The 144179-nt window shown below is 42.3% G+C and overlaps 2 protein-coding genes across 2 annotated transcripts in view; both read right to left on the bottom strand.

Moving 5' to 3' along the window:
- cacna2d1a (calcium channel, voltage-dependent, alpha 2/delta subunit 1a) overlaps positions 1-18099 on the bottom strand; it is a gene marked incomplete at its 3' end in the record, with an annotated part of 144815 nt that extends 126716 nt beyond the window's left edge. The window contains exon 1 of the mRNA XM_080421118.1: positions 17597-18099. Coding sequence (XP_080277244.1) covers positions 17597-17682 — 86 coding nt within the window. The 5' untranslated portion in view covers positions 17683-18099. The remainder of the gene's footprint in view (positions 1-17596) is intronic.
- A 24668-nt stretch (positions 18100-42767) lies between these two features.
- Positions 42768-125629, bottom strand: pcloa (piccolo presynaptic cytomatrix protein a; the record flags this gene model as incomplete). The annotated part of the gene is made up of 27 exons (XM_080420802.1): positions 42768-42911; positions 43450-43595; positions 43921-44055; positions 45483-45544; positions 45767-45908; positions 49015-49290; positions 50344-50599; positions 51589-51660; positions 54638-54731; positions 55912-55938; positions 57952-58082; positions 58398-58448; positions 60192-60394; positions 61407-61471; positions 62519-62627; positions 66037-66162; positions 67677-67752; positions 69466-69548; positions 70976-71023; positions 73804-75829; positions 78839-80298; positions 80681-84785; positions 87657-87718; positions 87917-88061; positions 116377-117369; positions 120600-121362; positions 125427-125629. 27 exons carry the CDS (start codon positions 125627-125629, stop codon positions 42768-42770), a joined length of 12003 nt encoding a protein of 4000 aa, XP_080276928.1.
- Positions 125630-144179: the final 18550 nt, after the last annotated feature.

Genomic DNA, 144179 nt, shown 5'->3' with positions numbered 1-144179 from the left:
AAAGTTGTCCTTTAATGCCTAAAGGACTTTGAATTGCCTTGCTGTTGAAATGTACTATACAAATAAACCTGCCTTAATTGTCTTGTCTTGCCTTACTTTCTGACTCACTCGCTTCTCTGTACTTTGTGCTGTCAAGGAATCTGAACAGTAGAACAGACGGCTAACTCATAATAATAATTCATCTTCCTGCCCACGGCTTAACGCTTAACCACCCAATTGATTCACCTGCATCTCACACACTGGAGATTAGCGGTGATGATATAGATGAATGCCCTGTCAAATGTAATATTGTTATTCTGTAGAGACAGTAGACTTCCCTTAACTTCCGTGCTCATACGGCTCAGTCGCGCATCTTGCCAAAGTACACCCGCAACGTTGCCAGCTTAATAATAACCACTCAGTTTCTTTTCATTTCCCCCTCCATTTCCATGAAGGGCTCAAATCTGACACCATCTCAACAACACCCACCCACCCAGCCAGTCGATCGATCCCAACGTGGTGGTGGGTGCTAAATCATCCCGGCAGTCTCGACAAAACCGTCTGGCTGGCCCCAACGCCAGCGTGAGGGCTCGCCTGGGCGAGGAGCGAACCTGAGGGCTCGAGAACCAATCTCGGCGGGTTCCACTTCAGTGCACTCGTGCTTTGTAAACATCTCCGTGTTTTTTTGACACCCGGAAGTGGGTCTTGCCGTCTCTGCAGCACAGCCACATTTGATCTCTTAATCCATTAAAGACCGGGAACGCATCTGTGTAACAACGTAAACCATTCTTTTATACTTTGGCTATTCAAAAATAGCAGATATACAAGCTCAAAGCGTGCCGCGCTTTGAGCTTGTAGATCTGCTATTTTTGAAAAAACTTTGTGCAAATCTTTGAATATGTATATATTTTTTAAGCAAATATTTACTCAAATCTTTGCTTCTGGGGGTCCCTGGAACAACATATTTTGAGATGCGGGTCCGCAGCCAAATACATATAATTTGGGGGCTCCTTGACATGAAAATGTTTGAGAACCACTGATATTATAGCAACATAAGTGTTTCAGAAAACTGTTAGGATTAGCAGGTATTTTTGAATAGCCAAAGAAATCTAAAAATGACACAGATGCGTTCCCGGTCTTAATGGGTTAATAACGTCAAAACCATCTGGGAGGAAGCCTCTGACAGCCCGCACGTCGTCGTCCTCCTCCTCCTCCTCCTCCTCCTCCTCACCGGAATACTTTTTATAAGCCAATACTTTTTATCGTGCCTCCGCTTGTCTTTTTGCAGCACCGCGAGAGACCGCTTCGAGCCTTCCGATGCTCCCGCTAATGGTAGTAATTTGTGTTTGTAATCTGTTCGTATAGCGAGACAGCTGAGGCTGACAACAACACTGTTACTGGAAGCAGAGGAGAAAGATGGGGGAGATACGAGGATGATGGTTTGCCAGTAATTGAAGCGCCGGGAGGCCGGCCGCTAATAAGACCACTAACGGTGGAATGAGGCTTCTCGTTTTCTGCCTCTCCCATCCTCCCCTTCCTGTTTTTGTTTCTTAAGTAAACATCATCTCTTCAGCCTGTTTATGCTTCTTCTCTCCTAGCTCCTTCCTTCCTCTCTGCCCCCTCCCTCCCTCCCTCCCTCCCTCCATCCCTCCCTCCTTCAACTCCTCTATTCCCTCCTTCCTTCCGCTCCTCTATTCCTTACTTTCCACTGTATGCCTCTTTCCTTAAAGGGACATTTCGCCGATTTTCCATCAAACCCCTATTTTTATCTAGGTCTAGGACCCATAAACATGATCCTGGTGTGTTTTTTGTGTTTTATCTGTATTTTTAGATTTGTATCCATATCCTCAGAGACTATGAGTCATTTGACTCATAGTCTCTTTATCTCACCCTATTTCCTGACTACAATGTAGACCACACCCCCACGCAGCGTCCCCTCCCCACAAGGAAGGGCAGTGCCCCAAAGCATTATGGTCATTGTAAATATTGTATGTAATGCATCAGTCCAGTCAAACCCTAGTCAAACACACAGACTTCTATATTTTTCTGGCCATAGGGTGCAAATTTCAAATTTTGCTACTGTTATCTACTACAAATATCATTAACATTGAGTGACTGTAAGTTCTTCCAGGGGTGAAACGCTCCTTTAAACTTCTATGTTCCCTCCCTCCTTCCCTACTCTCCTCTCCTCCAGTGTTCCAATGTTTCCCAGCCTGGGATCCGGGCCAGGGGTCCTTAGGGGTCCTTAGGGGCACAAACGATCGCAGGCGGTCAAACATTTTAAATGTTGCACAACACCAGACTGCCTTATGATCCACTTCCAACCTGGCATCCCTGTTTTGGACATGTCATTATTATTGTCAAAAATAGTCCAAAATCGAAACAAAATAGCAAAAAGCTCACAATGTGACGCATCACGTCCCTCTAACCTCTGTTCTGTTCCTCCCTCCTTCATCTCCTCCCTCTTTCCTTCCTCTCCTCGGCTCCCTCCCTCCTCTCCTCTGCTCCCTCCCTCTTCTCCTCTCCTCTGTTCCCTCCTTCCTTCCTCTCCTCTCTCCTTACTTCCTCTCCTCTGCTCTCTCCTTCCTTCCTCTCCTCTGTTCCCTACTTCCTTCATCCCCTCTGCTTCATCCCTCCTTCCTCTCCTCTCTGCTCCCTCCTTACTTCCTCTCCTCTACTCTCTCCTTCCTTCTCCTCTGCTTCATCCCTCCTTCCTCTCCTCTCTGCTCCCTCCTTACTTCCTCTCCTCTGCTCTCTCCTTCCTCTTCTTCAGTTCTCCTTTGTGGACGACCATTGACTGTTCATTGATACGATGTAACCAGTGATTTGCACATTGTACGCAGTGGTGGAAAAAGTACTAAAAATGTTTACTTAAGTAAAAGTATCAATATCACTATATAGAAGTACTCTGTTACAAGTAAAAAACCTGTGTTCAAAATGTTACTTGAGTAAAAGTACAAAAGTATTGGCATCAAAATATACTTAAAGTACCAAAAGTAAAAGTACAAAAATGTTTGAAAATTGTCGATCTACGAGCTCACAATGCGTCGCATTGCGACGCGTTGTGTGCTTGTAGATCTGCTATTTTCAAATAGCCTATGTATAAAATAGGGCTGAAGTGGTTGATGTATGTTTCATAATGTAATAATTTATATCTGCAAAGTAACTAGTAACTAAAGTTTTCAAATAATTGTAGTGGAGTAAAAGTACAATATTTTCCTCTGAGATGTAGTGGAGTAGAAGTAAAAGTATTGAAAATGGGAAATACTCTAGTAAAGTAAAAAATCCTCAAAAGTGTACTTAAGTACAGTATTTGAGTAAATGTACTTAGCTACTTTACACCTTGTACGTGGTGAAATCCTCTGTGTTCATTTAACTCAAGAGAGTTCATAAACGTAACCAAATGGACCGGCGAACGAGAGCGCAGAGACAAATAACGTCTCGATGCTATATCCTCTCCATTATTGAGGTCAATAAACACTGTAATTGCAGGCTTTGTGAACGTCCCGCGTCCTCGTTATGGTTCCTCTGCAGGACATCATTGAGGTTTCTCCCTCTGCTCCATCATTTAGAGCATTTTAGCACGCTCTGCCGACTGGATGTGAAGGGTTGTTTAAAGTGAACACCCTTGGCAACAGCTGCACACTCCAGCGAGCACTCACGTTATATCGTATTAGGAATGTGCAGCAGCTGACTGGACGGACGCTGGACGGGGTTTATTACGACGTGATGACGAGGCTGTTCTGATGGAACTCGCTATTAGAGGGGGGGAACAGCCATATATGATGACTGCGAGGCGTCGTGAACTTGTAGATCGGCTATTTTCCACAATATTTATGTTTGCCTGTTTCTTACGTCATATTTGACAATTTGGTATTAAAAGGGTCTTAAAGCGGGTGGCGCAGTGGTAAAGTCACTGCCCACCGCCACGGAGGTTGTGGGTTCGAATCCACTGTAGTGCAACCGGCTTTGTCGGGCGTCTACGCGAACACAATTGGCCCGTGTACGGGGGAGGAAAGCCAGGCGGGGAGGGTGATATTGGTCATTTGCATGTACTCCTACGGGCTGGAGGGCGGCACCTGTCAGCGGGGAGTGTTGGGCGGGAGGAGTAGGACGAAGGCTCTACGTCCTCCCGGTGGGGGCTCCTCACTGGCAGTTGAGTCAGTAGGATACAGCAGCAGTGACAACACAGAAATGTGTGTGGGGAGGAATTAATTGGCATAACGACTAAATTGGGGAGAAAAAGGGGTGAAAAAAGAATTGGCTACTCTAAATAAAAACATGAAATAAAAAGGCTTAAAAAGTCATTAAATTGTAACTTTGAAATGTGAGGTCGGTAATTACTTGAAACATGTCTTATTGGTATCGGACAGATGTCAAAATTACTCCCGATATATTGTGCCGATATGATCATAACACATAATTATGTGCCAGCCATGTTGATGCACTGGTGTAACTACATAGGCTACCTATAACTATGCCTGTATATATGTAAATATTGACCCATGTTACTGTTGATACTCGGTACATAATATCTACTATAAACTACCATTCACTGGTGATATTTATGCCTTTTATTTTATACTTTATTTGCAAATGGTTCATACAACAATGCTAACCCAGTCAGTCCAAGTGCAAACAGCCAGGTCAGTCTTTGGGTCTTTAGTCTATTTATATGCCATTTACATTGGTGATAATTTACTGATACCTATATGCCGCTAATTCCATCTACTGATGGCCTGTATACTAATTATGGACACCTGTCTGGCCCAAGCACAGAAGGCCAGGTCTGATGTTAAGTCATCTTTTAATACTGCCTTTTATATTGTTTGTTATACTATTGTAATTAGTGTTAATTAGCGTTGAATTGTTGTTGCTTTTTCTGTAAAGCACTTGCTTTATTTTATTTTGTATTTTTTAGCACCGGAAAGCACTTTGAGCTGCATTCATGTCATGAAAGGTGCTATATACATAAAGTTTATTATTATTATTACCCTACTAAACTTGTTCTTTTGGTAAATGGTGCACTTATATAGCACTTTTATTCAAAGCGCTTTACATAGATTGTGCATTACATTCACCCATTCACACACACATTCATACACCGATGGCGGAGGAAACCATGCAAGACACCAACCTGCTCATCGGGAGCAATTAGGGATTCAGTGTCTTGCTCAAGGGCACTTCAACACTAACTCTGGAGCCCGGGATCTAACTGGAAACCTCACGGCTTCCATCCGGCCGCTCTACCGGCCACTCTACCCCTGAGCCACTGCCGCCCCTCTTTTACCTTACTTATCTTTGTTTCATCCTTACTGCTCTCAACTGAATTTCCCTTGGGCTCAATAAAGGTCTATCTACTGTATGTATCAATCAATCAATCGATCAATCAATCAGTATATCTATCTATAGCTTTGAGAAACTGCCACACAAGCTCCTGTCATTGCACAAATGTGACCTCACACTGTGACTATAGATAGCAAGCCATCCCTCACCAACGCCTCTTTATGTCCAAGACGATATACGTTCTCCTGACAGAGCACTCACATCACCTCTCCACACAGGTGTCAGCACACATTGAACCAATTAAAGTGGAATGATTGTCACACGACCACCGGTGTGTCTGTGAGCGGTCACTGTGGAGCAATGTCATTTTCACCTGGCGGAGAGATTCCGGAACACTAAACCAACAGCAGCAGATGAAACACGCTAGAATCAAAAAGAACATGTATAGCCTAATATGATTAACCCATTAAGACCTGAGGCCGATTATATTTTTTTTTGTTGAAAATAAAAAATAAAATATACATATAAAAATAAAAAATACGTTAAAATATTTTGTTCCAGGGACCCCCAGAAGTAAAGATTTGAGTTACAAATGTTCGCTTCAAAATATATATATTCAAAGATTTGCACACATTTTCAAGATTTTTCAAAAATAGCAGATCTACAATCTCATAGATTGTAGATCTATGAGAAATCTAAAATGACACAGATGCGTTCCCTGTCTTAATGGGTTAAAAGGGCAACTTCGCTGATTTTAACCACAGAAGCCCTGTGTCATCAAAAGTAGCAAGCTGATCTACAAGTACAAACACAATGGATCGCATCATGTCGATCTGCTAAGTGGATCCGTTATTTTTGGAAAAAAATATATAAAAGAGGAGAAAAAAAACACCTAGAGAACAAGCACTCAAGAACCCACTGGGGACATAATTGGCCCGTGTTTGGGGGAGGGAAGCCGGGCGGAAAGGGTGATATTTGTCACTGCGCGTATTCCTACGGTGGTCAAATCTGGTATTGCAAGACTTCCGCATTTAAAGCGCCTGCTCTGTGACCAAAACCGCGTTGGTCAAATGCGGGGCCTTCCGTTCTCCAGTTTTTAGCGATACTCTATGGGCGGAGTGTTCGGTGGGAGGAGTAGGACGCCCTCTCGGTGGGGGCTCCTCGCCTGCAGGTGAGTCAGTAGGATACAACAGCAGCAACTAGGCCTGTCACAATTGTTACATAATCGTATAATCGCAATTATTTTTGCATAATCGCCATAATTGTTTCCATGTTTAAAAAAGTTTTTCAAATACATAAAAAAAGCAGAAATAGCTGATCTACAAGCTTACAAGCTTCTTGTAGATGAGCTATTTCTGCTTTTTTTTAAATTAAATATGTCAATAACTTTGTATATTTCAGTTATTTGTCATATCTGCTCGGTGCAATTTCTGATTTAGAAGCCTAAAAGGCTTCATATGTTCCAATGTTCAACGGCCAAGCACACAATGAAATCGTTATAATCGCAATTATTTGAGTGACAATTAATCAACTTAAATGTGTAATGGTGACAGCTCTAGTGACAACACACAAATTTGTGTGTGGGGAGGAATGAGTTGGCATAACGACTAAAATTGGGGAGAAAAAGAAAAGAAAAAAGTGCTAGGATTGAAAGCACCACAGGGTTTAATAACGGCTTGGCTTCCCTGTGGATCTCTGACGTAATGCTGATGAAGTCATGTTGATGAAGTCAGACTTGTGGAGACCAGGGTTGCCAGATCTGCTTATTATAATTTCCCCCGCAAGATTTTATTTGAAAATAGCCGATCTACAAGCTCACAACGCGTCGCATCGCGACGCGTTGTGAGCTTGTAGATCTGCTATTTTCAAATAGCTGATGTATGTGTTAAAGTGCTCATGTGGCCCATAGTCGCTTCTTTTGGGCTGGTTTTCCTAGACCTGGTTGCTTGTTTCTCTCACAGAATCTGGCAACACTGGTGGAGACTGGTGGATTCTGAAGTCTGATTCTGCATCCACAGAATAAGAGAAAGATATACACATAACCCATTTAGACCTGTTGAAACCTATACGTTGTTATACCTTTCAATCCGGGAGCCACCTCTGTGTCTCATTAGTTCTTGCTATACAGCAACATTAAGACCCGAGGCCGATTCTACAAATGCCTTCTAAATCAGTAGTTCTAAAATGTTCAGAAATAACAGCCTGGGACCAGACGAATCTGCCAGTGCAAAAAAAAACTGGCTACGCGAGGCTACAAGCTCGCAGAACAGCACAAAGTAACGTATGTCTGCTATTTTTGAATAGCCAACGCAAAAATGTAATATGACAGATGCTTTCCCGTCGGTTTTAATGGGTTTTAAAACCTCTCATACATTATATATTTCCAAAAAGATAATAGAATACTTCTCATTTCATGTTATTGAGGGTTTTGTTCATACATTATGTTGCCATGTGTGTGTTATTTCATTAATAACCCCTCTCCACTGCAGACCTACGTCTGAACCCTGAGTCACGACACTTTCACTGTCTTTATGTACTGTATGTGCACACATCACCCAACCACCCATCCATACGTCCCCATCTCTTCTGCCTCACCCCACACACACACACACACACACACACACACACACACACACACACACACACACACACACACACACACACACACACACACACACACACACACACACACACACACACACACACACACACACACACACACACACACACACACACACACACACACACACACACACACACACACACACACACAGTAAATGGGGGAACTAGCCCCCAGGGCCTAAATGAAATGTCCAATTAACCACATGAACCCTAGCATTCCATGTCATAATATAAGAACATTCGGTGGAAATAGGCGAAAATTCTGCAAAAATAGCACGCTGGGGCCTAGAATAGAGCCCTCTGGGGGGACCCGTCAACAAAGTAGTTAAAGTATTGTTTAAGACGGTGATTACGTCAGTCTGGACTCCTAAGCAGTAAAATCCTCAGCGTTCATTTGAGAGTGTACAGTGAGTGAGTGAGTGAGTGAGTGAGTGAGTTTTTTTGGTTTTAATTTCACATTCATTTGCATTTTATACGGTGGTGGAAAAAGCATATACTCTGTTAGAAGTAAAAGCCCGGAATTCAAAATGTACTTGAGTAAAAGTACAAAAGTATTGGTATCAAAATGTAGAAAGTATACTCATTATGCAGAATGTCCCATTTCGCAAGTTTTCAAATGTATAAAATGCATAATCTTTTGAAAATAGCGGATCTACAAGCTCACAATGCGTCGCATTGTGAGCTTGTAGAGCTGCCAGCTTGCTTGTAGATGTGCCAGCTCAAAACGCTTGTAGATCTACCAGAATGTAGATCTGCCAGCTCAATACGCATTTGCACAACAATGTGCACATTGGCCGACTGCTTCTGCTGAAATAAATGCCAACTTTTGCCAACAGACTACCAGTCTGTTGTAGTCTGAAGTAGGCCTAGTCTGTTTGGTGGAGAGTCACACTTTACAGCACACTCGTTAACTACAAATCCCATCCCTTTTTTACACGAGGAAGCCTGTCCGACATGCAGATGTGCTTCCTGTGTTGGCCGGTGGCACTCGTCCAACCAACCAGATGTTAGCTATTCTCTAAGGTTACCCAGGCAACGGTGCAATGGAAAATTCCTGGGAAGTTCCATGTGGCACAAAAATCGTGGGGAAGTTAGTTGATACTGAGCTGGGATGCTCCTTCTGGCTGTGACACACACACACACACACACACACACACACACACACACACACACACACACACACACACACACACACACACACACACACACACACACACACACACACACACACACACACACACACACACACACACACACACACACACACACACACACACACACACACACACACACACACACACACACACACACGGAAATATCTCTTTTGCAAAAGGAAATAGATGAGGGGGACACTCCAACCAGACACTAAAGCAACACTCAGAGGCTGTACACTAAACTGTACACTGTAAGCCATTGGTTCTCAAAGTGGGGTCTACAAGATCTACAAGCTCATAGCACTGAGTGCCGCACTATGAGCTTGTAGATATGCCATTTTTGAAATCTTTGCTTCTTAACATTTTCAGATGGGGGTCTGCGGCCAAAAACATAATTTTGGGGGTCCTTGACATGAAAAAGTTTGAGAACTACTGCACTAAACTGTAGTACACTGTATCCTAAAGGTCTGCAGACGTTCAGCATGGGGGAGATTTATGAGTGACGGTGTCACAGCTTTCATGCGGTGCTGCTGTGACATGCTAGTCAACCACCACCACCACCAACACCTAACCCACTGTCCTGTAGCCCAACCACAGTCTGACTCAGTCAGAAGAACGTATGCACGCCCCTCCACCCCTGAGAAGAGGCCAGCCTAAATATAGCCAGGGTTAAAAGAGGGGAGGAGGGGGACAGACAGACAGGGGGAGAGAGAGAGAGAGAGAGAGAGAGAGAGAGAGAGAGAGAGAGAGAGAGAGAGAGAGAGAGAGGGGGGGGCAAGAGAGAGTAAGATAGAGAGAGAAGGGGGCAAGAGAGAGTAAGAGAGAGGGAGAGAGAGAGAGAGAAGGGGGGGCAAGAGAGAGTAAGATAGAGAGATAAGGGGGCGAGAGAGAGAGAGAGTGAGAGAGAGAGAGAGAGAAAGAGAGAGAGAGAGGGGGGGGCAAGAAAGAGTAAGATAGAGAGAGAAGGGGGGCAAGAGAGAGTAGAGAGAGAGAAATAAAGAAAGAGAGAGGCAGTGAGAAGAAGAGGAAGAGGGAGACAGAGAGCAAATGTTGGAAAGACAGACTGGATACATTAGAGAGTGGGGAGGGTCGGGAGAGAGACGTACATATAGGAAGAGACAGCTCGGAGGGAGAGACAGCGAGCGAACAGAAATAGAGAGAGATTAAGAGAGTGGGGGGCGAGCGACAAGTAACGGTAGGATCTTGGGACGACGACAGCCCAAGTGCGAGGTGAGGCCACGAGCGTTAGCCCCGGGTACGGACCCTATGCCCTTGCATACGTGCACTCGTAACAGATATAGCCCCCCCAGCTGTTCCGCCGCGCAGACCGCCCTCCTCAAATATACCCTGCTATAAAGGCAGCTCCCTCGTGGCTGGGACAAGTGTCAATCACAGCCCAGGAAACCCTAGACCACTTTAAACCCTCCACACCAATACCCATAGGCCCCGATGCCCATGGCACGCTTCTCCTGTTCAACCCTCCACATGGCATCAATGTCATTACAGTAGATCCGGAGTTTAAATTTGGAATGACATTATATAACAAAATGCACCGTCTAAAGAAATATAATACAATTCCCAAAGATAATTTGACTTGACCTTGACTTGGCCTCACCGTAAACAAAGACGAGTCACACTACGTCAACTCCAAGGTGATTTTCTACAGATAATGGGCATACATATAAATGTCGTGGGTCGAAGATTAGAGCATGACCATTGAATAAGGTACATTACTTTCTGACATGCATTTCTTCTATGCTAAAGACTCAGCACTTCAAGCAGACACTAGTTAAAACGTTTTGAGAGGAGCGCCGCTCATATGTCTAACAACCCTGTCATTTATGACCTGACTTTGATTCGTTACAATCATGAGAAGTTCATATTTCAGCGCTTAACTCATTTCCTATTGGCTTTTATTTGAACACATTTGTTTTAATTACAGCTTTGATGACAATGAACGTAAAACTGATAACCAGCTTGTGTCCACAGTAAAAAAAAGACCCCAAATGGACCAAATTAACGGTTTATCCCACTTACAAACAAACAACTGGATGCACTGGAAAGGGAACCCAATGACGAAACCATTTGTATTTGTGGAATAACCTTTCATACCTAATCTTATGTCATCATTGTCACTGACATACAATGATAGACATTAATAATGAAACTGTGGTTAGACCAGGGGTCTTCAACAGGGGGTCCTCAGAGTTACTACAGGGGGGCTGCCAAATCAGTGATAGGAATGTTTTTTTCCCACTCAACCACTTGAACGCTAGCATCTCTATTCTGAGGGGAACGTTAGTTCACAACGCCTTGTAGATCGTCTATTTTCGGCAAAGAGGTTTGGTGTAGAGGGGGGAAAAGAGCGGACCAAGTACAGGGTAAACGGTCAACTTTACTAAGTATGAAGAGGTTAAATGTCTGAAAATACACATTAACATGATCAATCCAACATACTATAAGATAATGACAATGTGTAAACAAACAAACAAATAACATGAATTCACAGTGATGACAGTGCTGTCAAACTAGTCTATGAAGCTATCTAAGATTTTTTTTGTGGGGGTCCCTTCTTCATCTGCTAAGAGGTCCTTGGGCTGGAAAACATTGAAGACCCCAGGTATAGACAATAATACTACACTAGTGCTATATATACTGTAAATACTGTGATATTGCCTGGTGTGAAGATCAACGGCACTCTGCCTCATGCCTTGGTACATGCTCCACACAGCATACCCACATTGCCAGCGCCAATCTCACGGTATAGCACTCCCTCTCGTGTATTATTGCTTAATTAATGTCCTCTTCCCTTTAGCTAAGACCCAGAAGAACTTCTCTCCAGTCCTCCTCCATGTGAAGACGGAGTGCATCCTCCTCCTCACACTATGAACACAGATTGCCACAGACATGTCTGAGAGCAGAGCGCTTTAGCTGGTTGAGCATGAAATCTGGTTAGCCTTAAAAAAGTAAAGTAAGTGAGGCAAACAGAAAGGAGGGTGACAGGAACTCGAAAACTGTGCACATCAGAGAGAGAGAGAGAGAGAGAGAGAGAGAGAGAGAGAGAGAGAGAGAGAGAGAGAGAGAGAGAGAGAGAGAGAGAGAGAGAGCTTGGAGCGTGTCTCTGTGACTAAGGCGAAAGCCAAAAACAAGCATATCAAGTGAGTAAATTTGGATCACAGGGTTTTAGCAAGAGGAGTTGGCAAATGGTGACAGAGATTTCAACATCTCTCTTGGTTCCAGCTGTGTAGTCATCAATTAGATCAAGGAGTGAAATTGCTCACAAGGCTGATTAAAAAACACATCATTGACACATACTGTACATTAAGGTCAGGACAGTATATCTGTATATTGTAGTGCTCAACAAACTAATTAAATACGGAGAGTTTTACATGTCTCTGCTGTCCGGCAGGAACCAGCTAACTCACAAAAAAGTGGAGTTAGGAGGTTTTATTCATCATTGATAAGAACAGCTGAATGGACCTCCATGCTCACAATGAGGTTGGAGGTCAAAAGGGGGTGGAGCCTGGAGTCAGTAAAACCAGCTAACTCCGGTGGAGTTAGCTGGTTTAGCAGAAAATTTGAGGATCCAATGGAGTTAGCTGGTTTTGTCAGAAGCGTTTTTTAATGCTTTTCATTGGTTCAATATTTTTTTTTACGAACACACAGACGTAAAGGGTGTTCAATGGCCCTGATTTATGGAGAAAAAAAAATCAAAAGCGTCAAAATGGAGTTAGCTGGTTCCTGCCGGACAGCAACGATATGCACCATGATGAACTGCTATGTAATATTAAACATAATATGTCATATATCTTTAGTAGCTACACACTGGAGACACATTTCTGGAGACACAAGACCTACCAGGTTCACTTTTGTATATTTGTATTATTTAGTTATTTAGTTTATTTACTGGAAAAGTACTTCACTTAAGCCCTATTTTATACTTCGGCAGTACAGTATACTACAGTGTCGTGGAAAAATAGCCCAAAATTGCCAATCTACAACGCGTCACAATGAGATCGGCTAGTTTGTGATATAGCACTTTACAAAGTCATTACACTCCATAGCCGTGCGCTGGCTGGCATTGGGATCCCTGGGGAGCAATCGGTGACATCAGATTTTGAATGTCAGATTCAAGGATGTTTATCTGCCTTAAGAGAAACGGCGTGTGAGAGAGAGAGAGAGAGAGAGAGAGAGAGAGAGAGAGAGAGAGACCAAGTTAGACATGGACAAGATGGGACAGGTGATGAACGAGAGAGAGAGGCTGAGTGAGGAGGGTGTGAGAGGAGGAAGATAGAGAGAAGGAGGCAGAGACGTATGACTGGAAGACGGAGGAAGACGGCAGAGTGAGCAGAAACAATCTGAAACTAAGAGACACTGGCATGTGAAGGTTACAGGTGGAACTGGAACCTAGTTCAGAGTTAACCCATTCAATCCGGGAACACGTCTGTGTACATTTTAGATTTCTTTGGCTATTAAAAAATAGCAGCTATACAAGCTCATAGCGCAGCAAAATCGTGAAAATGTGTGCAATTTGGCCGATTTTACGAATGTAAAAAACCCATGTTGCTGTATCAGTAGTTCTCAAACGGTTTCATGTCAAGGACCCCCAAAATGATATGTATATGGACACGGACCCCCCCCCCCCCTCCCCCATCTCAAAAGATTTTAGTTTAAAAAAAAAATAGTAAAAAAATATATATTCAAAGATTTGCACAAATATTCATTATTTTTTAAAAATATAAATATTTTATAAAAAAAAGGTATAAAGTAATGTTTATAGCTAAACATCTAAAATGACACGGTATATGCGTTCCCAGATTGAATGGGTTAATGGAGGAGGGGGGGGGGGGGTGGAGAAAAAGAGAGAGCATGATGGGGGAGATAGAAAGGAAGAGAGGGAGAGAGAGAGAGCATAGATTAAAAAGAGGCAAGGAGCTAGGTAAGGTGTAGGGCGGCTATAAGAGGTAAATAATGATAATAATGCCAGATGAGCAGTTTCATGGAGAACATGGCGTGACAAATCAAAACAGGTCCTGGAAAATCCCCTCGTCAAAGTCTGGCTTTCCTCATAATAAAGTCCAAGCTTCCTAAATACAGTATCAAGCCAAGACCGTGTTTATTCACACTGTGGAATTACGGTATCTTGAGGAAAACTCTCTCTGCCCCCAGTCAGCCGTCACAAGTCCCCCTGTGACTTTCACCTCACAGTGAAGCCTGTCACACATAATCACCATCACCAGTGACACCCTTAACCATTTAAGACCTGAGGCCGATTCTAACAAATGTCTTCTGAAAAACATTTAGATTATTTATTTTTTTACATAAAAAAACCAAAATATTTTGAATAGCCAAAGAAATAAAAAAATACACAGATGTGTTACTGGTCTTAATGGGTTAACCACTTTCAATCTACCATTCCTATTTTAGGCAAAATAATGTTTTTATTTTTATTTATTTTCGTTTTTTAAAGGAGAATTCCGGACAAATTACTGGTAAGTGTTATCTTTGATGTCTCGTTACTCACCTAGCGACGTGAAAAGTGGCGTTCTTTTTTTCCATATATTCCCCTGTCGTCATTTTTTAAACCCCCTCCGTTGTCATAATGGGAGCGCGTGGGTAAGGGAAATTCGTCTATTATAACCGACGCAAAGTTGTTTTTTTCTCTACTAGTATTCATAGTAGAGTCTCATGATAGTCAAACATGCGTTGAAACTATCTGCGAGGCTGCCGTCAATGGCGAACGATTTAACACTGGTTGCTTGTTTCCAGATTCTGGCAACACGAGTTGTACATTTTTTACGAAACAACCAATTGTCACCCCCACAATATTGTCATCAATATTGAGCTATTTGGTCAGAAATATTGTGATATTCTATTTTGTTTTTATCCATATTGCCCAACCCCACATTCAATTTTTTTTTTTCAATCAACAGCTTGTTGTTATTCTTATTCTTGCAACATTCCAAGAGTCACCTAGCACCCATCGAAATGACAATCTTCAAATCAACTATGTGGGTCTTCAGGCCAACTTTTCAGTATGAATCACATGTAGCCCATCCTTGGATCAATCCACTTAGTGTCTATGAAATATATGGGCAGGGCACTCACGCAGTCTGACATCATAGCACAGTGCCATTAGCCTGAGTGCCATGCCTCCCCGGCTCTCCGGGGGACCGGCGTACTCGGGCTGCATTCAAAACTAGACGGACGCACCAGTCCCCTCCTCCTCCTTTTACAACCCGCCAGGGCCTTTTGGAGGATCATTCAGAACCTGTTGGGTAGATGTGTGTGTGAGGTGTATAGAAGTAAATTAAAAGTTCCACATAAACACAAAGCTAGAGGCATCCGTTTACTTTAGGGGAAACCCATCTGAGGCCTGTGTCACATCCGTTAGCTTGACATCTACTGTGTACTTTAGGATCGTAACCCATTCAATCCGGGGACGCATCTGTGTCACTTTAGATTTCTTTGGCTATTAAAAAATTGCAGATCTACAAGCTCTCGGTGCCGTGCTATGAGCTTGTAGATCTGCTATTTCAATATATTTAATTCTTTTTTTTAAGCGAACATTTGTAACTCAAATCTTTGCTTCTGGAGGTCCCTGGAACAAAATATTTTACAAATGTTCGCTTAAAAAAACATATTTTCAAAGATTTGCAAAAGAAATCCACAATTTTTTCAAAAATAGCCAAAGAAATCTTAAATGACACCGGATTGAATGGGTTAAACACATGGACCCTCGCAACTCTATTCTGGTGGAACATTGAGCCTGACGATTGGCTATTTTCGACTATGATTATGTTGTGTAGAGGGAAAAAAGGAGTGGGCCTCGCGGACGGACCCCGTTCAAAGAAGTACATACTGTATTATATAATGTATATAGGGGTTTAGTGGTTTCAAGGGATGGAAATAACATTCAGAGCACAGCCAAAGATGAAATGAAACCTTTCATCATGCAAGTTCACAAGATGACACATAATCCAAGTTACCGGCCCAGGGCTGACTGATGAGCCAGCAACGGTGTTTTCAGGTCAAAGCTAGTGGCAAGGTTGGGAACACCCTGGAACGGTATATATTACCCATACAGCAGCTGACCTTATATCATGGTGGTATCTCTGTGTACAGTGGTATATATTCTGACATACATACATGTATTATAATAATACAAACTATAGACGTAGGCCTGTAGCATTATTAACAACCAAAATCATCACAATTTATACCATGATTAACATGAGCCAACTGTATTCAGACAGCAGTTAAATCAAAACCCTCTTTCGAACCATGATAGGCCTACTACTTCTATAATTAGGCATTGGTTCTCACAGATCAACCTCTGACCCCCAGGGGTCCTTGGGGAGAGTTCCAGGGGGTCCCCAGTGAAACCATTGCACATTTACAAGTAAATACAATCAGTGAATGTATACGAATGGCTATTTTGGTCTTTGTCTTGAGGGAGGAAGGGGGAAGCAAAATGAGGAACAGTTTAAACCCTTATTGTTTGGCTATTCGAAAATAGCCGATCTACAAGCTCACAATGAGTTTTTGGAAAGTTTTCACAAAAACGTTCTCTTATGGGGGGTCCCTGGCACAACACCTTTTCAAATGGAGGTTAGCTGCAGCCAAAAACATATCATATTTGGGGATCCACTGCTCTACTGTATCATCAGTATAGCTACACAATGTGATTCTGGATTACAATCTATCAGTAATCATCTCGGATTGGTGTGTGTCCCAGACACTGACATGAAATGCTTGAGAACCACCTAAAGCCTGATGTATCCTTATAGTTGCACGCTGGTGTCAGTTGCATGCAGTAAATAGCAGATCTACAAGCTCAAAACGTGAGGCGTTGTGAGCTTGTAGATCTGCTATCTACTGAGCCATACATGATGAGGCTTAAATGGGACAGTTCTGGGAATAGCATGCTCATGCTTACATGACAGAGTTTATGTGAGACCACAGCCTTCCTTCCTGGAACCATGCAGTAGTCTCACACACAGCTGTTGGTTGTCAACACATGTTCACACACACACACACACACACACACACACACACACACACACACACTTGTTGTACAAGTCACGTTCTTTAAACTAAAAGTCTAAAACCCAAAGAAGTCACAAGTTAATCGTCATGAAAGCACTCCTGTTTTAGGAAGAAAAAACCCGATCGTTCTGTTCTGCAGGAAAATAGTAGAAATCAGTGAGTTTGTTGTATAGCCTACATTTCAGCCATGTTACGTAATTTATGGAAACATGAGACCACTGATCGATCGCCAGCTGTCACTTCATTAGAGACCATGGCTGGCAGTGAAATATTGTCACAATAAAATATTAATTCATTGTTTTTTTTTATTTTATTTTGTACACAACAAAGAAACAAAACAAAGGCTCATTTCGACCATATTGGTGCAAATGTGTTGGGGATATGCAACTTTGACTTAAGTAGCCCATAGAAATAGCCGACTGATAGATTACAACAAGCTGTCATTTTACTTTTATAGTCAATCAAGCATAATTTTATAAAAGAGCCAACAGGCTGTTTTTACTCACATGAGCGCTGAGGGGAAATGACCAGTTGAGCCGGACGAAATGGACAGGAGTAAAAGTAGACTGGTGGAGAAAGTGTACGTATCCATGGTTTTGCGTTATTGTATTCCAATTTCACCCTTTAAAAAAAATAATATCTCAAAACAAACCAGGATCCAGCATGAGAAGAAAGATGCGTCCCGAAATGATCCAACCCTGAGCGGTGTCCGTTAGTAGAGGCTCTATAACAACCACTTTACTGCTCACACACACACAGCGCCATCGGTGCGACTTTCCCAAACAAATCTGGGGGGCTGGTTCTTACGGATCCCACCCAGCGAGTTGACGAGAGTGTGTCTTTGTCTGGGGAGGAGGTTTGTTGAGATCTCAAGCTGCGATACGAACCATAAAAAAAAGAAAGAGAAAAGACAAACAGACAGATGCACGGTGTCGGTGGTGGGGGGGGGGGCGGGGGGGAGAGAAGGGGAGGAGGAGGAGGGCGCGTCTGGTCTCAGATCTCCCCACCTCGCCGTGAGAGAGCCGGAGTGTCCTCCTCTCCTCTCCTCGCCAAGCAGATCAGTTTCCGAGCTCCTCTCCTCTCCTCTCCTCTCCTCTCCTCACCTCTCCTCGCCTCAAATGCCAAAACGCTCGCCCCAAAACACAGTCGCCCCCGCGGGGGCAAATCCGGCGGCCTCGGAACGGTCGCCGCTCTTCCTAAACGTAACCTCAGTAAAACTACGCCTAAACCTAACCTTATTCCCAATCATAACCTAAGTAAAACTATGCCTACATCTAAACTTATTCCTAAACTTAACCTCAGTACAACTACGCCTAAACCTAACCTTATTCCCAATCATAACCTCAGTAAAACTATGCCTAAACCTAACCTTATTCCTAAACTTAACCCCAGTACAACTATGCCTAAACCTAATCTTATTTCTAAACGTAATCTCAGTAAAACTATGCCTAACCCTAAACTTATGTCTAACTTTATCCTCAGTAAAACCAATACAAGAATACAAGAACCGCTGGGGGCGAGCGGTCCGCGAAAAGGATGGGGGCGAGCGTGTTTTGGGGCGAGGCATCCGGTTACCCCTCTCCTCCACCCCCACGATAATTACGCACGGCTTTCTCCATGTATGGGATGGCTCTCCTCTCCTCTCCTCTTCTCGATGTCTCACGCACCGCGGGCCAAGGCAAAGCACGTTTCAGCCACCGCCTGGCGAACACGCAACACTCCCCCCCCCCTCCCCCGGTTGTCCCGGTGGGCTCCTAGCTCTGGTCCATAGCGAGAGGGTCCCAGGGGTCCCCATCCCAAATGAGTAGTAGTTTAATTTAACTATAGCCTAAATTCAGTTGACTTGCAATTCATTGTTAAATGACTCTGTTTCAATATTGCCAAAATGAATGGCAACGCATTAAATAATGTATACTCCCTATACAGATTCATTTGAAATGAAGGCCCATAGCCCAATGAAAGTAGAGATAGGGGGTCCATGACATGAAAAAGTTGAGTGAGATCTCAAAAGTGTCCAGTTTGGAAGGTGCAAACACTCCCAAGTGCAGTAGGTCAACATGGGCAAATACAAACTGGACCCTCTTAATCACAAACAGTTTTCTTTTTGTTATGTAGGGCAGGCCTAGTACCACTGTAAACCTTAATTTAAAGTGACATCTATCTATGCAATGCCAAGAGATAATTATCTTGCTACAAGGCGGGGTATAGTATAAAACTACGGTAATAGACCGCCGAAGTCTGACGTCATTTACACATCCTTTGTTTGTCTACCTGGTTCGCAGTTATCCACCCCCGTTCTGAATCCCATAGACGTATTTAATATCGCGTCAAATAAGAACTGTGTTCCAAAAATAAACAAATGACCACGGCGGGTTGACTCTTATGGATATGAAGCATCAACTGACGGTGAGAAAACGCTAATGTTACTTCCGCCAAATTAGTTACATTTTCGCCAGAAACAGACTGTATCAAATATAAGTGACTGACTATCATAAACTATACAGAACCTCCTCCCTGACAATAACGCCGACACGCAGTGTTTATTTTTGGACCACAATTCTTATATGAGACGATTCTAAGATGACCCAATGTTATTCTCCATAGAGAAATTACTTCCGCAAACCTGGGGATGAACGAGTGACGTCAGGACTTCGGTGCTCAATACAGAGTGTCATTTCAAATCGCTTGATAGAAACTGCAAAATAAATGCCAGAAGATTATGCTTTCAAATTAGTGTATTTTCAAAGGCAACTGTCACACCAAACTGAAATGGTGCTAAATACGATTGCAGAATCATATATGATAGGGGAACCTTTTTGGCATGATGAATACCTAGAGGGTGGCAAAAAAGTGACCACTTAAGCCTGATTTTTTTTTATTGCCTGCAATGACATGCCCAATATATGGAGGCCAGTTTTAAAGTCATAATGAATGTATGGTTATCAGTGTCAATAAGTGTCAATCTACAATCAGATCAATCTGATGAATAAAAGAGCTGGATTTTGAGGTTAAATGTGAAAGTTAGGGGTTGGCAATTACATCCCCTGAAACCCCAAATGACACCCCTACTTTTTTTTATATAACACCTATCAAGGTGCTATATATCACCTTTGTCAAATGGTGCTATACTACTAGTTGAACCATATGGTGCCTAGTAAACAAAACTGAAGATCCAGCAGAGCAGCTCTAAAAAAAATATATAAATTTAACTTTACAGGTTATTTAACTTAAAGGGATAGTTCACCCCCCAAAAATATGTTTTTCTATCAATTAGTCACCCCATGGAGACTTGAATTTATGGATATTTGTTTGTTTTTGTCGCATTCCTAAGCCAATAATTTGATGATGGCAGGTCACTAATCCCCATATGTCTGAATAAAATCCTCATACCTACTGACTCATTATTGAACCCTATTCATGGCATAGCTGTTTCAGTAGGCTAAGCAGGTTTTTCTGTTCTTGATTGATGGATTGAATACTTTATTAGACAGAAATGTAAACAGCACGAGGTACAGTCAGACATTTGAGCTAAAAGGATAACACAAAAAAAAAGAAGAAGAAAAAAAGCCTGCTAAAGTAAAAGGAAAAGTGAAACGTTTGAACAGAATGAAAGTTGGTCTAAAGTTGAAAATCTATATGCATTTCAAAACACATTTTGGGGACACATGTTTTAGTTACACCAACCCAATTTGTCCAATTAAGGGGTAGACCATCACCAGGACATGAACACAAGCAACCAGCCTGTATCGTGCAGCTTCAACACTGAACACTAATTTGTGATTTCTACGGCTTCCTTCATGGTCTGTATATCTATAGCGCCTTTATCCTAAGCACTTTACAGAGTGTGTTACATTCACATATTATTCACAAAAAACACAATGTCACACCGACAGTGGAGGCAAACATGCAAGGCACCAACCTGCTCCTCAGGAGCATTTATAGGGGTTAAGTGTCTCGCTCAAAAACACTTCCCACCTAAAACAAGGAAGAGTTGGGGGTTGACCAGGAACCTTCCGGTTCCCAAAAGGCAACTCTACCTCCTGAACCACAGCTGTCAATTAATAAACTGTACATAGTAACTTACTACCACTAGATAACAATTGGACAGGGAGGCCATGGCGTTATTAGACTATGTCTTGCTTTCTGAGGTGCGTGTGTGCGCACGCACAGACGTGGGTATATGTGTGTGAGTGTGTGCGTGCGTGTGGATAGGGGGTCTAAAGTGGCCCATTCATGCACAATAAGTTGTAGTTATTTCCATAAGTCACAATGTGAGGAGGTCCACCAACATTAAGCCACATCCCGACTCCCGAACCCTTAAATTACATACAGTGCAGCAACCCTGTGTGTCCGTGTCTGTGTGTCCGTGTGTGTCCGTGTGTCCGTGTGTGCGCGAGCGCGCTTGCTCGCACACACACACACACACACACACACACACACACTTACAGTAAGTGTGCACTCAGTGTGTTTACCATAGAGGGCTGTGAGAGGCAGGCAGGGCAGCGGCCGTCCTGCTATTATACGTATCGCACACAAATAGATTTACTGTGCAAATAGGCGCCATGTTCCCCCACTCAGCAAATATCAGGTTTCACTGGAACTCATATCAAGAGACGTATCTAAGAGACAGGCAGAGCTTGGAGCTGAGGGGAGAAGAGTGTATTTACAGAGCAACGCTTGAGGAGGATGGGGCGGGGGGGGGGGGGGGGGGACTTTGTCACACAGACAGACGAGACAAGGTTAGGAGGTTCTGGGTATAGGTTCAAGAGATTTTAGAATACTATTGCACACACATGGAATGATAAATAGAGCTGTCTGCTGTAATGACAAACTGGTCACCTAGTGTTGACAGAGGAGTATAGGGTGGGCGCACAATGAGCACTGTGGCGTAAACAATTCTAACTATATTACCATATAATTCCACATAATACAGGAGAGAGAGAGAGAGAAAGAGAGAGAGAGAGAGAGAGAGAGAGAGAGAGCGATAAAGACAGACAGACCCTCACCTCAGGCTGAAATCTGCTGAGAAACTATGACTTTGTTATGATTGACATTTACAAAGACATTGTCTCGACAAAAAGTGTGCCGTGTGATGCCAACCAGTAATCCTGTGCCAATTCCCCTGTGCCGTTTGTGCCTTTTATATCAGAACAGCAAACGTAATGCTCACTTTAACAGGATTACGTGGGATTTGAGAGGGATTATGTGGTGTTGCTAAATCCTAAATCAATGAACGCAAATTGAGTTGAGCTGAACACGGCTCAATGGCATAAAATGATTAGATTAGTGGCAGTTTTGTTTTGCTCAATTGGCTGAAAACACAGGAAAGATAAGGCTGTCTGTCTTAAGAATGTTTTACTAAACTATGCCCAATAAGGACTAATGACCACATAATGCATACTATTGGCACATAATTATGGCGTTGTTACTGTAATAACACTTTATTAACGGTTTTGGTCAGTTCACTTAATCATGTTCAGTTTGGCATGACTTGGTGTTATAATACAACATTAACGCATGCGCCCTATTAAAAGGAATTTAATAGCAGATCTATGAGCTCACCACACATTAGAATACGGATGCCAGGTTGAAAGTGGATAAATATCTGCCTGCCAAACAGGTCACACTCCACCATTGACAATACACAAGGCTCAGGATGCCTTGATTTTACTCGCTCTGTGTGTGTGTGTGTGTGTGTGAGAGAGAGAGAGAGAGAAAGAGAGAGAGAGAGAGGGTGGGGAGAGAGGGAAAGAGGGATGAGAGAGAGAAGAAAGAGAAAGTGTGTGTGAGGGAGAGAGAAAGAGGGAGAGAAGGGAAAGAGAGAGGAATGAGAGCGACAGAGAGGGAAAGAGGGATGAGACACAGAGAGAGCGAGAGAGCGAGAGAGAGAGAGACAGACAGTGGTTGTGTATCTAAGTGCTTGTGGAGTGTCTCCCTCCAGCAGCAGCAGCAGCAGCAGGTGTGGCCCGTCTCACCACCAGTTCCCACCCCGCCCACCCACCTGTCCAGGGAATCACCCGGGTAGCCGTTGCCTAGCAACCCTTTTGTCATCCTCACGGTGTCTCCTCACGACCGTGTCAGAGGAGGCTTGCTCTTGTTGTCGTTTCCCCCAACAAGCGACGACGCACGACCACTGGTACATGTCTACTGTTTGATTGATTGATTGATTGAATACTTCATTTTAAGGCTAAAAGGATTAGACAGAAAAGTCCTGGGGACTTCGTTTCCATTGTGGTCCTATGTATTCAATTCATCAACATAGCATAAAACAATAACACGATGATACATGTCCTCAACAAATACAAAACACTACAAATAAAAGGAGAAAAAGGGAAACGTCGGCAGTGAATGACACCTCCTTTCTATGGGAAATTGCATTTACCTGTGGTTTTCCTTTTTATCAAGCTGGAACACAACCGTTACATTGATCAAAATGCACGCGGCCCACCCATCTGAGTGGGCCCTGATCCAGAAGAGGTTGAAAACCGCTGTACTGTACCTTCTATATCAATGGTTCTCAAAGTCTGGGGTCCTAGAGGGGGTTCCACAGGGTCCACAGCAAATGTAGTTAACACAGCTTAAGCCTCTATATACACTGGCACTGGAAACTAGGCAATCTACAAGCTCTACAAGACGCGGTATGAGCTTGTAAGTATTTTCTTGTGGGCCTTTTTTAAAAAGTATTTGTTTATATTTAACCACATTTTATCGGCATACGATGGTGTCGCACAGTGACAATAGATGACGTTCTAGAATCTAGATGTTCTATTTTCACTATTTAAACAAATATATATTATTATTTTTGCCTATAATGACATGCCTAAAATAGGGCTGCCAGGGTTACTGTGGTTAAGAAGAGACATTGATAAGCACAAGTTATATGGAAAAGGCTGTTCTTAGATGTCGTCCAAGTACTTCTAAGTTGGGCAAAGCCGAAGCGTGTGCACTGTACTGTACTGTACTGAGTGTTATTTCTGTCTGTCTGTCTGGTTTTTTTTTAAATCCCCTGACAAGACCTCACCTCTCATGTGGGTGCAGCTGTGTTGTTGGCTGTCCCCAACAGAGTTCAACCCCAGTGTCTGCAATGTTTGGCATTGAGTGAGAACTCTAAACCAAGTCTCCCAAGCACTTATCATTTATCAAGAGCAAAATTGAGCACCCATTCCCTACACTGAAAACCCTGAGTATTAATGTGAGTTAAATTAACACAGAATGTTGCTGTGTAGAGACGATTTATTTCTCACACATGTGACAGCTCATTAAAACACATTTTCGGGGCAAAATTACTCTGAATGTTGGTGGAAATACTGTACATCCAAGTCTTATTTCACTTCAAATTACACTACAGTCCATTACAAAACAGACATTTGGTGTTATCAACGAAAGAATAGGCTAATAAGAAAGTTTAGATTTGGCTTGTTTTAAAGATGTTGACAGTGCCACTTCTGAGAATTTTGATTCTTGTTTGAGAAAATGTATATTAAACAACACTGTTGTAGCCTTCAATAATTCTCAAAACAAATAAATGGATGTGCATATTACTGAGCCTCGACTAAACAGGCAAATTCAAGAAACTGCTCTCATGCACAAATCACACACAATCCCCTTCTCTCCCCACAGGCCATCATGCAAAACGCAATCATTCATCCTATTGGGTGAGTACAGTTAGGTTTCCCCGGCGACAAATGATTATCGAGTTTAAAGTTTAATCAGTAACACCAGAAACATAGACAACGCACATCCTCCGTTCCTTGGCGCTGAGCTTTAAACTGTAAAAACAGTAATAATAAAACAAAGGTATGGCTCGCAACTCACTTTGATGCTCCAGGTTTTATTTCACAATACAGCTGATACGACGTTTCGACCCTTTCGGTCTTTTTCAAGTATAAACAAGAACAGGAAATGACCTCTTTTTATACAGGAACAAATGATTTTGGTTACCAGCCCCACCTGGTGATCAGGGGCGGTACCAAGACTTAATCAACATTTTGTCAAGAGACAACTTATCAAAAGACAACATTTCATCTTTTACATTTTACAGAGTATTAACATTTACTTGATTTTTACAACTATTTTTTAGAAAAAAGACTTTAGTAAAAATTAAAAACAGTAGAAAACTCAATTCATTTGATTCAACAGACAGGTAATAAGGACTAAGCTTATTATCTGCTGACAAATATTTTCCAAGAAATATTTCTCCAAAGAAATATACATTTCATGAAATGCATTTCTCAAGAAATACTCCTTAAAAACTATATATCTTTTGACCCGGTCCAGATCATAGCCACTGTGTACAACAAGTTACAAGCAAAAACAACAAAAGGAAAAGAAAAGTTAACGTTTTACAACCTACACATATACAACTCCCTTCTTTGGCTTGTTTACAAATATGGCCTAATATCAAAGTCCTCATTGAGTCCTGTTGGTGCCATGGTTTTAAGATAATGGATCCACCATACTTCCCTCCTCAGTAGGAGATTGTCTATATCTCCCCCTCGTCTCGGAAGATGCACTTTCTCTATTCCTAGGTATCTTAAAGATGAGACATTGTGGTGTGCCTTTTTAAAATGTAAAGCTACTGGGCTTTTTTCGTCCCCATTACGTATTGTACTCCTGTGTTCAGCAATGCGTGTTTTTAATGCACGTGTTGTCTTACCCACATATGCTTTCCCACATGGACATCTAAGTAAATAGATTACATTATTCGTTGTACATGTTATTTTGCCTCTTATTTTTATCTCTTGCCCCGTTGACGGGTGATAAAAAAATGTGCATTTTTCTGTAAAATGACATTGGGCACACGAACCACAACGTCGATTGCCATCTGGTAAGTCATCTAGGAAAGTGTGGGGTTTTTTAGGAGGTAGATCTGATTTTACCACAATGTCTCTGATATTATGTGCTCTCCTGTATAATAGTCTAGGGGGGATCTGAAAAGATTTGTCCAATATTGGATCAGAACTAAGAAGATGCCAATGTTTTTTTATAGTTTTCTTAAAATAATTGCCTAGAGGTGAATATTGTGTGACACACTGTATGGGTTGTACAGACGTGTTTTTATTTTTCTTAGATTGTAAACATTCTTCCTGGGTTTTTTGGCATACCTTCAATGCTGCCTTGTCTACAATGTCCTGTGTGTACCCTCTTGTTTTAAACATATTTTTTAAATCATCTTAAGATACCTAGGAATAGAGAAAGTGCATCTTCCGAGACGAGGGGGAGATATAGACAATCTCCTACTGAGGAGGGAAGTATGGTGGATCCATTATCTTAAAACCATGGCACCAACAGGACTCAATGAGGACTTTGATATTAGGCCATATTTGTAAACAAGCCAAAGAAGGGAGTTGTATATGTGTAGGTTGTAAAACGTTAACTTTTCTTTTTCTTTTCCTTTTGTTGTTTTTGCTTGTAACTTGTTGTACACAGTGGCTATGATCTGGACCGGGTCAAAAGATATATAGTTTTTAAGGAGTATTTCTTGAGAAATGCATTTCATGAAATGTATATTTCTTTGGAGAAATATTTCTTGGAAAATATTTGTCAGCAGATAATAAGCTTAGTCCTTATTACCTGTCTGTTGAATCAAATGAATTGAGTTTTCTACTGTTTTTAATTTTTACTAAAGTCTTTTTTCTAAAAAATAGTTGTAAAAATCAAGTAAATGTTAATACTCTGTAAAATGTAAAAGATGAAATGTTGTCTTTTGATAAGTTGTCTCTTGACAAAATGTTGATTAAGTCTTGGTACCGCCCCTGATCACCAGGTGGGGCTGGTATCCAAAATCATTTGTTCCTGTATAAAAAGAGGTCATTTCCTGTTCTTGTTTATACTTGAAAAAGACCGAAAGGGTCGAAACGTCGTATCAGCTGTATTGTGAAATAAAACCTGGAGCATCAAAGTGAGTTGCGAGCCATACCTTTGTTTTAATCAGTAACACCCCCACACTATCCTGTCTAGAAAAGGATTATGGGGAAAGTGATAATTTTTCATCGTCACACGTTTAAGTTGACTTCAAACTACTCATGTGACGAGTGCGTTTGTGAACTGACAGATACAGAGGCCAGCCTAGAGACAGGAAGTGAATGTATCAAGGGTCACCACGATAAGATAAGAGAAACATTTATTGATCTCCTGCAGGAAATTCAGGTGTCATAGTGGCAACAACAGTGCCGTAAGAGTGAAGAGTGATTAAGATACAATAACCAGCTCAGTGGCCTTGTGGTCAGAGTGTCTACCCTGGGAGGTCGGGGGTTCAATCCCCCGGCTGAGTCATACCAATTAAGGCTATAAAAATGGTACCCGATGCCTCCCTGCTTGGCAAAGGTTGGATTGGGGGCATACTACTAGCATCATGAAATACTAGCATCATGTCCAAGGGGTGTACTTGCACATCAAGCCGCACGCTATGGAAACTGTACATACGCTCCTGACCTAAGGGCCACATGGCCCAAAGCTATTTACTTACTTAAAGGATTCACACCAGCACTACAAGTGGTTCTTTTAGCTTGTAATCATAGGGTAACCTCTTTTGGTGCTATGTAGCACCTATTCTAAAGGTGCTTTATAGCACCTTTGTCAAATGGTGCAATTAAAACCATTAGAGGTGCCTACACTAAAGCTGTGTTTCTACTGGAATACCAGTTCATTGCTGGGTAAAAACCAGCACAGGTAGTAGGAGAGAAATTCCCACACTGCCCTCCTTACGACTGTGACTGTTCCCACATTAGATGAATATGACGGGTACAGTGCTTAATGATCTTGCATGAATTACTTGTCTACTAGTCCATACCCGTCGGGGGATATGAGCACCGAATGTTTATGCAGTTTGGGTTATACTGTGCACAGATAGTATATATAGTATATTCCAGGGATGGAAAGTGACCGTTGGTACCTGCAACAGTTCCAACAGTCCCGTCGCCGCGTCCCCACACAAACACACACGGCCGGACGGACTCGCACTCACGCGCGTCGCGGCGTCCTGGACCCACAGTGAACACACACACGCGAACGCCCCCCCCACACACACACACGGCCGGACGGACCCGCAAGCGCGTGCGTCCCGTCGCCGCTTAAGCACGTTCTCTGTGTGTGCTTGTGGCAGGCGCGCGCGTCCCGTCGTGTCGCGTCGCCGCTTAAAGGGGAATACCACTAATTTTCAACATTGAACTATGTCTTTAATACACCTTAGAGGTGTTGTGTGGAAAGTCCCCCCCCCCCTCTATGTTGCCTAGAACTGGATAATTGATTGAGGTCATGTGATCAGTGACATACGCAGGGTGTACGTTTGGCTGAGGGGGCAGAGCCGATAAATATATGTTTAAATGCACAATCTGTCACCGGTCATATCAGATGAATGGATGGCAATCAACAACAGTGGACATGAGACTGATATATGTGGGGTGTCAGCTGGCCTTCAACAATGTGTATCTAGATAATTGTGTACAGCCTTTCAACCAGATGAAAGGTTTGGCTGAGCGGAGGCTCGTTATTCATGGAAGAAAATTTTTATGGCCTTTCTATGTGTTCAGGTTAAAGACTATAAGGCATGTCTTTCTCCAGATTTATGAAGTACATTAACGGGTTCTTGTGGTCACCATCTGACATCACCACATTGTCTTTGTCTTGGAATGTTTATCATCTCAAAAGACACAAGGTTAAAGGGAGGTCACCAAAACAGTCCACATTCGTGTCGTCACGATGTAGTCTAGTGTGTGATGTCACGTCTCTGTTGGCACAGATAGGGGGCAGTGCCTGATTGCTTTATTATTATTACAAGTGAAAGCTTCAATGTCGGGAGAAGTTCCATTCACAGCAAAATAAGACATTTGGGGGGGACCCTGCCAGCCATGCAGGGATTCAGTCTGTGATCAGATCAACAGAGATGGAAGACGAAGGAGCCCAGCTGGACATCCACTAATTCAAATGATCATATTCTAATTTCCTTCAGTTAAAATTATCCATCCATCCATCTGTCCATCCGTCTTCTGCTACCGAAAGTTGTGTCGCGGAGGCAGCACTTCCAGCAGAGAATCCCAGACTTCTCTTTTCACAGGCCACATCAGTCAGCTCTGACCGGGGTATCCCGAGGCGTTCCCAGGCCAGCAGGGAGCGTTCGTTCCTCCCACCTGGTCCTCGGTCTGCCCAGTGGCCTCGGCCCAGCCAGGCATGCCTGGAAATCCTAACTGGGGAGGCACCCAGGAGGCGTCCTTAACTAGATGTCCCTGAACAAGACACTTGACACTAACAGCTCCCCACTGAGGGCTCATCTGAGCAAGCCATCTGTTTGGGTGAATGCAGAAAAGTAATTTCCCCTCCCCCTACCCTCTGTTGTAGCAGAGCATTGGTGGGAAATCCAATGGTCCTCAAAGTGGTGTACAGGGACCCTCTGGGTTCCTTAGGGGGTTCTAAATGAACCCTTTACAGGTCTGTGACACTGAGAGTTATGGGGGTCGTTGAAATCAAAAGGTTGGAGCACCACTGTTGTAAACGGTCACATACAGTAGAGCACCAGTCTATGATCATTCAATATGTGAGCCAATTACCTACGGTATATTACTAAAGGTCTTTCTAGTTCTTCTCCATGCCAGACGGTGTGACACACTGACCCGACACAAAGACGGTCCCTGTTCACCTGACATTGTGACACTGACATTATAGTCACCGGTTAGCGACGAGCACGTCTCTCTGAATCTGACAGGAGCTTGCCAGAGTCAGCCGGGATCTCCAGAATAAATTTAGCCAGAAGCAAAAAGGAAATTAGGGCCCTGGTCATTAAATAAAAGCCCAGATGGTTCCTGCTTCACCCCTCGTTATCTAAACAGGTCCTGCAGTAATTGTGTTACTGAGCCTAATGGCTTTGTACAGTGGTTCTGAACCATATTTCGAAGAATCCTCCCACTATTATACTCTGTGTGTGTGTGTGTGTGTGTGTGTGTGTGTGTGTGTGTGTGTGTGTGTGTGTGTGTGTGTGTGTGTGTGTGTGTGTGTGTGTGTGTGTGTGATGTACATATACATATACATATACTGCAGTATGATTGGAAAACTAGTCGGATTGAAAAAGGTGCACTCGTTTTTTCGCACCGACGGAGGCGCGCCGTCTGAAGGTGACTTGAGCCATGAGTGGCACCGCCGAGCAAACTTCTTTTTTTTTTTTTCATTTTAATTTTTCACAAAGTATACATACAACCCCCCCCACATCCCTCCCCCCTCCCAACATACAAACCCACATACATAAAGACAGCACAGATAAAAATAATCAAAACATAATAAAAATAAAAGGTACAAAAACGAAAGAAAAGGAACATCAAGAAGAGACAAATCTGTTTCATTAAGTAGCTTCGAGTCACCGTTCCGAACTTTGCGAAGTCACCTCAGCCGACTCAGCACATTTCGGACATTTTGGACTTGAAGAAAACGAGATACACACACACACACACACACACACACACACACACACGCACACACACACACACACATGTATATGTGTGTACATATATATGTACACACTATGTGTGGAACTGTTACGAAAAATTACATAAAAACCAATCACTCAATCTGTATGAGTTCTCTCTCCTGATTGGTTAAAATTGGTATCAACGTGAACATTTATTTTCTGTTCACTAAAAGAGCTGGAGAGACAGGGAGAGACAGGGAGACCCCAAACAACAAACAATAACAATGACTGCTATGGGAATGTAGAGCTATTTAACACTTATTTGAACAAAAAAACACCTTTAATCAACTTACCCAAAGCTGCCTCTAACCACCATAGATGTGTGTACGGTACTACTGTATGTCACTATACTTGTAGCCTATATTTTGATTTATTGCTGACCAGATGAGCCAATCAATGTTATGAAGGATTATTCTGAAGTGCCTATTTTTGGGCAGTACGCTTTGATTGCTCATTACTCTGAAGAAAATGTTAAACTGATGATGCAATATTTTGTTCAGAAATCATTATGCACGCAAAATGCGTGATTGTAGTGAGCGAATTAATCCCTGTGTGCAAGATGAAGCTGTTAGGCTATATCCCATTTTTATAGTAGCCTATTCCTTTATGTTGAAATGGTTTTCAATCCAAATTACAATATATTATAACTGCTGTTACTTGTTAGGCTACATTTATGCACCTGCATACATTTTAGACAAAAAGGTATGAAATATAATTTAAACACATCCTACAAAGGTTCTATATTATATACTACTAGTCCATGGTCTGTGGACCACTGCTTGAGAAACAGTGGCATTGTACATGTGGCTGGTTTAAGACAGGGAGAGAATGAGGAGCAGTCAGGAGGGGGAAAGCGAGCATAGGAGCCAAGAGGGGCAGATAAGCAGACAGGCAGGTCCAGTTAAAGTGATTGTGAGAGAGCCCAGAGCCTTGTGTCCAATCACTGGAAGGTCACGGCGTCAGTCTGGGATCGCTCTGCCCGACATAATAACATCAAAGATCTGAGGCCGGCTTTACGTCAGCAAGCATAATGATTACACAACAACGCTTAAACTCAGTTTAATCTTCATCCTGGGAGGACTACAGGATGTAAATAAAGTGTTGCACTGCAGTAGTATCATGGTCCTGACCTCTGATGAGCCCCTTTATAAAGAATGCACTCAAAAGAAAAATAAGTAACATTTCGACGTATCACGCTCATTTCTTCCTAACTAGATTTTCCACCATTTTGCAATTTCTTCAAAACACACTTTTTGCTGTACTCCTACACCCAAACTTCACACAATAGAATTCAGATTGATAATGATTGGCCTCCAAAATGTGTGGGAGCGGGCCATTTCTTAGTTTCTTACAGAAATGTGATTAGTTTTCTTTTAGCATTTAGGTACAATGATGTCAGGAGTCATGTGATTATGAGCATCAAACAGGGTTTTGATATTCCACACTGTTTGCCTGTAATTGGCTTCAAAGATAAATGGTTTGGGCCTATTTCTTACAAAAACACCATATACAGTATTATGATTGCAAAATACAATCATCCCCAAAAATTGCACATTGAGCACAGCTCCAAAAGCACTTTCACTTCTGCTCATGGGGGCCGCCACAAATATCGCAAAATGCTACTAAATTGCAACTGTAAATTGTGTGTGTGTGTGCGTACGTGCGGGCGTGCGTGTATATGAGCTGATGAATTTGGTGTTGTGGTTGTGGTCTGATGACGTCTGGACTAACCTGTGTGTGTTTGATCATCCTCAGACCTGGGTGAATCACCGTCACACACAGACAGCAGTGCATTGAAAGGCCTTGTGTGATGCCCGCGTCATCTTTGAAGCCAAAAGAGGAGAACAAACATGGATTACGTCTTTAGAGGAGGGAGGATCTGACGGTAGAAGAGAAACAGACCGAATAGAAGAGAGGGTTACTGAAAAGAGTGAGTATATGAAAGAGAATATAGAGACAGATTAAAGAGACAGACAGACAGACTGACAGACTGACAGACTGATATGAAATGGAATATAAAGGACGGATAGGAAGAACAAGAACAAGCTGAACAAAATGACAAAATGTCAGTGTATACGTCTGAATGTAATCAACTTGCAGATTTGTGTTTCTAATAAATCCAGTCCATCAAATGCTCATAATTCAAACTGTACAACCTAATCTCAGACCAAGACAGGTCGGGTTCTAATGGTGTGGCGTTGAATGGCGTGGCCTCCATGTGGATCTCGGACGTCATGTGGATGACGTCTTATATATGCAACAGGAGGGACATCATATTGCTGTGACTTAATATTGACTTCCAAATGTGGAGTTATTTGTCTCTCCATTGACAAATATAAAATGTAAGTTTTCAAAAAGAATAAAATATGTGAAAAATATTCAGGGTCTTACTTCCTTGGCGTACTGGAACAAGAGATCTGGCACCGATGGGTCCAGTGGTTTGTGAGAGTAGCTGTGGACACAAATAAACTGACCCGCTAAGAGCAAATCTACAAAATCACAACGCGTCGCTTGGAGAAGCATTGTGAACTTGCAGACCTGCTATTTTCGGCCAAGAGATGTAATCAACGATCCTTCGTATAAGGCCTCACCGTTAGTATGAAATGGTACACAAATGGTGTTCACTTCGCCATTGGAATTAAGACTCACATCCTACTTCCTAAGCCCATGTAACACAGATATCAATCTAAGTTGGCACGTCTTTATTTATGCCTCCGTCTTTGATTTGGTGTAGAGGAGAGAGAAAAACAGAGCTGACAAAATACACTGTAGACCCCTGGGGGACTCCGGTCAATGAAATATATAGGGTTTAAGTGGTTAAAACATCATGCTTTCTAGTTCCATTGTTTGTTCATCGTCAGGAAGCACAACCAGGTGGTCTGCAGGTTCATGACCCAACAGCTGCTGCTGACTGCCACTCAGCAGGTGCAGGCACACACACACACACACACACACACACACACACACACACACACACACACACACACACACACACACACACACACACACACACACACACACACACACACACACACACACACACACACACACACACACACACACACACACACACACACACACACACACACACACACACACACACACACACACACACACACACTCTCTTAGGGAAATGCCTTCACACATCATCCCTTTAACTCCATGTAGGTTAATGAAGGAGTTGGATCCACCTCAGGGAAATAAATAAAAACAAGCTATATGAGCGAGCAAGTGAGCATAAGTATGGAGAGCAGAACATCATACTTGCTCCCCCTGGAGGCAGAAATATGTACGTACTTTGTGAATGTGTGTCAGTGTGTCTGTGTTTGGACATGCACAGTTGTCAGTGTGACTCTGTCCGGCCCCTTTTGGCAGAAAACGTACATCACGCAGCTCTCTAGGTAACTATAAGAATAGACACTAGGGGCAGCAGAAAGTAAAAGGTTGCTCCTCAAGACATAATGGCTTCTACTATGACAGGCCTACTGAAAGGCACTGACATGTTAATAATAACAGGACAGGAGAGTGAGAGAGAGAGAGAGAGAGAGAAGAGCAGGGAACGAGAGATGTACAGAAACTGTAGTTGCTTACAGTTTAAATATAGATGTTAAAGATCAGTAGAATTAGGTAGCAAGGTTACTGTAGGTATGAGGTCTATGCATTTCTGTGCCTACGATACGTTCTACACAGTACAGTACTCCTTGGAAAGTCAGAATACACGGGGACAAAAAGGTTCATAAGGATGTTGATGTCAGAGACACTTTATATTACAAAGACAGGAATGTATTTTACATTTAAAGTTTGATTAAAGTTTAAAGCCAACCTGAAATCATGGCTCCATCTAAATCTAAATTGGTCTAAGGGAAATTCTTACCTGCCCCCAAGTTTTAAAACTGCTCACTCTCTTTTTTTGTGTCTCATCGATTTGCCGTCTTTTTAACTCATTGTACTGCTGCACTTTAAAGAATTCATCAATAAAATATTCAATAGCCTACACATGAGCTCGGGAGAAGTAGTGCTGCTGTCTTCTCGATTCTTTCCTCCATGACCGGTTTTGGTCAACTAAACCAGAAAACAGCAGTACTGTTGTGGTGTAGAATCAATTTATTTACGGTGTTCTCACACCTTGACTGTTTGGTCCATTTTGAAACTTGGAGCGTTTCATTGCTCACAAGTCCTGGTGACAACTATACGTATACATTATATCCAAAAGTCAGTGGACAGTGGACACCCTTTTTCCAATTAGCGTTTCTAATTAGTGCCATTTGTTCCAGTGAATGAATCTTAATGCTATACTGTAGCTACAATTTTCTGTCAATCTGTGACAAATGTCTTTCTCAAAGGCTTATAGGCCTAATTGTATTTCTTAGTAACTTGAACCCTAGCATCACTATTCTGCGGCGAACATTCACCGAAAATAGCTGATCTACAAGCTCACAATGAGTTTCAATGTTGCAATGCCTTGTGAATTGTAGATCAGCTATTTACGACAAAGACGTTTTTGTGTACAGTGAACACAAGAGGGGGGTCTCGTACAGTCTAGTGTCTATACTAGACCCCCAGGGTCTGGGAGACTCCAGTCAACTAAGTTTAGAGGGTTTAAGTGTTTAGACATACTAAATGTCTGCTGAAACATTTACTTGAGATATTGAAAATACTAAAAAGTTTTTATGTTAAAGGTTTCATTCATTGTGCACCCAAAATCCCATCTTGAATAAAATGACACATCATCCTATCCACTCACACACACACACACACACACACACACACGTCCCATCATCCTATCCACTCACAGTAGGCATGCATACTGTCCCCTCCACACGTCACCACTCACAAATCACCATGTACTACGATAGGACAGCAAACCCAGACCCCGAAACTAAAGGGCAGTCAGATTTATGAGGACACTCGTATTAAATAAAACTCACATGAGTGCAAGAGTGCACACACACACACACACACACACACGGTAAATGCACTCACTTGCTGATTGTGAGCATGAGCTGGTGGACAAGATAAGTGGACATCCGTAATGAGAACTTGTTCAGGGTCATCTTAAAGACAGGAGTAAGAGTGTGTGTGTGTGTGTGTGTGTGTGTGTGTGTGTGTGTGTGTGTGTGTGTGTGTGTGTGTGTGTGTGTGTGTGTGTGTGTGTGTGTGTGTGTGTGTGTGTGTGTGTGTGTGTGTGTGTGTGTGTGTGTGTGTGTGTGTGTGTGTGTGTGTGTGTGTGTGCGCGAGCGCGTGCACGCCACACGTGCATCCAATGCGCAAGGAGTGAAGCAGACTGATAAGATTATTGCTGTCACAAGGTATTATACGAGCAGAATATCAGCTTGCCTGTCGTCACCGGGCCGGTTATTGCGCTGACAGACAACACAAGTGAAGCGATGTGTTGATCAGAGTAGGCTACTGAGGCTGGGTACCCAGCGTTGTCCGGGTTACTGTGTGGGTGAAATAGGCTTACCCCCCCCCCCCCCCCCCCCCCCTCTCCCTCTCTCTCTCACTGATCGACCTCTGATCTGACGTCACACCAGTGGTGGAAAAGGTACTCAAATGTTTTACTTAAGTAAAAGTATCAATACTGCAATGTACAAGCACTCTGTTACAAGTAAAAGTCCGGAATTAAAATTTTACTTGAGTAAAAAGTATTGGTTTAAAAATGTATTTAAAGTACCAAAGTAAAAGTACTAAAATGTTTGAAAATAGCAGATCTACAAGCTCACAACATAAAATAGGGATGAAGTGGTTAATGTATGTTTTTAATGTAATAATTCATATCTGCAAACTGTGCAAAGTAACTAAAGTTTTCAAATAATTGTAGTGGAGTAAAAGTAGCCTACAATATTTGCTTCCGAGAAGTAGTGGAGTAGAAGTAAAAGTACTCAAAATTGGAAATACTCAAGTAAAGTACAAATACCTCAAAAGTGTACTTAAGTACAGTACTTGAGTTCATGTACTTAGTTACTTTACACCACTGGATGTCACACACAACAGAAACTGTTGCTTAACAATGCCAATTTGCTCTGACGTCAAGGATCTAAATCTGTGCGCGCGCACATGCACGTACGTGCGCTCACACACGCACACCATCAACTTTTATTCAGTATCTGTGTGTTCCACGACAGACATCATCATCATCATCAAGCTGTGATCAAGTGCGGTGGTGGAAAATAACTAAGTACATTTACTTAAGTACTCTACTTAAGTACAATTTTGAGGTATTTGTACTTTACTTGAGTATTTCCAATTTCCAATACTTTTACTTTTACTCCACTACATTTATTTGAAAACTTTAGTTACTAATTACTTTTCAGATATAAATTATGATATAATGAAACATACATTAACCACTTTAACCCTATTTTATAGGCTATTTGAAAATAGCAGATCTACAAGCTCACGAGCTTGTAGATCTGCTATTTTCAAATATTTAGTACTTTTACTTTTGGTACTTTAAGTACATTTTGATGCCAATACTTTTGTACTTTTACTCAAGTACATTTAGAATTCTGGACTTTTACTTGTAACAGAGTATTTTTATATTGCAGTATTGGTACTTTTACTTAAGTAAAGAATTTGAGTACTTTTTCCACCACTGAAAAAGTGCCACCAATATCACATTTAAAAGCTATAGAGCAAAAGAAAAAATGTTAATCATTGTATTTGATGTTTTTACTCACTGCTCAATTTGGAGACAGCAGAGGCACTCCTGATGACAAGAGTTGATTAACACTCTTGTAGCTCTGTACAACCGTCTTATAGGTGTTGTTTTCTGCTGTTGTAAAAGTAGGCCTTCTGTATTTTGAAACATTCATACACTAAATTATCAAGACAATTATCCTTGGGGATATTTTAGGGCAACTGTCATTTTCAATAAATATGGTAACTTAAAACAGCTATTTTTTTGTCCTTACAAAATACATGGTCTGCATCTAATTGATTGATTACCCACTTACCCTTCACAACTAAGACCATGTTGTTCCTCTTTAAGGTCCAGTGGCGCCATCTTCTGGTTAGATTCAGTTGTTTCACCTTGCTGGTGTTGTCTTGTCTAGCACTGCTACTACTAGAGGATTGAAAACCCACATGAAACAAAGTGACATAACAAAAGCAGTTTTAGAAGCCATGGTAATACATTTCTTGCTTTTTTTAGGCTACTTACCACCATTTCAATTCACACAAAGCTGTAGCAGTGTCCACTGCTGAACTGCTGAGCTAACAGTAAATTGTATCGCTCAAATTGGCTCTATGCACAGCAGCCATATTGGAAAGAAATGGGGCCTCTTCCTTATACTTCCTTCATAGGTGTTACAAATTATACTAATTAAGGCTCTGTTCCGTTTCGTGTAGCACAGTGGTTCTCCAACCTTTTAATGTCAAGGACACCCATAACTCTGAGAGTGTACAGCATACTTTGAGACCCACTGGTGTAGCAGAGTGTTTCCAGTGAGCCAGCATGCACAATACCAGCACCCTGACTCTGTTTAACCAGAATGGAACAGAGCCTTCATTAGTATCATTGGTAACACCTGTGAAGGAACAAGGAAGTAAGGAAGAGGCCCAATTTCTTTCCAATATGGCTGCTGTACATAGAGCACAGATACCCTTTGGATTAAAAAGTTCAAGATGACACAAACAGCAGTAGTACTTTAATCAATTTCTCTCTAATTGACCAATCTGTTTACAGGTGGTGTGAGTGCCGCGCTATGAGCTTGTAGATCTGCTATTTTTGAAAAATCGTGAAAACTTTGAATAAATATTCTAAAGCGAACATTTGAAACTCAAATCTTTGCTTCTGGGGGTCCCTGTTACAACATTTTCAGGTGGGGGTCTGCGGCCAAATACATATAAATTTGGGGGTCCTTGGCACGAAAAAGTTTGAGAACCACAGGTTTAGATTACTGAGGCACAACACTGTCTCAGTGCAATTGATGTATGCGTTTACCTTGCTTACTGTAAATCACTCTGGATAAAGAACGTCTGCTACAGTAAATGCCTAACTTGTAAATTGTAATTGGGGCTATTTGGGATTGTGATCTTGCTGGGACAGCCAAGAAATCAAAGGCAACACATACACAATGATACATCATTTGTACAGATATTTAATATTTAGTAATGGGGCAACAGCCATTTTTACAGCACAATTTGCATAATTTCTCAATACCTCCTGTGTACAATCACAAAACCATGACAGCTGATTTATATTTTTTTTCTTCTCTTTACGTACAAGTGGAAAACCAGACAGGTTTTTACAAGCATAATCTTTGTACAGTCAGCATACATTGTTGAATTATTTGAATATTTTTTAATAAGCTCCCTCTCGATAGCATTTTTGTTCAATTTCTTTCTCTTATCTGTCTTTTTTTTTTTTTTTATAGTAATTGATTGGACACAAAAAAAGTATGAAGCACCAACGAAACATGCAACATCCAGTGTGAGCACATTGAAATTCTCCTGCAACTACTTGAGTTGATAAGATAAGCCCCATTCGTGCTTCATTGTAGGATGGCGTTGCGCGCTGAAAATAGCCGTCATGCGCGACACCGTCGTACGACAGAGCATAAATAAAAGGAATAGTTCACACAAAAAAAGGACTAATTTTCTATCAATTACACCCCCCCGAACTTACGAAGCCTTGAATTCATGGAGATTTCTTTGTTTTTGTCGCATTCCTGAGCCAATAATTTGATGACTGGCAATTGAGTCTCAATTGAGTCTCCTACTGAGCACATACTGAGAATGTGATAAAAACAAAAAACAATCTCCATGAATTCAAGGCTTCATAGGTGTGTGTAATTGATAGAAAATAAGTATTTTTTTGGGGTGAACTAATCCTTTAAGGCAATATACTTCTGTGTATTTAGACTCGGGTAAACCTCTGTGTTCAGTGTCTAGGGCAGCAGGGGTACATTTGGGTCCATATAGACAGATAGAAGATAATTTCTCTCAATGTATCCCCTGTACATTGATCGAGAGAATAACACTTTGTTAATTTTACTGTTAGTCAAACGATCACATGCTTCATTAGTCTGGTAAAAGACCTATTGCCCCGCCCGCCCCACCCTTCCTTGTAGAAAAAAGTGAAGTATTTACAAGGTTGGAAAGAAAGAGATGGCATCTGATCTGTGTGAAGGTTTTTGTTGTACGCGAGTGTGTCATTCTTAGTGTGTGTGTGTGTGTGTGTGTGTGTGTGTGTGTGTGAGAGTGAGTGAGGGAGTGAGTGAGTGAGAGAGAGAGTCATTATCTCAGACAGACAACATTTAACAAAAGAGAGGAACTCTGGAGACAATACCATGCGATGGTCTGGTACACGGTAAAATCCTGAGTGTTCATTTACAGTTTAATGAGTTCAATTAACACTCAGAATGATAATGTGTGTGATGATGCTGCTGCACAATTTTAAAAATTCTTTTAAAAAAATTACAAATGAGGACATCATAAAGATAATGATTTCTGATACAACGTCAACTGATCACACATTTGCTGAAACTCTTTTTTGGTATTTGTTTTGAAAATATAACGTAAATACTGGGGGAAAAAATAACTATTTGAAGTAGGAGTGCATGAAAAGCTGCAAATGCTTGGTGTTGGAATGATTTTTTTTGCTATAACTTAAACCTAAGGGTGGCATTCATAATCTGTGCATGTGTTAAGTGCATGTGCAAGGGCTCGAAAGTTGGTTCGCTGAGTTTCTTGCCCTCTAAAATTGTAAACAACCACTACATTGTGTATAAAAACAAAACTTAGCAATTACCTAGTATGTACATCTGAAGTAAACAACATAATACAACATAAGGAAACCTTTAAAAAATAAATAAACATAGCGTAGGCCTATAGAAAAACAAAGTCACGCAAATCAGAGGCAAATCAACTGAAGGTGACATCCAAACTGGGAACAACATGAAAATACAGATGCTACAAAAAAAAACCACAAAAATGGTCACATGATTATAGAACATTACTTCAAGTGAATCAAGATGCAGTCACATGACATAGAAATCACGCAAACAGCACTCTTGTGACACAAAGTTTGACACAAGTGGACTCATCTCCTGACCCCTTCAACCTTGTACATGCATACAGAATAGCCTTCCCCACGAAGTCTGTGACTGTCAACGAAGTGATATCGTAAATTTTAGCATAACAATTTTAACAGGACAGTTAAAATGATAATAAATTGCCATCATTTGAGCCGTGTCCGGTAAGTGACCGACGGTAGGAATACTCATCTACTCAAAGTTTGTAATTAGTTTGTAATTATGTTCAAAGACAACATTAGTAAGCGTATTTTAAATATTTATTTTTAAAAGACTCCTAAAAGTCATCTAACCTCAAACTTCCCCTTTAACCTCTGTCACACAACGAAGTACAGTATATAGGGCTTAAGTGGTTAAGACGAACACAAGGACAAATGGAAAATGTCTTAAAATGTGGGATGCTATCCTCTCATATCCTAAACGCGCGATACCGTAATGCTGACGTTGCCTCTCCAATTCCTAACCTTGGAAATCCCCCAGACTAAATCTTTAGACGCAGGGAAGTTGGTTCTACATTCTGAGAAGAAAGTGCAAAGTAATACGAGAGTGTGCATTGTTACAGGATTGCCCACATTGTTTCGTTTAAAGCAGGACCGGAGAACAACTACGAGTGTGGATTTCATAACACGTTGGGTTATGAGGAGGGAAAGTAAACGTCAGTGCTTAAATCTCATATCTGTCGCACATTCTAAGGGGCAACATGAATAAATAAAATATAATGCCACAATCATTAAGACGGGATTGTCTGTGATAAACATATCTATATCTATCTCTCTATATATTATATTTATTTTCCAACTATGACATTTTACTTCACTATATACAAAGTGAACCTTACAGGTGATTTTTGTGCAGATCATGTGGCACTGGATACCACCGTAGATATGACTCATCCTGTGCACAATAGATAGTGTCCAATTTGATATAGTAACATCAATTCTTAATAGAACAATGATATACTATCATCTCATAGAATTAAATTTACACTTAGGGACAGAACATCCAAAAGTAAACAAGGTAAAATGTTGTTGATGGATTTAAAAACATGCTTACCGAGTAAATCTTAAATTGGAATGCTAGGTAGTATGTTAAAAATATATCATGCCTCCAAGGATAGAAATTCTTCAGTACTTAAATAATTGAGGAGAAGACAAATGATAGAACTATTATGCTATAATAATACGAATAATAATAATACAAAAATAAATAAGAGGTCTTCAATATTCCATTCCCAAAATCCTTTGTAAATCAGTAAAACTCAGGAGAATAAAGCAACGAGGAGAGTCCATTTAAATAATCTCACTCTCATTCATGATTAAAACATCTACAAATAAATAAATTTGAATCTACAAGTGTCCATTCCCTGTATCTATTCAAATGTATCTTTCTCTTCAGCGTATATGTGTGCAAAATTGTAGAATTGATTGTGTGTGTGTGTGTGTGTGTGTGTGTGTGTGTGTGTGTGTGTGTGTGTGTGTGTGTGTGTGTGTGTGTGTGTGTGTGTGTGTGTGTGTGTGTGTGTGTGTGTGTGTGTGTTGTGTGTGTGTGTGTGTGTGTGTGTGTGTGCATGTGTGTAATACCTGGTTGATTCGGCGCTTGTCTTGTTATCTCAACAACTGTGTTCTTTACCCCCACCCATTCTACACTAGTTCCTGTAAACACAAGTTAATTTCTTGTAAACACATTACTACTTCCTCCAAACTTCCTGTATCACAACATCATTTCCAGTTGTCTTTTTTTTTCTTCCGTTTTTTTGACTGTCCTAATATGACCAGTCGCTCTTTGCAAGCTACTCTTTCCCTGAAACAGAGATTCAAAGTAAAGTTCATCGGACACCGGGAGTTTTTTTTCCTGTGCGATTAATTCGCCCGAAAATACATTTTCTTTGCACTGTTGCTGTGTCATGAGTACATCCACACAGAATGTGCCGCAATTTTTATTCGAAACAAGGCCGATTTCTCACCACGAATAAAAGTATCAACACGTATGAATGACGCCTCAACTATATAACTCAAAGACGCATTTTATTCCGTCACTCTCCCGGTGTGTAAAGACATGAACAGATATTGAACCCGACCCCCGGCCTCATCATCATCACCCGGCAGTGGACCTGTGTGGTGCGATCCATAGAGACCAGATCAGTAATATAGATGGTGACATCTGAAGCTCTGACGGAGTCCTTGTTTATGAATGGATCTGGGCCGTGCTGGCCAGCAGTTTATGCCAGCTGACCACTCGCTTACGCAGATCCACTTTGTCCAGCCACACGTACGCCTCCCCGATGAGGGTCTTCTTCACAAACTTGCCCCCGTTCGACACCAGGAACAGCTGACGCAAGAACACGAGAAAAGAACACAATAAGGCATAATGTTGAGTATGGACTAAAACATATATGTTCATGTACAAGTGATGGAGTCAGAGATTGGATTACCTGTGGTAACCGGAACGCTCACCCCAAAACACACTCGCCCTCATTATTTTCTGTGAGAACAGACTACAGCCCCTAATGTTAAGTTAGGAAGTAACAAAAAACTTTTACAACGACAGAGGCTCGCCGTCTGAAGACGGTGACTTGAGCCACGAGAGGTACCGCCGAGCGAGCTCAGACGAGCGAGTCGCCGTGCCGAACTTCGCGAAGTCTGCTTCAACCAACTCATCGCTGTTTCTGCACCCCCGGCCCAGAGGCCGGGGGTACAGGTCGGACCCACCAAAATACCTGGTGGGTCCGACCATTCCGAGGTCGCCGGATTTGTGGGTCCGACTGTTCCGAGGTTGCCGGATTTGTAGGTCAGACCGTTCTGAGGTTTTTGACCCGGATTTGACCCGGGGCGAGCATATTTTGGGGCGAGTGTTCTTGTATACGTACCTGTAGAGAGTGGCCGGTGGGGTTCATGCAGAAGCGGAACGTCTCGTTGAACGAAGGCTCGCGGTCGTGACGACATACTCTCGTCTTCTTTTTGATGATCCTCTTTTGGGTGGCGATGTTCACCACATACAGCTTCACGTACAGGTCTACACACACGTGTGCGCGCGCGCGCACACACACACACACACACACACACACACACACACACACACACACACACACACACACACACACACACACACACACACACACACACACACACACACACACACACACACACACACACACACACACCGTCTATCAGTCTATCCATCTATCCATCTAAACCATCTGTTATTTAGGAGTCTAAAAATGCATCGATACATTGAACAGCCACTTTAATCATCACAGTGTGTGTGTGTGTGTGTGTGTGTGTGTGTGTGTGTGTGTGTGTGTGTGTGTGTGTGTGTGTGTGGGTGCGCGCGCCCTGACCTGGCAGGTGGTCTGGACTCTTGAACTTGTAGGTGATGTTGCGACACTGCAGGATCTCCAGGACCAGATGCTCTCCTTCCGTCTTCATCTCCTTCTTCAGAGCAATCTTTATCTCCCCCATCACCTGAGTCTTGCCTGCACACACACACACACACACACACACACACACACACACACACACACACACACACACACACACACACACACACACACACACACACAGTTTGTATTAATTTACTTCACATTATTTTATGATGGTGATTATATGAATGCCATTTTTATTTTTGCTATTTTTAACCCTAGCCCTGGAGCCAAAAATAGCCGATGTACAACCCAAAAAAAACAAATAATAATATTTTATTGTCACAATTTAAAACCATTTTGCATATAGAGGGGCCGCAGCCAGAGGCTATGGCTTTGGGAATCCCCGGACTAGTGAATCACAATGCACTGGCAATTATCTAACCTGCAAAACATTTGATGAATAACTATGACTGAAATGAGACGTTTGTTCTCTCTTATGTATGTGAACACCGCCCTCTGCTGGAGTTTACTGTCGACATGTGCACAGTCAGTGTGGCCTGCAAACCAATCGCTTCAGGCACCTGAAGATGTTCTGAACAGCCCGGAATGACCCCCCCAGTTGCCTTGGCAACTGAAAGGAAAAGTCATTTTTGTAAGCTTGGCAAACAAGACTCTGGTAAACCCTATTAATAAATCAAGTAAGTAAGTAGATGCAGAGGAAAGATGGAAAATGAGAACAGAACAGAGGTGAGGACAGGACGCATGTGATGAATATGTTTGTCAGACGCTGTGTTAATTTTCCTGACAGAGAATTTAACAGCTTTGAGATGTTTTCACATCTGTGAGGTTGTGTCACACTGTTCCTATGTCACGGTGGTCCTACAGTTAGGTCATGATTCTGTGACAACTCAGAACCCAATTTTGCACAGAGGGGGGAAAAAAACCCCTGGCAGAGACGCTTCTGGTGAAAGAGCAACTAATATGATACAAGTAACCAACATTACATACATTTGGATAACATAACTAGCATCTATCTAAAATAAGCAACTAGGCTTATTATAATGAGTGATGGGGCTGATGAGCCTTATTCTGAAGAGGTGAGTGCTAGGGAGCGAGGTGGAGTCTGAAGAAATGAGTGCTAGGGGGTAAGGTGGAGTCCGTGAAGAAATGAGAGCTAGGGTGTAAGGTGGAGTCTGAAGAAATGAGTGCTAGGGGATAAGGTGGAGTTTGAATAAATGAGTGCTAGGGGGTAATGTGGAGTCCCATGAAGAGGTGAGTGCTAGGGTGTAAGGTGGAGTCTGAAGAAATGAGTGCTAGGGGGTAAGGTGGAGTCTGAAGAGGTGAGGGCTTAATACCTTAAATAAACACTACAATTGAGTACACGGTACTGCCAATATGAACCCTATGCATTCAAGTGTACACAAGGACATTAATAAAAAGGTGAAAAGTATGAAAAGCTAAAATAGATTGCACAGATGAGCACGCACACACACACACACGCACACACACACGCACACGCACACGCACACACATCTAACCTTCAGAATCACTGTGTCCCATTGATGATTTCATCACGTCAGTGCCGTTTGGTATCTTTCCACTAGAGAAAAAAATAAAGAAAGGTTCTTTAATATACAGCATAAAACCTTTTTCCTAAGACATGGGTAGGAGTGGGGTAGGAATGGGGTAGAGGGGTAGGAGTGGGGTAGAACTGAGCGAATTCAGGAGATGACGTTGCGTCGTATTATTTCTTAATTCATAAAGATGTTCATATGACATTATAGGACTTTATGATGAAGGTGAACTGAGTGAGCAGACTCACAATCGTGGGACCTGGAAAATGGCACTGTCCACCTCGTTGGTCTCCCCCTCCTCATCCAATAGGCTGTAGGCGCTGCCACTCAAACCGCTGTCCAATGAGGCTGCCGTGACGGGGGCGTCGCCAGACCTATAGCCGGACCGTGCTGAGTGGAGATAGGACCACACAGGTCACAAGAGAAACACATTGGCTGCATCCAAAATTCAGCACCAACATACTATTTAGTATGCCAATTTAGGATGTGACTATTTAATATGTCCGAAAGCTTAGTAGCTACTCTATAGTACGTGAAATGCATACTAAACTTGGGAAATATTACAGTATGCAATATTGGACACTACAATGTACCACAATGCAATGCGGTAGTGACGACGATAACAACATACAAGAATTATCAAGGCGTACAGTGACCAAATTAAACGCACCTAGAATGTTGTTATTTGTTGAAACCGAGGACAGTCCAGTAAACAACGTTAACTTCTAAACACAATGATACAACAGGAACTCCTGTACTTCCACTGACCACCAGATGGGACACTTTCCTAACACGTGTGGTTTGATAAAACCGTGCGATTAATATGTCAGAAATAAAAGATTCAATCTCAAAAGAATGTTGAAAAATAGCATACACTGATTAGTGTATTTTGGACGCAGCACTGGACAAGGAGATAAACAGGAAGACAGCACTCAAAGATCCACAAATGTGCCGACAAGAGCCAGGAAACATCACTGAACAAAACAAAAGCCGTCAGAACCGAATTCATCTGTTAAATACAATTATAATCACCTCTTCTATAAATGACACAAAGCAAAGTTAAATGAAAACATTGAATCGAACTGGAATGGACATTGTAAGGGACAGCACATGAATACTGGTGAGAGGAGTGTGGACAGGTGTAGCATACTTAGCATCTTTCTCTCACATAAAGACAGGACAGTAGATGTACAGTTCTAACCCACACAAAAAGCATCAACGTAAAACGGATAAAAAGCCAGAGAAATATTACACACACAGGTAAAGACAGCAAACAAGAGGTTACGGTAGACCTTAATGGCAGCGTTAGTCATCTATATGGAAGCTCTGCGTGTTGCTCTGTGTGAGAATCTACCATCTCATTCTGTTCATGGCTAAACTAGTTTTTTTTAAAAAGTGGTTTAATTCTTGTTTATGTGTCTTAATGTAGTTCCTGTCAAAAGACAGACCGTTTGCACATTTTATGTTTTCCAAACGTGGACAAGGTGACAGTCGATAAGGCATTGAGGTCGAGTATGAGTGATGTTCTAAAGGTGCATGGATGTTGGTGTCACTCAGTATCCATGGCGACATGGTTCCCTTTGCGGCTCGTCAACACCATGTGATGGAAGGAGAGGTTCATTTAAAAAGTGTTTTAATAACCCAAACGTGAAATTGCATGAATCCTAACAGGCGTTTGAGACCTTCCCTTTCATGGTATTACTGAACCCTGTGAAAAGCCATTAACCACTTTATACTTGGCGTCCCTATTTTGGGCATTATAGGCCCAAATTCTCATAAACGGCAAAAATGGCCGAGTGTGTAGGGCCTAAGTGGCTAAGGAAGCATGTCTCGATGCATGTTTCTGAGTGCCACTCTCTTTCTATTCCTGTCATCTTTAAATTGCTTTTTCACATTCCCTTCTTTGTTTCCTCTCTGCAGGTGTGCGTTAGTAGTAGTTTCCCATCATCCTCTCTTTTTCTCTCACTCTCTCTCTCTCTCTCTCTTTCCTCCACCTCTCTGCTTCAGTCACACGACAGGAGAGGAGGACTCGTGGGGGGGGGGGGGGGGGGGAGGGGCGACTCTCACCTCCGGCGGCCTGCGGCCTCTCTTCCGACGCGGCTTTCCTGAGGGTCATGTGTCTGCCGGCCGCTCTGCTCCCGCTGGCCGCTGCGATCGAAGGCAGGGCGGGCAGCCAATCGGACGCTTTCTGCACGGTGAGCACGCCCGCCACACTGTGTCTGTGGTGCCTCAAGGTGAGGCGGCCTCTTTGGCCCGGTGGTCGGATGGCAACTGGCGATGTTTTTTTTTTATTTTGTTTTTGTTTTGCAGAGGTCAGAGGTCACGCCAGGAGACAAAGGTCATGGCCGGATGGGTCAAAAGTCAACATGGGGGGAGGGAGGGAGGGAAGGGGGAGGGCAAGATGGACACTCAGAGAGCGGTATATCTTCATCATGGCAACCAGCTTGACTGTCAATCACATGCAGCCACCAGTGCGCGGTGCACATGTGCCCCGCCCACATATCACTAAAGGGGGCGGGGTTGTGCAGCGTCTACTGAAGTGCATTGTGGGTCCAGTTGTAGTCAAAACAGAGAGAGGGGGGAGGGGGGCAGTGGACTACATGCACAGCGATATCACTGGAGCAGCTTCGCAACAGAGCCGTCCGTCGTTTGTTAATAGAACACAAATCAAAAGGAACTCAAACCAAAAAAAAAAAAAGTTAGTGATATTTAAGGGCAAAAGGAGGGGAGCAACTTTCTTCTGTTTCAGTGTATGCTTAAAACAATCCGAAGTGTCCGACTTTTAGCTATGATGTCGATCAAACATGTCTATGAATCTTTGTGAGATCATTTATGTAATGTTATCTAGCGAACAACTCTACTCATTAGATGTGTAATACATTGTTTTCTAGTTATGGGAACATGGGTGATTTGTCTGTGTCCTGACAGCGATCAACAGAACACTGATCTGACACTTTCACTCTGCCTGTTGGTCTTGCGTCCGACTTAGCAAAAAGCAACAGTGTTGTTTTCCAAATGTCATTGGACTATCAACAGAAGTGAAATCTAGTGCAAATCTTTGCTTTGAACTAATACATTAGAACTTGATTACTATTAATATTTTTTGTATTTTAATTGTTTTAATTCTTCATTATATCATAAGCTTAATCATATATTACATACATTATTAATCAATAAGATTAAAACATAATTAAAGGTTAAATTAATTAATTAAAAGGTTGAAAAACAGGCGAGCGACCAGAAAGGGCGCTACGGTGCGGGTGAGGAGCTCAGCTAGGATATTCCAAACGATGGTGAGTAAGGTACAGAAGAAAAGCGTAGTGACGAGGACACACTGTTGACACGAGGAGGAGGGGGAGGGGGAGGGGGGTATATAAAAGAGAGGAAACTGAGGAAAAAGGAAAAATAAACTAAAGAACGTAACAGAAGGTGGAACAGATGAGTGCTAGGAGGCCATGCGGCGGAGCGGGAGGCTTTTATTTGCGTCTTGGTTTACTTGATTGGAGGCGTTGGGGCTGCTGCTGCTGCTGCTGCTGCTGCTGCTGGTGCTGAGGCGAGTCGCCCGTGCAGGCTACGGCGGCAGCGCTTTCACCGCTTCCAGTGGTGCTGTCTCGGTGGTGGTGCTGCCGCGAGGCGGCGCTTTTGCCGGAGCGCGAAGCGCCGCGTGAGCGAGCGTGCTGCTGACCGTGTCCGTGGGTTTGGCTCTCGGACGGGGAAGGCTTCGAGGTGGCGGGGCTACTGTGAGATTTCTCATTGGCTGCCGCCTGCGTGTCTAAAACAACCAGATTCACCAAATTACCAAAAACTGCGAGAGGCCGACCTACAGTCTGTTAGCTGTAGTGCTTGCTGAGTCGTGTGTTACACCGATTAGCTGACTTGTCTTGTAACTTGATTTAATCCCATTGTAATTTGAATAATATTTAGCACCAAATCTGGGTAGAATTCAAAGCCTTCCACGGCCACGTTGCCCTCAGTGACGGGAAAAGCAGCATTGAGGGAAGCTAAAGGCCTCTGAGCTGAGTGAAGACATGGCAACCAAAAAGAAAACACAAAGCAGCGGAAAAGCGTGAAGCTGAAGCTAACATGGGCAATGAAGAGTGGATATAGAAGGGTCTTGTGTTGATAATCAGAGAGATAGATAGAGAGTAGGTAGAGAGAGAGAGAGAGAGAGAGAGAGAGAGAGAGAGAGAGAGAGAGAGAGAGAGAGAGAGAGATAGGTATTTACTGTAGGCAGGCAGGCAGGTAGGTAGGTAGGTAGGTAGGTAGGTAGGTAGGTAGGTAGGTAGGTAGGTAGGTAGGTAGGTAGGTAGGTAGGTAGGTAGGTAGGTAGGTAGGTAGGTAGGTGGAGAGAGAGAGAGAGAGAGAGAGAGAGAGAGAGAGAGAGAGAGAGAGAGAGAGAGAGAGATGAGGGGGAGATGAGAGAAAAACAGTGACAGCTGGAGAGTAAGTAAAGTAAAACAACTATTAACCACATTAACCCTGGTGTCCCTATTTGGGCACATTTTAAGAAGTTTAAAAAATTGGCAATCTACAAGCTCACAACGCCTTGTGAGCTTGTAGATTGTCTACTTTCGCTATTTGTCATACAACAAAGTATACAGGGCTTGAGTGGTTAAGGAAGAAATAAAGGAGAGAGACAGCGAGAGAGAGAAGAAAAATGGAAGAGAGAAATCTTGGGAGAAGAAGGGAATGACAGAGGAGAGAAAAACACAGAGATCCAACAGAAGACAGAGAAGGTTGTGAGGTTGTGTGTAGGAGGTGGTGGTGGTGGAGGTGGAGGTGGACGACTTGGGCAGGTAAAGAAGGTAACGCCATCATCTCCTACCCTTGGCTGGATCGGGGAAGATCCCGTGACTGCGGCTCTTGATGACCGACGACTTGGGCGACTCCTGGCTGTCCTGCTGGGCCGAGCCGGCCGTCTTCGGCGAGGAGTGTTGGGACTGAGAGGACGGTTTGGAGGAGTGCTGCCGGCCCTGGCTGGAGTGGGACCGCCGGTGGTTATCGCCCTCGCTCTGCTCCTTCAGAGGGATCCAGCGGGGGATGTTGTCCAGCTGGACCGTGTTGGACAGGTCTATGAGGACCTATGGGTGAAACAGAATATAAACAGTCATTCAATGGTGCGTTCAAAACGCCAGGCGCACCCTAACCCTAGTAAAGTTTGTTTGTATAGAACATTTCAACAACAAGGCAATTCAATGAGATTTAATAATAAGAATAATAAAAAATATCTATAAAAGGCAGCAGCAAACAGGAAGGTTTTTAGCTGTGATTTAAAAGAACTGAGAGTTGTAGCAGACCTGTGGTGCTCGGGTGCCCAGATACTGTATGTGGTGCATAAAAACGGAACGCTGCTCCATGTTTAGTTCTGGTTCTAGGGACATGAAGCAGACCTGTCCCAGATGACCTCTGAGGTCTGGATGGTTCATATCAGAAATATAATTTGGCCCTAAACCATTCAATGCTTTAAACCAACAGTATTTTCAAATCAATTATTTGACGTACAGGGAGACTGTATAAAGATCTAAGAACTGGAGTGATATGCTCCACTTTCTCTGTATTAGTAATGACTCGATGAGCAGCATTCTGAATCGAATGCAGTCGCCTGATTGATTTTGTTAGGGAGACCAAGACACGTTACAGTAATCACGTCTGCTGAAGACGACCCAAAGGCTTCTGCTCCAGTTAATCCGCAATTACGAATTGATGGCTAACACAAGATTTATTAGGTGACTAGTGCAGTGCCTGTTCAGAGCGGGCCGGTTCTGGAGAACCGCTTATCCTATCTGCTTCACATTCGACACTGCCCTGGTTCTCAGCAGTATATCCACCAAGTTTGAAGGAAGGACAGGTAGACACACTTACAACACACGCACACTCACACATACATTCATATATACATAAAATAAATAGGCAAAGTTGACTGTCATGCTGAATATTGTTAAGCATAGTAGTCATATTGATTGATAGAATATCAGACTGTACTCCCTTTTTACTTGACATTATTATGTTTTATTATACGAATATGACTATTTATTTATGAATGTAGATGCAAGCTGTAAAATGATCTTACCTCCCCTAAGAAGTCATTGGAGGAGCACTTGTCGTAGTCCCACACGCTCACTTCTAAGGTCTTTTTCCTCAGCTGAAATGCACATGTCGAAAGGGTTAAGTTACACACACAAAAAACCACCACCTTATCTTGGCCGAATGACAGGGGGGGGAAAAGAAACAAAATGACAACAAGCGTTAGATAGAAATGGTTTGATGTCAGCATCAAGCGAAAACAGACATCTAAGACTGTCTAAGACATTTTAAACACGCATACCAAGAAAAACCCCAACAAAACACATAAGTCTGTGATTGATATGGGCTCAGTGGATCATGTAAAATAGGATAATTAACTCCCGATGGTGTTGCCATCTGCTCTGCAAAAACGATTGACCCCCCTTCAATCACAGGGGAGAATTATATTAAGAACAGTTCCGCACTGGTAGTCAGGGCCCCCAGCGGCAGGCGGGGAGGGGGGGGGGTGATTTGTCGACTCAAACCACCAAGTAGACGGGGAAAAGGTACAAGTGAGGTCATGCTCAGTGCAACGGTAATTAACACTAAATCTACTGGAGACAAAAGACTGTTGAGTCTCAGTAGCCTAATGTAGAATGGTAGGTACTGAAGGATATTGTGATGTGTTTGTTTGTTTGTTTGTTTGTTTGTTTGTTTGTATGTATGTCTCAGTATTTCAGTGTGTTTTTGCCAATCTTCTACATTCACACGTTTTTTTTAAATTCTTTGAACATTTTGGAAGATTTGTGAAGGTTTTCCCTTATGACCAAAATATGAACGGCAGGTAGAATGTGGTTAATATAATATGCTGCTTCTGTGCATTGCCAGTTACCCTGTACAAGGATTGTCTGTGAAATAGTGCTTGTGTGTGCTTGTATCGGTGTATTTAGGTTATTTAGTTATGAAAGTTAAAGTTTTTCCATACTGGTATTGTACAAATGAAACATGGTATTTTTTAAACCTAACACTAAACCAAAACAACAGTGCCTAACCTGAATTAAAATGAATGAATTAAAGTTAAACAAAATAAAGAATAGAAGTCAATCAAGGCTTCATTATAGATAAACGTTTTGACACATAGTCTTCTTCAGAATGAGACAAACACAACACTCCTTAAATAGTAACTAGGGCTGGGACTCGATTAAAAATAATTATCTAATTAATTAGAGGCTTTGTAATTAATTAATTAATCGAAATTAATTGCATGTTTAATCGCATATTAATATTTGACCTGAGAAGCTATTTCTTTTCAGTTCAAACTGATTTTGGTATATGAGTGAATCAATGAGTGCATCAATCAATACGTTTGAGCAACAAAATATAGTTTTTTGTGGTGGTACTAAACAGACCAACAGATCAGTGCAAGTTTTACCATAAAGTGTGAGTCTGATCGGCTTCTTCTCCCATTGCGTGCACTGGGGTTTGTTGTCTGTTGGTTGGTGCACTGGTATGATCGGTACGCCTGAAACTCGTCCAGTGAGAAGCAAAAACTAAGCGCGATTAAAATGCGATTATTTTTTTTTATCTTTAATCTAATTTTTTCTGTAATTAATTAATCGAAATTAATCCGTTTAAGTCCCAGCCCTAATAGTAACACCTCAGACTAGCCACCAATCAGTGCTGGGCTGCAGTGAGCACACAGGTACAGTCAGTGTGCTCCGAGTGTCTGTTGACTTACTCAAGTTAAAAATAAGACTGAACTATTTATATATAAATAAATATACAACAGCCAGAATACAAGAACAAAGAATGCAGAACAAACAAACAATAATAACAAAAATAAATAAATAAGTTAAACAAAGCCTTAACCCCCTCCACCCGCCCAAAAAAAGGAAAACAGCCTAACCACAACCAAAAATTACAGCAAACCCATAATTGAGTAAACATGGTCCTCATTTTAATTTGTACAATGAAGCTTTTTATTAAGTACACTCCAAATTGCTAAAACCTTTCGTCTCTTTGAGGGACGTTAGCTTTGTGTACGACATATATGCACCCGGGTGAGAACACGTTGCTTTTTAGGGCTGTGGTTCTCAATTTAAGTTCCAGGGACCCCAAGGGGTCCTTGAGGGGGTTCCAGGGGGTCCCCAGGTAAATGATTGATAGTTAGGAACCAAATGAACCGCAACGACTTTTTTGAATGGACCTTTTAAAATGTGCCTAATAAAATATTCAATCAATCAATCAATCAGGGGTCTGTAACTCCACGACTGTACAAATGGACCCTTCCATTTGTCCATTTTCAGAGTTAAAATAACACAGAGACTTTTACAGTGTAGATTCGGGTCCCAGAAATTAACAAGAAAATCCTAAATCCATCGCATTGATTTAAAAATTCTACTTTTAGTTTTTAAAGCCTTAAATGGCCTCGCGCCACAGTATATTTCTGATCTAGTTTCTGCACCTCCTTGCCCCTCTATGGTTTGCCCCAACTGCCACTCACTGCACTAACATAGCCCGCCAGCCCCACCCCCTCACCCCCTTGTGCTTCAACTGCATGGAATAAGGCTGTTCGCGTGTGTGTGTGTGTGTGTGCGCGCGCGTGCATGTGCGTGTGTGCGCATGCGTGTGTGCGTGCTCGTTTGTGCGCGTGTGCATGCGTGCGTGTGTGGTGTGGGGCTCATGTCTGGCTTGCATTACCCTCTAGCGTTGGTTCTACAGAATTGCCTGGGGGGCGCTGAAAACAAGCGCTCCCCTTTCAATTTCCCTGGAATGCCAATTTCCCTGTAACATATATATATATATATATTTTTTTCTCCCTTCTTTACTTTCATGCTCTCCTATCTTTGGTGTTTTTGTTTGAGGTATTGCTTTATGTTTCTTTTACTATACTGTATTTATTAGGTTATGCTATTGTGAATGTAAAGCACTTTGGGTCAACTTCTGTTGTTTTTAAATGTGCTATATAAATACAGGTGACTTGACTTGACTAAATGGGCCTAAGGAGGCCTAATCAATGCATATCAAACTGGGGGTCCTTGAAATTAAAAAGGTTGAGAATCACTGCTTTAGGGAATGTTTACCAGTGTAAAAAAAAAAAAAGTCCCGTGCCGTACCTGCTCCAGGTGTATGTTCTTATAGATGACCGTCTGGTTCCACTCTGGGTTCTGCGTCCTGCCAGCATGTTTGGACCTTCTCTTATTTTCAGCGCTGCAGGAACACACAACACACCGACACTCTGGGTCAAAGAATGAGGCGTACCGGAACGTACGGACGGGAGCGGAGTTCACGGGGAGAACCACAATGCAACGAGCAACAACACAGGAGCAACTATGTCACGCTACGCTGCAAAATCCAACCGGCATCAATTTAAACCCGGGAGACTTAAACAAGCACTCGGGATTTTGCAGTGTAGAAGGCGATGTATGAGAGCGATGTAGTGTTTAGGTGATGCAACATGAGACCACAGTGTAAAAGCCTGATCTATACTCCGTGGAGGGACGGCGTATAAATGAAGCTTATGGATGCCAAGAGACTTTGAACACAATGTATTTACGTATATGGGTGATATATGTACTGTTATGATGTGATGAGATGTTGAGGGGTGTCAGTTTCAGTCTAATGTAGAACTAGGGTATATACTGTAGCAGGGTACGGAAGGGGTACATGACAATATATGGCAGAGGTTCTACCACAATGCCTCATGAGGAGTTTAGATGTATTTTGTGAAAGGAGAAAATAAAGAATGCAGGGCAAAGTCATGGCGTGCGTGTGTGCGTGTGTGTGTGTGTGTGTGTGTGTGTGTGCGTGTGTGTGTGTGTGTGTGTGTGTGTGTGTGTGTGTGTGTGTGTGTGTGTGTGTGTGTGTGTGTGTGTGTGTGTGTGCGTGCGCACAGTATACTGTATGTTTAGTGTATTATTGAGCCAGCAAAGGCTCAATGAAGGACACTAGTGGAGGTTTCTGAACACAAGCACAAGATCAATCAACCCAGGAGGTGCAGGGCTCTATGTTATGGTATCAAATCACAATGGAATAGGAAGACAAACAGGGCGTCTAACTGGGAGAACACAAGAGTTAGTTGGGAAAGAGGAGGTTATCATCGGCATACAGTAGTATGTTACAGTGATATGGCTGATGTTAATATTTTAGTTTAAAGGGATAGCCTTGCTCTAAATTGCAGGGGGGGGGGGCACAGGGTGACACAGAAGTGTGTCAGGGTGAAAGGGGTTTGGAATCACTGAGCTAAATTGACTTCCGCAAGCAATGACCGACCAGTTGGGGTTAGAGTACGGCATGGACAGTTCTACAACCTTGACCATCCAACAACCAAATTTCAACCAAGGCAAAACAAAGGACCAAGTGTCATAATCAATGTGGGCAAGTCACATACCTGGCGTTCTGGACAACCATGACCTGACTGAGGGGTCCAGCATGCATTAGATATAGAAAACAACATACAGAAACAATTGTCAGTGGGCAGTGAGGGGTCAGAGCGGGTCTGTGGATGCTCTATGTATGTGTGTGTGTGTGTGTGTGTGTGTGTGTGTGTGTGTGTGTGTGTGTGTGTGTGTGTGTGTGTGTGTGTGTGTGTGTGTGTGTGTGTGTGTGTGTGTGTGTGTGTGTGTGTGTGTGTGTGTGGGAAGAGGAAAGTGTTATTGGTGCATAGACTAAAAATGAATGGACGTGGTGACGAGAAGTCACTCATTGGTTTGTAGAATCCCATTTTCAAGCTTCTAGCCCGATATTTTGACCGTCGCCATCTTGGATTCGACCGTTCAGCATGTCATCATTTTGCAACCATCGTGACCATAATTGGACGGACGGAATGGTGGAGCTGGGGACATGCATTGCTGCACCTCGGTCCTTGTCAACTGACTTGACTTGTCAATCACAACATAGCCATGAAGTAAAGCATACGCTGCTTTATCCTCTATTTTACTCTAAATGGGAACATCATTTACATGTTTTACATGTAAATGAACATTTTGTTGTACTGAAGAAGACTTGAAGCAAGCGAATGAGAACATGAACTCATCAGGGAAATGTCTGAGTTATAAATCAGGTGAGAAGTAGACTTCTACATAATCTGATTCATTATTTTTTTTTTTTTACAAATAGTAGAGTCTCCCCCTGCTAGCCATTAAATTCATTAAATTCTGCAGGTTAAATTCACTTCCACATTGGCTTCATTTCTCATACTCGGAGCTTCCTGACTGTGTAGAGAGCAGATAATTTAGATTATAATTATGTGTGTTTGTTACATCTCGTGTTCCCTTGGATGGAGTAGCAACAGGGGCAGGCGGTTGAGATGTGTTGTCATATTTTGCTTTCGTGTTGTGGAGGCACACATACAGTATATATGGGTGTAAGAACATGAACTGCTGAGCTAAGAGCTGTGAGTGTAAGTGCAAGCAGTGTGACACACACTTGCACTGTGCACATGCATTATGGTATCCACTTTTATCTGAAATGGCCCCTGTAAATACATCAGCAATTCTCCAGGGACCCCACAGATAGCTCAGGAAAGGTGGGCGAGCCAATTATATTATACTTACAGCGTAATCACCCTGAGCAAGGAACCCCAGAATAAAAGTGTGGCTCATATTACAACCAAATATGGGACCTATTGATTTTCCATGCCCCAGAACCTAGAAACCCCCATCAACAACGGCGATGTCGACACAAGTACAATCTTAAGCCCATATAATTTACATTATTAGTTCCGCTTGTCGTTTTATATTGATTAGGAGCTGATCAGTCCCTTAACAGGGAGGCGATGTAAAATTACCTCATTGGTCTTAGATTTGTAAAACATAGGGCCCACCCAGTGAACAGGTTAAAAATAGGTGTGATGAAATTGATACCAGGAGTGGTTGATGTGCTGTACACTCAAACATGTCATGGCAAGCCAAAATCAATTGTGAATCGATTTTTAAAATGAATGGAAATTAGGTTAGAGGCTTCGAGCTTTACAAAATGGCTGCTGTTGAATCTGGACTTGAATGAGAATGTCACTATGAGTGTATTACTCAGGACAGACTCAAAATTATGGCTCCCAATACCAGCTGATAGTGACAGTTCTATGAACACTAATCTATCTCACTGGTGAACATGGGGTCATGTCGACCTCATCATCATTGTTTCTCAATCAGTAGTTTCTCAAACAAAACTGTTGCTACCTGTAAACGTGCAAGACTGTTCAGACAAATTAACTGTTAAACACCATTATGAATCCTTAAGTACTAAAGATTTGTATATTTTACAGTATATTTAATATAATTCATCTCCATCCAAACTGCCTCCCACCTCCAATTTTGAGTAGGCATAGCCTCTTACTCATAATAATAATATCCAATACTCATTGATTTTTAACAGTTTAGGGTTTGTGTGTCGGTGTGTGTTGGGATGTCTTTGTTTGCCCTTGACTCACCCTCTCCCTGGCAGAAGGTAGACTTTAACAAAGGGGTCGGAGTAGCCATTGTTGTCCCGTGGGGCGAGGTTCCTGGCCTGGAGAACGTGGACGATCAAGTTGCCCAGCTGTTTGTCGTAGTGGATTTGAAGCTGCAACAAGCCGAGCGGAAGCGGAACAGTATGTTGGAATCAAAGGGGGACAAAAGAAAACAAAAGAAAACAAAAGAAAACAAAACCGTTTCGGAGGTTCTAGATATCAGACTATCCTATCGTAATCGTAAGAATGATGTTCTACAACCATGGTTGAATGTCATGGCAATCCAGACACTTCAAAACAGAATAAATGTAAATACACTGTACATAATTTTGGTGAAACACTGTTATGAAGTCAAGTCATGTTTATTCATATAGCACGTTGAAAAACAACAGCAATGGACCCAAAGTGCTTTCCAATAAAAGATGTACCTGTATCTCTCCAGAGACAGGGTGGGACTGGGTCTTGACCACCTCTGCTGTCTGGAAGACAAGAGATGAACATACTTATATATCATCGCTGTCGAGCAGAAACCATGTATCGCTCTAAATGTAATATCGCATGTTTTTTCAAACATAAAGGCCCTACTTTATACTAGCAAATATATATAATATATTCGCTATTTTCTTTTTAAATCAACACGTTCTTTATTTCATTTCCTGCTGGCATAATGACATTGTGATTCCAACACACATATACACATTCATCATGAGCTCCTGTCTTAAGATAAGAGCTTGAAAATCCATTCTTTATGTCATTTAAATTCCAAGATATTACTATGCTCCATGGTCCAGTAGTTATCACCTGATGAAAGATTGTTTTTTTGTTTTTTTGCCATGGCTTGTCTCCAGTAAACACACTAATATATCTAATATATCTTTAGTTGTTTTACTTACTGTATTTCTGAGTGTGCCAGTGAGGAGCCCGCCAAGAGAATGTAACACCTCCATCCTACCACTCCCGTTCAACCCCTAGTTTTTATATTTTGTAAACTTTTTGCCTATAATGACAGCCCAAAATACTTATGCCATGGCTTAATGTGGTTAACCCCATGTGGTTCTCAAACTTTTTCATGTCAAGGACCCCAAAATAGTATGCATTTGTGCCCAAATTCCAAAATTGAATATCAAAACACATCTACGAGCGGCTATTCATCTAATAGTATATAGGTGTGTATATAGGTGTAAAGTGGTTAAACAATTTTGATGTCATATTAAAAGGGTATTAAAGTGATTTCCTTTGGTTAAAATAAGTGTTATAGCTCAATATTCTGATGGTACTCATTGATATAGAGTGTTTGTTCAGTAACAGGAGTCTCCATGTCTCTCCAGCTCTTTATTAAAGGATACCAATTTTATCTAATCAAGATAGAGAACTCAGACAGGATACAGAATAAACAAGTGAAATTGGAAGTGATGACACATAGAAATGAGCAGAACAAAATTGGAACTGGAACATTATAAAAATGAAGCTAATAAATGGGTATTCTCTCCTGATTGGCTGGACCCCTCAGTCAGGTCATGGTTGTCCAGAACGCCAGGTATTTGACTTGCCCACATTGATTATGACACTTGTACCTACAGTACCTAAACAATTATTTTCTGTTTATCAAAGAGCTGGAGAGACAGGGAGACCCCTGTTACTGCATTGTGAGCTTGTCGGCTATTTTCAAATGGCCGAAATGCATATAGGGCTGAAGTGGTTAATGTATGTACTTAAAGGGATATTTCACTTTCCCCCAAAAATTGGGTCATTTTATCATCTACTCAGACTTTTGGGAGCACCCCGGACAGTTTTTAAGTTGCTTGATTCAGTATTTAGATATTTGATATTCATTTTACAAACCCACTGTAACTTCAAACTCCATTTTAACCATGATAGATTAATCGGAAACACCCGTCCTTGGTTCTGGTGACTGATATTGTCCTTCTAATACGTGTTTTTATTTTTTTATTTTTCAATTTATTTTTTATATCTTTTTTGGAAAATAAAATAAAATGTAAAGTTATAATGGGTTTTTATAGCGTGTCTGATAAAATGTATATCAAATATCTAAATACTGAATAAAGCAACTTAAAAACTGTCTGGGGGGCTCACAAAAGCCTGAGTAGAGACGATAACATGACCAAAACATTTTTTGAAAGTGAAATATCCCTTTACGTACAATACTTGAGTACACGCACTTAGTTACTTTACACCACTGCCAACCACACAGACTCCCTCACCTTGCCGCCGTGGCGCTTCTTGCTGATGGACGGTGAGCTTGGCTGAGCGGGGCTGGAGGCCGCGGAGGCGGAGGTGGCGGGTGGAGCCGAGGAGGTGGAGGTGGTGGTGGAGGGCTGCTGGGGAGCCTGCTGCTGGGACACCTTCTGCAGCTCGGCTGCCAGCTGCTGGGGATCCACACCTGGAGACCTGGGAGGCCTGTCACCTGGGAGACGCATGCACATCATTCGTTGATTGATTTTGACAGCAAAAAAAATAAAAGTATTTTGAATAAAATTAAATTTAGTTTTAGTCATATTTTTTAGTAATCTGAAATGTTTTAGTTTTTGTCTATAGTTTTAGTCGACTAAATATCATAAGATTATAGTCGACTAAATCTACAGTTGATTTAGCTGATTAAAATGTATGTTGGCGGTGCCTTGATGGCGTTGTAATGGCTGATTTTACACTTGGTTGCATGCTGAAAATAGCCGATCTATTCTGTCGCGTTCTATTTTCAGAACGCGACACCCGAGCACAACCAAACATAAAATGTCTTTTAGTTCTACTGGATCTCTTCTCCACTAACTCCCAAACATTTTATTCTAGTTTTTATTTGTTGACGAAATTGTCAATATATTTAGTCAGTCTTAGTCATCATAGCATAGTTTTTATTTCGTTTTTATTTATTTTTCGTCCCTGAAAAAAGGTAGTTGACGAATATTTTTCGCCATAGTTTTAGTCGACGAAATCAACACTGATGCAAATGATATGAACACAGGGTTTAATGTAATGCAATGCATTTTCTTAACCACTTTCTTTAAGCAACGTTTCCCAAACACTGGGTCAGGACCCATTCTTGGGTCACAGACCCATTTTAATGGATCGTAAGTAATCATCTTTTTTTTTTAAATAATTTCCTAAAGAATATTTACATATATTTCAACATAAAACAATTTAAAATGAGCAACATTTTGCTACATATTTTTTTAAATGATAGAAAAACATGCGACGTAGGAGTGAGGGGCTGCTACGCGGCCTGAACTGTAGTAGATTAAAAGTTTGTTGATAGTATTCGGGAGCTTCCATGCAGAATAGGGGGGTCTGTTGTTGACAAAATGATAATCTCGTACCGATCAGTAGTCTGCAGTGTTTTGCACTGCAGGCTGAGGTGACCTGAGGTGACCATCACCTCAGCTCGACGGAGGTGATGATCAAAGAGAGAGAGAGAAAATCACCTTTAGCGGGCTCATGGAAATCCAGCTGCTGGGAACTCTCTGAGTCAGCCAACATATTTAGATCACTATGAGAGAGAGAGAGAGAGAGAGAGAGAGAGAGAGAGAGAGAGAGAGAGAGAGAGAGAGAGAGAGAGAGAGAGAGAGTTAGGAAGTCATACATTATTTAAAGTTCAAGGAAAAAACTGAAGGAAAACTGAAACGGAAGAGAAAGGAGAAGGCAAGCGAGGTGACAGACATCCTGAAATGACTACGAATCACACCTCCAGTACACTAAGAGCTATTTCAAATGGAAGGTCATGATGCTTATCAGCAGGTGTTCCTGGATCCATTAACATTCGGTTTAAGGTTAAATCCCAGCTTGATCGTGACATTCATGAAAGGCAGTATTACATAAGGCAGACAGGATGCAAGTGTAGAGAGAGAGAGAGAGAAAAGACTGAAAAGTGAAAGACGGAGGAGAACGATGACAGCAGGTGAAAGAAGATAAAGGTGGGGAAAGAGAGACGGATGAGGGGGGTTGAGAGAGGCAAATGGGAGAGAGAGAGAGAGACAGACAGAGAGAGGTACACAGTATTTTTTTATTAATTACTCATTGCTGTGAATACATAAACATACTTGTTTATGTTGAAATGCATGAATTGCAAGCAATACTGATACGTATCAAACAAAAACATATTGTATCATCAACTAGGCAGAAAAAGTATTTCCATTCATCTTATTGTTATACATTAGTACAATCAATAATCAATTACTTTTTAATAAATTTTGGCTGTTTGAGTGTGTGTGTTTTTAGATCATGTTTATCCTATGTGTTGTTTGTTAATTTGTATGTTTGCTGCTTTTGTTTTATTTTTACATGAGTAATGTTGTCATCGTTTCATTAGTTATATCCTAATTTCTGTGGAAATAAAGTAGGCCTTTTTACTTTTATTTCTATAGTTTTTAACTTTTTAATCTAGTTTTTTCCTAATAAAGTTGTTTTTATTTTGTTTTCGGTTCTGTAAAGCGACTTTACTCAAAAAAGCGCTATATAAATTGTATGTATGTATTATTATTATTATTATTTTTATAAGATTATAAGATTGGGTGCAAGAACGAAAGGATGAACTTACAGCCTGACGCAGAGCTCTGCCTCGCCACACTGCTGTCCCACAAGCCCCTGCACGTCTTCATACGTCTTCCCCGACAGAGGGACGCCGTTCCACTCCAGGACTTGCATTCCTACACGCACACATCGTACAATAACACATGCACATGTTAACAATTACACACACACTCACACACACACACACACACACACATGTGTACAAATACACATTAACACAGGAGCACGCACACAAACAAACACGCAGTCCACAGCAGGAAAATTATTAAACCTCAAACAAAATATAGCCTGATGAATTCATTCCAAAGTTCTGTACATCACACCTAAAGCTACAATCCGGGACTTATTTGAATGAATCAAACGCTATTTTAACCAATCTGTATGGTAGAGTATATTAATACAATATAACTAGAACATCTGCAGCGATTGGAAGTGGTCTCCCTGTATCGGGTAGGACACCTACTGGTTTACAATGTCGATAAAGGTATTTGACGCAGCAGGCGGTGCAACAGATTGGACACTTATAGTGTTATCATCTGTATTGTGGTTTGGACATCGTTGCAGTTACCTCTCCGTCTGGAGAGGACATAAAACGTCCAGATTGTAGCTTTAATGATCAGACCTATTCTGAGCAAAATGTGTGACCAGGTACTGTAGCATATGTCTAATGCATAAGATTTCTTGTAATCAGATTTCAGTACACACACACACACACAGTTATCAGTATTCTAACACAGGGAAAAACATTATTGCAGCATGGTGTGTTTGAATGATAATGATGTGACATATCTGGCCAGACATTTAGCATTTAGCCTCAATATAGTGGCAGCAGCATTAGGCTAATAATCCACTGAGCTAGCCAAAGTGTCACACTGCCTTTTATCTGCAATTATCATTAAAGTGTGAGGCGTTAGAAGTGCAATCAGTAGCTATACCCCCCCCCCCCCCCCCCAACCTACTCCCAGCTATGAAAACGTTGTCTGTCTGAGAGCTGGGGAGGAACTGATCCTTATTAACCTCAAGTGAACCCGGGACGTCAAGGTTCAAACGAGTCCACACACACGCACGGCACGGCAAACGGCAAACGGCAAACGGCCCACTGCACAGCACGCCACGCACCCTGCCATCTGGCAGGACTTACACAGGTTCAAACAGCTCTTCAGCGGGTTCCATGATTTGCGTCGCACTCGTAAGTCTTGCGCTGCTGTGTGTGTGTGTGAGCAACATTGTGCTGAATCAGGGGTCTTCAACAAGGGGGTCCGCGGGACCCCTAGCGGGTCCCCAGAGTTACTACAGGGGTGCCACCAAATCTTTGTGTGACAGGATATTTATTCTTTATACATTAACCACTTGAACCCTAGCATCCCTATTCTGAGGGGAACTTTAGCTAAAAATAGCAGATCTACAAGCTCACAACGCCTCTCAACGTGAGGCGTTGTGAGCTTGTAGATCTGCTATTGTTGGCGTAGAGGGAAAAGAGAGCAGACCAAGTAAAGAGTGAAAGGTCAGGTTTTCAGAAGTATTGACAGTTTAAGTGGTTAAATGCCTGAAAATACACATTAACATGAATCCAACACACTGTAGACTGATGATGCTGTCAAACAAAAAAGTTTAATATGCAACACAATCAGACTCAGAATCAGACATCCTCGGCCTATATCTGCCTTGATTGCTGTGGTAACGACGTAATGCCATACTGTAGGCGCGAGCAATGCTTAATTTATACTTGCCGAAAATAGCCAGATCTACAAGCTCACAACCCGTCACAGCACAAGGCGTTGTAAGCCTGCGGATGTGCTATTTAACCGTGAGCGACAGAATTGTACAGCAAAGTAAAAAATCTGGTTTTAATCACATTTCAAACCACAAAGGAATGTGGTTCAAATCTGATTCACACCGTTCAGACTTTTAAAAAAAAACCTTGATCAAAACAAAGATGAACGCGCATGCACGTACGTACATGCAGGCTTGTATTGTCACTCCCCGCTATGTTTGACACTGTTCACACCACTGTGAGACATCGTGTTCCGCTATCATCCTGTTGGCTGTGCCACAGCACATTACAGGCCTTCTGTTCGGTCCCGACAGGACGTCCAAATCAATGTCTCAAGGAACAGAACCACAGAACAGACACATCTTCACTGCTGGAATGTCCCAGACATCAACGTTTGTTTGTTTCTCTACTACAAGGCCTACAACATGTGCTGTAGCTGTAAATGTCTTCCAGGTTCAGTAGAGGGTTGGGTTCAGTTAGACTGAGGTTTTCTGATCCAGTCTAGAGAGAATCACTGGATGGTCTGTGATCCCAAAAATTATTCCCAAACCAGGGGTGTCATATAGTTGTGGTCCTACCCATAAACATGTAATATCTTATGAATCTGTCAAGTACTTCTTGGATTCCATTGTTTTGTATGTCCATGGTGAGACTAGGATACTCATAGGCTCTGTGCATAACTGTAGGGATGGAAATGAAATTAAGATTTGTAAATACAAGTGGGGATTAGATATTGGGAATCATCTGTGTAAAGACCAGAATGTTCCCATTCTGGTTCAGCGGCTGCAGAATGTTCTCTTGCTTGTCTAATAAGTACGATATTTGAAGTGACTTTGTAGCCTGCAGACAGCATGTTTACAAGACACAGTAAATCAGAAGGAAGGATGAGGAGCCATGGCATAGACTAGAGAGAGGGATGGAGGGATGGATGGATGGATAGAGGGAGGGAGAGATAATAATGAACTGTGGAGGCGGGACAGAGGAGAATGGAGAGAGGACAGACGAAATGTGGCCATACACACCAACATGCACAATAACAAGCATATCCATTTTTAGACTCTCAAAATGAACCACTTTCACCCCGGTGTACCTATTTTGGGGCATGTTATTATAGGCAAACATTTTCAAAAATATAAAAATAATCACAAAGGTTTCAAAATTATTTGTTGTGATGTGATGATGTGACACATATACTACTAAAATGTAGTATATGTATTATGTACTATATATCGGCCAATCCGATATATCCAGTCAGGCTATAAAGATAAGATAAACCTTTATTCATTTTATACATAAAAAAAAAAAGAAGAGATGGCATTGCTTAGGTAAAACTGACTGATGTTTTTTGGGTTTCTATTTAAAGGAACTTTTATGTTGTTGTTTTATGTTGCTGTTTCTTTTATGAGGAACTTTTTCTGCTGCCATCTTGGCTAGGACTCCCTCATAAAAGCAATTATGAATCTCAGTGGGACTACACCTGGTTAAATAGAGGTGAAAGCAAGCTCGCAACACGTATTCTTTGAAAAGGCTTGGTGTAGAGGAGAAAAAGGAGGGGGCCTAGAATAGACCCCTGGGGGACCTCAGTGAACTAAGTAGATAGGGTTTACGACTACGTGGTTAATAAAAAAAAAACGTGCGTTTACCCCACTATTTCATATCAATATGGCTGCCTTAAAAAAGGAGTATTATACACACATATCTCATATATTTACACAGGGTTTTTTCGTATCATTTTTTTAAAACAGACTTACCCTCTAAAATCTTTCCAGTTTGTTCCGCGGCACCGCCGGGTAAAACCTTCGCCACATACGCTCCAATGTCTCCGTTACTCCCCGGGACCTCCTTCCCTCCGACTACTCGGATACCTAATCCATTTCCTGGTCCCAGAGAAACAAAGACATTCATTTAAAATGCATTGAGATATGCACACATTTTAAGCTACGACCTCTGACCTCTGGGCATATATATATATATATATATATATATATATATATATATATAAAAACCCGGAAATATTGGACCACAATGTTTTGTTTTTTTACTTGTGCTTCTGTGTAAATAAAATTAAAATTCCCTCAAGAATCTCTTAGTTACACCAACATTGTTCTTGTGAAGCAGTCGGTTAAAGCTTACTTATTAAGACAATAAAGATGATGATGAATTGCTATTGTGCTAGTGTGCTGGCTCTGTTGAGTGAGCGCAGGCTCCCGCTGGTCATGGAGAGATTCCCCAGACAGCAGCGGAGTGGGAGCGGGGGGAGAAGTACAGATGGCTCGTTCAGGTCATTTGGCAATTTTGGGCATTATACTGTATCTATCTATTAATTTTAGCCGATAAATAGCACGCTTAATATTGATTCCTTTCCCCATCTACAGCTGCTATTTAAAAAATATATATATCACAACGTGCTCCTGTCCATACAGTGCGTTTGTACAACACGCAGACACAAACGATAATGAGTGACAACTGTCACTCATAACCTCGGACACGCCCAATTATCACATTTAGCTTCGTGCTTAGCTTCATGCTCTAGCTAGACCATGCAGAGAGTATGGTCTATTTATTTGATATCTGTGCCAGACTGACATCAGCCTCATCAGAGCTCATGATGGGTACTGTATGCACTTCATTTACCGCGCTCATTCTGTTTTACGAGCATATAAACGCAGTAGCCTGGAAATGGCTTTGTTTGCCACAACTGTATGCTACCCCTACCCGTAAGGGCCACATCCGATCCAGTCTGTAAGCAACCAGGTCAAATTATAAAAATCTATGCAGTGTGAGCATACAACATCATCCATAGTGAGGCATTCTGTCCTGTTAGCTACAGTGTATTTGCTGCTACTCTGTGTACCACTACTGAACAGTGTTGCCAGATTTTGTGAGAGAAATAACTAAACAATCAGGTCTATGAAAACAAGCCCAAAAGAAGTGACTATAGGCCAAATGAGCACTTATATATATATATATATATATATATATACCTATAGCTCACAATGCGACGCGTTGTGAGCGTCGCATATTTGAAAGATCTGATCTGCTATTGTTTTTTATCTTGAGGGAAAAGAAATGCAAAATGTGGAATGTTTTTGAAACATTTTAACAACACAAATCTGGTACGCGGGTCCCTGGCACAAATTATAATTTCAGATGGAGGTCCGTGGACAAAATACACATTAATTTGGGGGTTCTTGACAAGAAAATGTTTGAGAACCACTGGTTTAAACAATCAAAACATGTAGAAACGCTTTAGAAACGAGCCCAAAAAATAACGCAACCCACAACTACCAATAATTACAAGCTTTACATAAAAACAAAGTCGCTTATAATAAGCAGACCTGGCAAACGCTGCTACTGAATGTAACATGGTTATATTGTGGTCCACCTTTACCTGAAACACTGCGGTCTTTGGGATCCCTTTGCAGGTTTACTCTGAGGTGAGGGAATGGGTAGTATGGACCTGTGCCCTACACACACACACACACACACACACACACACACACACACACACACACACACACACACACACACACACACACAACAAAGAGGTGTCATCAACGTACAGTACCTTTGAAGAATGGACAGCCTGACAGAAGATGGACATAAATGTTCTGTGAAGCGTGTGCTTTATTAGCATGACATACAGGTGCTTGTGACGGTACAGTATGCCTGTTGCATTTAGAGTTTTTGATCACTTTTCAAATCACACACAAACACAGCTCTGTGTGTGTGTGTGTGTGTGTGTGTGTGTGTGTGTGTGTGTGTGTGTGTGGCAACAACTAGTTCCTATAATGAATATATTACTGTATTATTACAATTTTTATTAACTTATTACAATTGTCAAAACAGTAATAATTGTACAGTTATCAATCCAAGTAACTTTCAGTTACTAAGTTACAATGAATGTGATTTGTTTTGGACAGCGATAAGACTATATTGAGCCTATGCTTTATGCTCCATAGTAGGTTGTCACATGTGAAAAAGAACAGATCTACAAGCGATCAACATGTTGCGATGTAAGGCATTGTTAGCTTGTACACTGTTCTTTTTAAGCATCTGCACTCACACAATATTATAACGTAATACCACTTATTAGTTAGTACAGTACAGTAATGTAATGTAACTATGTTACATGTAGTAATGTAACTACTTACTATTGATACCAAGTAATACAGTAAGTAATGCAACATTTATTAGAGTAATAAGTAACAAGTATCTTATTAATTATAGTAACTGTGTGTGTGTGTGTGTGTGTGTGTGTGTGTGTGTGTGTGTGTGTGTGTGTGTGTGTGTGTGTGTGTGTGTGTGTGTGTGTGTGTGTGTGTGTGTGTGTGTGTGTGTGTGCACCAGTGGTGGAAAAAGTACTCAAATTCTTTACTTAAGTAAAAGTACCAATACTGCAATATAGAAATACTCTAGTCCAGAATTCAAAATTTGCTTGAGTAAAAGTACAAAAGTATTGGCATCAAAATGTACTAAAAGTACCAAAAGTAAAAGTACTAAAATGTTTGAAAATAGCAGATCTACAAGCTCACAACGCATTGCGTTGTTAATGTATATTTCATAATATATATAATAATTTATATCTGAAAAGTAACTAGTAACTAAAGTTTTCAAACAATTGTAGTGGAGTAAAAGTACAATATTTGCCTCTGAGATGTAGTGGAGTAGAAGTAAAGGTATTGGAAATTGGAAATACTCAAGTAAAGTACAAAAACCTCAAAATTGTACTTAAGTAGAGTACTTAAAGGTAGGGTAAGTGATATTTTTTGGTATTTCTTTTGTGTTAAAAAGGTTAAAGTACTATATTCTGATAGTAATCATTGCTACAGAGCGTTTATTCAGTCACAGTGGTCTCTCCTCTTTAGCAAACAGAATATAGTACATTTTCAGATAGGTGACAACATTTAAGCCAATCAGGAGAGAGCACTTAAAGAGCTGGAGAGACATGGGAGACTCCTTTTACTGAAAAAATCAAATCAAATCAAATCAAACTTTATTTATAAAGCACATTTACAACAATCGAAACACTCTATAGCAATGAGTAGGCCTATTATCAGAATATAGAGCTATTTAACACTTATTTTAACCAAAGTAAAGCACTTACCCTACCTTTAAGTAAATGTAATTAGTTTTCACCACTGGTGTGCGCGTGCATGTGCCTGTGTGCCCTGTGTCACCTGTCTCCTCTCCAGTCCATTCTCTGTCCGTTCATCTCTAGGTTGGTCAAACCAGTCCGTCTCTTCTCGCCTCAGGTGATACGCTTTCAGGTATGAAAATAAGCATCACTTCAAAATGACAATCTGCCCTTTGATATAATATGAAAACACAGATGGTCTATTCACTGATGCTGGGGGATGCATGCTGGAAAGTGAGAGGTCAGGATTAATTATAGATTAATTATAGAATAGAGGGACATGTTATAGAAAAGGCAGAGGCCAGAAAAACACTTTAATAAAGGTCGATTGAGGTTAATTTGTCTTTTAGATGAATATCTGTTGAATGGGGAAATGGATAGGCTGTTAAGCAGAGAGAGAAAAAAGGCATCGAAATAAATTTCAAATAACAAGCTGGAGAGGGAGAACAAAATGGTGGGTATTTGGATGAAAAAGCTTGAGTTATGAATAACCAGTGGTTTTCAAACTTGTTTGTACAACACCAATGCCTACAGTACAGTAAGTCAAAATGTCAAGGCACACCTGTATTTATGGTGAAAATAGCCGTTAGAAATATCAGCTATTTTTGCAATTTAAAAAAGTGTCTGGGAATCCCAAAATAATACAAATCCAAAAAAGAAATAAATGAATTTCCGCTATTTCCCAAAATAGGGACGACAAGTTGAAAGTGGTTAAAATTAATATTTTAGGGTGCCTCTGTATTGGGAAATGAGTGTGCACTAAGTACTGATATAGTAAATATGAAAAATTACAATAATGTGTGGCTTTCTCAAAATCCCAAGGCACACCTGGACTTGGCTCATGGCACACCAGTGTGCCTCAGAACACTGTTTGGGAACCACTGCCCTAAACTCAGGTCAATAGAGCGCCGAAGTCTGACATCGCTAGTGGGCGCTATCCGCCTGGGTCACAGCATTGTTTTTGCATTGGATTTTCCATAGGGGAATCTAAGATCACGTCATATAATATGTTACAACAAAGCACCCGGGCAATTTTACTCAGAATATGGATGGATATGAAGCATCAACTGACGGTAAAAAAGTACTAACTTATCCAAAGTGTATATTTTTTCTCCAAACACAAACGTTATCAAATGTAACTCAAATGTCATAAATGTCACATACCTGACAAAACCGCCGGGGTGGTTTGTTTATATGACCCGATCTGAGATTCCCCTTTGGGAAATCCAATGCAAAAAACAACTCTATTGTGAATGTACAGTATGTGTGTTTCTTCGAAGTAGATGGCTGTAGTTTCAGAATTTTATTTTTTGTTTAATATCTACTATCTACTCTGGAATATTTCTTTCAGTGAATCGTGTTGATTCAGTTAGGTAGCTATTCTTTTCTAATCTATTTCAGAAATCCTGTGAACTATTATGGCACAGGCAAGTGGTCAATGTTTGCTGGATGCCTTAAACTTTCCCCAACATTTAGTCATGATTTTGTGGAAATGTGCATCTGGCTGCAGATGAATTAGATAATTAGCTAAATAAATTGTACTAATACTCTACCATTGGTTGGATCATCTCTGTTCAAAGCCATCATGGAATCACTTAGGCCTGGAATCAAGGCAAATGGGTTTAAATGCACAATACTGACACCTGTATTAGTTTATCAACACCGGGCATGTAACGTTACATTCAAGACAAATCAGAACTGGGATTTTTTTTCTCTCCAAGCAATAAGAATAAATATCATCAGGGTTCACTAAGCAGTTTACGCCCATATTTTGAACGTACCGGCATTTACGAAAATTGCTACGTTAGGTGTCTGATTCATCAATTTGAATGAATTAATTCATTTAGGGACTTTGGACGCAGGCACGCTCTTTCTCACGTCTGCTCGGAGGCATGACTTATGGGACCAAAGCTTGCGTATATGTCCTTAGAATGCCTTATATTATTTATTTTCAGTTGACGCATTTAGAGTTGAATTATTAGGCGCGTTTGCCTTTTTTGCAAGTGTGGCCACAGCCTATTGGACTTTCATGCCAACTCCATATATCACGCTATTCATTTATAATATTGCCCATCACATGAACACAGTCTTACCTTGATGGGGATACAGTATGAATGAAAGCTGTGTCCATTACTCCATTTCCAATTCCGATTTAGGAGTCGGACATTGGAGGGTTCGTCCAAAGACAGATTCTCCTCAGTAATCAATAAAGCTCTGATAAAAATGATCAGATATAGGTAGAGTCCAGAATCATCTTTTTACCTCGGTAAAGGTGAATGAGCAATTGCTCAGTAGAAAGGGCTTATATAAAATCCATTCCAAGTTTTATTAGACTTTGGTCGTGAGGTTTAACTTTGTAAACTAACTTCTTATTCTCATTACATGTGAGAGTTGGCTATTATTTTATTAACGTTCACTTGCGCTGATCTACAAGTTGTCACGCAGTGCGTCACGCCGCGTTGTAAGCTTGTAGATCTGTCCATTTTGAGGACATTACTTCTGACATAGGACGTTCCTGGTTGCCTTTTATGGTCTTAAATGGGGCGTGGAGCAATGCAAATGATTCTCCATGTGAAGGCGCATGTGACTGTCAGACAAAAATGAGGAACACAAGCGATACACACATATCAGAGATTTACACAGCGTTTGGTGAATTGCACATCCGTTTTTGCTTAGAGAAATTACGCACGTGTTTAGTCACTTTATTTACACGTTATTTACGACCAGCTTAGTGAATCAGACCCATTACTGTCTTCAGAAGACTTTGGAACGTGTGAACTGAATGTAGAACTGAATTTTTAGCACCCATTTTTAACTACACTGTTAATTGGAAACTTCCCAGTTCCAAGTTGTTCTGAAAAATGCTTTATTATAAACACTTATTTATTTTATTTTAGACTGAAATTATATGCAGAATGAGCACTGGCAATGTGCATACACGATTAAACATAACACTTTTCATATGATCGTTTTGTACATGCATGTGCATGAATGAAACAGCAGATGATTTTTGTAAAAGGTGAATAGGGTATTAGTAGTTTTTGAGGACTATATGGTTGAACTTGACACTTGCCGATACTCCTGCACCTTAATCTTCATGTAAATGCACTGATACTCTTCTTGCACTAATGTCTAGGAACAGATACCAGCTGCTATGCCCATGCACCTTATCTCAACATCTCATGTACATAAATGTTTTTTTTGCCCCCCCTTCTCTCTTCTTTCTCTGGAAACAATCGAAACGATGGAGCTTGCACAAAAACGAATTTCACCCCGTTTTACAACTGTGAACCTGTGATGTGACAATAAAGATTATTCTGATTCTGATTCTAGTTAATACCTAGTGGTCTTATAAGAAATTAGTATTCATAAACAGAAGGTATTAATGCAACCGTTGCAACATACAAGCTACATACATATGACAATATATCCATGCAAACACTCACACAAAGGCATGCAAGTTAAGATTTTAGATTTATTCCACCTACAGTAATAATATTGCATCCAAATAACATGCATATTTAAACAAGCTACGGACATGCAAAACATGCAAGGTCCCTGTGATATCATGTCTTACCTCCACGATATTCTGTTTGGAATCACAGCACATTTTAATATGAAACTACATTCGTACATTTTAACAGTAATGATTTATACAATAGTGTATAGCCTCCACAGCAGAGATCAACTCTCCAATAATACAAATATATAATATGATACTGTATACATTTGAACTTAATACATTATTATGATGAGCAAAACATAGTTTAGATCAAAAGCTACTGTTAAGTTACAAATGTTTTTTTGTAGTGGGGAGGCACTTTTTTGTGAAAAATAATTAAAAAAAGAAAAAATTTAAATGTCCTTGCAAAGGTCTAACCATAGTTTTGAATAGGGATTATTCTGCTCTTGTTGCTCAAGCATTGTACGCTTAGCAAGCAGGATTTAAGGGACTATGGAAATATCTCTCTAAGAATGGTCTAAAATAAAATGTAGGCTGCTGCAAGAGAGAGAAATTGCTATTCACAGAGGAATACATCCTACACAACGTAGCTCTAAAACAAAGACATTGTACTATAAACAGAAACACAGCACATGCATATGTATTCAAACAAACACACAAAGAAAATACCAAACTCAAAGCATGACAGCAAGGTAGACAAAGACATGCATGCAAACAATTCAACAATGATAACGAATGTGTTGATTGAGAAAATATTGATCATTGAGATAAAGAGAAAAAAAAAGACTCATGCAGATACACAGTTCTTCACAAATACTAGAAGCAAGTGCATAGAAATAAAGCCACATCCCGACAGTCTAAAAGATATAACATTCAGTAGCAGAAGTTCAACTGTATAACATCCAGCTTGCTTTTTACCTTCACTATCATCCATGGTGCCCTGGAGGTCATCCATCAGAGCATAGCCCCTACCCCTGGTCGGTTCCTCCATGAGATGCTGCTGCTGCGAGTCCTGCAGAGACAAGCATGAGCCAAACTGTTCCCTTGAATCTGCCGAGATGGGCGGTAAAGGACCCGCCGATGCCCGTGCCATGCCCATAGGCTGCCCCACGGGACTCAGCGGACTCTCTTCCTCTGAGTTCTGTGCCACAATGGGGAGGCGGCCACGTCCGCCTTGTACGATGGGCAGGCTGGTGGGCTTGGCACGACCTGAGGGCGTTTGGTAGTCCCCAGATGCTTCACCGTCCCCCTTGAGCCTCAGGGAAGAGCTAGACGGGTCTCTCTTTAGGGACAAGTCGAGGCCATAGCAGGAGGTCGGCCTGGACGAGGGTCTGGAGCGGCTGCCACTGGGATAGGCAGAGTCCAGGCCCAAGCTCTGGCCCAGGTTTAGGGACCCGGCCAAGTTGGCACCCAAAGTAGAGCCCAGGTATTTTTGCTGCTCTGCAATGTTCTTGCGCAGGCCAAAGGTGATCTCATCCTGCATGAGTCTGCTGGATCTTTGGGATCCACCGGTGGATCCCAGATAGTCATAATCTGTATCCAAACCTCTGCCGTCTGTCATAGAGGAATACTTGGAGATCTTTGGATCCATCAGAGGAGTCTTGTGTTTTTGGTAAAGCATGGATCCCGGGAGGTTCTTTGCCGCCTGCTTCTCCAGAGTGAGGCGACTGATGCTGTACTTCTCTGTCTTGGGGTAGTGTCTCTGGGAGTAGCTGGAGACGCCAGAGCTTGGGGTGTAATAGTGGTGAGACAGACCGAGCTGCTCCAAGCCGTCCGTTCCACCCGTGCTCCTCCTGAACTCCTGCTTCAGCTGTTGCTTCAGGAGCTTCAGTTCATAGGGTTCCTCCATGGAGTCTTCATCCTCCTTACCGTAGGTGTGAAGCCTGGACGTGGACCCCAGGTAGTCGGTCGACCCCAGATCCGCAGCACTTCGGCGCAGCAGCTTCTCCGCCTTGGCCAGCTCCCTCTCAGCGAGGCTATAAGCTGACGACAAGCCTGCGGAGCCCTTGGCCAGTTCTGCGGCGTCCTCTAGGAGCATGTAACTCCGGGGCGTGTGGTGCTCCACGTCTGTGTAATAGGAATCGGAGACAGCCGACATGGGGCTGCTTGCAATGCTTACCGAATCCAAAGCTCGGAGGTCGAGGTGGTTGCCGTATTTGTCGTACTTGACACCGAGGAAGGCAGACGATGTGGGGTCAGGCTGGCGGCTGATGATTTCATATTTGGTTTCCTCTAACTCTGAGAGGAGCGCCGCTTGCCTCGCTGCTTTCTGCTGCAGCAGAAGCATCTGCTGATAGCTCTGCTGCTGGGCAGCAGTGAGGGAGGGGACAGACGAGTAGAGAGACTGGGACTGGTAGGACTGGGGGGTCTGGTAGAGGGACTGCTGGTATTGGCTTTGAGGATACTGGTAGGAGTATTTCCCATAGTCATGCTTGGTCTGAGGTGGGACAAAGTCGTCCAGTTCCGACTGCGGTGCGGTCCGGGGTCGTTCAAGACCGTGACTCACCATCTCCTCATCTTCACCATCCACGTGGCTCGTCTCCCGAATGTTACTGACCTCGCTGTCTGACATGTAGTCTCTGTCCTCTGCCACGCTCTGCAAATAAGCCCTTTCTCTCTTCTCTCGTTCCATCAGAAGAGCATCTTTTCTGCGGTTGATGCCCATCTCCAGGTATCGAAGCTTGGCGTCAATCTCTTTCTCCTCTTCGTCCAGCTCGGCCTGCTTCTTGCGGAGCTTGGAGGACTCGCGCTCCACCAGGTCCAGCTCGCGGTCGATGTCTTGTAGGATCTTGGCGCGTGCCATGTTCGAGTTGCGGCACATTCTCCGCCGGGCGGAGCCGGTGCTGTACGCCGTCTGCCCAGTGGTGGTCGACTCGTCTTCAGATGGCGGATTGGGGAGCGTCCTCTTCACCTTCTTTTGAGTACCTGTCGGTGTGGTTTTACCCTAGATACAAAAACACAAGAGGGGAGAGAATGGACATGAGGACATTGAAGCTTTTTATCCTTCAGGAAAGAAGAATCATGAATCAGTAAGCTGGATATAATGGTTACAATGGTTAAAATATTTAAATATTATAATATAAATATAAATATTACTTTACATAGAAACAATCTATTACAGAGAAACACCAAAAATGGAACACTTTCAATTATCCAATAAAATTATCAAGGGAGAAGAATAGAGTAAATAATGTTTTACTTTTACTGTCTTTGTGTATAAGTAATGACTAAAACCTAACCAAGAGCAAAACACATCGTCCATCAATCGTGTTGAGATCTTCGATGTAAAGTAAACCACGTATTCCCGCCTATAAATGTTACCTGCCGCTCACTAAATTATACCCTCTTAACCCATTGATACCTGGGACGCATCTGTGTCACTTTTAGATTTATTTAGGCTATTCAAAAATAGCAGATATACAAGCTCATAGCGCGGCACCGAGTGCCGCGCTACGAGCTTGTAGATCTGCTATTTTTGAAAAATCGTGAAAATTATTTTAAAATTATTTTTTCCGATTTTTTTTTTAGGATTTTGAAAATGTTTAGAAGCGGCCTCAGGTCTTAATGGGTTAAGGGCAGTCTCTGAGCAGTAATTTATTCACATTAAGCCTCTATGGATTTCTGACAGCTCAATATTTTCCTGCAAGCTCAGCTTTCTGCCTGCTCCTTTTATGTATGTATGAGGTTCTCAGAAGTGAATCAACCAAGCAGAAAAAAAAACTCCCCGAGATGAGAGCTACAGGCAAAATAAGAAGCTTAAGTACAGTAAGTATGCATAACCTTCTTATATATCTTTCAGATATATATTTTCTTTAATTGCTTTAATTATAATTAAGTGTATTAAAGCGGCACTATGTAACTTTTTTATAATGAGTAAATTGTAATTTTGTCCAATCTGTATGGTAGAGAATATAACGTATACAATTGGGGTGGTTGGTATTTGGTCTCCCAGCTCTTCTATTGAGACATTTAGACCCTTGTTCAAATGCGGGGTAGAAGAGGAAAGTTACATCGGCAGCATTAATAGAGCCTGTTCCTAATGGTTAGGATGAGCAAATGCAGAGGGCACATTTCACGTTATGTGCAAATGAAATTTACTGCTACCAATAAGGTGAACAGGCAAACATGTATATTGTTTGGTCTGAATCAAATAACCACCATTACATCATTACATGACAGCATTACATGGCTCAAAATGAGAAAGAGCTAACCCGTGATTGAAAAACAGGTTAAGTGAAAACTGTTCTAGAAAGATATGCCTCCGGTAGCTCCAGCTATAGCTGAGAAAGCTAAACGTCATTGTAAATTAATCAGCTAAATCCATGCAGACCGGGAACGCATCTGTGTGTCATTTTTAGATTTCTTTGGGCTATTCAAAAATAGCAGCTCTACAAGCTCGTAGCGCGGCACCGAGTGCCGTGCTATGAGCTTGTAGATCTGCTATTTTTTGAAAAATCGTGAACATTTGTGCAAATCTTTGAATATATGTTTTTTTAAAGCGAACATTTTGTAACTGTCAAATGTCTCAACAAATGTCTTAATTTTTCTGAAAAACTTTTGTTGCTATATCAGTGGTGCTCAAACTTTTTCATGTCAAGGACCCCACAAAATGATTTGTGACCAATGTTTTTGGCCACCGATCCCCATCAAAATATGTTGTTCCAGGGACCCCCCAGAAGCAAAGATTTGAGTTAAAAATGTTGTTTCAAAATATTTATTCAAAGATTTGCGCAAATGTTCACGATTTTTCAAAAATAGCAGATCTACAAGCTCGTAGAGCGGCACTCGGTGCCGCGCTATGAGCTTGTAGATCTGCTATTTTTGAATAGACAAAGTATCAAAAATAATGGTTATAGCTAAAATCTAAAAATGACACAGATGCGTTCCCGGTCTTAATGGGTTAAGCGGCAATGCCTTAGAAAGGCCATGCAGTGAATGGATCACATTCATTTAGACAGCAAAACAAAAGCCTGAGGCTGCCGTATGAGGCACGAAACAAAACAACACCCTGTGAAATCATTTCATGACGGTGAGGAAAGAGGCAGGGGAGGCAGGGGCTCCTCTTAAAAATAAAGTATGTACTCAAAGTACTGTACTTAGGTACCATTTTGTAGTATTTTTTACTTTACTGGAGCATTTCCAATTTTCAGTACTTTTACTTCTACTCCACTACATCTTAGAGGCAAATATTGTACTTTTACTCCACAACCTTTATTTGAAAGCTTTAGCTACTTTGTAGATTTTGATTATTAATACAAAACATGCATTAACCACTTCAGCCCTGTTTAAACTTTGGCTATTTGAAAATAGCCGATCTACAATCGCGTCGCGATGCAACTCGTTGTGAGCTTGTAGATTTGCTATTTTCAAAAGATTTTCTATATATTTTATACATTTGAAAACTTGTGAAATTAGACATTCTGAATAATGAATGAGTACTTTTACTTTTGGTACTTTAATAAATATTTTGATGCCAATACCTTTATACACTTTATAATTATTTTTTTGCTAAATTTCCCCCAAAAATTGTAGATCAGCAATTTTCGCTGGTAATTATACGGAGAAATTATTGTGCTTATCTATGTGATGGGATTCCTTATAGGTAGCTTGGTGTGCTCTGTTGTTGGTTTAACGCTCAAACACCTGTTTATAGGCTGATTTTCTTTTTGACCAATCTGTGTCTTATTTGAGCTGCTAAATTAAACTACAAATCAACTCTGCAGAGTATAACGTGCACTGCTTTTGTTGGCCATATTGTGTATAGTTTCATGCAGAGTGATTTTACTGATGTGGCTTGTTTTGCTTTTCAGTTTTTGTTGATATAGTGGGATTTTAATAATTGTTTGTTTTTGATTGTTGTTTATGTATGGAACCTAGCAAGACTAGCTATCACTTTGTGGATGCTAATGGTGATCCATATAAAGAATAAAGAATACTGTGATGCCCTACTCACAGTGTAGCCATCGCCATATGGAATTCTTTCTTCTCCAGTTGGACTCATGGGCTTGGGGTCAGACAAGGATCTCTGCATAGCCTTCGGTCCCCTGGGGCTCAGGTCAGTGGCTACGCATAGCTTCTGGGGGCTTGTATCACCCAGCGATTTGTCATAGGACACAAACTCGAGGGATTTGCTAGGGGACATACAAGGGGATATAGGGGAGTAAAGGACTTTTGGGGATTTGGGCGGGGCCTGAAGGGTGGCAGGGTCGACTTTGAGATTGGGGGAGTGGCCTATCTCTAGGGGGGTGGGTCGTCTCTTCGGGGAAGTCCTTTCAGAGTCAGACAGTTCCATCCTAGTGTCCATCCTAATGTTTCCGTCGGAGTCCGTCTGTATAGAGATCTCTGTGTGGGCTTGAAGAGAGATGTCCGACTGCCCGCTCCTGTCTCCCCTTGCGGTACGAGGCCGGCTTCGACGACCCCTTTGGGCTTCCCACTCGTCTTGATCTTCATCATCGGTCTGCACGCAGCTGTCCACGCTCTTTTTAGTGCTCCTCTTCTTCCTCCCTGCCGTGTAGGCCTTGCTGATGGAGTCGTCCTCCTCGTCCGTCTGACAACCGCTGTCTGTGATTTTGCGGGACAACACTGTGCCGTCGGGCCCCAGGATGATGGCCTCCTGCGGGCCGTGCCCAGGTTCTGGGTACAGCTGCCGGTGCTTTTGCTCCTCCAGCTGCACACGGAGCTGCTCTTGGAGCCTCTGGATCTGCTCCAGTTGCTGCTGCTGCTGTGCGTAGGTCTCTTTCTGCATCATCAGGTGAGCCTGTCTCTCGTCCTCCTGCTGGGACAGGATGTGCTGCTTCATGGCCTGAAGCTCCTCCAGCTCCTTTTGCACGAGGAACTGCTCCTGCTCGCGGAAACGCTGGATCTCCTGGCGCTCCCACTCCAACTCCTCGGCCAGGCGCTGCTGCTTGAGCTTCTCCATCTCCAGCCTCTCGCGCTCCACCTGGTATTGGCCATCTCCGGGAACCATGGGTGAGGACAGGGCCTCTAGTGAGGCGGCGATGGCCTCCAGGGATGCATCCGTGTAGGTATCCAGGGAAAGAGAGCTGGTGGCAGTGGTCATGACATCATTGACCTTGGGGAGCTCCAGATTGAGAGGGGCTGCATTGGTGGGGATATTGGAGAGGAAGCTGTGGGATCGAGTAAGTGGCAAGTTCTGCAGGTTGGACAGAGAGGGCATTGTGTCGCTGGTGCGCATCCCTGGCAGGGCGTTGTATGAAGTGCTGAAGATAGAGCCAGGTTGAGTGGTGACGGCATAGGTAGATGGGATCGGTGCTGCAACGGAGGAATAGACAACCCCATTGGATGACCTTAAGACGCTGGTTGTGCCAAAGCTGGAGCCAGCAGCACCTGTGACTCTGGCTTGGGAATAAGGTGGAATTGTCATTCCTTTCTTGGAGTAGTCCACAGCTTCACCTGTCAAAAGTTAAAAATAGCATTTGAGTCCAAATAATGCAGATTAACGTAATGTTGGAGAAGTAGACAGCAAGCCATGCTTTATCCAAACGACGAACAGGGGAAAAGGTAAAAAATGTAAACCAAGAAGGAAAAAGATGGCCAGGCAAGGAGGAGAGTGACAAGCCCAGACAAACAAGATTTAACAGCATGCAGGCAAATGCAAAAAGACCAGAAAAAAAGAAAAAAGAAAATGAGAGAATACATGCAATATGTCCATGCAAATCAGGATGATAAATGAAAATTCAAACAAAAAATGTATTATTAGCCATGAGTTGAGCCATGAGTCGGGGCAATTCAAAGTGACATTTTAGTGAGAGGTCGGCGATGTCACCACACTGACCTGCATCAGACATCTTTGCTGAGGTCAGGTCTACTGCACCGTCTGTTGTGCCGTTGAAATTGTAACTGTTCTTGCTCTTATAGAAGAAAAGCCCGGCTTCTGCCAGGTTAGTGTCAGACATTGACGGTTTGATTCCACCAAAGCCTCTCATGCCATAAGCCGGTGAACGGTCATACTGGTAGTGGTCATCTCGATATCCAAAGCGGTCTTCGGGCAGAGGTGGGGTGGGCTGCTGAGTGGCACAGCTCCCTACAAACGGGAGATTGTACACAACATCACAACACGCTGCCCTCCTCCCTGCGGTGAGATCCACGGGTTTGCCGTCATCTTCTGTGAGCACGGCTGTGACCACTTCTGCAGAAGCAGCGTCCACTGACACCATTGTGTTGAAGGGTTTTGTGGTGCTAAGGTCCACAGCTCCTGCGACTGTAGCTGTACCTGTAGTTAATCCATTTGCCACGCAAGTTGGAGCAGGAACAGGGGCAATAGTGACAGGAACGGGCTGGAACGTTCCTACACCTGTGCCTGTTCCAACTGACAGGTTGATGGGGATCTCTACACTCGCACTAGAGGATTGAGGGTCGATTGGCCGATAGATAATCTGAGAGACAGGCTCAAATACCTTGTTTTTGGTTAGCTGAAGGGGCACTGATGATGCTTGAGTGGTGTCTGCATGGTGATATCGCTGAAAAGTGGCAGCGCAGGTCACAATAGTGATGCTATCTGTAACTATGGACACAGTAGATGATTCAGCACTGAGGTTGACCACAGGCGACTGCACTGCAGTGGTCTGACGAACGCTGACATCGCTTGTAATAGACTGACATCTTGCTTCTGGGCTAGCAGACAAATCAACACCTTTCATGTCTGATTCTGGGTTCACCTTCATGGTCCTGAGATCCACCACCTCCCCTGGCTGGAAGCCCTGCCCATTCTGTGCTGGTAGTTGGGTTTTTGGTCTTTCCATTGACACTGGAACACCGTTTGCCCTAGGAGCTGGTACTGGGGGCGATGTCCGTTCATGTACAACAGAGACCATGGTTCTTTGGAGTTCAGTGGTGACTACTTGAGAGACGAGGTTGGGCATGACTACGGGTGGCTGTGCTGAAGCAGATATAGCCTCAATAATATGACAAGAACTAGATACATGCCTTTCAGGGCCACAAATCTCTTGGCTTTCTATGGATTCTGTGACTCTAGTGTAGGCCAGAGGCACCCTGGTCGTTTGCGGAGGGGGCGGCTGTGGCTGTTGATATGATTGAGGCTGAGACTGTGGTTGATAATAACTTTGCGGATGAGACTGTGGCTGATAATGACTTTGTGGATGAGTTTGTCTTGAAGGAGATGCTGGACCAGGACTAGAGGGGGCTTGTGTTGAAAGTCCCTCAATGGGAGAACTGGGCTGAGATGGCAGTGTGATGACCACATAGGTGTCACGAAGATTGCTGGCATACCTCGGTGAAGAGGGGGGCGTTGGTGAGGGATGGAAGGTTTTGCTTTCTGCAGTGGGGCTAAGATTTAGGGCTACCTCAACATGGCCTGCTGTGGGAAGCATGGTGGGTCTGGGTGGATATGGAACATGGGCTGGAGATGTTGGCTGGGAGCCAGGTTTTGGTGCTATCGGTGGCTTGACACCGTCCCCTGCTCTGGGGCTGTATGCCATCCCAGCAGCAATAGATGGTTTTGGGGGAACTGGAGGGGGAACGTGGGGTTTGTACGTTGGTGCAACGGGCTGTCTTAAAGGTGCACCATGGTTTGTGATCAACGCCAACGGTTCTGGTCTGATTGGGGTTGGTGAGGCCTGAGGAGGAAGTGGAACTGGAGCTTTCCTAGGGAAAATTGTGGGTTTGGGTGAGGTGGGTGGAGGAGGTGGTGGAGGCGGGACTGGGACATCTGCTTTTTCCTGAGAGTTACCCCTGCGTAGGATGTTTGGTTTAGGGGGCACAGGTGGGGCAGTTGACACTACGCTGGGCACAGTGGGGGTATATTGGGGGACAGTGGGTAAGGGTGACACGCTGGCAATGACAGGGACAGGTGGTCTGTGTGGTGCGCTGGACAAGTCCACAACATCAGGTTGAGATGTCGCAGTAGTGGTGTGAGGCTGCCGATCTACTTCACAAATCACTGCTGTTGGTGCAGTCTTGGTTTGACACACACTTATCTCTTCATCAGACGACAATTCAGCAGAGGAGCACTGTGTCACCTTCAAGTCTGGGATGATGATAAGTCTTCTGGGCACTGTGCCTTCCACTTCTGGATCCTGTTGGGTTGGACTGGTCCCAGGAGTCAGACCCTTTCTCATGAGCTCATCATAGGCAGCCTCAGCATCCAGCAATGGCTTCCCATCCTTGCCTAATGTTACTGTGCTGCTCTCTGAGTGGTTGCTCTCAGCAGGTTGCACCACGATCTCTGGTTTCACAATTTCTTTCTCCGGCTGTGTCTTTTCATATTCCTGCTCCTGGTGCATAAGCTCCTTCCTTTTCTTCAGCATGTCTTCGTAAACTTCATCTGGTGATCGCAGCTGTTTGGGCTGAGCAGGAACAGTGATCTTCTCTGGTTCATCAGTCTTTTTACCGTCAATAAGGGACTCATAGGCGTAGTCCTCAATGAGCATGCCTCCATAAAGGGACTCTTTCCCTGGTTGAACCACTTCTTTCTCCACTGTTGGAGACTTGGCCCTCAACATAATCTCCTCATAGGCCTCGTCAGCAGTTTTGAGAGTTTGCTCCTGTTTGTCAGTATTTTGGTCCTCTGTTGGGGAGTGAAGAGACACCGACATGGGCAGCTGATATGTTTTCTGCACAGCTGCGATCTTTGCAGCGTGGATCTCAAACCCTTCAGGTTCTGACTCGATGCCTGGGGAGAAATCAGAGCAGGATGAACGTCTGATCTCCTCCATCTCAGCCTCTTGCCTGAGTTCTTCTGTGGGTGATGCGTCTTCAATGGGTGAGAGGTTGCTCGGTGGGGTCTTTGGGCGCTCTCGCCTCCGCTGGGCTCGAAGCTCCTCTTTGTCTTTTTTGGATTTCTTTCCAGAGCCCTTGTGTTTCTCTTGCTCCCTCAAGAGTTCCTCTTCCTCCCGTAACTCTTCTTCCTCAGAAGAGTCTTCAATAGTCGGTAGAACCTGGCCTGGTTGTCTGTGTTTGGCTTTCCTGTGTTGTTTTCCCTCACTAGAACGGATGTGGCTGGGACTGCTACTGTCGCTGTCTTCATCCAGAGAAGATAGGGACGTGGGAGATGTTCCAGGAGTGAAGCTGGATGCGTGAAGACTAGATGAACCTCTGGACCGGTCATCAGGTGAGTCTGTGAGACATTCCATCTCAATCTCTCCATCTTCTGTAGGTACACGCATTGGGCCACTGGTTGCATTGAGCTCAATAGTACGAAATTTGCGAACTGCGATACCACTCTCTGACTCACCTTCTTTAGGTTCTGCTTCAACCTCTTTCCGTGTCTCGTCATGTTTATCCAAAGAGGAGCAAATCTGCTTTTCTTCCTCTTCATCAGGGCTTATAGTGCTCTTCTTGACAAGTCGTCTGGATTTCCCTGATGCGCTTCTCTCGACACCTTGTGTTTTCTCCTTCTCTTTTCTCTTCTTCTCCTCCTCTTTGATCTTTCGCCGAATAAGGTTTTCCTCGTCGGAAGGAGAAGCGTCCTCATTTTCACTCATTTCCATGATCTGTTTTCGGATGAAGTCCTCATCGTCTCCTGACATGGGACTTTCTTTCCCAAAGCTTTCACTTGTGTCTTCCAGGGAGTCATCCTTGATATCGGTTGGTACAAGGAGCTTCTTCTTTGGGGTGCCGGTGTTATCTTTCCTCTCAGAAAGCTCTCTGTCGTCTTCTGAGCTGGGGGATTCAGAAGAGAGAGGAAGCACCTCTAGTCTACGCCTCCTCTTCAATGTGTCAGTGAGTGTGTTCTCGTCCTCCTTTGATTGCGTGCTTGCCTGGGCTTCCAGAATAGGAAGCACCGTGCTTTCCAGCTTGGCGAGGTCTGAAGGACTGGTAGGACTGGTCTCCGGCTTGGCCAGGTCTGAAGGGCTGTGAGGACTGCTCTCCTTTGCAGCTGTGTCTTTCTCACTAGGCTCCTTAAGTGTCTCCTTCATCACCTGCGCCTGTAGGAATGAAATAAGACACAATTAGATTTCCCCCCTTTTTGTAACACCACAGCATTAATGCACCAACATTAAGTGATTTAAGCATATTTGAAATATAGTTTTTAAACTATAAACATACATTGCAAGTTCTTGAGGAGAATTATAGTACTTGCAGATAGAAATGTTTCCAACTTGCTATGTACAATGTAACTGTGTGAGTAAGTAAATTTATAGACACAAAAAGGGCTTTATTTTATTTTCACATTAATGTTTAGCTTGCTTAAGCATAATCTTGCCAAATTTTGGACATTTGAAGCAGTTTTGTAAGACATACGTAACAGCTGTTAAAGTTCCACTATGTAACTTTTTTAGTGAATAAAATTATACTTTTATTACTCTGTTTGTTAATACAATATAACAAACAAATGGGGTGGTTGTATTTTTCTTATTTTAAAAAGTATTATTATTATTATTATATAAATAAATAAATATAAAATGAGCAGACCAAATTGGAACTGTAGCTGGTGAATTAAAAAATGCCTTTTATTAAAGAGCTTGAGTGGTGGGGAGACACCTACTGAATAATATTTTGATATAGCTTTATAAATCTTCACATTGGAAATGAGATGTAATCACATTTAAATAAAAAAGGATTATAGTATAGCAAATACAGAAAAAATAAAACAAAACAAAAAACATACAGTAAGTGCATTATTTGCAGAGAATGTTCATCAGTTTTCATGGAAGTAGTTCGAAGTCAAGTCCTGACATGAGTCTGCATTATGAATGAATCCTCTAGTGTGACACTAGACTACTTCTTGTGCTACATTCTACAGTCACCTCTGCAACCGTGTCCAAAACACTGGGCTTTTCCAATGGCTCAGCTGCTGCAGTCTGTTTCTCCTCCATGTCACGCTTGTCTTCCATTGGGGCTTTGTGTTTGTCCTGCTCACTAGCTACAGGGACTGGGATGACAGGTTCTGCTACAGGAGTTGGAGATTTAGACAGGCTTTGGTTTTCTAAAGCAGTCTCACATATTCTACTCTCCTTGGATGCCGTGCTATTTCCAGCATCGGTCCCTGCACTGCTCTCTTTGTCACAGAGTGTGTGTTCCTCTGATACTGAAATATGCTCCTGTTTGCCAGCAGGTGGTGACTCAACTTCTCTCTCTGCTTTGACTGACGGCACGATTTCTGACACGGCCTCAGATGTGGCGTTCTGTTCTGCTTCCGTGACTATAGGTGACACCTTTCCCTCAACATCGTTCTCTGGCTGTTTCACATCACTACCCATCAGCGCCGTCTCCTCTCTCTCCGTTACTAGTTTATTTTCAGCAGAGATGTTTGACTTTAGAGCTTCGGTGCCTGTCTCTCTCTCTACGCTGTTCTCTTGTTCACAGACACTCTCAGAAGTAAATTTTTCCTGCCCTGGTGTAGGTTCTTTCCCAACTGATTTCCCACCTGCTACACATGCAATAGGTTCTATTTCTTTGCGGTCAACTTTTTCCTCTAGAGTGGAGACAGACTGCTCTTTCTCAGCATCCACTGGCAGAGGTCCCTTGACATCTTCTACATGTTTGGGTGGTTGTGGGGCCTCTGTTGGTTCGGGTCTAACTCCACCAACAGGGGCAGCAGTAGAGGCATGGTCCAGCTCTGTGGAAACAGATTTCTCTACTGGTTCTGAATCTACCTTAGTGTCTGCTGTAGTTTGTTTCACCACTTCTGCTGTCACGCTGCCTGCTGTAGGTTGCTGGGTGGCGCCTTCACTATCCACAGAATGAGCTGCATCTATTGTAGTTGTGTTAGGCTCAGCTTTCTTAGGTTCTATAACGTCAGGAGGAATTGGTTCCTCGGCCCTAGTTGGCTCACAAGGCTTTGTTACCGTCTCCTCCTGTACAACAGTGTCTGTAATTGTGGCCTCAGAGCCTTGAGGAGGTGCTACCGTCTCCTCCTTGACAACAGTGTCTGTAATTTCGGGCTCAGAGCCTTGAGGAGGTGCTACCGTCTCCTCCTTCACAACAGTGTCTGTAATTTCAGGCTCAGAGGGTGGAGGAGGTGCTACCTTCTCCTCCTTTACAACACTGTCTGTAATTTCGGGCTCAGAGCCTTGAGGAGGTGCTACCGTCTCCTCCTTTACAACAGCGTCTGTAATTTCGGGCACAGAGCCTTGAGGAGGTGCTACCGTCTCCTCCTTTACAACAGTACCTGGTATTTCGGGCTCAGAGCCTTGAGGAGGTGCTACCTGCTCCTCCTTTACAACAGTACCTGGTATTTCGGGCTCAGAGCCTTGAGGAGGTGCTACCTGCTCCTCCTTTACAACAGCCTCTGGAATTTGGGGTTCAGGGGCTGGAGGAGGGACAGGCTCAAATGGTTCTAATGTTTCTTCTAGAACTGTATCTGAAGTGGACTCTACCACTTCACTTGCTGTAGGAGGAGCACTAACTTTAACGTCATTACTAACGTCACCATTGGAAGCCTCTAGGTTTGGCTCTGCTGCTGCCTCCACGGGGGCCTGTGTCTCTTCTAAGCCTTCATCAGCCAACGGTTTTAAACTCTCAACAGCATTGGCGGTTTCAATGTGTGTCTCTGTCTTAGAATTACCTTGTTCCTTTTCCCCTGACATCTCATCTACTACTTTCTCAGAGCTACATTCCTGTGGCTCAACTGCTGCAGGGTCAGCTACCCTCTCTGGAGAAGGTAACTGAGCTTCTAATTTAGGTTCCAGTACTGTTTCCTGCAGTGGTTCTATTGCTGCTGGTTGTTGTGGTTCTATTGACTGTAGAGTGCCCTGGCAGGGGCTCTCAGTCGGAGGAGTACTATCAGTAGCAGGAAGAGCATCGATCTCGGGTGGGATTGGTGCAGATGTAGGGGTGATTTCAGGTACTACCTTGGTCTCGGGAGGTGGAGGAGGAGTTGGTTCTGCAGCATCTACCACAGGTTCGCTACCTACAACGGCAGGGACAGGAGTGGGGGTGGGGGAAGGAGCAGGAGCGGGAGCGGGAGAAGGAGCAGGAGCAGTAGTGGGAGCAGGAGCGGGAGCAGGAGCAGGAGCAGTAGCAGTAGCAGTAGCAGTAGCAGTAGCAGTAGTAGGAGCAGGAGCAGGAGCAGGAGCAGGAGCAGGAGCAGGAGCAGGAGCAGGAGCAGGAGCAGGAGCAGGAGCAGGAGCAGGAGCAGGAGCAGGAGCAGAGGGCTGCTTCTTGGGGGAAGCCATGGCAGGAGGTGGACCAGCATCTCCCAGCTGGCCCGACATGGCTCTTTGGGTCTGGCAGTTGAGACACAACCATTCTTTCTGTAAGACAAAAAAAACATACACATTATTGTTTAATTCATAGCAATCTTCACCCATAAAGTGTTAATCCTGGATATCTATTAGATAGATTGGCTTCAGCATGTGAAGTACATTTCAAATGCTGGTGTTCCATTCCCGTTGCTAGTAACAGTAGCATAATTCTGAGCTACTTTTTTTTCTCACTACCGCTAGATTATGCTCAGAATAAAATGCTCAATGTGGTATACAGTAGATGGCACTTCAAGATCATATTGGTTTGTTTAGGTGTGTCACTGCCATGCCTTATTTCCTGTGTATGCATACATCATTTCCTGTGCAAGCACTAATCTATCTAGTCATATCTGACTGACAGGAATGTACTGTAGGGGCAAACAGCCTCAAATAAAAATAGTATTAAGATAAGTGGTCACACATGTGAGCTTACATGTATAAAGATATACATATAAGAGCTTTTCTAATGTGACATTTCATATTTTTTGAAAAGTATGGAGAACTGACAGGATAGCTGTGGTATAAGCTTGATAATGCACTACAAGCAAGTCAGTCATGCAAACATAACCCCACTTCAAGCCCTTTTCGTCTTGTCATAATAACACCCCTCTATCACTCATATCTGACTTTCTCTCTGTGTATTATCCTACATTGCATATGCACTGCATTACACAAACATGCTCGAAAATGCTTCTATTTGAAGGTCACGCTACGCTTTATATCTCTTAATACTGTAGGTGAACATAGTAGCGTACATCATTTATATGAGGGACTGGTTTGTATTCCATAAAGGTCTTCAAAGATTCCTTGTGGAGAAACAAGTACGTTTGGGTGTAACTGGGTTGTTATTAACACTTCACTGTAATAAATAATAACTTATACTGTAAGTTCAATCCATGGTGGATATTTGTCAGATGAGACACAGCGTGGCTCTAGAGGAATCTAGCCATCTAGAACACTGGTTCTCAATCTTTTCAGGCCATGACCCCCCAAAATAATCATATTTGAACTGGGGACCCCACCCTGACAAGCACTTGGAAATGTAGGAGTTGAGGCATTACATTTAATTTGACACGGTTCCACAGACAAATATTGTGAAAATAGCAGATCTACAAGCTGTAAGGGTAATGACCCTGTGTAACTTATTCTATTTCTAGGCTAGCTTTTTGCATTTATGTAACATAAGAGATAGGCCCATCAATAATGCATGGTAATGGGACAGGGGTTTACCAAGCCATGTCAGAAAGCCTTGTAGGCGGCCTGTGCACAGACATTTCATGGCCAAGCTTGAGCTAACAGAGGCCATGTTTGTGCGTGAGCCTGTCAAGATTACACAGCGTGGACATATATGTTTATGGGAGCATGTTTTTCACACAGCAGTCAAATATATACCCGCGTGATTTTCACACTAAAAGACCGCATCCTAAACCACCTAAACTCTCATCAGTCCTAATTCTAGCACTCAGAAATCACCCGGAACAGCCGTCACCTCAAAGGGCAAGGCATTGGACACAGCTGCTTCGGTTAGGACCCTTTTCTTATTTAGGACCAATTAACCGCAATTATTATTAGGGCCAGAGCACTGGACCAGTCTGATCCATCAGATCTCAGTGTATGTAAAAAAGGTGCTTTGCAACTCGACTGCGCATGGTCAAATCTGCCCTACAGAGTTGCAGCCTGAACACATTTAGGTACCAATATTAAATTATTCACTTAAACCCCAGCATCCGTATTCTGGGGGAAACTTTCGCAGAAAACAGCAGATCTACGAGCTTACAACGAGTCGATATTTAATATAGATCAAAAACAGACAAGACACTATAGTATAAGGCCCTGAGGGACTCCACTCAACAACGTATGGGGTTCAGGGGGTTACAGTGATAGTGCTGGTAGTCTCTCGAGACAGACTGCTGGCTCACACACTTTTCAAACACTTCCCCCATGCAGTCTGTACAATGGAAGCGCTGGAAAGGTTTAAGGCTGTACAGCGGATGCCCCCCCCCCCCCGACCCCCCCAACTTCCGTTTCGTCACGTACATTTTTCCTACTGTGAAGCATATCTAGGTTGCATATCTATGCAGAGCATATCTAGGTTACCCAGAAATGGGTACATTTATACATGTATTTTTAAATATACAGTATGTTCGTGAATGGAAATGACGAACGATGACAACTTCCTGTGCACCGCTTTCACCGTGGCTACTGCCTGTCCAGATGTGGACAAAGGTCTAAGCTGCTTGCATCTTAGGAATGTCTTCAATGTGTTACTTATACTGGAAAGTGCCTTAATCATTTCAGCACCATTTCCTCACCACAGTCACCTGGGAGCCAGTCTGTCCTAAAAGTGCAGAAAATAACTGCTCTTTCAGATAAACGGTACCGTAGCGAGACAGCGAGGCAAGCTGGCACAGCTGTTCTCACCTGCGCTCATTCTGTCCTGTCATGGTTATCTTATGACTGTTGCACAATCTCAGGTGTTCAATTAAATACGCAGGGGCGGCTAGAGGAGGAAGACAACAAGGCCCTGTTGAGGACTGTGATTCAATTGTTGAGGACATTAACAGTCTCATATCCGATATTATTGCACAGCACAACAGGGAAATACATAAGCAATGATTCAAGCTTTCAACAACAGGGGATTTTGAAAAGTACCACATATAAAATGAAAGAAATTGTAAACAGCTGAGACAAATTGCATATAGCAATACTAAAATAAACGCAAGCTTATATCTGTTCGAGTTTCAAGCATAGAGACTCTCTCTCTCTCATACACACGCAAACACACACAAACCTCAAAGGAGTTACAGTAATAGTCAGCATGTTTCCATGTAGCCTTCATACTGATGTAAACACCAAATTTTCCACCCCACTGTCTGTAATCTCAAGTGCGGTGCCACTCCTCTCTCTCTCTCTCTCTCTCTCTCTCTCTCTGACCAGTCATGCCCGTCTCTTCTTTTTAGTTTATTTCCCTCCATCCCCTTCTCTCCCCTTTCTCTACCTCCCCTTTTCCTATAGTATCTCTGCCACACACATCTCTCTCTCTCTCTCTCTCTCTCTCTCTCTCTCTCTCTCTCTCTCTCTCTCTCTCTCTCTCTCTCTCTCTCTCTCTCTCTCTCTCTCTCTCTCTCTCTCTCTCTCTCTCTCTCTCTCTCTCTCTCTCTCTTTCTTCTCTCCCCCCCCCCCCCCCCCGCCACTGTCTACTTGGAGAGGAGCCTATCTGTGCCTGGTGGCTTAACAGGCCTCAGATCTCCTCTGTAGGCTGAATTTAGCATAAACCTTGCTGCTAAGCTGGGCAAAGGGGGGGGGAGAGAGAGAGAGAGAGAGAGAGAGAGAGAGAGAGAGAGAGAGAGAGAGAGAGAGAGAGAGAGAGAGGGAGAGAGAGATGGTACAGGGGTACGGGGGCATGAGAAAAGAGTTGTGTGTGGCAGAGATACTATAGGAAAAGGGGAGGTAGAGAAAGGGGAGAGAGTCATGCACAAATTAAATTCACTTTTAAATTCACTTATTTAATTCAATTATTTAAGAACCCCCCCAAAATAAATTGGGGACCCCCCCGACCCCCAGTGTGGGAACCACTGCATTACATCACACCACACATGACTGAGACCAAAAACATCAGTGAACCTCCTCAGTGAACCTCAGGAGGAGGTTCACTGATGGCATAAACACTATTGCCCCTTGCACCTTAGTATAAATCCACATAATCCACACAGCACATGGTATATACAAGTGTGCGTGCATGTGTATTTGCTATAGTCTACCTGCGGCCTGCGCGCTGCGCGCACGTGTGTGAGCCACCTTTACAGCCTCCCCCCCTCCTCCACCGTGGGAGTTTCTCCAGCATGACCGCTCAATCTATTACACCAGAGAGATCCGGCTGAGAGAGCCGGACACAGAGAGATGCCTGCTGATAAGGACTGATGAGATTCCAGCCAGGCAAACAGCCAGCCAGCCAGCCAGCCTGCCAGCCTGCCAGCCTGCCATAGTCTCTCAGTCAGTTTGTCAGTCAATCTATCACCCAGCCATCTAGTTAGCTGGCAAGCCATAACACCAGCCTTTCAGCCTTTCCAACTCACAGCCAGTTTCAGGGCCTGTCGTCATCGCTGGTGTTTATCGGCACACATCACAGCTCGGCATACGCAGTATACAGAAGATTTAAGGAAAATAGCCGCAGCGCAATGCGCCGTGAGCTTGAACATCTGCTATTTTTGGTGTGCGACACGGTGTGCAAACCAAGATAAACGGTGTCACTCGTGGAAAAATAACCTGTTTTCAGGGGAAAACCCACCCACCCTCTTGTTCTCGGTTGCATATTATTTATTTCATTTACTTTACATCCGTTTCGAGTGCTGAGACATATTTCTGAACATTTCAATTAAATGGTTTAAAAGATGTACATTTTTTATAATAACCACACTAACATGCATGCGCACACACACACACACACACACACACACACACACACACACACACACACACACACACACACACACACACACACACACACACACACACACACACACACACACACACACACACACACACACACACACACACACACACACACAAGTGGATGTGCAGTGACAAAGACAATATTCTGATTGCTGTGAAGAGCAGAATCCCCCTCCAGCCTATTCAGAATGAACTGCAGCTAGAATGTTCCTTTCAGTTTCAATAGTGTTTCTAGCACTAACGGGTCGTTCACTGCTCACTCACAACACAAACGCAATTAAGCCATCAAGTGGACAAGGGTCATCCACAGAGCCTTGTTAAGATAAGAGTGTCACGGCCGTGTGCGCGTGTCTGCGTGCACACATACTGTAGCAGTGTTGAGTTTGAGTGTGTTGATAGCATACACTCACAGCAGAAACACAGCAGCGCGCGCGCACACACACACACACACACACACACACACACACACACACACACACACACACACACACACACACACACACACACACACACACACACACACACACACACACACACACACACACACACACACACACGTGGAAGAAGTACTCACATTATTTACCTAAGTAAAAGTATCAATACCACATTGTAGAGATACTGTTCCAAGTAAAAGTCCGGCATTGAAAATTGACTTGAGTAAAAGGACAAAAGTATAGGAATCAACATACTTAAAGTACCAAAAGTAAAAGTGCTCATTAAGCAGAATATCCCATTTCACAAGTTTTCAAATGTATAAAAATCCTTTGAAAATATAGCAGATCTACAAGCTCACAACGCGTTGCAAAGCGACACTTGTGAGCTTGTAGAGTACTGTATATATATGGCTAAAGTCGTTAATGTATGTAATGTACTAGTAACTTAAGTTTTCAAATAATTGCAGTGGAGTAAAAGTAACATATTTGCCTCTGAGATGTAGTGGAGTAGAAGAAAAGTATTGAAAAATTGGAAATACTCCATTAAAGTAAAAATACCTCAAATTTGTACTTACAGTAAGTACAGTACTTGAGTAAATGTACTTAGTTACGTTCCACCACCACACACTAGCACGCACGCACGCACGCACGCACGCACGCACGCACGCACGCACGCACGCACGCACGCACACACACACACACACACACACACACACACACACACACACACACACACACACACACACACACACACACACACACACACACACACACACACACACACACACACACACACACACACACACACACAAACACACACACACACACACACACACACACATTCTAAGTATTCAAAATGCTTGTCACAACAACTTTCTACAAGGACAAGGTCACACTGACAAGTTCATGACACAAATGAATCATGTGGACCTCGGGATAAAATCTTCCAATGTGCATCTGGGACTTTAAGTGACCAGCCTGTGACATCATCAGTCATCTACGACATCAGTCGTCTCGGACGGATCTATGACCTACATGTATGACTCCAAATGCGGGCAAGGTTTCGGTCCGATCAAAGCACCATTTCCCCAAAAGAATACATCGTACTGTATGTGAAGAAATACATTTTCCACTGATTCACTGGTTTGCGAGATTTAGATTAGACAAACAAACAGACCCTTTTTGGATCGTTACTTTAAAAGCCACAATGTTCCAGGCTTAAATGATGAGGTTGATTACTTGCCGTTTGTCTGATGTTTGTTTTGATCATGTTTTGGGTCTACTGTGTAAATATGTATTACACTGTGTGAATATTTTTTAAATTGTTTATTTTGTGTTGGTCACTCGGGGTGTCGCCTTGTTTCCTTTTTTGATTTATTTGATTTATAAAAGGTCTAACTTATCAAGTGTGTTTCAAGTATTGACAGCTGACAGTTGACAGTACAGCTAGTGGGGGAGTGGTTAGGGCCGTGGTTAGGGGAGGAGTTAACTACTATGTCACTCCCATTTTCACATCCATTTTCTGGGCCCCGGAGGTGTTAAAATTTTTGAAATCTTTGCAGGGTATTTCCTATGCTTTTGGGGTTTCTGGTTCAACAAGTGCCAACAAGTATCTTGTTCAAATATTGTCCAATTTCAATCAATGATACATCATATGAAAGCTTACACCCAGTACTTTCATAATATTCATAAATAAATTATAAATTACCATGGCCCGTTGCGTCTCAAACCATTGTACCCGGTCACATTTGTGCTCACTTGAACATTTTATTCAAATGACATGATGACCTAATAACGTACGGACATGATTGGAACATCAACCATGGCTGTATTTAAGTGTGACTGCTTAGCCGAAATGTTAGACCCTGATGAAGACCTTCTAGTTCGATATATGCGTTGGTCATATTGTTGCCTTGCTCAAAATAAATCTTTAATATATTTTTTCATTAAAGACGGAGTGCCTTGGAATTATTTTCTTGGCAAGTCTGCAGTCCACACCATTTGGGAGTAAAAGACGGGGTGCCGTGATTTTCAGTGATTTTTCCCCCCCTAAAACATAATCATCAGGTATTATGGTTATACTAGGAGGAAGATTGTTTTCAAAAAAGTGTACAGAAAGTGTTAAAATTATGTTTTTATGTGGACATGCCTCCAGTTAATTAAGTTTACCTGGTTCTCACCTTAGCACCTCCTCCACCACCTTAGCACCACCCACCTGTCCTAGTCCCACCTCCTCCTCATGCCCACACCTGTTGTGTTATGATAATGAGGGGGAAGGTATAATTTTACTGTGTCATTAAAGTGCTGTTTTGCTATTGGCACGTTTGACCCTCAAGGTTTCAGCCTCCAGGAAGAAACTCAAAATAGTCAGAGAAGACATAAAACACCATAAAAACACCACCAGGGGGCTTAATGAAGTTCTATCAACCTCATAGACACATGAAAAACAGAAAAAGTGCAAAACCATGGCACCACCTCTTTAAACCTTTTTTGTTCATTATGTTCCTACCTGTAAAGAGCACCTGTCTATTAGAGCCACTGATCCCTGCAGTTCTCTTTTTAGACCCTTTTCTAGATCAGTGGTTCTTAACCCCCCCCCCCCCCCCCACGTGAATTTTGAGGGGTACTCAGATGCCAGTGAAGTGACAGTGAAGTGACAATTTAAGGACTTTTAAGAGCTTTTTAAACGTAAAAAAAAGAAAAGAAAAAAGGCCATTCCTGCATCAAAAGTAATCAACAAACTATACTATAAAAGCTGGTCAAACATTGGCCAAATTGTCAAATAATATAAGAAAGAGGCAAAATATTTTGAAAATAGCCGATCTACAAGCCCTCAACGAACTTGTAGATCTGCTATTTTCACAATATTTTAAGTAAGTCAAACTAAATGTAATGCCTCAACTCCTACATTTCCAATGCTTGTTAGGGTGGGGGGTCCCCAATATAATTATTTTGGGGGGTCTCAGTCTCAGTTCTAGATGGCTAGATTACTCTAGCGCCATGCTGTGTTTCATCTGACAAATATCCACCATGGATTGAAACGCTATTTGATAAATTAAGAAGTCTAAATGATTCCTCCGTGTGCAGGTTATATCTCAGAATCATAAACCGCAGACAGCAACCCGATAAGGCGCTACAGGCTGCGATATGGGTCTGTCCCCCGTTGGCCTCTGCTATTGCATCCCCAGGAGAGTTTAACATTTCACTTTTTTATGGGTTTGATATAGAGCCAGTGCAATGCCAGATTTTACGGTCCGATGCTGATCCTGATTTTGGAGAGTCCTATCTATACCACCGATAACTGAACTTTTGACCCATATTTTGTAAATAAATAGAAATTAAAAAATAGAAATTTAAGTTTCTATTTGAAAATATTTGTACAAGATTCCACTGGACATCTCTCAGTAAAGGTATGTGATAGTTTCAAAATAGTTTTCAGCCACTTCTTGAGATGTGCAATAAAACCCCAGAATATAAAAAATAGAATCATGTAGATCTCTGGATCAATGTGGAAACATGTTGCAGGAGTCTAGCCATCTGGCATTTCTCACCATCCAATGTGTCTGTTGGACTTTTTGTGGCCAGCCTGTGATGTCAGTCAATGGCGCTATGACTCGAAATTTGGGCAAGGTTTCAGCCCGATCCGAATCCCTTTGACTTATATTTCCAAAAAAGTATGAAACAGCCTACTGGCAGTGTGCACAAGAAATTTGGCACAGCTCAGTATTGTGAGATTAGCTTCAGAGACACGGACAGACACAGACAGACGACCCTGTTATAGAAGGCTAGACACCTGTATTGGCAACGCTGTAAGAGCCTGTTCTCGCTAGGAAACATAAAATGGATGTTAATGGCTTTTACTTATAGTAAGTTATGTCTTGCAATATAGTTACTAGCTAAATAGGTATTCAAACAATGCAAATCACACGTACGTAGCTGATATGGTGTCTGTTGGTGCTGGTACACGTCGGTTAGCTCCCTCTTAGACTAGCAAATGAGAACTTGGGTGTTTCCATAATATCTTCTTATGAAGTACAAATGAGAACAATTCATGAATACGTAGTATATATACTACATAACTACGTTACACACTGTATGGCGAGACATAACTTACTATTATGTAATTAGTATCAATTTTACGTTTCCTAATTAGATTGTGTTGGCTGTAAAGACAGGACTATCCCTTTAAGTGTTGTGAAGGCCAGTGCTTTGATTGCAAGAAGGAATCCTGTGAGGGTTTTACCAAACTAAATATAGATGGGATTGACTGGAGGATGAGAGAGAGAAGGGGGGGGGGGTAGTGCAGGGAGAGAGAGGGAGAGGTAGCGCAGGGAAGGAGAGAGAGACAGAGAGAGAGAGACAGAGAGAGAGAGAGAGAGAGGAAAAGAGAGGAGAGGAGAGGAGAGGACGAGAACGTCAGACAGGAAGTACTTGATGACCATCTGAGGTGACATGGCCTCCTGCCACCTATCTTAACCCATTAAAACCAGGAAAGCATCCAGTACCGCGGGGGGGCTGCAGCACCCCCTGCAGCACCCCCTGAAAATAATGTATGAAAAAAATATATACTAATAATAAATGAATACAATTATTAAAAACATTTCCGTTTGTTGTTGGTCCTTATCTGGGGGGGGATTTAGTGCAATATGTGTTCTGGAACCGAATTAAAGTAACAAAAAAAAGGGGGGGGAAAACGGCAAAAGCCACACTAGTTGGGCACACAAGCACATACAGCACCCGTACCCTAAAACATCTTCCCGCGGCTATGAAAGCACCCGTCATAAAATAATGCCAAAAAGCATTATTTTATACTTTGGCTATTCAAAAATAGCAGATATACAAGATCATAGCGTGTCACTTCGTGCCGCGCTATGAGCTTGTATATCTGCTATTTTTTTTAAATGATGATTTTTTTCAAATCTTTGAATCAATGTATTTTTCAAAGCGAATTTTTGTTAACTCAAATATTTGCTTCTGGGGGTCCCCGGAACAAGATATTTTGAGATGGGGGTCGGCAGCCAGATACATTTTTGGGGGTCCTTGACATGAAAAAAATTGAGAACCACTGACATAGAAACATAACATTTTCAGAAAACTGTTTCGATCTATTCTAAAAATGTCTTTAAAACCCTCAGGTCTTAATCGGTTAACAGTATCTCCAACGCTGTGAATCGATCAATAAGACGTAAAACAGGATGGACTAATGACAACGCTCGCTCGCACGCACGCACGCACACACGCACACACGCACACACACACACACACACACAACTTTAACCCTTGCGTCTCTATTTTGTCCCATATTTTGGACATTATATCTCTTTTATATGTAAAAAAAAAACTGACCTCACAAACGCCAGGGTCAGACACTGTCGTACAATAGGGTTCCAGTGAAATGAGATCACTTTTCAAACCACCTAGGAGTGCGGTTCAAATCTGATTCAGGAAAATCTCAGTGTCAGGTGGAAATGTATGTCCTCCAGACTCCAAGACCATTACTTTTCAGAAAAAAATAAAACGTTTCCAATGGATCGAATGTAGTTATAATTTAGTGACAAGCTCTTGTTAAAACTTTTCATTTGTAGAACCTACATACAGACTTAACCACTTTCACATCTCTAAAATAGCAAAAACAGCAGATCTACATGCTCTCGTGTCGTGATGCGCCGAGTTCTGAGATTATAGATCGGCCATTTTTTGCTTCTTTTGTGCAACACTATTGTGTGACGAAGTAGGACATTGATTTACGAGAACAAAACATGAGGTTTCTGCCCGAAAGCGAAGATATGACTCAAATGTTGTGCCCCGGCAGCATTGAAGTCCAGACGTCTAGAATACCACAGAGACTCACAGAGAAAACAAACACATTGTCGCTGTCGGGTGGAAAGCCTCTATGTCCAAAACAGTTGCTTTTCAGGAAATGGAAAAAATAACCGATGAGTTATTGTTTTGTCACCAAGCTCTTTTGTTAATACGTGTCACTGGTTCAATAGAAGGTATTATGTGTGAGATGATATAAATGGAACTGGTTGTTTGTAAGATACTTTATTGTTCATACTTTCATACTTTATGTTGCTCCCACCTTTTTATTTTTTTATCAAAAAATATACAGTTTTCATGTAGCCTATCTCCTATTAAGCTCTCAGTGCCAATGAAATAAAAAAATATGTTCATACTGTGCCAGCAATTTTTTTAAAGTAAAAAAAAAGTGCTCAAGAGCCGAGATACAGCCTTTTTCAGTAATAAGTTAAACAAGAAGTGAATGGAGCAGCAAATCTTCGGATCACGAAATCTTGGGTTCTGAACATTCTTAAAAAAAAAAAAAAAACTCGGGATAACTCGTTCTTGGCACTGAGGGCATTCAGAAAAAACTCGGGATAACTCGTTTATGGCACTCAGAGAGTTAACATAGAACAGCACTTGTGCCTTCCTTTTATCTAATTTACTTATGTGTTTTGTTCATGAAAAATGAATAAAATAAAAAGTGGAGAAAAAAAAGTATGGAATTAATTTACGGAAGAAGAAAAAAAAACGTACAAATTTGAAATATGGAGATACAAGGTTTCTGCCCTATACGACAGCATCAACGACATGTCAATAACAAGGCTCTTCCTGAATGAGAAATGTTTTCCCCCCTGAAACGGTCGCCATGGAAACAGCAGTCAAAGCACATCTGAGTGACGGAGCTATCTTGTCAAAATGAAAGTTTGGAAGGCTGTGCCCTTTTCTCTTTGATGAGGCACGCCGAGAGGCCAACTTAATTATGGTTATGAAACTGAATGTTATGAAATAGTGCAGCATCAGCCGCCTTGCAAGCCAAAAAGGTTCTTTGTTCTAGCCAGTGGTGGAAGAAGTACTCAGATATTTTACTTAAGTAAAAGTAGCAATACCACAATATACAAATACTCTGTTACAAGTAAAAGACCTGTGTTCAAAATGTTACTTGAGTAAAAGTACAAAAGTATTGGCATCAAAATATATACTTAAAGTACCAACCAGTAAAAGTACTAAAATGTTTGAAAATAGCAGATCTACAAGCTCACAACGTGTCGCTATGCGACGCGTTGTGAGCTTGTAGATCGGCTATTTTCGAATAGCCTAGGTATAAAATAGGGCTAAAGTGGTTAATGTATGTTTTATAATATAATAATTTATATCTGCAAAGTAACTAGTAGTAACTAAAGGTTTCAAATAATTGTAGTGGAGTAAAAGTACAATATTTGCCTCTGAGATGTAGTGGAGTAGAAGTAAAAGTACTGAAAATTGGAAATACTCCAGTAAAGTAAAAATCACACTCAGTGTGAAGTGGGCGGTGTGGTCACAGTGGTCATCACAGTGATGGAAGTTCACTTAAAGAAAAGTAATATTGTGGACCAACCATTGTACACCCCTAACTTAAAAAAAACAATAAATGTGTTTTTTTTAAGTGCATAGTCCTATTTATAGGGCTATGCACATGTGTCATGTTTCACTAGCCAATCACAGTCCTGAATAGACTGTGATTGGCCAATCACGGTGCAGGGTTAGGGGGGTACACACTGGTGGCCAATCACAGCGCAGGGTTGGGGGGGTGCAATGTCCAAACCTCACATATAGGGGCGGTTTCACCGCCCAAAAATCACACCCAGTGTGAAATGAGCGGTGTTATCATCACAGTGATGGAAGCTCACTTCAAAAAAATAATAGTAATGTTTTTGAAGTGCGTGGTGCTATTTATAGGTTATGAATGTCGTCATGCGTCTCGCTAGCCAATCACAGTACCCCGTCAAAGGGTATGAATACGTATCAGCCAATCACAGTACAGCGATTCCAACCCCACTTCAAAAATACCTCAAAACTGTACTTAAGTACAGTACTTGAGTAAATGTACTTAGTTACTTTACACCACTGGTTCTAACAAATGCACAGCTGCTTCTGAATCGTTCACATCTCTACTGCCATGCGTTATTATTTGCTCTGACTGACTATTGATTTCATTGTAACATTGTAAGGAGTGCTCTGACGTTTTTACTTAAAGGAGTAGTTCACCCAAAAAATGACTTATTTTCTATCAATTGCACACCCCGTGAAGCCTTATATTCACGGTTTTGTTTTTGTCACATTCCTAAGCTAATAATTTGATTCCCGTCTCCTACCGGCTGTATCCAGTAGGAGACACAAAGTAGATTATTTCTGTCTCCTACTGGAAATACACCCGGTCATCAAATGCCGATTTGGGTGCTTATTGTGTTTGCTGGCACAGGCTACGATCAAATTTACATTGACTGCTATGTAACTATGAACAGCTATATCAGTTCTGTGTGCCTCTGCCAGGGCTTGTGTGTGTGTTGTCTCTTTCCTGTGTTGCTGCTCTGATAGTTCTCGGTCGGTTGGACCTGTACTGTATGTGTGTATGAGAAGTCAAGTGGCTGTCTTTGACGTCAACTCTCACGCTAGTCACGACGACCTCACTTTAATATAATACATCATAACATATCGGTTAATGTAACGTTTGTGGAGTCTCGCTCCAGTCCCGCCGGTCAGGTGAGTTTTCCCACAGCGGAACCAGTGTGAGATGCCTAGAGTCCAACACCTCAGACAGCCCTGTTGCCTAGGGCAACTAGTTGAGGGGAGGTATGTGCCATGCTCAATCGATTGGAAGTGATGACACCTGCGTGCTGGTCAATCTGAAGACAGCTGTGCTGAGTTTACAAAAGGTGCTCGCTCTTCCTCATTCACTCTCTCCCTGCAGGGATACACTGTCCGGCGATAAGCAATGTTATTATATTGTGTTGTTTTACAAACATCATTGTTGATGAAGCCTGCATTGTTTACCTTCAAACCTACTAATCCCTGACTTGGAAAGACTTTACGTTTGTTTTGCATGATATGCAAGCACCCCCCTCCCTGAACATTGTACATTTTCCTTTAATAAACTGTGCTTAAGCCTTGAACTGCCTCTGTCCTCTGTGCTGGGTTGGGGTCAGACGCCACACATTAAACAATAAATCACACCCAGTGTGAGTAAGCGGTGCCTACTCTGTTTGATGAGTGTGTGCTGTCATTCAGGCGGTACAAATATATTTGATGTGTGGGCGCTGGCATTCAGACGGTACTACTCTATTTGATGTGTGGGTGCTGGTATTGAGGCGGTACTAAAAGAGTATTTATACTCTTTTTATCAACTTTTAACAACTCATTCACTGCCACAATTATTGCTGGCCGTGTTTGCCCACTGCCAGAGATTTTTCATCGAAAAAAAAAAAGTACTCAGGAGCCAAGATACAGAATTTTTGAGTTAACAAGGAAGTGGATGGGAGTCTAGATCTTCGAAAAATCATATCTCCTTGGTCTTTGGGTCAAATTTGAAAAAAAAAAAAAAAAAAATTGGAAAAAATTAAAATTACGTTTTTTTATGTCAGTGGCAGGATTGGTAAACGGGAATAATTACGTCAATTACGTCAGTGGCAGTGAATGAGTTAAGTATTTTTACTCATTTTAACTATGTTTAAGTATTTTTACTCATTTTAACAACGTGTTTGTGTGTGCGGGTGCGTGCGTGCGTAAGTGCACGCATGCGGGCCAGCCTGTGTGTGTGTGTGTGCATGTCTTTAAGTGGCGCATGTGTTGCACTGTGTCCTGTTTGTGTTTAATTAGTGTAACTGGTTGCATCTTTGTGTTGCAATCAGCTGCAGCTGTTGAGGCCATGCTCGGACAAACGGAGGGACAAACACACACGGTCAAGTGTAGAGCGGCTGGCACCGCTAAAAAGTACCTCATGAATGCATTTCTGACACACAACAGATAAGAGCCCTGAATGTGTCTCTTCTCTTTGGTAAATGAGTAACAAGATATGTTGGTCCCTTGTGGTTTGGTGTCCCCCCTCTTTGGAAATGAGAGACAGAGGAAGAGAGGAGAGGAGACAGACAGAGAGAGAAAGAGGGAGGGAGGGAGGGATAGGGAGAGAGATCTGTCTGGAGGTACCAGACAGTCCTCTATGTATCCTGAGCAAGGAGGCATTAGGAGGGAGACGGCTTAAACATCAGCGTCACTTTATTGGATTCAAAACCCATATTATACTGTCAGAGCCAACACTTTAACACAGTCTGCCTGTGTGACAATATCTATTTGAAATTAAGTTACCACTTTCACCCCTTAAACTAAAGACACTTGAAGACAGTCTTCAGTTTCTATTCATGAAAATGCATGTGTTGTATTTCAATGAGTTAAGCCTAATTTATTCTCTGATGCATCAGCGACGTGTTATGAGCTTGTAGGTGTGCTATTTTCGGCGTGCAAACTGCAAAGTATGAATCAAGCTTAATGGGAAATGATTCAGAAATTAAAAGTACTGTAAAATTACTGTACATCTTCAACCCATCAGTCAGTATGTTCCACAAATTGTGAGATTAAATATTTTAAAATGTTCGGCTATAGTAACATGACCAAAATAGGGACGCCAGGTTGAAAGTGATAAAAAAAAAAGCAGTTGTGCGGTGCCCCTCACACCTGCTACAGACATTGTAGCTTCCGCCTCACTCATAGCCCGTAGCCATATTCTCCTACACTGGAAAAGCCCAAGCCCCACCTCCACCCCATCCTGGCTCAAGGACTTAATGTCATTTCTGTCATCTGAAAAGGTAAAGTACTCTCTAGTCTACGAGACTCAATTGCCAATTTTTATGATAGATGACAACTGCTAATCACACCCTCACATCCCTTGACCCAGACGGATCCTAAAGAAATACTCCTTCTCTGAGGTGAGCACCTCAGATACTCCGATGTAAATTTCTCCCCATTGTATTTTGGTTATTAATTAATTAATTAATGTTTGTTTGTTTTTGTTTTCCTTTTCCTTAGTTGTGATGGCTGTTGTTGTTTTTCTTGGTCACGTTCAGTCCTGTCTGTGTTTTGTTATGTCCCATAAAAGTAAAAAAGAATCATGGTGATTAGGTTATCAATGATAAATAACCCTCTAAGTCTCACCAATAAAAAAACGAAACCGACATATCGGTTGGGCTCTAGTGTGTGCACGTGTGTGTCTAGTCGGTCTACAGTTGTAAGATGGCGTTTTAGAGGAAAGAAAAGAATCGATGGAGATTGTCAGAAACATAACTCTGCTTTATCTCTGAGTTTTTAAAGAAAGACAGAGTCATTAGACATGACAACAGGTTGTAACAGACTGGCCTCTGTTCTTTTTTTGTTGTTTTTTGTTACCCATTAAGACCTGAGGCCGATTCTACAAATGCCTTCTAAATCAGTAGTTCTCAAACCTTTTCATGCCAAGGACCCCCACATGATATATATTTGGCCGCGGACAGTGCTTAATTAACGCCAGAGCTGGCTGGAGCTCGGCTCCGGAACCTGCCTCCTGCGCTACGGTACCTCTAGAAGGCGTTCCGTCACCTCAAATGCACATACAATAACACGTTTTTATTTAGGCTATGTATTATCAATTCAGCTTTCACATTTTCCCTTCAATATCCCTTCCTGCAATGGAAAAGGACCGTGGATGAAATTAGACTAAGTTAGGTTTGTAAATCTTCACAATAACCACTTTATTATTCGCCCGTGAGCCGGGTGGTCTGAGTCCTACCTCATTACGCTACTTTACTTTGGTCATGAGCTCCGGCACCTAATCATTTACAAATTTAGCACTGGCCGCGGCCCTTAGAAGAGAAGATTTGATGAAAATTTCAAAATCATTCAAAATGTTTCACATACTTCCAAGATTTTTCTTCAAAAATAGCAGATGTACAAGCTTGCAGCGTGGCACGAAGTGTCGCGCTTTGAGCTTGTACATCTGCTATTTTTGAGAACCACTGTTCTAAACCACTGTTCAAAATCCTTTCAGTTTTCTGAAAAACTTAAGTTGCTATATATATCAATATATATACAGTACAGCTAAAATCTAAAATGACACAGATGATTTCCTGGTTTTAATGGGTTAAGTAACTTCAGCAAGAGGAGCAGAGGAGGGGGAGTAAAAGTAGCCCATGTGCTGAATTTAATCAGGGTTTTTAAACACCGCCACTGATGACAGGGTGCATCCTTAACCCAACTGAAACTAATGATGCATCTCCAAACGCACACCCTAAATGAGGAACATTTTAAATATAGAAATCATGATTTATTAAAAGCTGCTCCTGCCACACTGGTTCCCCTACCCAAATAATAATGTGTGATGTTGTGATTTTTCCTTTTATTAGTTTTTCTTTGTTGATGGTAAATTCCGCCATCAGGTGTTGTTGGCGTGACTCATTCAGATATCTGACTCATGAGTGCTGAAGCTAAACAGCGCATTAGTGGGGGAACGCACCCACATTGGTCCCTGGAAACGTAGGAACCTGGAAACAAGTGGTTAAGACCAGCTGGTAAAAATTATAAAAATCTAGTTTATTGCTATGTTGTTGCTATCGATTGAATAATCGCTAAGAAGATCATCGATAGTTGGAGCCCTACAGTACGTACATCATTAAGGATGATCCATCTTTCACACTTATTTGTCATGAGTGTCACTTCAGCAGGCATTTCCTGGTTCATTAATGGCATTTATTCAGAAAACCTGTGTTAGAAGGTCTGTATCAGGAATGAGTGCTGGAACTGTCTGTTTGAGATGTAAACAGCTTGCACAGAACAGGACCCCTGCAGGTGTGTGTGGGTGTGTGTGTGCCTGTGCCTGTGGCTGCCTGCCTGCCTGCCTGCCTGCCAGCCGGCCTGCGTGCGTGCGTGTGTGTGTTGGGTTTTCTGCCTGCTTCTCTGTCTCACCAGGATCCAGAGTTTTGGCACAAATAATTTCCTGGCTCCTGTCCTTTGTGTTCTTGGCACACCAAACACTCGATGGCTAAAATATGCCTCTCGCCAAGCCCCCAAGCCCGGGTAAATGAGATGGAGGATAAGTGGATCTTATGCTCCGGCATGGAGTGGAGCGGGCTATGTTCAAAAAACATAAACACACTACACAGGGCATACATGGGAACCGTTTAGTGTTTGGTTCAATCATAGTAATTTGAAATAAATATGTATAAAACGGGTTGGTCAAATCAATGCAGTCTGACTGGTTGTTGGTGTGGTATCCCAGCAAGCACGGTCAGGAACCGGACAAATCAGTGACTCGTTTGGGGCCAGATCAAGTCAAACCAAGACTAGTCAGATCTGGCCCAGAATATCACCTAATTTCAACCAACATAAATCCTGCCCACGAAGACGGACTTCCTGGATGAATCAGAGAGAGTCCGATCGAGGCCAGATCAAGTCAAATCATAACTAGTCAGATCTGGCCCAGAATGTAATCTTATATTTCAAATAACAAAAATCCCACAGACAGAATACTTTGCCACTAATAATGAACTAGTTGTAATATTGTTAAAATGACGTATTTTTCAATCCTGGTCTGTTCTGATTATTTGACAGCCTTACTAGCCTTACTATCAAGTAATTGCGTTGATTTACAAGCTGTTGTCATAGGCATAATGCATACATTTACTTGCAACCATTATCCCCAATGGCAGTTGCAAGGAGTTGCATTGGTGTGGACTGGCCTTAAAACTGTTTTGTTGCAAGGAGTTGTGACTAGTTGCATTCTGGCCTTTAGCTCAGTGGTTCTCAACCTGTGGGTGATCTGGGGGGGGGGGGGGGATCCCCAGATGACAGTGGAGTGACAATTTAAGGACTTTTCAGACCTTTTTAACACCTAAAAAAAGAAAAAGGATTTAACGAACTATAGTATGAAAAACTGGTCAAACATTGGTCAAATTGTCAATATAACAAAGAGGAATTGTTCATTATAACAAAGAGGCAAAACCTTTGAAAATAGCCGATCTACAAGGTCAAAACGTTGTGAGCTTTTTTCACAATATTTATCTGTGGAACCGAGTCAAACTAAATGTAATGCCTCAACTCCTACAATTCCAAGTGCTTGTCAGGGTGGGGGGTCCCCAGTTCAAATATGATTATTTTGGGGGGCCGCGGCCTGAAAAGGTTGAGAACCACTGCCGTAGCTGGTGATAGCAGCAGCTATTTGCCCCTCAGATATGAAGCTGACACACCACGCCCCGATAATCCTTTTCTCTCACATAATTACATTTAGCCTCTCCGTGTACCATCTTCTGGGTGACTGGTGCACTCTCCTATCCACACACACACACCACCTCTTTTTAACCCATTAAGACCTGAGGCCGATTCCACAAATGCCTTCCATATCAGGAGTTCTCACACTTTCAAGATTACAAGCTCACAAAGTGTTGCAAATGCAACGCTTTGTGAGCTTGTAGATCTGCTATTTTCAAATAGCTGTATAGTGCTCATGTAGCCTAGTCGCTTCTTTTGGGCTTGTTTTCAAAGAACTGGCTGCTTATTTCTCTCACAGGGTCTGGCAATAATGGTTCTACGGCTCTAGACGAGAGCCTACGTGAGACATAACATCACACTTTTGCGGATTTCCCTGTAATGCACGTTTAGATGGAGACGCGAGGTTGAGCGTTTTCAAATATTTCCACCCTGGAAGGTGGTTTCACTTTGTTGCGGATTCAAGCCCGGCAAACACCGTTCCCGTGTAAACGGACGGCACCTCTGATACTTTATTTTGCCATTTTCTGTAGAGACGGTCCTCGTGTAAACGGCACCTAAGAAAGGGGAGGAGCCCTACCGAGTACCTGTTTCTACACAAAAAAGGAGGTGGTGCCCCTAGAGGCACCTTTTTACCGAATGGGTTCCCAGATTACTCGTGCATGCACGCACGCACGCACACACGCACACGCGCACACATATTAACCACTTAAGACAAACAGCGATTTTAGAAAACATTTACACTTGTTAGAACATGTTTCCCAGACTCATTTTAATGAACAAAACATTATTTAAGAGTATGTTAATACAATACAACTAGTTACATCTGCAGTGGTTGGAGGTGGTCTCCCTACTCTTTCATTGAGACATTCAGACCTTGGTGTTGGTTGGGTAGGACATCTACTGGTTGACGATGTCAATAATTTATTTTAGTTTATTGTATTTGTATGCTGTTTTTTTATGCTCTATGGACCCCCTGAGTGTCTGAAATAAAGTTTGAATTGAATTGAATTGAATAAAGTTATATGAAGCACCGTAATGGCGATTGGGTTGAGAATGGACACTAGATGCACTGCCAGCTATAGGCTATTTTAGTCTGGACATCGTTGCAATTACTTTTCTACATCAGAAGGAGACATAAAACTTATGGATGGTAGCTTTTTAATTTCTAAAAGTACCACCTCTTGGAAAGCCTTCTGGCCGTGTGGGGGAGGGGGGGACTGCAGTTAGCTTGGGGCAGCAGGCTTCAGAAAGACCCTTTCAATGGAACAAATATGAAAGAGGGAACACAAAAGATCAGAGAGAAAGAGAGAGAGAGAGAGAGTGAAAGAGTGAGAAGAAGAAATGTATGGAGAGAGAGAGAGAGAGAGAGAGAGAGAGAGAGAGAGAGAGAGAGAGAGAGAGAGAGAGAGAGAGCTAGCTGCCCTGCAGTTGTTTGTGTTCTTCACGTCATTCGTGGTTCTTTTGTGGCTGCGTCTATTTTTGCACATTTCATTTAGTTTATCCTCCAGGGCATGAGGGCGGCGCCAAAGAGAGAGACGGGACACCACTGGACAGTGCGGAGCAAGCAAAACGCAAACAAACACGCTTCACAGATTGGGACACATCGCTGTGGTACACAACAGACGCACAGCAACAATCGTTGTAGAGACAGGTCGTCTCTACGAGGAAGAGGTGCTGGATTAGGTCACCATGAACAGGGTGTGGAAGTGTTGCTGCTGCTCAGTCATGTCTGGCTGTGTTACAGTCATACTACTGTCAAGCTGTCGTGGAGCATGCGCGTGCGTGTGTGTGTGTGTGTGTGTGTGTGTGTGTGTGTGTGTGTGTGTGTGTGTGTGTGTGTGTGTGTGTGTGTGTGTGTGTGTGTGTGTGTGTGTGTGTGTGTGCGTGTGCGTGTGCGGGATCATCTATCTGTGGAGGAAGACGGTTCATGGTGTGAGAGGGAAGTGTCGACACGAGCACAGAATAACAATGAAGGAACACAGAGCACATGAAAGACCTTAGCGTGTGCGTGTGCGTGTGTGTGCGTGTGTGTGTCACCTCTAAGAGACATGGCAGGAAATGGACGGCTAGGATGAGCAAAGGAGCCTACACATGCACATGCACACACACAGACACGCACACGCACACGCACACACACACACACACACACACACACACACACGCACGCACCAGCCTCAGAAGTGACTCAAGCATCCTGCAGTCTACTCTATAGGGAGTCTGATAAAGTACTTCAGACATCCAGTTCCCCAAAAAACAGCCTGGAGCAGATGGATCAAACTAAAATAACGAAACCAGACCGAACTACGATGTTTAAAATGTAGCCATTTATAGCAGACTCTCCTATCCACCGGCGACTTAACAAGAGTGAAAGGGTAAATGGCGTGAACCCTAATCACCACGCGACAGTCTCAGCACACGAGACAGTCAGAGAACAAGAGAACAATGACGAGCTTCAAAGAAACTACTGTCGGATACCAGGTAAAGATCAAACCTATAGCATGTGTCTAAATCAGTGGTTATCAAAGTGGGCCAGGGACCCTCAGGGTTTCTTGAGGGGGTACCAAATGGACCCTTACAGGTCTAATAGCTCTGAACCTTACAGGTCTGTAACTCTGAGAGTGTACAAATTGACGCTCTCAGGCTTATGGGGTCTTTGAGATTAAAACGTTTGAGAATCACTGGTCTAAACAACATTCAACTTTCTTAGCCTTTTGTTCTGGGCCAAATCTAAATAATGAAAAAATGTGATCGAGTAGCCAACTGTACAGTATACAAGGACAAAGGAGTGCCAGGGGGTGAGGTGGAGACTAAAGAGGTGAGTTTTCAGAACTAATATCTGATTGGTCAGGTATACTCTCTATCTCGATATGTTCTTTCTTTCTTTTTTATTCACATCACAGATCCAAAAATGCACTTTCATTAGGGCTATGGATGGACTAATTTCAAATTATCCTGTCTTGGAGACTCATGAAAATATGTTTTGTTATAAATTACATTGAGATGATAATTATGCTTAAGAAATAGTTTCATGGTGGTGATATTAAAACATATAGTTTTTGTATTGCAACAATACAGCACTTTTCAAGCGAATCGAATCGACCGGGTCCACTGCTTTAGATCATTCCGCACTCACTGTATGAAATGGTGATTGCCAGGTTGTCGCCTACTCCACTACATATCGAAGAAGGATTCAAACCTGTGGGATGTAGTTGGATTGCTGTGGTGTGGTGGGTGGAATAAAGCTGTATATCTGAGCCCACTCTTCTCAGTTACGATGCTTTGGTTCAAGCTAGTTAGCACGGCGGTGCCTCTCCCACATTATGTAAGGCAGGCTAGTCCGAGTAGCATGTTTGTTACAGGCGGATAAGGGCAGGATGACACAGAGCCTGAGCTACAGACCGAAGCTTGAGTGACTAGCAGTGGATAGACACACTCTTCTGTCTCTCATCAAAGTGAATTCAAGTGAGAGGAACAGAGGAACCGATGGCAACACAACAGGAGGATCTGGCAGTACCACCGTGTTCAGAGAAACAAAGAAGAGAAAAGAGGAGAAGCTGTTAGAAAAAGAAGGGGCGGTCTACAACGTGATGGCAGTAGAGCCTAGAAGGAAGGAAAGACTTAAAACAGGAAATCTGAGATGTTGAGATTGGACAGTAGCATCAGAGAGAGAGAGAGAGAGAGAGAGAGAGAGAGAGAGAGAGAGAGAGAGAGAGAGAGAGAGAGAGAGAGAGAGAGAGACATTAGATAAAAACCACTAAGCACCCTGGGTGCCTATTCTTGCCACTAATATTGATGAGGATTAAGCAGTAATACCAGAGTCTAGGAAAAGGTCTTGGTAGAAATGGTGCAGGCTTCCGGTTACCCTTTTAAAGCCCTTAAGGAGGCAGAGATTACTGATTCTGTCTGTGTCTTACGTACACACTGAAGTCAGCACAAACACTCACACACTCACACACACACTATGTGCCACACAAAATGGGACGGACAGACAGACTTTTGGGTGATCCGTCTGTCCGTCCATCCATTCTTCCACCCAACCACAAACACACGCGCACATGCGCAAACCATTGTTTTGCATAGCCAGACGATCTGCCGAAACATCTGGGGACATATAAATTCATTGTAGTAGGTCCTAGAACAGCTACTGAAAAATTACTACTGCTTTGAAAACCAATCCTGATACCGTCCCAATACAGAGGACTGTCATCGGCCTAAAGTCTTTGGCATTGGTTCCAAAATGCAGTTATTATTTATTTATTTGTATCTCCAAATTGTTCTAGCCCCAGAACGAATTTAAATGTCACCGGATGTTTCGGTAGATGAATTTCTCCCATCATCTGGCTACGCGAGACCAGTCAAACCCACTTGAGGACTTTTGTCTTAGACAAACTATACCCACTAAATAAAATAACTCTTTCCAATACAGCGCCAACTAAACCATCCCGCAGACCCAAACCAATCTAAAGTAAACACTAACACAGCACGGCTTCAGCAGACCCTCACTCACACATCTCTTTTCATAAAACGTATTATTCAATTCTTAGACACTCGCACTGACCCACATACCAACGTCAAACAAATGAATCCTTGCCGACAGCCAGCATTATGGCAGGGAATGACACAGAAGTGAGGCACGGCGCTCAGGGGGCGGATGACTCAACCGAGGCAGTGTGTGTGTGTGTGTGTGTGTGTGTGTGTGTGTGTGTGTGTGTGTGTGTGTGTGTGTGTGTGTGTGTGTGTGTGTGTGTGTGTGTGTGTGTGTGTGTGTGTGTGTGTGTGTGTGTGTGTGTGTCCCCGTCCATTTGGGCATTCAAGTAGACTGAACATCCACACATCCCCTATGAGTTGCTGCCGTGGACACAGTGACTCATATTATTCATCTATTGCTCATTACAAAGACAGAGTTTAATTCACTGAGGGTTTTACTGTGTGGGGAACCTCTTTATATTCTAGCTGCTAGTGTGACATCCGCCACCACAAGGATAGGACTGTGAACAGTTTAAGCTAAGGTAGAACCTGAATGGAAGAAATACACCATTCACCTTGAGGACATTTCAATGTTTTCAATTTGTAAATTCAGTCGTGATGAATGAATCAATATTACATTGAATACTTCCTTCCTGCATATGAAACATTTTAAAGACACCAAGTCTAAAAACAATATTGTTATTACAAACATTATGTGCAAATGAAAAAGGCTTTCAGACAGCTACATACATTATTTGAATCCCCCTACCAGACGTGGAATTTCATCATTTTAGAGGCAAGGGCAGGAAGGCCCTGACATTTTTCTGTGAAATAAATAATTAAAACAGCTGTTTATTTCCCCAAATAATTCATTTGAATTGAAAAATTACCAATATTTGTCGAAAGTACTGAGTCAAAAGTTCATATACCCGCCGTGGACTAATGAGAATGACTGACTCATTGGAAGATGGGAGTCAGGGGGAGTTAAGAATTCTGAACAAAACAAAAACCAACGGGACAGAGGTATAGTACGTTACAATCAGCTATGGAAATGTATGCGTGGCATCAAGGCCACTGTGGCCTCAGGTCATCTAAGCTTTTGAGGGGCAGAAGGCCAAACTGAGGAGTGACGGCGGCCATGCCATGGAATCTCTGCCCTGCCCCCTACAAATAGCACCCTACCATGGAAAACATTGTTTCAGTCTCACTAATTATTGATCATTTTATAATTTAGCCCCTATCACTTGTTGGCATTTGCACATTATGTGAAATTCATAGCCATCCTATGAGGAGCAGTGGCTGCTATTAATACAGTGCCAAGGGAGCACTTAGGGGTTAAGTGTCTTCAACACATAGTCTGAACGGATCGGGGAGGGGGGGGGCGAACCGGTGACCTTACGATTCCCAGACGGCCTCTCTCTACCCACTCATCTATGGCCATCCTGTACAGCCTCCCACACTGTAGTGACATAATTGTTTTCCTTCATCCTTTTACATAGAGCTCAACAGTGTGGTGCCGGAAGTTAAAATCCCATTCATTTTCTGCATAGAGTACGGAGATATTTTTTCTAACCGAGGTTGTGTGGACAGAATTTTAACGGAGGTGGGAAATATCCGTTTAGAAAAAGATCCATATATATAGTATACTGTATGTGTAATAATGAGAATGATTTTAAACTCTTGTTTGATTGGAAGCATTGGAAACACATGCACAATGGTTTATGCGTTAAGTAGTTCCTTCATTCTTACAATGATGTGTCTTATTATAACATCGCCTTTTTTGCATTTTCCAATTCTTTATATGGACAGAATGATTCATCGGGCCAGTGGTTGGCCTCATTCCAGGCTTAAAACTCTTATATAAAGATTTTCTGAAACGTTTATGGAGTTGGGAAATTCTCTTCCGGTGCCTGAGCCAGTCTAAAGGTGGGTGGTCACTGCTGAGCTCTATTGGGCTAACAGTAATATGCATACTGTTTATCTTGAACAATGCTAACACATCACTACCAGTGCTGGCATAGCAAGTGGCGTGCTAATATGCTAACATGACCTTTGGCTGTGTGCGCTGCTTTGCGATTGGTCTACTTTTGAGGTATATACCAACCAGACCTATTCTAGATAGCTGGCCCCTTCAGCACCACGCTAAAAAAAAGTTAAATAAATAAACAACTTGCACTATAATTTCACGATTAAAGTTGTGGTGATCTTAGAGCTTCTAATCTATGGCCAATTAGACCATCAGTAGCTTTAATGATGAGCTCTCCATAATGTAACTACGCTTTTCCCCATGCTTGGCCTCAATTAAACGAAAATGCAGTTCATCTTCTCATTAACAGAGCAAGAGTGTGCCTCAAGGAAAGATCAAGTGTGTAATCGTGTCAGTCTGTAAACAAAATAGCAGCCATTTTGTTAGTTGAGCCGCAAAGCGCTTGCGATACTACTGAGGTGGTGTTTATTTACATAATGTATGTATGTGTGTATGTGTGTGTGTGTGTGTGTGTGTGTGTGTGTGTGTGTGTGTGTGTGTGTGTGTGTGTGTGTGTGTGTGTGTGTGTGTGTGTGTGTGTGTGTGTGTGTGTGTGTGTGTGTGTGTGTGTGTGTGTGTGTATGTATGTATGTATGTATGTATATCCTACTATAAAATGAAGAAACCTCTCTCTGTCCGTAACCACATTTTCTCCTCAGTGGGTTGACCGATTAATGTTATCTGGCATCTAAGTTGCAAAGCAACCCTTGACAGCCCATACATGGAAACAGAGTCCTATCTGATTGTATTAAACATGTTAAACTCACCAAGATTGCAGCTGTTTGGAAAGCTTGGGTTATCCTCTTTGTCAAGTCTTTGTTTCATAAAAATCCACCGAAGACATCTTACTTTCTGTCAATAAATTCTGTGCAGGTGATTGGTGTTTGAGTTTGGAAGCACTCGTTGGAAATCACTCAATGGTCCTGCGTACCACTTGTTTCGAAATTGCACATAATGCAGGAGGCAGCGTTATTGAAAACGAGCGCTTCCAAACTCGAACACTTAGAAAAAATCACCTGCACAGAATTTATTGACAGAATGTAGCACATAACATGTCTACGGTGGATTTTTATGAAACAAAAATACAAGAAACAGATACAAGAGGACAACCCAAGCTTTCCGCACAGCTGCAATATTGGTGCGTTTAACGTCATTTAATACAATTTTCGGTTTCAATGAATGGGCTGTCAAGTATTGGTATTGCAACTTAGTTGCTTGCGGCTACTGGATTCCTGCAGTCCTGGCAGGTGTTAATTTGGGACCCTGAGTTAGTCACAGACATTCCCCCATTATTTTTTGTAATATGGAATGTGTTCCAGGGGCCACAAGAAAGCTCCCTTGGGCTGGATATGGTCCGCGGCCCACCAGTTGTATATCACTGGTCTAGGACATACAGTAGCCTGCTAGCATGCTGCATGTGAGCATAGAAATAAGTCTTTCTTTTAGAAATATAGCAAAACCTCACTTGCCCTTTCTTAGATCGCAATTGTCAAAAACAATATGCAGAACACAGTATAGAACCATCAAAAATATAAAATGCACTGACACCCACTGTACGTTAATTACTTGACATGATGCGATACTTAATGGTTATAAAACTACAGAACCAAGACGGCTACAGTTGCCTTTACAGTTCCAAAACATGCTGAACCGACAGTACATACAGTATGATTCCATGTCTTCGGCACTGAACACAAACACTTATAATGGAAGGAGGACAAGCGGGCCAAAAGTGTTTAGTTTCAGTGTCACCAATGAGCAACGTTGTGTGTGACAGACACACACACCCACCCACACCCACCCACACACCCACACACCCACACACACACACACAGTGTTAAATTACAGTTAGGTGTCAACTGTTCCAAGTGGAGTCCTCCTCAGTGATGAGACGTCCACTTAGACACCCTTTATTTACCTACATTAACCCTTAATTAGAGCTTAATATTAGGAGAACTGTCTCTTTGAGATTCAACACAATTGACCGCAAGCCACTGCCTCAGGTGTTACATACAGTACTGTAGCGCACGCGTCGTTAAGTTAGGTTAGGCAAAGAATGGTGTTGGTGTAACTAATGATAATAATATTGTCCTTCAGAAAGCATTCCACGATGCCAGTGCCAGCCACACTGCTCAGAACTAACTGTCATTACTGATGGTATCTCAACATTGACCTATTTCAAGGAAACATCCAGAGGATGTTTGTGTTCTATTTATATACAGGCTACAATGCATAAATCAGAAATGTAGAGCATACACATCCACTCTCATCAGGTGCAGGAGTGAGGACAAAGAGAAGATCAGCATAAACCATATTGTTGTTTTACTATGGGATGTATGTGCATTTTAATAATAATAATTATTATTATTATTAACTATTTTCAAAAAATGTTTTTAAATAGATGTTTTTAAATCGCAATGTGCAAGCTAGCAATTTTTCAAGGATTTAAAACAAAAATAGGTTTAAAAATGTCCACCAACAATGACATGCCCAAAATAGGGACACCAGGGTTAAAGTGGTTAATAATAATTGTTAGTAGTAGTAGTAGTAGTAGTAGTAGTAGTAGTAGTAGTAGTAGTAGTAGTAGTAGGCTAGAAATAGTGATTAGTTTTCTTTTGGAATAAAATTAGTCTCTGGCGCGGGACGAGACATATAGCTAACAACAACACTAAGAACTACAGTTCTGAAGAACTCCTTCATCTCCAATAATCAGAGTGTTGCATCTAGAACTCCTTAAAACATTTGCATTGTCTAGTTCTTTTTCAAACCACTCTAACCCTTCAAAATAGTTTTTAAAATAAAAGATCTACGTCGCATCACAAGCTTGTAGATCGGCTATTTTCAAAATAATTTTGATAACGTTTGCGGTTAAGTGGTAACAATTGATGTTTCTTACCTCTCCAAGGTGAGGTGTGGGGTTGAATCCGCACAAGTTACACACAGTCTTCTTGCACTCTGTGCAGTGACTGTAGTTGGGCGCATCAGTCGATCCCACGTTCAGCTCAACCTTACAGAGCGGGCAGTTCTGTTTGGCGGTGTCCGGTGCCGAAGGAGTGGAGTCCGCTGCCTTTGGAGGCTCCGGAGTGGGCTCTGCTTCAGGGGCCTTACCCACACCCTCCACAGAAAGGGATTTGGGCATGGACTTAGCTATAGGGGTGTCGGGAGCAGAGTCCAAATCAAGGGGAGACCCAGGAGGAGAGAAGGGGGAGTCAGGAGCTGAACCTGGGCCAGAGTCAACAGGGGAACCTGGTCCAGAGTCAGGAGGGGAACCTGGTCCAGAGTCAGGGGAGTATGGGGGTGATTCTTCGTCCTTTGAATCACCACCAGAAACAAGATGAGTCGCTGAACTCAAGATGGACGACCCAAAGCCGAACATCTGAGAGGCGGCTGCTGGAGGTTTTGAAGATTTTGAAGGTTTTGCTGCTTCTGTCAAACCCCCAAAACCCTTCCCAAAAAACTTCCCAGCTACCGACTCCTCCTGCTTTGGGGCAGTCTGGCTCGGTTTGGCTGCTTCGGAGCTGCCTCCAAAACCAAAGCCCCCGAAGAAGCTCGACTCCTGTTTAGCCTTTGCTGGCGAGGGCTGGGGACTGCTTTTCTGCTGCTGAATGGGACGGCCCGTCTTGGGGTCAATTTTGGGCGATGCTGCTGCAGAGGAGGAGGCTGGAGAGGATGGAGAGGTAGGGGATTTCTGCCTGGGTGTGGTCGGTGGAGTTAGACCTGATGAGTCGGTGGTACTCTGCTGTTTGATCAGTAGCTTCCCCGGCTTGCCAGGCGCCTGTCTCCCCGGCGAGGGAGGGGCGGAGTCCTGCTTGGGTTTCATGGCGCCAGGGGGATCCATGCCCCCCATGGCCCGCTGCATCTGGCAGTTGAGACACAACCACTCCTTACCCTGCCAACACACAGCGTGGGTTAGATTAGTCTAATGCATAATATACACCATCATGAGCTCATGGTACTGTATGGGACACATGCAATCACAGGCCAGTGCAAGCAAACAACCTCTAATGATCGTCTCTTGACTTTGGCTGTAAATAATAAATATGTTATCGCTGTCAGGTACCTTGTACAGTATGTCAAATCGTTACTTAAATCATAACCATGCTCCAATGGATCCAATGCAGTAATTTAGTCGCAAGCTCTAGTTATATAATATTTTTCATTGCCATTAAGACCTGAGGCCGATTCTAAAAATGGCTTCTAAATCAGTAGTTCTCACACTTTCAAGATTTTAAAAAAATGTTCACAAATAGAAGATCTACAAGCTCGCAGCGTGGCACGAAGTGACGCGCTGTGAGCTTGTATATCTGCTATTTTTGAATAGCCAATGCAAAAAACTCAAATGACACAGATGCTTTCCTGGTTTTAATTGGTTAAATATTCATATAACCCACAGACTAGACTTAACCACTTTTAACCTGGCCTCCCTATTTTGGGCATGTTATAATAGGCGGGCTAACAATATGTCATGATGCGACATGTTGTTGGCTTGTCTAGTTTTGCTACTTACACGACAAAGCATAAAAAAGGACTTACTAAGTGAACAACAGTAGTAAAAAAAAAACATAAGATGAAATATGGAGATATAAGGTTTCTCTGTCTGACAGCAAGGATATACAGTATATACACAAAGTCATTAACTAAAGTCTAATTAGGCTCGTTCAAATGACGTAGTGTTGTCTTTTCACATGTCAAATTATTCTGTAGAATATGAGGGATTTCAGACTCAGGAAATATTATACTGTTGTCATGCTTATACTGTAACACCTAACATACGTAGTATAATTAATAAAATTAGTTCTGTATTGGTTAAACTGAAGATGTTTTCCCATATAAAAATCCCATAGACTTTATTTTTATTTTTATCAAGTAGCCTAATAGAAGAACTGTGTTCCAAAAATGATTTTTTTTTTACTCATGTTGTTATGAAGCATAAACTAACGGTGAAAAAGTACTAATTTATCCAAAGAGTAATAAAATAAAAGGCTGCCTACAAATCCGCTAGAATTCTCAGGCTGAATTCTCGGAAGAGAAAACAAATCTTCACGACCCAGGGGCGTGGGTTTGACCTCAGGACTCTATACACACAAAGGACTGTTTTTCTATATCTGCTATTATTTAACTATAGCTATTTTAGTATTTGTAACCTATGTATATATCTGACTTCAAGTAAAGAGCCTTGGGAACCCATGGTTCCCGAGCCGTGTGACCCATAGGGCAGGAGCCTATCTCCTGTTTCTGTAGCGTGAGGCGGCTTGATGTACAAGTACACCCCCTGGACATGACACTAGTATGTCCCTGGACCTTACCCAATCCAACCTTTGATGCTGAGAGCTAAGCAGAGAGGCATTGGGAGGACACTCTAACCACAACAAGGCCACTGAGCATGTCATATATCTGATATTAGGATACATAGACATAGGCTATATGACCCTTCTTCCTTGTTTATTTCTTTCTCTATTCTTTACATTATTTAAAATGTTTTAAAGTGTTATTATATATAAATTGTTAAATTAATCAAAAATGTGTTTAATTTATGTTATTGGTCCATCAAATGTAAGAACATTTTTTAACTAATAGGCACAGTGTGGGGAGAAAAGAAGCTTGAAATGAAATACTGTTTTGACTGTTATAGGCTTGATATACTTTGTTGTGCGTGGCATCGCACACCAAAAATAGCAGATCTACAAGCTACAAAAAGGCATCACAGAGCTTATCTACAAGCTGCGAGCTTATACGTGAAGTATTTTTGGTGCACGACACAGCCGCACAACTAAGTATAAATCCGGCTTCATGTTAAATGAAGCCGGATAAACGTTAAATAAATGCCCTCTTATATACTTAATATATTATTTTCTTTCGTGGGAAGGTGGGGTGGGTTGGTCCTTGAGGATTGGTTGAAATCACTTGTCAAAATTTTCTAAATTGTGACACCAGGTTGAAAGTGGTTAACTGAATTTACTGCAACACTGATTTAAACCAGTGGTTCTCAACCTGTGGGGGGGGGGGTCACCAGATGTCAGTAAAATGAAAATGTAAGGACTTTTAATACCTTTTTAATACCTAAAAAAAGAAAGAAAATAAATGAAATGAAGAAAGACCATTGCTGCATCAAAAGTAATCAACAAACTATACTATAAAAACTGGTCAAAAGTTGGCCAAATTGTCAAATAATATAAGAAAGAGGCAAACATAGTGAAAAGGCGTTGTGAGCTTGTAGATCGGCTATTTTCACAATATTTATCTGTGGAACCGAGTCAAACTAAATTGAATGCCTCAACTCCTACATTCCAAGTGCTTGTCAGGGTGGGGGGTCCCCAGTTCAAATATGATCATTTAGGGGGGTCATGGCCTGAAAAGGTTGAGAACCACTGATTTAAACCATTATAAAATAGTATAGTATAGGTTAGCATTTATAGCTATGTAGTATATTAGCAGAAAGTAGGCTTTGAACACAGGGTACCACTCAGTCGGGTTAACTGTATTGCAGTTCATGCAAGCTTATAGCCCATGTGTGGGTTTAGCATCCCCGCTAGCTGGCACACAGGATCTTCCTGTGCCTGTGACATGAGTCACCTTGATCAGCCTCAAGTCCTTTGCCACTCACACAAGTTGCATTTCCCCTGCCAGGCAATTGCTGCCACGTACAGTATGGTGTCAGGGAATTTGAAGCGCGCAATATGCTAACAAGCTACGTGCTGCTTTAAGTTAATGTAGAGAGACAGAAAAGCTTTGATTGGATAATCCGTTGGAAGACTGACATTTTGATACACGGAAAATTAAATAATGTTTTGTCCCTCATCAAAAATGCATGTCACCTATTTCTAAATTTGCCATGAATAATGTCTACGTTGATGCATGTCAGCAGACCTTGTGCTGATTGGAATATTTTGGATTGAAAATTAGATACTCATCATTTGAAATGTGTGACGCCTACTTTGATCAAAAATGATTGCTGGCTGGCATCAAAGTATACTCATTATGAACCTTGAAGACATTACAAAAAACACTGAGTAATCAACTGCCCGTATTTCTTCCCCCAAAAATTATCATTTGACATTGAATTATCATGACTTTGAAGAGGAGAGGAGAAGAGGAAGAGAACAATGATTATTATCTTACCGCAGAGTCTGGGGGACTGAACCCACACAGACTGCACACCTGGCCCTTACACTCGGTGCAGTTACTGTAGTTGGGTGGGTCCTTTGAGCCCACATTTAGCTTGGTGGTTTTGCACAGTGGACAGAGACCACCTCCAGTCTGTCCAGCTCCTTGCTGTCCAGGAGCGCCTCCAGTCTTAGCTGGCCCTCCAGGCTGTGCACCGCCCTGTGGGCCAGATGGCCCAGGTCCCGGTTTCCCAGGTCCTTGGGGCGGGGGACCACCTTTTTGCTGGGGAGGCCCCCCTTGTTTGGGGCCTGGTGGACCCTGGCCTGGTTTGGGCCCCTGCCCTGGGGGTCCCTGACCTTGCTTGGGACCCTGCCCAGGGGGTCCTTGCCCTGGTTTTGGGCCTTGTCCAGGGGGTCCCTGGCCCTGTTTTGGGGCTCCTCCCTGCTGTGGCCCCTTGGGTCCTGGGCCTTGTTGCGGGGCGCCCTTGCCTTTTGGCGGTTCATCCTCCCCAAACATGGATGACATGGACGATGTCATGGAGCTCATGCCCCAGCTGGAGCCAAACATGCCGGTGGATTTGGTCTCTGGGTCTCTAGGCTCTTGCCGGAATCGGGACTCAAGAAGACTGAGGGATGAGGGGCTGCGTCCCGGCGTGGGCTTGCCGGCCGGGCCCTGGCTGAATGCGTCTACAGTCCGACTCTTGCTGAGACCAGGCGGGCCCCTGGAGCCGCCAACTCCTACCTGTCCAGACCGCTGCTGAACATCAGCCTCTGAAGGCCTGTGAGAGAGACGAGACAGAAACAGAGAGGCATTAGCTTTCATATCAGGACTGCTGTTGATTCATCTGTTTTTCCGGTTTATTTTGGCAACAAAAGAAAATGTTATCAATCACTTACTGAGTTGAATTACAAAACAAATCAAGCCAGCGCAACTCTGTTACTGACCCAGAAGCCAACTAAAAACAATGGATTAAATGGACAGTGTAAGGGTGCATCAGGATAGCTCTGTAATCGGGTTCCTTTAACTAATTTCCTTGCTAATGTATCATGGCATTAAACAACTCAAACCCCCGCAGAACCACACATCATCATAAATAGCTCAGTCTCTTGCATTATTCAATACAGCCTGGATTCAAAGACTCAAATCGCTTAAACACACTCACACATTCTCCCTCACATGAACAAGCATAGTACTGTATAGGGAAAAACAATATCCTCTCCATTTCAAAAGTATTATTTAATTAATTTGAAACCTAACCACATCTTAATGCTTTGAATACAAGCTCTGCAGCTTGGCATGTGGCTGTAAGATTTGAAATGTATACACTGTACACTAACAATAAAACATATCCCTTTTCCATGACAGGCTGATAGCATATTGAATCAATGTGTATGATGTGTCATTTTATAAAGAAGAATAAATACATATGTTTAGTCTCTTGCTCTCCCTCTCTCTCTCTCTCTTTTTTACAACCTGTGTCATTCACATTAACCTTGTTCCATCGCAAGCAATATCACTTGGGACATTGCCCAACTCCATTACAGGATATTGCCTGTGCATCGTCACCATAATAACAAGCTACGGCCCTTAGCATTAGCGCCCTCAACATTAAGGCCCTTTCATCAACATCGGTGGTTACAAACTAAGATAGCCACGTAGCTAGCAGCCTCTGTCTGGAGTAACGTTGACAGGAAAGTGAATCGTGTTGAATGACATGGAGTGTAGATCACAGAGATACAGAGAGGGAGGGAGGCTCTGCTCCGAGGGGGTAAGATGAGACATCTTTATTAGGCCGGCCTGAGATGCAACTCAGACAACCTGGACCTACACACTATCAGGTGCAGCTATGAACGTCAATGGGAAGCTCTGTGGAGAAGTGTGTCAATCAATGGCAAGCAGAGGAATTATAGTTCACTGGCAGTGGTGGAAGGTAACTAAGCACATTTACTCAAGTACTGTACTTAAGTCAGATTGACTACTTGAATACTTTTCTCTATACTTCTACTCCACTACATCTCAGAGGCAAATGGTGTATGTTTTACAATTATTTGACCTTAGTTACTATTTACCTAATCTCTCAAGAACTGCGCTACTGATCAAATGCAAGTTTGATCAGAGATGCAAAAGTGGAAAATGCCGGGGGCGCTGTTTTTCCTTTTTTTTAACCTGGGATCCCAGATTGCTATTTACCTAACTAATTATGATGTATTATCATGATTTAAGCTACCCCAGAAGATAACATTAGTCAGCCCCACCTTTATCAGCTGCAATATTAAAGTGATGAACACATTAATGTATTACCAATAACATTCCAATGATATGATTGTACATTTAAGTTTGATACTGTAAGAAGCCTATATTTGAATGCCAATAGTTGTGTACTTTTACTCAAGTGACATTTTTAATACAGGGCTTTTAACTTGGTTCTCACCAAAACAAAATTCAGCACTGTTGTTCAACAGTGGTGGAAAGTAACTAAGTATACTTACTTAAAGGGATATTTCACTTTCAAAAAAACTTTGGGTCAATTTATTTTTTATATTTTTTTGGGAAATTGAAAAAAATTAAATACATTAAAAAATATATATAAAATCAATGAAAAAAGTAATCAAAAAAACACGGCCCCCTCGCGTATTAGGAGGGCAGGGTGAGTCCCCAGAACCAAGGACGGGTGTTTTTGATGAATCTAACATGTTAAAAATGGAGTTTGAAGTTATAATGGGTTTGTATAGGAAGGGGGCGTGTCTGATAAAATGAATATCAAATATCTAAATACTGAATCAAGCAAATTAAAAACTGTCTGGGGGGCTCACAAAAGCCTGAGTAGACGATAAAATGACCAAACGTTTTTTTTAAAGTGAAATATCCCTTTAAGTACTGTACTTTAGTACAATTTCGAGGTATTTGCGCTTTACTTGAGTATTTCCAATTTCCAATACTTTTACTTCTACTCCACTACATCTCAGAGGCAAATATTGTACTTTTACTCCACTATAATTATTTGAAAACTTTAGTTACTAGAGACTTTGCAGATATAAATTATTACATTATGAAACATACTGTACATTAACCACTTTAGCCCTATTTTATACATAGGCTATTTGAAAATAGCCGATCTACAAGCTCACAACGCGTCGCGATGCGACGCGTTGTGAGCTTGTAGATCTGCTATTTTCAAATATTTTAGTACTTTTACTTTTGGTACTTTAAGTACATTTTGATGCCAATATTTTTGTACTTTTACTCAAGTAAATTTTTTATTCTGGACTTTTACTTGTAACAGAGTATTTCTATATTGCAGTATTGATACTTTTACTTAAGTAAAACATTTGAGTACTTTTTCCACCACTGTTGTTCAATGGCAGTAAAAACAAGTTGTGATGCAAGGCCTGTGTTTACACGGTGGATATCAGCACCATGGAGAGCGCCCAATATACTCGTTAACACTTTTCCCTCTCCAACATGTAACCAGTGGTGGGAAAAGTAGGCTACTCACATTTTTTAAGTAAAAGTATCAATACTGCAATGTAGAAACACTCTGTAACAAGTAAAAGTCCGATATTCAAAATTGACTTGAGTAAAAGTACAAAATAATTGGTATCAAAATGTACTTAATGTACCAAAAGTAGAAGTACTCATTATGCAGAATGTCCCGTTTCACAAGTTTTCAAATACAAAAAGTATAAAATGTATACAAATATTGAGAAAATAGCAGATCTACAAGCTCACAATGGCTGCGATCTGCTATTTTCAAATGGCCGAAATGTATATAGGCTGGTTGAAGTGGTTAATGTATGTTTTGTAATAATAATCTAAATCTACAAAGTAACTAGTAACTAAAGTTTTCAAATAATTATAGTGGAGTAAAAGTACAATATTTACCTTTGAGATGTAGTGAGTAGAAGTAAAAGAACAGAAAATTGGAAATACTCCAGTAAAGTAAAAAATACCTCAGAATTGAACTTAAGTACAGTACTTGAGTAAATGCACGTAGTTACTTTACACCAACACGTTTTTTCAAACCAGTACAGAATGGTCGGTGTAGAATGGTGGCATTTGCGCTAGCTGTTCTATTTATAGTCATATATTAATATGTATGCAACCCCCTCCCCAGCAGGCCTTCTCAGATCCAAAAAATAATAACAATTCACTGGAAAGGAAGGAATTATACAGCGTGTATAAGCCACATTATATCAGATCATGTAATGCTGAATTATATCTGCAGGTTATGAAAGTCAATTCTACACATTGTGGAATGATCTGATGTTATTTTCGTTGTGAGCGTTCAGACAGGCACCCTGCACAGTCTGTGCCAATAATAATACGACCAATGCAGAAGCTAATGGAGGGATATTTCAGCGAAATTAATTAAGCCTATAATACAATACATAACACAATGGTGTCGCTTGCCTAAAAACACGACACCTTCAGCCTTTACCCCAGCAGTGCATTAAGGACTATTCTATTTCACACAAATAGCCCACTGGAGGCGTGTCTCTCCACATCAGATTGTAGCCTATAGTATATACCTACACACACCTTGGATTTGGGCAGATCGTTTACAGAATCACAATCGATCACAATGAATATAATGACGCGTTTTAAAAGGGTTGTGAATGGGCGTGAACGACCGTGTATATATACGTGCGATCTGTCTATAGGCTACTGTGCCTACAGTATAGGCTATACATAACATAACCTCCTAAAATGATGCTCTTCTGCACACATCATCTGCAATGACATAAAAGGATGAAAACACAGCTCTCCCTCCCGACGCTGTGCTCTCTGCTGTATACCATTATCGTATCGTTATTATTATTATTATTATCGTTAATCGTGAACCTTCGAGCTCCAGCAGCAGCGCCTCCGTGCGCCCTTGACATCATCGCCGCGGCCAGCCGCCTCCTGTCCTCCTCGCTGAGTTGACTGAGGTCCGGCGGCACCACGAAGCCGCCCTGCCCGTCGGGCTGAGTCAGCCCCTCCGGTAATCCAGCAGCGAGCAGCGGACCCCCCTCGCCTCCTTCGAGGCTCGCTTCGTTCCCCATGATGATGGAGGACCCCTCCCTCCCTCTCCCTTCCTCCCGTTATGATGATAATAACGCTCGACGCTCAGCTCCAAACAGCGCGATGGTGGTGGTGGTGGGTGGTGATGATGGTGGTTTCTTCTTGGAGCATCTCAGTGCTTCTTCTTGGTTCCTAGTCCGTTTACTTCATCTCATTGCCCGTCCTCCATGCTCCTGGCTTCTCTTGTGTGTTTGTGTCGCGCATCATCTCCGCAGGTTGTCCGTTGAGGGGGGGTCTCCTCTCCTCTCCGACTCCTCGGTTCTACAACACTATACCACCTCCTCCTCCTTCTCCTCTAAGTCGCCACCGCGCATGTTCCGTCTCTGACAGGTGATCAGAACACATCACTGACGGCGAGAAATGCTTTTTAAAGGGGAACGCACGAAAATAGACACTGGAATTAGGATCGGTTCTTATTTAAAAAAATAAATAATAATAACACAAAAATAGGCAAAAAGATTTCAAGTGATCCCACCTTTCCATCTGCTCGTAGCAGTAGGCTAGTTTAACCACTTGCGAACTGACTTCCCTATTTTTGGCATGTAGGAACATTTCAAAAAGTTTTGACATTGTTCAAAAATATCAGCTCTACAAGCTCACAATGCCTTGCAATGTGATGCAGTTGTGAGCTTGTAGATCTCCTATTTATTGTCGCTGTGTGTGACACCCTCTTTGGCCTAAAACAAATACAATGGGCCTTTGTGGTCCCTTATGGACACATCAGGGTGCTGTTGTGCATGTACAATTTGAGGGTCAAAGTTCAACATGCTGCACTATGGCTCCTCAAAATAAGACATTCTGTTTGCACACACACACACACACACACACACACACACACACACACACACACACACACACACACACACACACACACACACACACACACACACACACCTCACTCTTTTTGTAATACAATTGTAAGTGTTATTGCTGTGGGCATATGATCAAATAAGCATAAAATACAAAGGCGTTAAGGAAGGACACAATTCAGAGTATATTCGGTGATCAAATCTTAAGTCAGACAACCTCCCATCAACATCAAGGCATGGAGCGAGATAAATCACGAAAACAATTGCATCGACAATGTAAACGTGTGTTCTCATACAATAAAGCTCCTTTGAATTTAACCATGGATCACACAACGGTCGTCTGTCACGACAGTCATGGATGAACTTCAACCTGGTGTTTGCACTTTCTCCCTTCTTGGCCCGTACATCTACATAAACGTTCACATTTCAGATATAAAGTGCTTACCCCATAGCCCCTACGCCGTAGGGGCTCCGTAGGGCCTACGGAACCTCTCCCTCCGCTAAGTAGCTCCGAGATGAGGTCCCTCTTTAATTCCTGCCGGCTGCGGTACCCATTTTCGCACATTTTCCACTTTTACATGTTTCTTACCCCTTTCTGCACATCGTATCCAAAAAGCAAAGCAATTGCGCCACTCTCTCAGATGTTTTAAGTTCTAGCGGAACATAACAGCTTCCAACGTGTTGAAGAAAGTATTTAATTTGCATCGGATTTCATCCGGTTCCATGTTTTTAAGACATTGCGCAAGAGTTGCGCCCGTAGAGATAACTGATTACCCTACTGGTCAAATGTTGAATTGCATCTTCTAATGCAAAATATTATGGAACCGGATGAAATCCGATGCAAATTAAATACTTTCTTCAACACGTTGGAAGCTGTTATGTTCCGCTAGAACTTAAAACATCTGAGAGAGTGGCGCAATTGCTTTGCTTTTTGGATACGATGTGCAGAAAGGGGTAAGAAACATGTAAAAGTGGAAAATGTGCGAAAATGGGTACCGCAGCCGGCAGGAATTAAAGAGGGACCTCATCTCGGAGCTACTTAGCGGAGGGAGAGGTTCCGTAGGGGCTACTTACCCCATGGCCACGGATGTTACAATTATGTACGGGCCCCCAGAAGTACCCGTATCTTCCGTATTGTTCAATAAAATACATTTGAATCCGATCGGTGGCTATTTTCTCATAGTTATAATGTATCAGAGTGCAAATACACCTCCAAAACGGTAGGGTCGCGTGGAAAATACGGAGAAAATGGCCACCAATCGGATTAAAATACTTTTTATTGAACAATACGGAAGATACGGGTACTTCTGAGCACCCGTACATACATTTAACATCCGTGGCCATGGGTTAAGCCCTTTATATTAGAAATAAGCCAAAATGTGGTTATTTCCTCCAACCCAACAATCAACAGCTATCATCAACTAGGTTCATATACTGTGTAAGTTACCAGTGTAGTTGTGTGTGGCAGTGGTATAAAGCAACTAAGTACATTTACTCAAGTAGCCTACTGTAGCCTACTTAAGTACCATTTTGAGGTATTTTTTGGGCGGTGAAACCGCCCCTATAAGTGAGATTTGGAAAAATGTACATTTTCCTGCGCTGTGATCTGGGCCCAGGAAATTAGTAGAATTATCCTGCGCTGTGATTGGCCAATCACAGCCTATTCAGGACTGTGATTGGCCAGTGTCACATGACACATGTGCATAGCCCTATATAAGCAACCATAACTTGAAAAAAAACAAAATTTTGGTTTTTTTCAAGTTATGGTTTTGTCCATCATAAAGAGTGTTTCAATAAATGTATTTATCCTTTGTACATGATTGATCGACTCCATTCAGTATTGTGATTAGCTAGCAAGACACCGCCCACTTCACACAGGGTGTGATTTTTATTACTTTACTGGAGTATTTCCAATTTTCAGTACTTTTACTTCTACTACTTCTACTCCACTACATCTCAGAGGCAAATATTATACTTTTACTTTTACTACTTTTACTACAATTAATTGAAAACGTTAGTTACTAGTTATTTTGTAGATTTTGATTATTTTTTACAAAACTCCATTACCCACTTCAGCCCTGTATACTGATCTACAACCTCACAGTGCATCGCAAAGCTTGTAGATCTACTGTTTTCAAAATATTTGTATACATTTGAAAACTCGTGAAACAGGACATTCTGCATAATGAGTAGCCTACTTTCTACCTTTGGTATATTTAAGGTAGTACATTTTGATACCAATACTTTTGTACTTTTACTCAAGTCAATTTTGAATTATGGACATTTACTTAGAGTATTTCTACATTGCAGAATTGATACTTTTACTTAAGTAAAAAAATGTGAGTACTTTTTCCACCACAGGTGTGTGTTTGAGCGTGTGTTGTACAGTAGGAACCGTCAGTGTGACTGGTAGTGCCATGCCTTTTCACAATATATTAAAGGTAGGGTAAGTGATATATATATATATATATTTTTATTTTTATTTTTGTTAAAAGGTTAAAGTACCATATTCTGATAGTAATCATTGCTACAGTGTGTTTGTTCGGTCACAGGGGTCTCTCCAACTCTTTAGTAAACAGAATATATGTACATTTTCAGGTAGGTGACAACATTTAAACCAATCAGGAGAGAGTACTGAAAATGCTTTTTCTGTTTAATAAAGAGCTGGAAAGACATGGAGACTCCTTATACTAAACAAACTCTAATAGCAATGAGTACTATCAGAATATAGAGCTATTTAACACTTATTTTAACCAAAGTAAATCACTTACCCTACCTTTAAAATCACAGCGATACGATTATTGTGAGTGTTTTGTTTTTATCACGATAAACGATAATAACAATTATCGCCCCCCTCCCTACGTCTGACCACACGAGACTACAAGTTTGTTGTTGTAGAAAGTGTAGAAAAGAGTCATACAAGTCAGCAACCCTCCTCTTATTCCCATGGATTGGATCCACCCCTCTCACCTGCTGTCACTCACTCTCAATACCTAATCACACCTGTCCTCACTCACTCCTCATTAGTGACCTGCTATATATGTCACAGTACGTTTGGAGAACCAGTACGATTGAAGACAGAGCGCTCGTTTTTAGGCACGGGGCTCCTTCGGGGCGAGGCGGGGCTTTTCGAGACAGGGTTTATTAGCGAGGCTCGCGAGGAGGAGGAGGAGGACGGCGCTGCGAGGCGGGGGGTTATTACGCGAGGCTCGCGAGGAAGAGGAGCCTCCTCCTCCTCCTCCTCCTCGCGTTTTAAACCGTCCCGTCCTCTCCTTCTCTCCTCCTCCTCGGAGGAGGAGAGGCGGGGCTTTGATGCGCCGACGGAGACCTGTCTTTTGTTGTTCCCCCCCACATAGCAACCAGGAAGCTACGCTAGGGGAACCATAATATCTATGAGGGGAACGCTGAACACGCGTTCACACGCACGGCGCGCCGACTTAGTGGAGCTTGAGGCCGAGGAAGCGCGCCCTCGCGCCTCCAGGCGCGAGTGCCCGCGGTGACCGGCCGACGCTCCACTAGTCGACTCAGCGCCGTTTGATTTGTAAACCGATAGGGACAGAATAGTTCTTTTCATGGATCACTGTGTGTGTGTGTGTGTGTGTGTGTGTGTGTGTGTGTGTGTGTGTGTGTGTGTGTGTGTGTGTGTGTGTGTGTGTGTGTGTGTGTGTGTGTGTGTGTGTGTGTGTGTGTGTCAGGGAGAAAGTAAAACAAAAGCCAGTAAAACACACAATAAAAGTATCTAAACAGTCCTGCTTTCAATAAACCAAAAAAAGCATGAGCGCGTGCGCGTGTGTGTGCGCGTGTGTGTTTGTGTGTGTGTGACTGTGTGTGTGTGTGTGTGTGTGTGGCCATATATGTTTGTGCACAAGCCTGGCTTGTGGCTCCCTCTAGTGCTGGGTGGGTGGTAAAAACGAGCGTGCATTCTTCAATCGTACTGGTTCTCCAATCATACTGTAACATATATACTGAGTGGATATACCTATAGTTAATGCTTGTCAACAACAACTCCACCTAAGAGCCCTCTGTTCTGGAGTCTCAGCAGGCCCGGGTTATGCGTCACTGAAGTGAGTTCAGTTGTTTATGGTTGCATATGTTGCAATTTATTGGTTATTTGTTGTTTGCCTTGAAACTCTTAGATAGGTTTGTGTGTATGCACATAGCACATAAGTACTTGTAGCATTCAGGGAAATCCAAAATCACTAACCTTAGAGAATATTGAATGTCACTTGGTGTATTGTTAAATGTTGTTTAATTGTATAATAATCATGCGTTTCTGTCTTTTCTAGTATAAAAACCATAACCGTGAAGCCTCATCACCTCCTTGCCATTACCAAATGCACCCAAATGCTCATGTGTGCAACGGAAAATAAATGGCTTAAACGGAACTCGAACTAGTGATGGTGATGAATGATGTTCTGTTCAATACCCTGTGAACCAAACTTAGAACTCTACCTTACAGAAAGTGTCAGCAGCACAGCGGGCTCACACAACAACCAGCGGTGAAAGTCCAGTAAATGAGGCAGAAGAGGAGAGCTGGCCCTCCTGGTGCAGGCAAGACCGTGTGGTGTGGGCACCAGACACCGTCACCCAGCATGGTTCCATCTAATGATCTTTGGCTGGCAAACATGACAAACTTGCCATCTTGATCAGCTCCAGGAGAGACTACGTTGACTGTACACTCATGGGATTTTCTGAGACATGGCTTGACGCCAGTGGTGGAAAGTAACTAAGTACATTTACTCAAGTACTGTACTGTACTTAAGTACAATTTTGAGGTATTTTTTACTTTACTGGAGTATTTCCAATTTTCCATAATTTCACTTCTACTCCACTACATCTCAAAGGCAAACATTTTACTTTTACTCCAATATAATTATTTGAAAACTTTAATTACTAGTTACTACAGACATATACGTATACTTTAGCAATTTGAAAATAGCCAATCTACGAGCTCACAACGCGTAACTTTGCGATGCGTTGTGAGCTTGTAGATCTGCTATTTTCAAAAGATTGTTATACATTTGAAAACTTGTGAAATGGGACCTTCTGCATAATGAGTACTTTTACTTTCGGTACTTTAAGCACATTTAATACTTTTGTACTTTTACTCAAGTACATTTTGAACACCGAACTTGTACTTGTAACAGGCTATTTCTACAATAGGGTATTGATACTTTTACCTAAGTAAAACATCCATCACTGCTTGACACCAAGAAGATACTGTAGTGTACACTCTGTGCTGCACCAGTAGCAGGAACCCTGGGGGGGGGCTTCACTCTACACCGGGGCGGAAGCAGCATGTAGATGGCATCCACTTCTATTTAAACCAAAGGTGGTGTACTGGTTACACTCTGTAACTTTCATGTCGTACGCTGAATTTGAACCTGGGTCTGCCGCGCGAGTGCTGTAATTCTTTACCACTGACCTAATAGAGCACTCATGCTTATGTAGCAGAGTTGCTCAGCCTGATGCCCAAAAGCCTAATTATCTCCCCTGGTCAAGAGGGGATTCCCTCTTGAGTGAGCGGAGTTTGGTTTCCCACACGGGAGACCTGGATTTGAATCTAGGGTGTGACTCAGGGGAGCTATTGCTTTTTGACTTTCAGCCTCAGGCAGTACCACTTGTCAGCCAGTAGTGGTCATACTCTACCACAGCAGGATCTACATTTCTCAATGGGAGAGCAGCGAGACCAAATGAAACCACCGCAGTTGTGTTAGTTATACTGTATTAACATACTGTGGAGCTTTAAAGACTGAGCTTCCATATAGTGATGTATTTCCTAGTGAAATTTTCTCAGCCAATCACAGCGATGAGGCGGGTCAATCCCTGACTGATCATGTTCAGCCAACCCCTTGGGCTGCGGGATTTAAACGTAATCTTATTGATTGAAATTGGTCCAGAAGACCGTCATTGCGCATTATGTTTTTGTTTGGTAAGACTTTTAGTGACGTTTGATATAAAAATACACAAAAAAAATATGTATTTATTTTTTCATAATTTAGTGCATCAATTGTTGACTACTGTATATCACTATTATGACCATGATATGCTCTGAAAAACATTGTTCTTTTTTCATTTCTTTAAAAAGAAGTTACAGTCATGCTCTCCTGAACCTGAGACACTTAAGCCCCTTTCTGACTTGTACAGAAAGCCATAAATCCTCTGGCAATATTCCATGTTTTTTTGGTATTCAGCTTAAGGAGAACATTGACAAGGTTAAAGGAGCAAATATTTACAGCTACCAGGGGTGAGAAAATACTGTGCTTTTGTGCTATTTCACAGCTGTTTCACACTGTAGTGGGAGCCAGCTCCCCTTGGAGAATTAGGCCACAACTGTTTTGTTCATTCCCAAGTATCGTCAGAGAATGAAGGCTATTAAACTGTGCAGGAGGACTGACAGACAACGGTTCCCCCCAAGTGACGGATATGCCGAGCAACTGTCTGGCTCTAATAGGAGCCAAATGATGATCTGGATTATTTTGCTGATGTGATCATGTCAAACATGTCTTTTTACGAAGGCTGCCATTGGCAGGTTTTACGTTAGATATTCATACGTCCTATTCAATATATAACTACAGGATTCAGGTTAATACTGTAATAAGCGACAAAGAAATGCTGTGGACCTTGACGTTTAGTTTCCCACAAACAAACCATCACGCCTTCCTTGTGTTACTTTAACGGTTAAGGTTTGACCCAAGGGCGTAGAAACGCATTGTAGCATATTTGCTTCTCCTCATTACTGCATCACTGCCTTTCTTTGACCTTTTAAGCTTTGTGTTCTCTGCATGCAATCTTCGTTCTCAGGCTGCTCCTCATTCTCGAAAGGGAGTATTTTCTGGTCTCCGAGGGAGGGGAAATAGCTTTTACAGCTCCACCCAGCTGATGGACGCGCATATGGCTATGTTGATCGCACAGGGCTAGAGCAGTTGGCGGTTAAGTGTCTTGCTCAGGGACACTTTAGACACGTACAGTATACTGGGGAAGGTTCGAACTGGCAACCTTCAAATTCCCAGACGGCATCAATTACCCACTCAGCTATGGCTTCTCGTGTGTGTGTGTGTGTGTGTGTGTGTGTGTGTGTGTGTGTGTGTGTGTGTGGTGGTGAGTTTTGGGTTCTGTCTGAGGTGATTACAGTAATAATGGATCCTCCCCCTCTCCCCACGGCTGAAGCATGGCCTGAACGGCTGCATGAGGTGAAGCAGAACTACAGTACTCTCTCTCTCTCTTTCTCTCACCCCTTTCTCTAATTCACCCCCAGACGTTCACTTATGCAATCGCAACATAAACAAATTAGCCTTAAAAGATATCCAGCAAAGATAGTGTCGATTCATTCACATATTGGCCTCCTTTATGGAGAAGTGGTGTCTATGGTGTCTGTTTCCAGTTCCCATATTAGATAACTGTTACGTACACATTACGCAATGCTCACACATGGTGTCTAAAGCAGTGTTTCGAGTTGCAAACCAAGTTTTGGGGTCCCTAGAGGACACTAAATGTGTATTTTGAAAACGTTTGGGAACCCCTGCTCTAAAGCACGCGACAGGCATCCTCCCTGGGATGCAGTCCCACTCAGACACGGGTTCCCAAACTTTCACAATAGCCATAGACATCACTTAGAAAATATCAACTGCAGCCAACTGTCAGTGTGCAAGTCACTGGTAAATGGTGCATTTATGTAGCTCTTTTATCCAAAGCTCTCTACATAGATTGTGCATTACATTCACTAACTGGGAGCCTTGCGGGTCCCCTCCGGCTGCTCTACCAGCCACTCTACCCCTGAGCAACTGCCGCCCCACTGACAAGCAGTGCACCAGGAAAAAACAGGAAATGCTAATGCTTATGGAAGTTGCATTGTCGATAATGTAAAAATATAGATTATTCAGTGAATCTCTTGCAACCAACGTTGTTCTTGTTAAGTAGTTTTGTAACTAGAACAAAAAGCCTGCTATAAACTGCCCACTGCCTAAATAGTTCTGCTTCACAAGAACATGTTTTTGTTTGTTTGTTAGGACTGTGTTACATGTTCTCTAACGTTCTATTCAGTATACTGTATGTGTGACGCCCACTCAGGGGATACAGATGTAAATTTGCTTTTTACTATATTATGGTGCTATATATTTATTGTATATTGTTCCTTATTGCCAAATAATCTAACTAAAATAACAAGAGATTCACGAGAAAAAACAAATAACACTTTTTGCAACTATACACTGCACTGAAGTCTTGCCTCTACAAGGAAATGAAAGTGAAAGTAATTAAGAGAATGATACATCTATGAATTTCTTACACCAAATTGTTTATACCTTTATTGATACGATAGATTGACAGGAAATGGGGAGAGAGTTGGGGAGTGACATGCAGCAAAGGCCGTCGGGATCGGGACTCACAACACGCTGTCAGGCTACTTTGGAGCATAGGTTCCCAATCCCGGACCGCTACGCCAGCGGTCCGGGCCAGAAGCTTTGTTCATAGAACAACACGTCATAATGTACGTTAAAGAAATCTAAGGCTTTCGTTCCCAAAAAAGTTACAGGCCTAGTGTCGGGAGTCGATGGAATGAAATAAAATAAAACGGCAATCGACACCAGCCCCCGTTCCCACATGATGCCAATATGGAGCATTGCCAGTGGATTTACCGCTTTCAGTGCAAAAGGGGCTTAAACACACAAACATAGACACACACACAAGTGTAATGACACCAACCACAGGCCATGAGAAAAGGCAAATGTAAACATGGTTAATTTATATAGTATGCGCGCACGTGTGCACACACACACACTTGCATACAGCCTTCACACAGTGTGATGAACAGTGCCATTATCTACTGTTTTATGTAAAACGCCACACAATTCAGACCCATATTTGGCTAAGATAAGAGCTGGGGAAAGATAAGATCATGTATTGTATCTACCCTCTCGTACTGTGTGTGTGTGTGTGTGTGTGTGTGTGTGTGTGTGTGTGTGTGTGTGTGTGTGTGTGTGTGTGTGTGTGTGTGTGTGTGTGTGTGTGTGTGTGTGTGTGTGTGTGTGTGTGTGTGTGTGTGTGTGTGTGTGTGCATGCGTATGTGCGCTTGTTGCTAGGCCTGTGAAGAATGTAATTTGACTCTGGTAACCAGATCAGATACACTGTGCTCTGTTCATTAAAGTTGAATACTCAGCTAGATATGAGAATGACCCAACAAAACCTCTTTACTTTGTTCTGGAGAACAGCGGAAGATGAACACAGTCAAACACAACTCTAACCCACAAATAACATACAGTAAACCGTGCAAGAAAATTTGACAGATTTACACAAGAATACAGAACAGGACCTACAGTGGTAAATTGATTATTCTTGGCAAAACAAATTTACAGAATCTTCTCCACATCAAACCCAATTCCTCCCTTTCCCCAACAGAAGAAAAAAGATAACAGTACAGTAGCCTACAAACCTTCACATTAGTAGATTGTGCCTGTTGGAGTCTTTAGGTAGGATCCCCGGAGGAAAAGCATGTCTTGGGCTCCTGAGCAACGTTAAACCTGTGAGGGATGTTTCATGTCTGGTATATTAGCGCTGAGTCTCTTCTATCCCGATTAGCAGCCTGCCGGGCGGGCACGCGCCTTAATTCTGACCTCAACGCCAATTTCTCCTGACCACTGACCAGCCAGACACCCGATACTAAAAATACTTTTAAAGGCACAGTGGCTCGCTTGCTTACTTAATCTTAATATCTTGTCCTCCTGACTGTATGTACACACAGCATGCACCAGCGCACAGGCATGCACTGATGCACACTTGGGCGCACCTGGCACTGCCCACACACACACACACACACACACACACACACACACACACACACACACACACACACACACACACACACACACACACACACACACACACACACACACACACACACACCCTCCCCCTAATCCTCTTTCCTCTAAGCAGGCCAATCATTCACCTCTCTGCAGGGTAAGCTCCTTTCTTCTACACAAAGTCTTAACACAGGTTTTCAAAGTGTGTATGTGTGTGTGTGTGGGGGGGGGGGGGGGTGAAAAAGAGAGGGAAAGGAAAATAAATAAAATAAAATAAATTAAATCCTAAAAAATATTCAACTAATTTAATTTCAATTCAGAAATTCGTTATTGTTCCAGTTTAACCATGCTTTCAACCTGCTGTCCCTATTTTGGACATGTCATTATGTCACTATCGGACTCGTCACTCTCGTCTTAACACTCGTCACACAGTAGTCATGGGGGGCCAAACATGCTGCGTTGAAGTGTAAACAACTGACAGGGCAACAAATGACCTGGCATGAAAAAGCTTCTCATAATGAATTATTCATTCCAAGGCCGTAGGGGACGGGGTTGTATCTTACAGGGGCTCCAAAACCTTCCCATGGCCTCTGTCTACGGCTGTCTTTTAAAAAAAGAAATAAAGTTGCAAGAATTATGAAAATTGCTGATCTACAAGCTCGATCTACAAGCTTGTAGATCCTGTATTTTCGCTATTTTTGAAAACATTTGAGTGCTTGACATTGTTTGCCAATAATGACATGCCCAAATAAGGATGCCATGCAGGTTAAGTGGTTAAACTGGCACAATAACCTTAGTACAAAGTACAATAGTTGCCCCTGGGAGCAGAGCAGAAGTATAAAGTATCAAGAAAAGGAAATATTAAAGTAATGTCAAAGTATCTCAAAGTACAGTAAGTACTTGAGTAAATGTACCTAGTTATTTTCCGCCACTGCACAATAACATCTAACATCCTACTTTCCCTTTTTTGCACTGTTGCTGTGTATTGAAAGTAACCGCTAGATTCCTGCTGGATATTTATTCATTCACATTGCTGTATGGTACAGTATATGAGTAATAGGGCATATCTATCTCACAGCATGTACTGTACAGGGTCTATTTTGCTCCCAGACTAATTCTCTGTGAGCGATGTTCCCTGCTGCTTTCTGAGAATTGCGTGATTCACAGTGAACGCAATCTTCAGACAACCTCCGAGTTACATAAGTCCATCTATGCCCTCAGCTGTCTCGGATGACCGTCATGCAATTCCCTATTTAAATGCATGTAAGTGCACACAAATGCCAGTCATTCATACAGATTCACATGTGCACATTGTAATGAGGCAAAGCGGTTGAGAGAGCTGTTGTGCAGGTTGGAAAAAGTACTCAAATGTTTTACGTATAAGCATCAATACGGCAATATAGAAACACTCTGTTCCAAGTAAAATTTACTTGAGTAAAAGAACAAAAGCATCAAAACATCCTTAAAGTACCAAAAGTAAAAGCACTCATTATGCAGAATGTCCCGTTTCACAAGTTTTCAAATGTATTAAAATCTTTTGAAAATAGCAGATCTACAAGCTCTACAAGGAAATTGTTGTGAGCTTGTTGATCGACTTGTTGATCAACTTGTTGATATATATATATATATATATATGGCTGAAGTGGTAAATGTAGTTTTGTAATAATAATAAAAATCAACAAAGTAACTAAAGTTTTCAAATAACTGTAGTGGAGTAAAAAGTACAATATTTGCCTCTGAGATGTAGTGGAGTAGAAGAAGTAAAAGAATAGAAAAATGGAAATACTCCAGTAAACTAAAAGCACCTAAACATTTTACTTAAGTACAGTACTTGAGTAAATGTATTTAGTTACTTTACACCACTGCCTGGCGAACATTGGGTGAAGAGATTTGATGTAGAGGGAAGACCTAGATATAGATCCCTCTGAGACGTCAGTATAGAGTTCCTCTCTAACAAGTTTACATCCAAACCCTCTTTTTTCACACAATTTCTGAATTGCATTCAATCGGTGAAATGAATATAATGATTCAAAGGCTGGCCAAGAGAAAATGAATTTTCCCCCATGGGATTAACAATGGTCATCCCTTCCCAAAACGGAGGAATTGGCATTTTATGTGTATATTTTAACTACAGTTTTTTTTTTTTACAGTATGTGAATGGCCTTCAGCACAGGGGTTGTAAATTAGCCTTGGCTGGATTGCATTTTCCCTGACAAAATAAACAAAAAATGTAAATAACATTTGACTCATTTTGTCTCGAATGGCAACAATTATAATGTGAATGGATACAAAACCAACAACTTCAGGATTGCTTTATGTTCAGGAAGTCATTTTGGTGTTCTGCTGACTCTCCACCGTTCGTCTGTAAATAGAATTGACTGGTTGTTGTCTGGGGGCCAGCCACCACAACAACCACTATTGCAGATTGGTGTAACAGCATCATGGCCTTCCTGCCAATCAACTTAAAAGGTGATATTGATAACATTTTCATGCAGACAAATAATAATTAAAAAAAACTAATATCCACAGAGCTTTTAAAAAGTTACAGAATAATATACAAAAATGTAATAATAATTTGTCATTGTTTTGTCTGGTCCAAAATTATTGTTTTTGTTTACCTTTGTAAGCTGACAGCCATTATCCATTGTGGAAGGTAATCGTTTCCCTTCAGAGACTTGGGGGCAGCCAACACGTTACAATGCTGCCTGAGTGCTGCCTTATAGGCCTGATTCAGGAAAACAAGGAACCTTATGCCACAGAGGTATTGCAATGTGGAGTGGAGTGCGGCATCTAGTGGCTGAATATTGTCTATGGCATCTTTAACCACATGTAACCTCGCATCACCAGTCTTTCCACCTCGGAGGAAAGCCTGGTCTGCGTTACTAAAGACCCATAAGATCCGGTCTAGGCCACGCCTACTGAAAAAAAATAAAAAAATCCTCTTTCCGGATTCTGCCCATCCGGTTTTGCGGTGCCGCTTTGTTTTGGTTCCCCAATCCCTATTTAAATGGAATAGAATTTCCCCGTGGGATAATACAGACGCTAAATAGTCTCCGGATAGTGCACGCACATTTACATTAAAAAAAATAAGCTAAACTATGCCGCATCAAGGATTTTATTAGGACGGACCTATTTTGGGGTGAGACATCTTTCCGGTTCTGCCCATCCGGCCATTATTTTATTTTTTTACTTCCGCTCCCGACCGGATCATATACCCGAAAAGGAATGCTGCCCAGGCTAAACCACATGAACTCTTGCATCCCTTTTCTGGCATATTTGTCCTTATCCCTTATCATCCCTTATCTGGCATATTTATGGCTGTGACATTTCATGTCATAGCTTAACTATACCTATAGGGTTTAAATGGTTAAGAGATGGAGAGGTAAAGAAGTGAGATTAGAGACCTTACAGCAAACGTTACAGCAACGCGCAACAAAGCTATTGCTGGTACGGATCCACTTAGCTTTACTTTAGTAGCCTTGACAAGAACTAGAAAAGATTCATGATGCTTGCTTTAATAAACACGGTCACTTTTTATATATATAAAATATTGGATGAAGAATTGCAATTAATATAATAATAATAATGCCCACCAGACCTCCCATTAATTTTCACTTTCTTGGAGTCACATAACTGCAGTTGACATCTCTTTCTAATAGAGCCATTCATCAGTAGCGCAAGAAGGCAAAGTTGACTGCTTTATACGAGAGAGAGAGAGAGAGAGAGAGGCTCCACCACCCACTGTGAATCCTTGGCAACACACACCTGTCGTCAGGGTGGCGTGTCACATGTCACATGTGGTGACGTCAACACCTCATATAGGCCCAATGAACACAGATTAGAGAGGTGGCAGGGCGCTAGTGACTAGCCAGGTTTGTCATAAATGAGTCACACTGATGGAAAGACCCGCAGGCAGGCAGGCCACACACACACACACACACACACACACACACACACACACACACACACACACACACACACACACACACACACACACACACACACACACACACACACACACACACACACACACACACACACACACACACACACACACACACACACACACACACACAATAATGTATTTATGTCCACATAACTACAATACAAGGACACAAATATTAACAAGGTGCTGTACAAAATGTACAGTCAGCAAATCTTGGACAAATAACCACACACCCTTCAGGGGTACAAGTAACAGCGTCTTTGCCATATTTGGCGGCTACTGATAATAGAAGAGATTGCACAGAATTTTGCAAGCCGATTAGCTGCTTTTTTTCACACAAATACACACACACACACACAGTTAAAGCTGCATTCTGTAACTTTTATGAGACCACCTCCAACCACTGCATATGTACTAGTAAAATAACCTTTGACTCACTCAAATGAGCCAACACCCAAATCATGGTAAGTGTACAAGCACCACAACGACAAAAGCTATGGAGGCACTTTTTAATTAATATAATTTAATTACTACTTTCATTTTCTTGGAATGGCGTGAAGGTGTTCTTATTACTAAAAAGCTTTTGGGTAAACACAGCCAAGATTATGTCCTGTGTCCTTGGACGACTTAACCCTTAAGACTTGTGACTCTTCCTGAATCTCAATCCTCTTCAGAGAGAGACAGAAATAGGCCATTGATTATGTAACCCTAGTTACGGAACTAGTAATAGAGAAAACAGGTAAGTAGTAGTCAATAGTGTTTATGTCAATATCTGGGCTAATATCAGAAAACTCTAGTGTTTTTAAGAGCCAGTGTTGCACATCAATAATGACACAGACAATGATGAATTGAATTGTGGTGGCCACTTATTATTACAACAATAGAAATTACAACAACTGCAGTATATGAAAAATAATAAACAAAAAGAAAAGCCGGCAAAAGTATAGAAAACCCTTTGTTCCCAAAGTTTTAGGTTTGCGTTCTCGTTGGGCCCCTTATCTGAATCGTGACAGTGTTCTGACTGGTCCTACCACACAATCCGTGAGGGAGGGGAATCACCATCAGTGTCCAGACTCTGTAGGTTGGTTAGCTCGCCACCCAGTATGAACTGGGAATCTATGGATCTGGGGGATCGTTGATGTTGGGTATGGAGACTGGAGTCTCACATGCACCTGGCTCCTCAGTGAATGGAAGGGAAGCGCTGTCCTCTTCTCCACATGAAGCACTCCAGGAGATGATGGTTGGAATCAGAATCACCCAATAATAAAAAACCTGACCTATAGTAGATCAGACAAGACCCAATAGCTTGTGTTATTCACACACACTCTGTGTAGATCATGTTCTTAAATCCCCATGAAATAGCAACAATCAACACTTTTTAACTTGTATTAATTAGCTTAATCATGTTCTCTTTTAGTAATCATGTACTTCAATATACATTGAAAACCTTTTAAAGCGCTTGGTTTCTTTTACAATCTTTCAAGTATTGATCATTCAATGAACTGTTCTTCTTTTTACAAAGATAGAAATACTATGAAATTCTCCTTTAACTTTTACAATGAAATGAGGTAAATTGCATTAAAGTACACTTCAAATGTCCACAAAGGTTGTTTTGAGAAGTAACTTGGAGGTATTTATGGCTCAAACGTGCTTAATATCTTCCCCCTGGCTAGCAACAGGTGAAAGATGCACTAAATATTACCTCTTCAATCACTATAACCCAAAATACTACATGTGTGTTTTAAACAGCATGTTCCTTCAGTAACAAACAATACAATAATCACAGTGTTTCAGCATGTAACATGAATACAAAATACATCCTGCCAACTTTTGTGGCTACAACACTATTAACATAACCATCAACTGAGTTAAATCAACTTAACAGTTATACATTGTCTCACTCACCGCTGATCAATGAATGAATGGGCACACACTGCAAAATCACCTGGCTGGTCAGTGATTTGCACACCTTGGTCTCACACTGCTCTACAAAGTTTAAATGACACAATATAACAATCAGAAGTTGTCTAACAACATTAAGAATGTGGATGATTTGATTTGGAAGATCATTTTTTAGTCTTACCAAGTGGATTGCAAAAGATTGTCTCTGTGTCTGTGTAAACAACAGCACAATGAAGAACCACCATGTGTATCTGAACAGGAAAAGGAAGTTCTCTGCTTATATAGTAACAGGAAGTAGTCACTAGTAGGCTGGTCATAAAAAGCTCACAGGCTCACTGATTGGCCACTTGGGGAGGCAATCAATAGGTAGAGCCAGGTAGTTTTAACCTTTTGCAGAAACCTGTAAGGCACCTTGTTGTTTGTTTGGCAACGTTTTTTTCCTTTCATGTATATAGCTTGTTTTGCATTTTAAACAGACTTGTAGAGCAACATTTTAGGTATACTTGTATAACTTAAATGTGTGTATTTCAAAAGGCATTTTAATCGTTTTTAGCACTTTATAAGTCAACTAAAATTTACTTATTTTATCCCATGAATTATTATTAAATTCAGGCAGGGTAATTTCAAGCCTGGGTTACACCCTCCCCTCCTGAACTCATGTACGTCCCTGGACATGGTAACGGTTGAGTTGTTATTATTTGAGGGGACAGGACAGGGGAATTGTTCTCAGCCTCTCTCAGAACATCGGCCAAAGCCGCGGTAAGCCCATGGAAGAATGATTTAACCACTGTGACCAAGGGATTTCCAAGGCTGGCATAGTCAAGTCGCTTCGAAGGCTGACGACTTCTCTCCGATCTCCTGACAGAGGTTTGTTCCTCCGTCTCCTTCAATTCTTCATTTCCAGTTCCATCGTTCTCCTCTTCACTCTCTGGCATGTCAGAGAGCACTGGAAGCTCTTCATTCTGGATATCGACATCATCAGGTAAGTTTTCTCTTTCCACAGGGCATTCTTTTTCAGGTAAGTTGCCGTTCTCTATGGAACATTCGGTATCAGGTAAGTCACTTTCATTTAGGTTTAGTTCTTGTACTTGTTCGGTAGGAACGACTCTTTCAGTAGGTAAGTACTCAGTGTCACCCTGATGGCTGGTAGGTTTGTTAAGCGTCAGGGGACTATCTGATGTACCATCAGACATAGCAAGTGGGTTGTCAATTTCGGAATAGCAATTCCTATCTTGGGAATTCACTGGACTCTCGACGTGACATACGCCTGGAAGTTCAGCAGGCTGTGCATCCTGATCATTAGACATAGGTGGATCAGGCTGTACTGGTCTCTCATGGACTATGGGGACCTGAGCATTTGAGGATTCTCGGAACCAGTAGACTGGAACGAGATCATCGTCCTCTTCTACTTCTTCCGAGGAGTGATCGGCATCTACAGCCGGATTTGCACGAGTTGCTGGTCTGCGCCTTGCAGGCTGTTGGACAGACTCATTGCTTTCCTCTGTAGGTAGGTATCCACATGGGAGAAGTAAGTCTCTATGCAGCGTCCTGAGAGGACCATCCTTGTTTTCAGGTTTGACTGTATAGACAGGGAGGGTACCTGCTCTGCTCACCACTACATGGATAGTTGACTCCCATTTGTCTGAAATCTTATGCTTCCCTCGGATGCGGACATTTCTGATTAGTACTCGGTCTCCAACTTCCAAGTCTGAGGCAGTTACACGCCTATCAAACCTTGTTTTGTTCTTGTGTGCTATCTTAGCAGCATTGTCCATGGCTATTTTGTAGCTTTCTTCAAGCCGTGACTTGAGGTTTTGCACATAGTCAGAGTGTGATGTAGGTCGAACTTCACGCACTGGCAGTCCGAACGCCAAATCAACCGGCAGGCGAGGCTGGCGTCCAAACATTAGCTCGTATGGAGTGAAACCTGTCACATCATTTCTGGTGCAATTGTAGGCATGGACCAGGGGTTTTACAAAGTCACGCCAACGGGACTTATCTTGGTTCTGAAGAGTGCCTAGCATGTTTAGTAGGGTGCGATTAAATCGCTCAACAGGGTTACCCCTGGGGTGGTATG

The sequence above is a fragment of the Gymnoscopelus braueri genome, assembly GCF_963280865.1.
Source record: "Gymnoscopelus braueri genome assembly, chromosome: 23".
Classification (NCBI taxonomy): domain Eukaryota; kingdom Metazoa; phylum Chordata; class Actinopteri; order Myctophiformes; family Myctophidae; genus Gymnoscopelus; species Gymnoscopelus braueri.
Note: the sequence above shows the minus strand (reverse complement) of the source record. Positions and strands in the feature narration are given on the sequence as shown.